Source organism: Coloeus monedula, assembly GCF_965178545.1.
Source record: "Coloeus monedula genome assembly, chromosome: 8".
Lineage (NCBI taxonomy): Eukaryota > Metazoa > Chordata > Aves > Passeriformes > Corvidae > Coloeus > Coloeus monedula.
The window spans coordinates 29044928-29187821 of NC_138788.1; the positions used below are offsets into that span (position 1 = coordinate 29044928).

Genomic DNA, 142894 nt, shown 5'->3' on the forward strand with positions numbered 1-142894 from the left:
GAGAAGTGTTTATGCAAAGCCATGGCAGTGGGTGACACTTCAGTCTCCGTGCTCGGGCAAACGCAACGCGATCCCTCTCCACCTTGCAAGGGCGCCCGGCCCCGACCAGCGCTGCTCTCGCAGGTCTGCAGCACAGCCCCGTTCCCAGCCAGCTCTCGGATGGAGCTGCACAAGGATGTTCAAAAGCAGCTCTCATTACTGAGCATTAAAAAAAAGTGAAGGCGTGTTTTAGTACCCTTTCAACCTGGAGCTGACGCTGCCTGATGAAGAAGAATGGGTTTGCTGTGCTTGCAGTTCATGTTATGAAGGCACCTTTGCCGAAGATGCAAAAATAAAAGTGGTCTGAAGGGAAAGAAAGCAGAAGGCCAAGAGACAGGCAACTGAACAGAGCAGATTGATTTAACAGATAGGATACATTTTTGCTGTCTGCATTATGTGTGGAAATTCTTATTCCAAGTGACACAGTAACAGACTAGACTGTAATCAAACAGCACTGCTGAGGTGTCAGGAGCACAGATGCTGCCTATCGAAAATATTTAAAACAGAAAGTAAAACTTCTAAAAATCCGCAGTGGGGAGCACAAGGGAAACGCTCGGTGATGTTTCTAACCCAAGGCAACTTCTCTCTGCTTTTCACTGCTGTCTCTGGTGCGGGAGGTCGGAAGCCCTGCGTGAGTCACCCCAGCGACAGCTCAGCCAGAGCTCGGTGAGAAGCAAAGGCCGGCAGCAGCCTGGCCAGGGCAGCGCGGAGACACGCGGTGTCTATTGTGCACCAGGCATCGGACGGGGGGAAGGGCTGCTCCACGCGTTTTGGGGAACTCCAGCCAATGGATTCCTCCCCTGGGTGTTACGGGAGGGCTTGGCCAGCATGTGAGAAAGGGAGGGGAGAGTTTGAAAACAACCCAGTAGGCTCTAAGGAAGGAAGGCTGCTAGAAAGTGACCTGCTCGCCTCCGTGCAAGCATTTTGCTCCAGGGGATCGGCGACTGTAGGGGTGGAAGCGCAGGAGGGACCGGGCGGCTGTGGCGCGGCACAGGTAACCCGGGATGCAGGTGTCGGGCAGCGGGGTCCAGCTGAACACCCCTCGCTGGCTGCCTCGAGCTGCAAATCCACCAGAAACGGTCCAAAGAGTTTGGGTTGGGTTTTAGTTTGTTTGGCCTTTTTTTTTTTTTTTTTTTTTTTTTTGGTTGCTGTGGGAGAAGGAATTTTGCTGTTTTGTTTTTATGGGGATTTTGGTGGCATGTTTGCTATTAATATGTCTGGGGGAGGGAGGGCAGGAGGGAGTGAGCAGGTCTCTACAGCTCAGAGGTTAGCATGTGATCAGCTTTCTTCTGGCTATTGCAGGCAGCTTTGGGGTTAGAAAGGCAAAAAGAGGTGATGTCTTTTAGTAGGCTGGTTGATACCATGGAAAAATACAAATTATCTTTCATGCACATCAGCTCTTTTTCAGGTCACAGTGCTTTAGAAATCAGAAAGTATGTGCAGATGAGATTTTCAGTGATTGATAACCCAGCTGCTAATAGACATTCAGCAGAAGAAAGAAAAACCTCAGGTTTCTTGTCTGGAGGTGTGCTGGATGGTTTGGGGGTTTTCATCTTGTTTTGACTACTGATCCAGCTTTTAGGCCTCTTGGAAGTGATCCAGTCCTGAACTTCAGCAGAAAATCCTCTAGCAGTTTTCCACGGTGTTTTAAAATGTAAAATTGGTATGATGCAGTATTTTGTGCCATCTTCTCTTGTGCAGGTTCTGGTTACTGTTTCAGTCTCTCTGTCACCTCTTTCCTCTTTCCTGAAAGATCTCTTTAAAGCCCCACTCTCCCTTGCAGGGGAATTTGAATTCCATGATCCATGTTAATAGCTAGAATTTATTTTCCAAATCTCAGTGATGACACTGTGGTGGTTTGCTTGGTACGCACGAGTCAGAAGAGGTGAAAAGAGCAAACTAGGAACTATTTTTTGACTGATGGGGAAACAACATCTTCTAGAGCTGCCTCTAGGTCGCGTGTGAAAAAGGTCTTGTGTGAGCACGTTGTACTGTTCTGACTTGAAAACTCTGCAATTTAGTGTCTTCATGAGCAAGAAAGATTTTCTTTCTGTCATTTGGCTGATGGGGAAAGTATCATGAAAACATGGCAATCGTGCTGCACATTCTTTTAACAGATAATTTTGTTTTAAATCTTAAACCTATTTTGGATGATTCATGCAGAGCCAGGCCAGTAAATTAATCAGAGGCTCTTACACAAGGGAATTTTGGCTCTTATTTCAGCCAGAAGTACACCAATCTGGAGTAGAATTATACTGGCAAAATATGTAATAATACGACAAAAGTCAAGTCATAATCTGGTTAACTGAAGATGTTTCTCTTGCTGGCAGCTGGAAAATTCTGCAATGTACAAGTACCAAAGCAGAAGGGATCTGTATTTGCTTCCCTCATTGCCTGGGCTCTCTGGAGTGACAAATTAGGGAGAGAAAACAAAGGGTGAGCTGAGTTTTGAAGAGAGACCTGAATGGCGGCAGAACACATGACAGTGAGAGGAGACTGTCATCTCTAATTAGGTGTGTGCCCTCAGGCAGTTCACATAAACAGGGTAAATGTGAACTAAAACAAGGTGGAAACTTTGGAAGGCTGTGGACGGACATGCCCGGTTTGGCTGTCAATCCTAAACCTGCAGCGTTAAGGGTTTCAGCAGGGGAGGAGGTGGCTGCAGCACCTCTTTCCCGTGGATTGCCTGAGCAGCAGGAATCGCGGCCGCCAACTCTGAGGCGGCAGCGGAGCTTCCGAGCCGCCCTGCCCAAACCCTGTCCCCGTGCTGAGGGAAGGGCTTGTGCGGGGAGGCAGCCAAAGGCCGCAACTCCCCTTGTTAGCAGAGAGAAACACACGCAGAGAACAGGTAATGTATTATTTTTCTGACGGTTTTGCTTCAGAAAGGAAAAAAAAAAAAGACTTTTAATTAAAGAAGTAGAACAGCACGTGGAGAAGGAACCAGGCACAGCTGCCGCTTTTCGGCGGCTGCCCCGGTGCAAACAATCAGCACCCCCAGGCGAGATGTGAGGAGCGGTTCTCTCATAAGCCGGGGGCTCCCACTGTGAAGCCCCTCCATGGAAGGGCTCAGGCGATGCTATCCCGGTGTAGGCGCTCCGAGCTGTGTCTCACAGGGAAATGGAGGGCGCTTATCAGGCGCGCCTCAGGCCCCCGCTCCCCTCCCCACACCAATGGCTCCTTCCCGCTCCCCCTCCGCCCCACCGACCCACCCGCGATGGTCTCGCCCTAGCTGTTCTCCCCCGCCCTTCCCTCCGAGCCGAACGCGCGCCGGACCCCGCCCACCGCCACCCCCGCCCGCCGATTGGCTGCGGGGCGGGCGGCAGCCAGCCAATGGCCGCGCCGCGGGTGGCCGTGTCGCTGGGGCAGAAAACACAGGCAGGGGCGGGCGCGCGCGCGCGGGGGGGCGGGGCTGGGCGGTGGGCGCGCGCGCGCGCACGGCCGGCAGCGGGAGCGCGCGCGGCGGCGGCTGAGGGGACTCGGCCCGGCCCCGGCGGCCCTGAGGGAGCGGCGGTGCTGCGGGCGCATCCCGGGGGCTGCGGGCGCTCCCGGGCCGCGGCAGCCAGCGCTAGGCCTGTGCCTGTGCGCCAGCCCGGCCCCGGCGGCCTGAGCCCTCGGCCCCGCGCCCAGCGGCCTGCAGCCCTCGGTCCGGCCCCCGGCGGCCTGAGCCGTCAGTCCCGCCCGCTCCTCAGCGCCGGCGCTGCGCCGCCGTTGGTCCCGGCCAGCGGCACGGGTTTGGTAGGAGTACCGGATCTTAACGTGGCTTTTGTATCTGTGGCTGCAGAGCAGCAGCTGGTGTTGGCAGGTCGCCAAAGCCTCGGTGATGGGGGTGTTTGCTTAAAGTTAGGGAGGAGGGGAAAAAAAGTGTGTGCTATGTGGAAGTTACTCAGGGATGTTTTGCGCCCACGGGAGGTCTTGATAACTTCTGGAAGCTTTGTCCTGCAGCGTCTGTTGTTTCTAAAGGTTAATGTCCCTGCTGAGGTGGAGTGCCTGTTCAGATGAAGTGCAAGAAATGGTAGTGGGTACAGAGCACCGAGTATGTTTTACTGGTGGATTTCAGTGACTCAGAAAAATATCCTTGTCTTATGAATTACTGTAAAAGTATTGTTCATATCGCCGATTCAACTTAAAAATTTCCATCGCATTTGTGTTCTGCCTAAAGTGGCTTCTGTCCATTCTGTTCCTGTATTATCTCTAACACGGATTCTGATGTTTTTAAGGCAGTTTTGCAAATTGTGTTCCCTAGCTGATCGGTAGTGCTGTGTGGTGTATGTCTGCAAATCAGAAAGTGGTGGGTTTTGGATGCAGTGATAAATACCAGCATCCTGAAGCCCCAGCAATCTGCTGGTTTGAGTTAGTGAGAATGTGCATTGCTAAACTGAGAGTGTATCTCATATCTCCTGATCAGTATGACAGCAGGACTTGTAAGGCTTGGATATTCCATCATCCTTGTTATAAACAAAGTAGGCTGCTGAATCTCAGAAAGACACCACATGGAAGTTGGGTTGTTACTTATTGTGTTGCGACAGGTGGAGGATTTAAACTAGGGTCCTGTACAGGAAGAGCATTTCTCCACTTGAAATTTAGAACTTGGTTGCAAATGATGAAAGCTGTGATTATTATTTAACACAGTTTTTTTTCCTTTTTTGTCTTTTACCAAGAGGTGGACAACTGATGGAACATTCCACTAGGAAGAGTAAAACTGTTCTTACAAGGTAGTTTGTGCAGATTAGACTGAGACCCACACAGAAAAATATCTCAACCAGCAGTGACTGGGAACACTGGAGAACTCCTGAATGATTGCTTGAGGTAACTCACAAAAAACGTTTATTTAAAAAAATGTGTGGGGCAGGGAGGACTCTTATTGCAGAAGGCTGGGAACTGTTTGGGTTGGCATTGGGAAATACAAGACCATGACAGCTGAATGCTGTGCCCCAAACCAGAGTTTCTTTATTGCCAACGGTCTGTGATGAATCATTGGCCGTTAATGGGTCTGTGGCAGGCAAGTGGGCATGAAAGGGGAAAACCGGGGAAGAGAAGAAAAGGGGAAGGGAATGCAGTCCTTCCTTGTCACAATCTTACCACTCAACAGTAAACAGTTTTCAGGGCAGCAAAGGATGAGATAGGGGAAAAAAGAGCTACTGAATTCTTATGGCACATACAGAAATACCAGTAATATTCCCAGGCCTATGAAGGGATTTGTGAAAATCTTGCAGGTGAAAAAGTGTATGAGGGAATTCTGGGACTGCTTAATTTTTTGTGTACATAAAGGAGAGATGGATGATGCCATCCCATTCACAGTGACTTGGGGTGGTTTGGAGAACAGCAGCTACTAGGGAGGGGGAGAAACAGGAACAGAAAAAGAGAAGTGTTTAAACATGGAGAACTTTATCCCTTGCAGATTGAATGGTGGTTGCCAGGAGTGTTTGAAGGGTGCAGAAGCACAGATGTGAAAGCATGATAGCTATATGTACACAGACAGTAAAACAAAGACTATGTCCTTGAGGGGCGGATCAGAAATTAGCTTGTTTTCTAAGGGCTGGGCTGAACTCGATAAATTGGTACCATTTTATCAGCATCATTCACATGAAGAACGTTTCTTTCATGGATGCAATAGTAACATTGGTATTGCATGCTCGTATGGATAACCACTTGGCAGAACAGGACAGTCTAGATTGATAGAGGTGGCTTTTATCAGCTAAAAAAAGCTGCAGACATGGGGCTTTTAGCCTTAAAGTAACGGCTTTTGTTCCCTTCATAAGCAACAGAACTGATAACTGCTAAGGCATCCAGACTTAGATGTTTTGAAGGGTGGTGCTTCTCTCTTGCTACACCATTTACCTTCCCAGGAACTTTTCAGCTGTTACTAATAGTTAATTATAGCTTAACCTCCTCAATTTTTATATTTCCTGAGTGAAACGTTTGCATTTTACTTTGGCCTAGTGTTTTTTGTTCTCTAAGCTTTTCTATTTCTGTTTAGGCCTTGTAGGGAAAACATTAAGACTTTACGTTTCACAGTCAGCTCTGTTAAGCAACTATGGAAATAGAAAAGGAACACATTTTTATTACCCCACCAGGTAAGTAATGTATTCAGTTGTTTTGTTTTTTTTTCTTTTTTTACTTAAAATTGCTTAGCTGACCAGAAATGTTCTCTGTAGAACAAACGTATCACCTGATAATTTTTTAACAATACTGCTTAAAAAACAGTCATCAAAAACTTACAGAACAGTTATTTCAATTATATATCATAGATTCCTGCTCTATTACATTTATTTAAAATTTGTTAAAATAATAAAGTTAGCATTTCTGTAAGTTACTGAATAGTAGTTGCACTTGCCTCTGAGTTCAAGTAGTGCTGACGTGAAGAAAAGAATAAGCTTAGAAGTAAAATGTGTAGGTGTGTTTAAGATGTACAAACTCTGCTTTTATGCACCTATTTACCTTAAAATTAGGGGGGAAAATGTTGAAGAGCTTGACTGGAAGTGGGCTGGCATGGGAAAAATTTAGGAAGTACTTGTTAAAGACTGCCATGAAATTGACTGTCCATATCACACATTTCTTTTATGATGCTTAGTCAGGGTAACACAGATTCATGTTGTTTTCTGTATCTTCCAAACATTATGATGGTCTGCACTGACTCTTTCATGTCAAAGAGGTTTTGAATGTTTTTAAGGATAACATGTATTTATGTTAAGATGGCAGTAATGCAGTTGAGCTGGCAACATATTCCATAATCATATGGAGTTGATGTTCTGATATTTAAGCAAAATTAGGTTAATGCAGAAGATACCTTGGTTCTCCCCATTTTAGGATTATATTTAGATAATAGGTGGAAAGCTGCAGGAGAGCTGGTTTGAGTGAGTTTGGACAGTTTAAATTGGTAGAAGGCTTTCTTAATGAAAGTAACACCATAAAAGCACAGATTTTAAGTGAGCCTGCTAGGCTTAATAGCAGGGTAATGAGATAAATTTGGATAACTTCTTAATATATAGTAAACAAAGTATTAAGGTTGATTCAAGACTGTTACTGCCTATTTATGTATCTGTTATATGATGTGAAAATGAGAAGGTGGAAAGAAGATCTGCACCATTTATAGGTTCTTGTTATTTCATTTTATTTTATAAGCTTTTGGAAAATAATGTATGTGTTCAGCCTGTTTTTTCAAGCCTAACTAGGTAACTAATAGTGGAGGGCCAGTTGGTTACCATATTATGGTGAAAGAGGTTGCAGCTGGAAGTGACAATGTTATATAAAAACCAGTTTAGTAGTGCAGTGAGAAATATTAATTCTTATGGGTTGGATGTTTCCTGTGAAGGATTTCCTTTAGTCTTGAACCTGAGATCAGGATTGTGTAAGGAGGTTGGACTGTAACCTCCCCTTTAATCCTTAGCTGTTGAAGTCAGGACTGACTTGTGTTAGTTGTTGGCCATTTTCTTTGGAAACTGAGGAAGAAGTAAGTGGTCTTCAAAGAGTAGAGTTTCTGGACAGCCAGGTCTCAGGTCTAAACTGGAGAAATTCATGGGAGACTGAGCATGAAGAAGAATTTGCGTGCATTTGACTGAGAAGAGCTGGTTGTTGCTGATGGGGTCTCCTGGGGAATGAGAGGAAGGAAACCTGTTTGGGTTTGCTCGGTTTTTTCCCCCTCTGTTAGATTTATGCAAATCTCTCATTGTTTTATTAAAATGTTAGACAAACTGAGAAAGCTGCTTGTGAGAAATTTTTTCCTGGATGTGATGCATGCTTTTCTTTTTTAGCTTGCTGCAAGCGTAAAAGGAATGCTTTTGTGGGAGTAATGAGTGGAAAGATGAAGCTTAGCCTGGAATGGCTGCATTTTTGCTCAGCTGTAGCATTCACATCTGTGAACACCAGTGTCTAAATGTTATTTCTTTGATCACAAAGGAGGCAGTTCCATCAGTTTTCTCCGTTTGTAGAGTAGTATCCTCTTTGATATAAATGCTTGAAGATTGGCAATATTTCATTAGTGCACTTTGCTTTCAAAACAATTTTTCATTAACCTGTTTTGAAGTGAAAAAAACATACTTCAGAGAAGTATTGCCAAATGCATGTTGCTAATGAGAAAGTATCAGAATGGTGAATTAATATATTAGCTAAGTTCAAATGTAAATATCTTCATATTCTGGGTTTATAGCAGTGAGCTTTTCTGTAAAGCAGTTTTGGAAAAGCATCTTCTTCAGAGTGCCCTCCTATTGCCCTGCTAGTGTCCAGGCTATGGGTTGTGTCTTTAGGACTCAGTTCTCAAGAAACAGAGAACTGTGTAACAGAGAGCTGAGGCTGTTCGCTTTGTGCATCTGTCTTCTAGTTTGCAAGGACTCCCAGGGTACTCACTGGAATGTAAGTAGGTCCTCAGGTGCTTTTTCTTTTCTTTTCTTTTTTTTTAAACTTGATTAGTTAAGAAGGGGAAGAATAGCTTGTGAAAGCTTTTGTTTATAGTGCTCTGAATAAGACATCCTGCTGAACCACACAGCACAAGTGGGGGACAACTTAACTTTGTAAGACTTCAGACCTAAACGTGAAATGTGCTTTAGCTTCCTCAGAGAGTGAAGTTACTGCACTTCTCAGTGCTGTAAGACATTTACAGATCCTTAAGTTGTGAGAGTTTCTTGTTGGGTACAGAACAAACCTATTATATTTGTGTTGTGTTTAGCAAGTCTTGACAGAAGCTACAGTGAAGGACAATCCATAGAGAAGAGAGATCCCACTGATTCAAAGGACTATGTATTCTATGAGTCTTCATTACCAAGCTCTCCAAGCTTTGTATTGAACAGCATTTTTCCCCCATAACTTTAAAAACAACAAATAAAAGTAGTGATGTTTTTATATTTTTCTATGGCTAAGTTGTTGGTTTTCTTGCTAGTGAGCTGTGTTTGAAATTCCTTGAACTGAATAAGGGGAGTGTTGGTTGATGATTTACGGAGTTAATTTCACTTTGGTGAGGAGTCTTTCAACATCAGTGAGTTCCTACAGAATTTACTCTATTGGCAGTTTTCTTTGTTTCTAAAGCAAGAGAAGAGTGGGTGGAGTGAGAACGAGGCACTTAGATCTAATGCACTGAGGAGTTCTGATAGTTTTTGTTTAACAAGGGTGGGGTTTTCTGTGGTTTACGTATTTATGTATGGTTTTGTTAATTTGCTTTCCAGTTCTTGACATCTGCTCTGTTTAGATTGTGGATATTTTGTGCAGGGGAATAAGAAACTCCTTATTACTGCAATGTGTAGACATATCTTAAAAACATTTGCCTTAACACTGTTGGAAGCAAGAGTTCTATATAATGTTATAATCCTTTCTAAATGCAATGCGTTTTGGTATTCTGACATAAAAGATTTTTTTTTTCTGTCTTCTTTTTAAGAACTTGAGAATCTAAATGATGCTCCATTTTCCGGTGATGAAGAAAATGGTGTGTCTGAGGAACGAAAAACTGAAATCAATGGAAATTGGATTCCTGCAACTTCAATTACCGAAGCCAAAATAAATGCTAAAGCAAAGAGACGGTTGAGGAAAAACTCTTCTAGAGATTCTGGGAGAGGAGACTCTGTTAGTGAGAATGGAGAGACACTGAAGATTGGAGTTGTACCAACGAGCCCAAAGGGGAAACTCCTGGACAGGCGATCCCGGTCTGGGAAGGGAAGAGGTCTACCAAAGAAAGGTTTGTGTAGCTTAGTGAAGAGAGTAGAATGAGAAAAATAAAGATTTGTTCAAAGCACAGTACATTTTTTTCTGCTGGGAATTGTGTTCATAAACCACAGTCTCTGTGCAGGCATTTGGCCCTTTATGTTAGTGGGTGCCAGTAGCAGGTAGCAGCAAATATAATATGTCTGTGATCAATCAACATCTGTCTTTGAGGGAAGTACCTTTCCTTAGCAGATTTAATGCACAAATTTGAACTGTTGGTAGTTCACAGGACTGTTACTAATGCAAATTTAAATCGTGGTTATATTTGAAAGTACAGTTTCAACCTTCAGTAATTCTTTTGAAGTTCTATACTGCTTCTAGTGTCTTACTGGAAAGTGATGAAAAGTGGCTGTGGAACTGGGAACTTGTCAGACAAACACACCCTTTTTAGCATATATTGTTAGTCAGGAGATGGGCGCAAACAGTGATAGATCACTTTTAAGTTAAAGAATGTTGTGTTGAACTCACAAGTGTTTGTCAACTGGCGGTCCTTACTTACTCTCCCATATTTTGCCAGGTGGAGCAGGTGGTAAAGGAGTTTGGGGGACACCAGGTCAAGTGTATGATGTGGAAGAAGTAGATATTAAGGATCCTAATTATGATGATGACCAGGTATGCAAATAGTTTCTTTGCAGTGTTGGTTTATATTTCCTTTTATCGATTTCAATGGCCTTGTGAGTTAATATGAATGTCAGCCTGGCTACACTAAATGCTCATTTTTATGCTCAAGAATAGATTATTGGCTAGTAAAAAGTCAGCTGGTATAGAAGTCACAGTGGAATACTCACAAATCTTACCCCCAAGCCCTCCTTCTATGCCTGAGTAAGCAGCATCGCTTTCTCAGGTGTGTTCTCCACTGCTGATTCCCATGGAGATGGATGTTGCAGTGCTGCTCTATATTGCACACAGGCACTGTGTTAAAAATGCAACACAGACTTGCTCAGGTTGGGAGTTTAGTGGGGACAGTATCCTTTATAGATTTTTCTCTTCCCTGTGTTCCCAGCCCACCCAATGTCTTGTCTGCTTGGTGTAAACACTTCAAACCAGCATGGAGTCGATAGCCTGGGTATTTTATTGGCATATGTTTATTAGAATATGTTATGGAAGATTCTATCTTACAGCCATATTACTGGGGCAAGGGGAAAGAAAGCAAAGCTTATTGGGCAGAGGGGATCTCTATCACTGAAAGGGAAATGCTGATTACAAACACAGATTGCTAAAGTCTCTCAGATAATACAATTGCAAGGCTGACCATAAGTACGTTCTGTATGACATAAGAACAATGGTGGTGTCCTTTGAGTAGAGGCTGTTTGCTGTAGCCATAGCTGCTGAAAGAATGGTATCTGGGAATATCAAAGTCTTCTTCCAGGGAAAATCAGTTTTCCCTAAAATTTGACACTTTACATTAACTGAAATAGCCATTAAAAATGGAGCTGACAAGTGCATAGAACAAAGCTTATTGAAGAAGGAACATTCTGTGTAACTTTGGTATGATGGAAGGATAGGTTTTTTTATTTCTGCTCTACTTCTTGACCATGAAAAGTTTCTTTCCATTAAACATTAGTTGAAAAACCTCTTTGTTCAGATGTCTTTGTTCAGCTCTGTAGTATTGCTCTGAATGTTGTTTCTGTAGGTGTGGAGTAGGGAACTGAATTAGAGCAGGGAGATCTGGTGCTGCTGGAGCTCTGCAGGACAGGTGATGCATGAGGCAGTTGCTGTGTGACTCTTTTTTCCCTTAGGAAATGTCTTTGCTCACAAATATTCTGAAAATGCCTTTTCTGTGATTTGTGCATGGCACCGCCTGTCTGGTCACACAGTCACTAAGGAAGAGGGAACAAGGCAGGTTTCCTGCCAGGGATGGGAGTGCCACTTGCAGGGGAAGGTGCTGTGGCACAGCCAACTTCGCTGGGCTGGGACGGGAGCTTCTGTTGCTCTCCCTTCAGTATGGAGGCATTTGACCTTTGCTCCTGTGGTATCAGTTGAATCCTAGGAACAGAGTTCGGTGTTAAATAATTTACCATTATTTAACAGTAAATTCAGCCTTTCAGTTGAATTCAGCTAACAGTAAATTCAAAATATGAAGAAGTATGACAATTAGCCAGCATTGTCTACGCTTTAATAGTAGAGACAGAGGCTAATGTTTTTTGGAAGAATATTGACTACCAAGAACAAATCATTATGGATTTTAAAAAATCTGTCTTAATGCTAATAGTGGTGCATAAGGTGCAAGAAGAGACAGTAAGGGTATCCGCTTTTGTTGTCTTTTAAAACAGGAGAACTGTGTCTATGAAACAGTAGTTTTACCTCTTGATGAAAGAGCATTTGAAAAAACTTTAACACCAATCATCCAGGAGTATTTTGAACATGGAGATACTAACGAAGTTTCGGTATGTTTTGTGCCTTTTTATTTCTTTGTTTTAGGGGGCAAAGCTGTTGCATACAGGGTAATGCAATTGCTAGCTATGAACGAATTTATAGAGAAGTTGGCAAGAAATGTACTATAAGAATACCCAGTTATGTTAAGCACATGAGCAGAAGCATATATGAAATTGTATAAATATAAGCACATAAATATTTATTTGAGGTCTATTTATATATTTAAATAATAAAAACTATGAAATCTCATTGTTTCATTTTTCAAATCCTATCTAGGAGATGCTGAAGAATTTAAACCTTGGTGAAATGAAATACAGTGTGCCAGTGCTGGCTGTTTCCTTGGCATTAGAGGGGAAGGCTAGTCACAGGGAAATGACATCTAAGCTTATCTCCGACCTTTGTGGGACAGTAGTAAGCAAAACTGATGTGGAAAAGTCCTTTGATAGACTGCTCAAAGAACTACCTGAATTGGTGTTGGACTCTCCCAGGGCACCGCAGGTATATTTGTAAATCTTTATGACAGTAGTCAGAAGCTTTTTGTGGCTAATATAGGTCAAATAAACTGAAATAGACTCCGTATTTTGAAAAATATCTATTGATTTTTTTACTGTCTGTAATCCTCTCCCAATTACCCAGGCTGTGTTTTCACTTTGAAACAGCTCATTTAAATAAAATCTGAAAACCAAGCACATTGTAATTATCTACTTAGAAATTCTTTGAAATTCAGCATTTCATTAAAAATGCTTCTGTTTTATTGCAGTTGGTGGGCCAGTTCATTGCTAGAGCTGTTGGAGATGGGATCCTAAGCAGTACCTACATAGATGGCTACAAAGGCACTGTGGATTGTGTCCAAGCTCGGTAATTTCCTTGCTTTCTGTATAGAGACAGTTTTCTATTCCAAATGTCAAAGATGATGATAAGGAATTTACAGCTTCAGAATAAATCATGCAGTTCTTTAACTTTTTTAAAAATTTAATTTAAAATGAAAAAAAAACCCCATAAAATCTGCAACAAAACCAACAAAATCCAGAATGACTCAAGTCAGAGGAGAAATACTGAGTTCTGAAAAATGTATTAATACATTTGAGTTCATTTGAGTTGTCAGGTTTGTTGTCCAGTTTATGCTCGAGGGTGAAAAAATGAGCTGAAACAAGAAGTGGTTATAGAAGGTTTTGTCTTAGAAAAAGCTTTAATGTGATTAATGGGTAAATATAGCATCAGGACAGCTGCTGTAAATATGTTGTGAAATACACAAGGGATTAACTGTTTTGCCTTACCAAGATTTGAAGCTTATGCAGTGATTTCTGAGACTTTCTCTGTAATGCTCTATTTGTCAAGAAGTACAATTGTTTTCCATGTCAGTGTGAGAAGTTTGAAGGAGCAATCTCTGACAAAGAGGGATGTTTTCATAATGAGTCATGTTTTATTTTTCTTACCCCCATAAGTGTATGTTTGAGGCTTGGTGTGGAGGTGCTGAACTCCTGTGTCTTCCAGAAGTTGCATTTGCAATGATTATAGTTGGGCACTTTCAGAAGGAAGAGCAGTGCTTAGCTGCCTACCTCGGGGGCTCAAATTGAGAAAATTGTCTGTCACTTATACAAATGTGTCCTGTGATTTGAAGGATTGTGGCCTGCATTCTGCACATCTGGGATGCTTTGTTGCCTTTGTTATTTCTTGGCCAGTCTTTCCTGCTCATTAAATCTTGGTGAATAGAGTTATTGTTATTGGCTTGCCCCCAGCATGAGAACTGGGAGAACTGTTCCTCCTTTACGTGGAGGGTACATACTGTATCTGAGACTCCTTTTTTTTCACCTTACTTCCCTTTTTATTATTTTTTCAATAAACAGGCATCCCTAGCTTGTACCATTTTTCCATCTACATATTTACCTTCTGAAGTGTTTTCTTTGGCTTAAATTCTAAAGGTTTCATAATTCTTTAGACCCAAACAGAAAATAGTATTTCAGTAGAAAAACTGTTCTTGAGTGTGGCAGCAACTCAGGCCTTTTTTGTTTGAGTTCCACCTGCCAAGCTGCATTCCTGGAGGAGCCTGGATACAATCCATCTCTGCATAAGAAAATATTCAGCTGGTTTTTGTGAGGATGTTTCAGGTTCTGCATTGGTGATTCAGTCCACAGGATTGTTACCTGTCCTTACCCATGGTATGACCAGGAGTATAAAGGTGACAGAAAGACCATGTGGGGAGCTTATTTGCTGGATTTTTGATCCAGATGGTCCCCATGGAGCTGATAACCCTGACCTCTTCCCAAAGATATGGTAGCTCTGTCTGAGGAGAAATGGCCATGGGGGAAGTTGCAGATGCATTTGATAAAGTTCTGTAATCACATTTTAAGCACCGACTTTGCCTTTAGAGCTGCGCTGGACCGAGCCACGGTGCTGCTGAGCATGAGCAAGGGAGGAAAGCGCATCGACAGCGTGTGGGGGGCAGGAGGGGGCCAGCAGTCCGTGAAACACCTGGTCAAAGAGGTAATGACAAAACTCCCCTCTCTCCAGTTGGCTGTTGGTCTAAGCTTACCTCGTTTGGGGTAGAGGGAAGAGTGACATGTATTCTGTACTAAAATGATGCTTATGTCATGAGTGTTGGTTTTGTTTTGTTGTTTGGACTTCCTTTTTTATATAATTGAGTTAGATGAAGTAGTTTTTACAAACTGATGTAGATAATTTTGTTAATTTTGTAGTATCTGTCACTGGTGGGAACATGCTAGTGCCATATTCTGTATTGCAAGTATATGGGGTTTTTTTGCTTTAAGCAAAATTTGTAAGCATTTAGCTTTCTTAGACCTCACAGTATAAAGTGATGAAGTAATTAAAAGAGCTGAGATGAAACTGACTAAACTAGATAAACTATAATTTTTTTTGGTGTTGCTGATCAAAAACACAGTAATAACTGAAAAAAAGAGGGGAAGAAACAAGAATGTTTAGAGATCCATGCTATGAAGGCAGCAGGTCTAAAGGAAAAAGGTCATGTTACAATTTCTAGGTTGGGAGTGTAACAGATGATAGGAGGAGGCATTCAAGGGAGAAGATAAACTTAATCACACCCATATTCACCTTTTAGGGTGATACACAGCTCAGAAAGCACTGGTTTTGGTGCTTGTGTATCAGCACTGTGGATAGGTATTTGGCTTACACTGTGTTTTAGATTACTGGTAACATCTCCATTTAATTAATACCTGAATTTAATTACATTTATAAAAGCATTGGCAGCAACTTCAAGGAACTGACTTGCTGCTGGGTTGATAGGGGATTATCAAAACAGTTGACAACTTTTAAATTTTGTATCTAATTAGTGTTGGGTTTTTTGTTTTAAAATTCAATAGATTGATATGTTGCTGAAAGAGTATTTGCTTTCTGGAGATGTACTGGAAGCTGAACGCTGCCTTCAGGAACTGGAAGTACCCCATTTTCACCATGAACTTGTATATGAAGTAAGGAGAAATCAGAGTCCCTTTAATAACTGTTGGTATTTTGATGTGGGCACGCAAATAATATAACTGGCATCTGAAGCTTAGGTTGCTTGTTCTGTTATTTGAATAACTAAATTGTTCCATGTAAAGTTAATGGTTTGTGTGCTCATTTGTGTGTGCATTGTGCAACAAGTAAGCTGCTGCTGGGAAGATCCAGAAGTAATTTTTGGGCGTTACGTAGTTGAATTCAGACTATTACTAAGAAAATAAGATCTCAGTTTATTTTCTGCTGAGGAATAGCAGTAAAAAAGCCCTCCCATGCTTTGTTTTCGTGTTTATTTCCTTCTAGTTTCAGATATCTGGGTATTCTAATGGGTGTTAACTGTTTTGTTAGGTATAGAGCTTCCTTTTTCGGGGTGGGATTGTTTCACCCAGCACATTTGTAAAAGCTCACATATTTCAGACCCAGCCTGTATGGGAGACCGTTCCCATTTGTACTCTTTTATCTGCCAAATTGGAAAATGGTTGTTTACCAATAAAGCTGAACACCCACAATCTCCAAAATTTCCTTTTCAGTAAATTGACTTGTTACAGAAAATTCCTTCACAATAGAACTGCAGAATCATTTCAGTTGATGGAGGTTGTGGAGTATTGTAGATTTTAAGCTTCTGACTCTTTCTAAAATCATAGATAAGAAACCCCCATGGATACAAAATTAAAACCCCCTGGATACAAAATTGATTTCACAAAATTAATTAATTGCCCTCTGTACTGCAGCAGCCATATGGATACAGCTGTGTAGTGCTGAAACCAGAGACAGGCAATGTTTTTCGCTCTGTCTAGTCCTTTCTGGTTTTTCATACCTTTTATCTTACCCAATGAACTTCTCATCAGTTTTTCTTTTCAAGTAATAAAAATAATATTAAACTGAAATGGTGAGTTCATGTATCAAATGGGCTTTTTTCCCCAGAAAATTCCTAATAATGCATTCACTCCTTTCTGTACCTGATATGTTCACACACCATGTACCTGAGCCACTGTTTTCATTTTAGTCAAAACACTTGCATGATTTGTTTTAGGCCATTGTACTGGTTTTGGAGTCAACTGGAGAAAAGACCTTTAAAATGATACTGGATTTGTTGAAAACTCTGTGGAAGTCTTCTGTCATTACTGTGGACCAAATGAAAAGAGTAAGTATGGCATTTAGAGAACTTTGCATAAGGTCTTCCACAATTTCCAGCTGCCTTTATGCAGTTAAATGGTTAAAATGAATCATCTAAAATGCTGCAATATTGCTTCATTTTTTAAATTTGTGTTTTTATCTGGTAGTTCTTTGTAACTGAAATAGTACAATAAAGGCCTGATAATTACAAATGTCAAGTAGAGCCATATAGAAACCAGTATTTTGCACAGCTGGAATCATCTGTGACTTTACTTCTCAGGATGAGTATAGGACAGCAGTTCTGTCCCAGGGTAGACTGGGGACCACACCAAGACTTACATAAAAATTCGCCCAGCTGAGTTGCTGGTGGGAAGTGATGAAGTCATCTCTGGTAGTTTCTTCCCTGCTGCATAAACTGCGTTTGTGGCCACATTTTGTTCATTTACCTGGAAGACATATTAATTTTCTTCCCATATTACTGCCCACGTAGTAACAGGCAGGCTAACATAGAGATTTTGTACTATCTGGATTTCTCACTTCTAAAGAAGTTAAAAGTTCAGATTGTGTTTTTATGTAGATAGGTATTTGTATAATGCCATGGTATTGGCTGATATTATATACCTTATTTCTCTACTGACTTGTAGCTGCTCTGCTTTAGGTTTGTTGAAACTATCCACATATGTGTGAAACCATATAAAAAAAATTAATCCTCTGTAGTGCAGAAGGGTACTTAAAAACATTGTAATAAAATCATGGAATAACCAGATGATTATTTGAATCCTTACACTGCAGGGCTATGAACGGGTTTACTGTGAAATCCCAGACATTAACCTGGATGTGCCACACTCCTATTCTGTGCTCGAGCGCTTTGTAGAGGAATGCTTTCAGGCTGGAATCATCTCCAAACCACTGAGAGACCTGTGCCCTTCAAGGTACTTGTTTCATTGTATATAGGCAAAGGCAGTGCTCTTCATTTCTATCATAGGTTACAGAAAGCAGCATCTTAGGACCAAAGTGTTACTGATTGGAAGTGGAAACTGGAGGATGGACAAACAGTTGGACTGGTAAAAAGTGTATTAAGAAGCTGCACTGATGTGAAACCTGTTATGTGGAGGCTGGGATAAATACTTAAGGAAAGGCAGCCTCCTGTGAATCCCAGGCAGGACCCCTCAGTGCTCCCCAGAGGATCAAGGCTGCCTCTCCTCTGCTTTCCTGATTTTCTTGGTAGAAATCAGTGCAGCACCAAGCTGGAAGATCCAGGTGTCACAATGGTCCATGTAGTTACAGTGGAAAACTGTCAGTTATACTGGGGAAATGAGAAAAAAATCCTTCAAAAATGGTTTAAACTTACCTATGTGATTAGAGTTCTAAGATGAGACAACCAGTCCTAATGTTTATATAAAAAGGAACAAACACTAACATGTGATAAGCTCTACGCACCCCATCTCTCCTATCTGTCCTGTGATACATATAGTGCTTTTGGTTTATTATGGTTTGGTTACTTGTAGCATAAATAATGCTGTTTGAACTGTAGCTCATCAGTATGCTGTCACCTCCTTACTGGTCACAAAACAGTTAATAAATTTAATTTCCTCTGGAGAATACATGTAAATTTTAAAATAGGATGTTAGAACTATTATTCAGTTTTATGCATTGGGAATACTATTTATTTAACAGGTCTTTTCTATTTTGGGTGTTTTGTTAGAGTTCTTAAACCATCTTGACAGCTTGTGGTAAATTTGGATCTCAAAATGTTAGCATCTTTATCAAGAACAGCCTCCATTTGTGGATTTTACACTTAAAACACTCTGTGTGTGTGTGTTGATGTCAAATGTTTTGCAGGTTTGGGGGTGTGGGAGGGCTGAGAGTCATCACTGCATTAAAAACTTGATTATACTTTGGTTACCAGTTTCATGTTGAGAGGCAGTTTTGGTTTGTGTACTTCAGTTTTAGGTAGAAACCTGCCATCCCTAGGTTTCCAAACAAGCATTTTTAAGCAGCTGAGCTGACATTGTGATCACTGCTAACCCTGCTGAACTTAGACCTTATATTTGACTTCCAAGACCAAGAGAAGATTCTTCTCAGTGAGAAAAAACAAGCAATGCTACTCTGAATTGGTGAAAAGATACTTTCTACTTTCTTACAGGGGCAGGAAGCGCTTTGTGAGTGAAGGAGATGGAGGTCGTCTTAAGCTGGAAAGCTACTGAATGTGAGAACTGCCTCCTGAAGCCTTACAAGTTGAAAGGGAACATGGCTTGCTATCAATCTAAACAAACACGCATGCTCCTCTGGTGTGTGTATGTATATATGTATACACATCTAGGACATGCCAAATTTAAGAGTTGCTTAGCACAGTTCATATTTTTTTAAGAGCACATGTTTTGGGTACAAATTGTTTCTTTTTTTTTTTTTTTTAGTAGTTTTGTATATTTCAGGAAGAAGTGTTCTTTCTTTGGGCATATAGTAGAACAACTGGCCACTCTGCTGTGGTGGTGCCTTCAAATAAGCTATCTCTGTATGTGCCATGTTTATGACCTAATCATTCCACGTGTGCATCGATGTCTTGACTGCCGCTCGCTATTTCCAGGACAGTGCTGTCATCATAAAATCACTGGTTTATACAAAGCTTTATTATAGAAGGGTCAAGTTAAGCTGCTGTGATCCCATTTCCATTGCTGCTGAAGAAATACTGTGCTTTGGGAGGAAAAAAAAAATAGCAGTTTCTTTGTTTTAAAGAGCCCAAGAAAATACAGTTGGGTCACAAGACAAATTCATCTGTTTCAGGGGAGAACGCTGGTTGGTTTCAGCCCCCATGTACCAAACTTGTCTTTTTTTTCTATGTAACTGGAAAAGTGAAAAGTTCTGGTAAAACATATTAAAAATATTTTTTGTGAAGCTCTTGTTTCTGCCTCCTTTTTATTTATTTATTTTACACAGAACAAATTAAGCAGTACATCTAACGCTGCCCTTTGGTATTGCCATCAGGAGGAGAGCACTGAGTAATTAAGCTCGTGGTTAAATAAGTATTTACGAGATCTGTTTTGGAAAACACAACTGACTTGCGTAGGAGCGTCTAGGCTGGCAGAGATACTGTGAACGTGTCTTTGCAGCACAGCTTTGCCAAGCCCTTGCTCAAGAGCAAGATGGACCTAAGGGAACTTGCTTACAGGAACACGGTGGAGCCTCTCCTTTGTTTTTCAGTTTCATGTCAAGATTTCAAGTGTTCCGAAATGCTGGGAATAGCCGTTCCAGGGCCGGGAATACTCTGTGCTTTAGGAGCCAAGCGCTTCAGTGCTCGAGCGGGTCTGGTAAGCCCAGCTTGGGGCAGTGGGGTTGTATAACTCGCCTCCTCCCGCAGTCCGAGGGGCTCTGGTACCTTTATTTAGACGCGTTTAAAACATCGCCTGGGCAGCGACCAGCGCAACTTCTACACCAACAGCGCCCGACGCGCGGCCTCCCCTGCCAGCCCGGCAGCACCGCCTGCGTTCAGGCCGCGCTTTAATCCGCAGCCCCGTTACACAGCGGTACCTCCGATCGCGGGTGCCGCCGGGCGCGACCCTCCCCGCGCTACTGCCGAGGCGGTGCGGCCCCCGCGGACGGCGGCGGGGCCGCCTCGGGCGCCTGGGCCGCCTCCAGCGCCGCCCGCTGCAGCTTCTCCAGCTTCTCCAGCGACACCGACTTGAGGGGCAGGATCTTGGGCTTGCACAGCACCATGGCGGCCGTGTCCTCCACCGACAGCTGCCCTGCAAAGAGAGAAAAGGGCCGTCAGCGAGCGCCGCGCCGGGCCGGGCCGGGCCGGGCAGTGCTCGCCGCCGCTACCTTGCTTGGGCAGCACCTCCCGGAGCGCTCCCGTCCCCTCCGGCATGGCGGCTCCGGCACGGCACCGCTCCCGGGGACAACTACAGCTCCCAGCTTCCACTGCGCGGCGCCCCGCCCACGCACTCCGGTCGTGTCCCCGGTGCATGCTGGGAGTGGTAGGCCGAACGGGGCTCCGGTCACAATGCGCGTTGGGAACTGTAGTCCTTGGCGGGGCGCTGCGCCTGGGCAGCCCCGGGCGGGGCGGGAGCGGCTCCCCCGGGGCTATCCCGGTCCCGGGATGCCGGGGTGCCGCCCCCGCCTTGGCTGCGCCGGGCTCTGCGCTGGGGCGGAGCCGTTCCACCTGCGCGGGCCTGCCTGGCCCTGGCGAGCCGCTGCCTGCCCGCCTGCCGGGGCCCGCCGCGGAACTCAGGCTTTGGGGCGCTTTTATGGTTTATTTTCTGCTTCTGTAAATAAAATCCCCAGCAGACACCGTCCAACAGACGGGCGTGGCCAGGGCGTACGCGTCCCGGTTTTCGTTTCCAGGCAGCGCCTCGGGATTCACGATGTGAATCATGCTGCTGTTTGACATGTAAACAGCAGTAAAAGCCGGTGTCTTTTTAAACACTGAGAGCTTAAATGTCGCCGAACCTGACGGGCCAGTGCACCCAGATCCCCCACGCCCCCCCACAGGGGTCCGCCTTTTGGAGGATCTTTGCCACCGGGAGCAGCTTCCCTGGGAAACCCCCGCGGGGAGCCGCGTGTGACCCGGGATCGGTGGAGAGGGATTCACCTGTCCTGTGCCTTGGCGATGCCCCAGCAAGCCCCGATTCCGGGATGTGTTGTAATTTTAGAGTTTGCTGATGAGCTTGCCTGTGTGCCCTGCACACCCCGTGTGCCTGGGGATTGGCAGTTCAGGCTGGTAATCCTGCTAACCTGGCCTGGGCAGGCGGAGACGGCTCCTTTCCGTGTTCTGGGATTGAGTTCTGGCTTCTCGCTTTGCACAGGGACTGGCCGTGGATGAGTAAAATGAGGGAGAAAATAATCTTTGCTGATAATTCTTTTCCATTCTGCCTTGATGGTGGCTGTCTGTGTGCTTCCTTCTGCTAGCTCAGGTGGACCTGTCAGCTGTGGGATCCAAGGTTTGCTGGGAGAGCAGTGATAAAACTTTTAGTTTCCAGTAAGTGGCACCTCTGATAGTTATTTAAAGCCTCTGTCTGCATTGTTCCAGAACTATTTCCTTTTTCCTCTAAGCAACTTAGAGTAGGAAGCTGACAGTCCCTCAGGTAGCCCGGTTCCACTGTGCTGGAAGCCTCGCCTGATGCTGGGTTGGAGGCCAGCAGAACCCACGGAGGGTGAGAGCAGGACTCCTCCTTCCTGCCTTTTGTGGCGCTGGCCAAAGATAACACTCCTGGGCTGGTCCTGGGCAGCACAGAAATGAGTGCTTTTTGTTCTTACTCACATATTCCACTTTCAGGTCAGAAGATTTCTGTTGATGAGGCTGTAAAATGGATGTGCTTGCTGGGGACATCCTTCTCTACCCTTTGAAGTGCTCAGAAGCATTCCCACTGATTTCAGAGGGAAAAGCTCCTTTGTCTGATGTGCTTTTCCATGTGCCAATCAGTATTTTGTGCTGACTGGAAGTGAAAGGATGAGGCACTGCTTTGTGATGGATGTGTTGTAGACCAGTGCATTTTAAACAGTACAATTTGCAGATCAGTAATTTGGTAGTTGTTAGTTTGTTTTTAAGAACTGATCCAGCATCTTAGAGATGGCTCTGGCTAAAAATGAACATAAAAGATACCCAGTTATGACTGAAATTTTTGCACTGTGAAAGCAGGAGTTATTCCTATGGTAACAAATATGGCCTGCAGAGCAACAGAAATGAGCTGAAAGCAAGATGTTGAAATCAAATTGCAGGCCAGGTTTTTTTGCCAGTGTCCTTCACAGTGCCAATGGCCACCTGGAGTCCAGCATTATGTGAGCACTGGCATTTGGAGTCCATCTCAGTCGTGCAGGGAATCATTTTCCAATAGCAGTTTTCCTGCCAACGGGGTTTGTTTGCTTGGTGATAAGAAACAATGGTCAACTGAGTTTGTTACTTGAGCATTTTCGTGACTGAGGAGTCTGGCATCCTGTACTAGATCCATTTTCTTAGCTACTCAAATGCCAGCTTGGCAGCCTATCTAGAAAGCTGATAGCACTGGGACAGGCGTGATTGTGAAGGTTGTTTTCAACAGTTTCTAGTAAGTCTGTTTTTAAGACGCCTCCTTTCTTTTTCTCCTTTCCTGGGAAAAAAATCATAGTTACCACCTTCATGACTGGGAGATCTGGATGAGAGAGGGGAGGGAGGGAGGCATGGGCACGCAGCTTAATGTCCTACTTTTCAAAGCACCTTAAAAACAAGACTGAGTTTAGTTTTGAGTAAGGCTGGTATTTATTCACTAGAACAGTGTTGGCTATAGTTAAGAGGAGGGAAAAGCATTTCATAGAGGACCTAAGTCCCCTTGTTTAGTTGGAAGAGAAACAAGAAAAGTTGTGAGTTTTCCAGTTACAGATGAGGAATCCAATCTCTTCTAAAGAAAGCATAGTTATACTCCATTTTTTAGTCTTTTTGGCCTTTGGGGTCGACATATGCTCAAGCACCCATTCATTTCTCTCATGGGCCTTTCCAGTTGCCAGGAATATCTAGGAAGTTGTTTGCCAAACCCCTTCCATGGGTAAAAGCACTGTGCACTTGCAATGGGACTGTGCTGAGTCAGTGCATTATCTTGGTGCCACTCCACAAGGCAGGAGAAGTCAGAACAAGCCTGTCCTTGTGCCCAGGTCTCAAGTTGTGTCCCCATGACACGAAGCTTCCCAGAGTCCTGAGACTCAACCTTGGGATGAAACCCAGTGTTATTTGAGAAAGCGTAAGTGTGGTATCCATGGAGAGGACAACATGCTCTAGGTTGCACATCCTTATTTTACTGATGTCACAAACAAGTTATTCTTGTGCACTGCAGAGAGCCTCACAACCACAAAACCAGCAATAATTTTATAAATGATAAGCTTGTTTTCCTCCTCCTGTTCCCAGATACTCCGAGTGCAGCAGACAGCAGAGATGTGCATTGCTGGAATCCAGAGGGTTTCGTAATTTGGCAGCCACTTGCTGAAAGCCCTGCAGATACAAAACAACACTTATTTCAAGTCTTGAGAAACATCTCCTACTAAGTAGAAGAAAAGAGCATTTAGGTGAAGCAATGTTGCCAGTCCCATTTATTTATGAGGCTTGGTTTTTGTCTTTATACATTTTAAATGCTTTTTATTTTCCTTCTGCTTTTTGAGCCTTTCAAGTTCATGTTTTCCATATGACAAGAAAGTCTGGAATCAAGTCCTTACTTTAAAAAGCAAAAATTTGGTTCAGAGTCCTGTATAATCATGTAGCTCCAGACATGGGGTGTTTAAAAATAAAGCCACTTTGATGAGAACTACCCATCTTGAAGGTGACTTTCTGTTCTGAGTTTAAGTAAATATTTTGTTGACGGTTTAAGAAGCTTTTAACAGCACCTGATCTGTGTTTGCTTTCCACTTGGATCTCTCCCTCTTTTCTTTTTTTCTAAAAATCTAGAGCTTGTTTCACCTCTCTATGTGCTGACAAGATCAGAAATGCAGTGTGGCAGCATTTGTTGAACAATGCATCCCAGTGCTTTCAGACACACACCTGCAGATTTCATGCAATTGTCCCTGAAGCTGCTGAGTGGTAGGTACCATGGGACACAGAGCCCAGCTTCAGAGACAGGAGGAAGGTGGTTTGGGTTTACTGGGTGGGGTAAGGCGGGGAACAGAAAGCCTGGTGTGGCTCCTGCGGGAGTCCCAAATGCCTTCAGAGCCTGAAGCTTGATAGCTTGGTGTGTAACCCAGTCCTTATTTTGAAAGGGAGTTGACAGACAAATGATTTCTTTTAGTTGAGCTTTCTGAATATACTTATTTTAAGTTTGTTGTTTGATGCAGTGGGATCCTCAAGCTGTATGCAAAAGGCAAAGAGACATGCCTGGTAATGCATTATCCAAGGGACACAGAAACAGCTTTTTGACAGGCCACTCTTCCTGCTAACACCTGGTAAATGCAGAGACCTGGCTCCATGTAAGTCCCATTCTGGTCTCCTAAGCCAAATGCTCTACACTGGCATTTCTAGGAGGTTACTGCTCTGCTCGTGGGGTTTGAATCGCTCAAGTCTTTGGCCTCGTGCCCTGAAGTGCCAGCAGAGGCTTGCTGTAATTGCCCGTAAGTGCACCGTCTGTCAGATTATTGTTTAATTGTTCCAGCTTCTCACTGCCACACACTGCTCAGTGTCTCTCTTGCTATCTTTATTTAATTGAGTGGAAGAAAATCGAGACTTGTGCTTCACTTACATCACTTTGTTTTTACCCATCCTCGCCGCATCCTACTATGAAGTCCCACCTTTTGTTTGCAGAAGTCAGTCTTCTATATAGAAAAGCTATTGTCACTATCTCAAGCATATGTTAGAAAGAGAATCAATATTTTAACACATGGTAAAGTCAAATCATAAATCTCTCAACACAGTCAAATGACTGTATTATTCTCCCTTGAAACACCACTCCTCCCCCTGAGAAACAAGAGAGGGAAAGAAAACTCTTGGATAACCAAGCCCTTGTCCTCACAATGCAGGACTGTTCTTAGCCCTTTGCTCTGTGTCGCTCCTTCCTCTTCAAGATCCGTCTTTCCCTAGCCCATCCCTGTTCATCTGTTCCAGACTATTACTGGGATATCAGCTCTTTTCCTGAGATCAGCTTGTGATGACCAGTTCCACTGCCTACTTGCTGCCATTTCAAACATCTCTGTGCTTCCTCCCAGCCTTGTAACCAGGCTCTTAATAATGTGCATTGAAAAAATAATCTTTCTGAGCTCTCTCCAACACTCTCCTTGTGCGTATGGCCTATAAAAAAAGCTTGGCAGCACTCTGACTGCTTTTCTCTCCTCATGCTCCCTGTGCCTGTGACAAATATGTGTCATTTTTCTGGTCTTACACTTGGCTTTCAGCCTCTGAATGAGAATACTCTTCTTGTACAATTCCCCCCCTTTGCCCCCCCCCCCAAAGATCAAGGCTCCTGTGTAATACCACAATAATCATAAATGTTAGGGTTGCTGGCACTCACTCTGCTCTAGTTTTCATGGCTCTGGGCAGAAGGAGTTTCATGATCTCCTTTTGGAAGATCTATCTGCACCTGAATGATTTAGTTTTCAGAGTTTCATTTAGAAATCCTCAGCTGAAACCTCCCTTTATAGGTGTACTCCCTGTAATGCCTGGCTCCCTGACCGATTGTTGGGGTTGTTCTTTTCACTTCCTGTAACTGAACTGTAGGATTACTTATTTCATATTACTTTCTGATTATATTTTTCATCCATCTCTTTTCTTCAGGAAGGAACAATTTATGTAAGAATTTCAATGTGGAATTGACTTTAGGCTTTATTGCTATTTGTCACCCTTCAGGAAATACATCCCTGACTCCAGCACTCAATCTCTGCTGGCACTCTGGAAGAGGAAGAGAAAATAGCAGAGCTGCAGCTATTAAGACCAACAGGCAAATATTTTATTCAAATTCAACTTTTTCTTCCTGGGTCACTTTTAAAGAATATCTTTCTGATTGTGAGGATGCGAACAAGGGTTGTGTTTGTTTGTTTTCCTGGAGACTCTCCTATTCAGCTGATCTTCATCTCCTTCCACATTTCAGGCAGCAGAGCTTGCAGCAGTGACAAGCTGTAATCCCAAGGAAAACTGCTTGTGCCTGTGGCCCGGGTTAACCTGCTGGCAGAGATACGTGCCTGGGCAGGGGCTGCTGTTTCACAGAGCTCAGCATGGACGTGCTGCCACTCCCAGCCACTTTTAGGACACAGGTGAGTTGTTTACAGCAATCTCAAAAAAACTTGTAATAAAGTTGTTCTGCCTTGCTGGAGCCACCACTCCCAGAGACCTTTCCCCCTTCTTGGCTACTGCGGGAGCCTCCTTCCTTTAGCTTCACACCTTTATCAGCTAGAAATGATACGGTTCAGAACTGGTTGTGGTCAGGCTCTCTCTCAGAAGGAGAGGCTACACTGTCACTCTGTTGTGGCTGCTGAGAACTGGAAGATCAGAGAGGACAAGGGGGAAGTGGAAGCCTGATCCTTCTTTTATGTGGAATGGAGTCAGGATATGCCCTTGTATGAAGTTCAGCAGACAAAAACTTGGGCTGCAGTCGCATTCCTATGCACCGTGCCATTCCAGTCAGCCTGGTACTAATCTCCACGGATCTCTGAAGGCATGAAACAACATGCAGTGTAAATGAAATCTGAGCCACACCATACCACAGTACTGGTGCCAACCAGTTTTAGAAGACTTCCATGAGAGCCAAAGGAAACAGGTACAATGGTAGGAGATGCCTTGTATCACCTGCAGGCACAGACCTACAGCACTCGAGCAGCTCCCAGGTCCCAGAGCAACGTGAGGCATGTGAAAAGCTGGTGAACCCAGGGCCACTTAGACTTGAATGCACTTTCCTGGGGAGGAAGTGGCTTTTCCCTTGGAAAGCTCAACTCCCCAGCGTCTGCATGAGGTCAATGGAAAAAGTGATTTCTTCAGAATATGATTCAGAGTGCCTAAGCACAGGCTTATCTTATTGACTACAGAGGAAGCTCAACCTCTGTAGATTTAAACTCACTTTTGAGAGTACTCATCCCCTCTTGCCCCTTAGTTGTGGGAGTTATACTAGACCTGGATGTGGTTAGTCCTTGGTAGGCACACTATCTACTGAAATTCAGGTGCTGCAGACCAAAGCTAAGAGCTTGTCTACCAGAACACAGAGTGTCCTGTTGGATCCTGTTTTGTCCTTTTGAGTTTTCCTGGGATGTCAGAAATGGATTTGCAAGTACCAGAAAAGAAAATTAAATCAAGAAAGGTTGGTTTCTTCAGGGATGTCCTGACTGGAGCTGGAATAATCAGCATCTGTTTCAGTTTAACTGAGTTTTTCATTCTGGCCTTTCTCCCCTTTCAAAGTACAGGCAACTGAAGCCTTTAATTTGCCCTGTCTTTCACTGCAGAGAAAAACAGGAGTTTCTAACAGCTGTTACTATCCTGCCTAGAATAGCTACACTAAAAAAATACAGTTTATTGTCTGTTGTGAATGAAGAAGCTCTTGCTTGTTTCTGTTGTTTGTCGTGTTGACTTTGAAAGATAAATTGTTTGAACTGGTTGACTCTCCGTTTGTATAATTGAAGATTAGCTTGCTTGATAGCCTGCTGGATTTGCAGTTTTTCCTTGCACTAAACAAACTTAAGAACTGCTGGGGCAGTTGGAACACAGCACATACTGGAAGAAGTTTGTGTGCATACAGGTAAATAAGAAAATAACTTCATGCATGACATTCTGGATGTGCTGTTTCAGTGCTGATATGTCCTGTCTTTCCACCTGGAAGAGCTCTTGTAAGACCTAGAAAGCCTGTTTAAAAAATTGCTAACAGACATGGATAGGTGGCTAATGAAAGTAGAAGCTGGCAGGACCAGAATTAGTTTTTACATGGTAGTTCTAAAATCCTAAATTGTGCTGCTTGTTTTTGAGAACACAGGTACTCTGTCCTTTTATCACACATTTGCTTTGTAAAAACAATTGGAGAAAAAAGCAAAAATAACTTCTTGTCGCTCAAGTAAGCAGACCTGGCTCTGAATATATAAAAGGAAGAGACAGTAAAAATAGCAACATCTTACTGTACTGTAGTCCTTCAACAGAGAACCACATTTTGAGGTTCCTCCTTCTTTGCATCCTTCTTTGTATTGCAAAGGCATCTTGCCCCAAGCAAAAGCTTTTGCTCTGGGGAATCAGAGTCTGATTTCAATGGAACAGAGCTTGGTGTCAGTCACTGCACTGAGTATCAGCTTCTAGACATTGACAAGGGCTCTGACTCTCCATGTGCATCCTCCAGGTTTGGTTTCTGTGCCCTCCTCTCTCCCCTTCTGCCAAGTGGCCCAGCCTTCCCAGTTTTTGTCTACTCATAATAAAGGCAGTGGAGACAAGGTGCCATTCGAGGGGAAGGCAGAGAAGAATGACAAAGGCATACACTATTTCCATGATGGGTATGGTGCTCACAAAATGAAGCGGGATTTGTTGTGCCATCAGCCTTCAAAACATGCCTCTCTCCCCCAAAATAACTAAACCCCTTGCAACCCTTGGCCAAGAGACTGAAGACAAACATCTGGTAAACTGACAATTCAAGGGAAAGGAATAGGATATGGCAGGGAGGTCTGGATAGACTGAGGTGTAGATGAGAGGAAGGTAAAACCTAGGATGGAATTTGGAGATTTGAGACATGATAGTGGGAGACTGAGATACACAAAGAAAGAAAGAACAACTGGGAATTAGAGGAGTTTTATGTTGAGGCTGGTTGGCAAGGAACTGGCAGACAGAAGACACAACAGAATTTTAGTACAAGGAAAGAAGAAGGAAGAAAGTGGAAAGTCAGGGGGATAGGCAGTGATGTGAAGAACCAGACAAGAGACTGGACTAGGACCTGGTGCGGGGAACCAAAGTTGGAGGTCCTGTTGGAGATTAAGAAAGGAGGGACAGTCTGGGGAAGGAACAGGTGATCCAAGTCTGAGAGTGGAGGTCAGGCACAGGCAGCAGGGAGGGAACAGAGTAGCAAGGGAGAGCTGTGGGAAGCAGCCCCACACAGGGCAGAGCAGAGGGGCATGTGGGTGGGAAGGGGCACAACGGGCTGTGCTTGCTGGGACATCCTGACTTGCAGAGCTGGAAGTGGAACAGAGCTTCCCTGAGGCTGGTCTTCATGTTGGCTCAGCCAGCAAAGAATTTGCCTCTTGCGCTGTCTGCCCCAGCAGCAGCACAGAAACGACTGGAGCTGAGTGTCCTTGGCCGAGGCAGCAGCAGCTGCCTGCCTGGGGGAGGAGAGCAGGTTTTCGGGTAGTTGGATGACAAAAATTTTACAGCTGGGAGGAGGTAGTGAAAAGGCCACATGACCAAGAGAGAAAGGGTCAATTCATTAGTCTGGCAGCAACTTAATTAAAAGAAGGCAAGTGGGACTATATATCGGAGGTATCTGAATTTGGTCAAAGATGATTCTGAAGTTGCTAGATTGATCTTATGGTTGGCTTAAGCAAGCTTAACTAATTAATTGCTTTATTTTAGTCCATTGTGTAAGAGCTAGCTCCTAATAAATAACACTGTTTTGTAGAAACACGCTTGAAACAACTGTGTAAATACTAAATAGCCTTAGGAGTGGTCTTATGAATCCACGGAATAATCCAAATTCCAACACTCATCCCCTTCTGCTGCTGGTCTGGATGGAGGATAACAGTCCACTGCTGCTGTTTCTCTTTCAGTAAAAGGGGCAGGAGTCTGTGCTGGACACACAAAGGTGCCAGCACAGCTGATGGCCCATGGAGGTGCTGTGATGCTGTGTGGTCCTGCACCAACAGTTGTCCTTTTCAGGAGCACAGGAAATGCTACAGGTGTTACAGGAACATTATGAACGCTGCAAAGCCAAGCCTTTAAAAGTTAGGCAATGTCCAAATGAAATCGCTGCTGAAACCTTAATTCAGAACTATGTAGGTTATGAAATGCTCTTTAATTATATTTCTCCTCCTGCTCATTTCAGTGTGGATGGCAATAATTCAAGGTCCTTGTACAGTCCTGTGGGTTTTCTGGGGCAACAAAGACTGAGGAACCTCTGACTTGCTGTCTGTGGATTTATCTTAAGGAGAGGTGCTCAGTCACAGTACCCACAAGGTTCAAAATACAGGCCTGTCAGCACAGTCACCTGATCCTGAGAGACCCTTAACTAACTAATACTTGCAAGGATTGTGAACTCTTATATTCACCTTCTGCTCTGGGACAGGTCGGTGCCAATGAGATCTGGGGAGAAACAGTGCTGGTTGAGACTGGGAGTAGGTTGGAGCTGAGCTTTCCAGCATCCAGTAGGAGGGTATAAAATTAACTACTCCATTTGGGCAGATTAAAAACAAATCTTCCATGCATGAATTATGCCTTTGCAAAAATGTCTGTTAGTTCTGATTGTTGGCACAAGTATTACCATAGTATCAGTCTAATCTCATATGACATATTTAAGGATTTGCAGCAGAAGGGTGGAGTTACCAGTGTAAATTTCTTGGCTGATTTATCTCTTGTAGCAATTGTCCTGCTCTGCTTTATATCAGCTTTTCAGAACAAATCAGGGTTTTTGAGTATAAAGTAACATTTCTTTAGATTTCAAATAATATATTTTAAAGCAAAGCCAGTAGAAACAGAAGTAGAATCTCTAACAGAAGCAGAGTACATGTAGCACATATCCTTTGTAAGTCTCTCGATGCTAAGGCAACTGGGCAGTGACACTTTGCACACAGAGCCTGAGAAACGTAAAGGTACACGGTCAACAAAACATTCAGATCCTCCCTAGAGTGTTACAGTTTTTTAAGGCAAATAACTCTGTTCAATTAAGTCACACAAGAAACATTTATTTCAGATTCCAAGCTGTCAAGGCAAATTGTGTATTTCCATGTCTTACAGAGGATCCTGCACTGTCCACAATGAAGTTTTACTGATTAATAACAGCAAATAAACATCCAGTCATTGTAAGAAATATTGTCACTAGGAAATTTCAACTGGTTTCTGCCTTGTGATCCAATACACCAAAAGGCCAATTCTGCTTTTAATGCTGTCCAGCATTTATTAGTAAAAGCCCACATAACCACATTGAACTGTTTGGTTTGCCACAGATGCACACAAAGGCAATTGGTAGAATTTTGGTATTTGATAATTGAATGTGAATAGCCTTGTTTCACTGAAATCAGCCCAGATGATTGCCAATAGTTGTAAAAAATCTGATGGAAATAGCAGATACTCATATTTGACTATCTGATGTAGGAAATGGCTCCCGAATTTACTCATGGTTTTGATTCTGCTGAAGTAGCTGCTGAACGTGAGCCCGTGGGACCAGTCCAGACCAGCAAGTACTGAGATCAATTAGTAGACTCCTATTAATTTGAACCTTATTTTAGAAATTATTTAGTTGAGATACTACTGCAGTGCAGAATCCATCTAGGCTTGAAAGGGGAACTGATTGCAACCACCTGAGAACTTAGCATTAAAAAAGCTAAACCTTTCTCAGCAAAATACTGAAAGATGTGTTCTAACAAGTCGTCTAAGAACTTGCTTTTAAAGCCCATCCGAAATGAAAGGGCGACTGATGGCAGGTGCTCTGTCACACGTGAGTGTGTTTGTCTACACAGAGGTGTGGTTGTCACCTTCTGAACGGCTGCTGCCCTTTCTTGCAGCTCCCACGTATCCCTTGCAAGGGCAGCTTGGTTGGGCTTAGCCTGAGATACCTGCAGAAAGAAGAGTCAGCACACTGGTCCGAGGTTACAGTAGTTGCCAGCTGGGAATAGTCCCGATTTTGTCGAGAAAGGAGACACGGGAGTGTCGCGGTCCCCATGTCCATCTCTCTGGCGATGTCTCAGCAGCTAAAGGTGCCTTGCAGCAAGAGCGGGTGGCTGTGCCCTGAGCGTCCAGCACTGCGGAGAGCTGCTCCGCACCCCCCATCCCACCAGAATTCCCGATCCTGCCTGCGCCGGGGGCCAACTCGCCAGTTCAGCGGTTGGAATGGCAGGAAAACACTTCCTGTTTGTTGAAACACTTTAATGAGTTGCAGTGGGTCACCAGCGGAGCTACGGGCTGCTCTCCTCACCCGGGGACACCTCGGCAGCGCTGGCACGACGGCAGCTTTCAGCGGGGCGTGCGGGGCCGGGACCCACCCACGGGACCCGCGATCGGCGCTGGGACAGCGCAGGGGAGCCCCGCCTGAGCCCCGCGGGGAGCCGGCCCGGGCGCCGGGAGCGCTCGGCCCCGCACGGCCCCGCACGGCCCCGCTCCCGCCGTCGCCACTGGCAACGCGGCGCTTCCGCCGTAACCTGGAAGCGCTCGGTGTCCGCGCTCGGCGGTCCCGCCCCGAGTGCCGCGGGAGGTCCGTGGGCGGGCGGTCCCGTGACGGCTCGGTGCGCACAGACGGTGGCCGGCAGGGCAGGGCCGGGCGCGGAGCGGGAGCCGAGCGCGCCGCGGGAGGATGGCGGAGCCGCACGGTACGGGGCGGGCGGGCCGGGGGGCTCGGCCGGGCGGCGGCTGACAGCGGGCGGCGGCCGGGGGCGGCGGGAGGCCGCGGCCACAAAGGCGGGGAGGGCCGGGGCGCAGGTGGGGGCGGTGGGGCGGCCGGCGGGGAGCCCGTGCCCGTCCCGGCGGGGGCTGCTTCGCCCGGCTCCGCGGGGCCCGGCGCAGGTGGGGCGGGCCGGGGGCGGTCATCGCCCCCGCGGGGCTCGGCCGAGGGACTGCCCCGCGCCGCCGGGCGATGGCAGCGACCGCCACAACAACAACAATAACAACAAAAAGAAAGGAGGAAGCTCCGTTTCACAGCCTCACCTCTCCTCCTCCCCGCCAGCTCTCGGTGCCGGGAGCTGGCACAGCGAAATTGAAGCGAGCTGGCGTGTGTGTAGTGGCACTGGCGCTCAGGGTAATGATTACCGGCGTGCGGGTAATGATTACAGCTGCCTCTGCCTGTGTCAGTGCGGTCCCCCACCCTCTCGCATAGGCGTGAGGCTCTTTTCCTGTTTCGCCCGATGTATTTATTGTGGCAGTTCTGATGGAGCCACGGAGACAGAATCTCGTTTCAAAAGTCGTCGCCTTCCTGTCTAGCCAGGTGATTTTCCCGGTATTTAAAACAGAGAGGTGTGACAGAGAAAATCGGTGTGACAGCTTCCCGCGTGTATTTGTGGCTGTAGAAGGCGTCTTCACCGAGTTGTTCGTGTCTTTCTCTAGGAAATGCTTCAAAAGCGGTAGTAACCTTAGGAAGGTGAACGGCCGCGTTGACTAAAATTGCGACTGGGTGTGAGCTACACAGAAATTCAGCAGAACTGAAGTTTGGTGAAACTGTGTTGCTGCTCCACTTGTCCATCCTATTTAGGAGCAGGTATGGACATGGAATAAAAAGTCACAGCGTGTGAGAAAACAATTGCGAAGTGCTGAAATAGTACTGGTAATTTTTGTGTTTTTGAGATGGGACTGTGGAAGCATTGAGTTCTGCACATGTGCAGACACTTTTGAGGCAGAATATTCATGATCGAGGAGTTGTAATTGTGTGTACTGTCATTGCTGCAGTACTTGCTGGGGATTTTTTTTTAACTATCAAAATAGAAATTAAGATCGTTTTGGTAATTACCTTCAGGGTCTTAATTTTCTACGGTTTCTTGTTTGCCTGTTTGACTTCATATATTGTTCTTTTTACCCTCTAAACTGTGTGTGTATGTTTGTTTGGTTTTTTTAAAATCACTAGTCATTATTATATACTTCTATTTATAAAATCAAGGGCTTAAAGTAGGTGGTGGTCAAATTAAATCACACTTATTTACAGCCATATTTCAGACATATGTTGTATGGTGATCTTGATATAAACCTAGTCTGGTTTTAGGAAAGATTTACAGTATCTTATGAATTTGTTATTACACTACTGTGCATACATTTTAGTTTTAGTAACACCCTCATCCTCTTAATTCCCCTTGAATGATTTGGATTTGACTGTTTTGTTTTTCTATGTAATTATTCTTTGCTGTGGACGAGTAAAATGGGAGATTATTTTACTAATTTGAAGCCGTATTCCTTTAACTTTAGGTTGTTTGTCAGCCATCAGCATTTCTGCACATGTGGCGAGGCAAAACATGTATATTAGGCAAAACTAATTTTATATGTAACCTTGTAATACACAAAGATGATTCCAGACAAGGCTCTCCTTGTGTCGACAGCCTTCCTTTGAGGAATACCGAGGAACCCTCAAAGAGGATGCTGTGTTCTTCCATGTCCCTCTAGCTACTCTTTCTAGAAACAATGCCCAGCATTTTTTGTTTGGGCTGATGGCAAGGGAGGGTCGATGAACAGTGCTGGTTGCGAATAGCTGCTGTTCCCGGTGTAGTTTTTCCTTTCCAGCGTGACATATCTGTAAGGCAGGAGGTGCTGGGAGGGGCGTTCCTTTGTTATGTTGACACTTAAATCTCACTGACGAGTGTATTCTCCTCCAGGAATTTCGTGTGACTGAAGGGATTCCTTCAGACGAGGAATATTTTCTCCAGCTGTCTTCCTGCGCTGTTAGCCTGTGTACAGAGATTAATTGCTTGGAAGATAACCGCTGTGCGTGTGCCCTTTAGGAAACCCTTGGATTGATTGTGACTTGGCTGTGGCTTTCTAGAAAAGCATGTTTCTGCTGGAACAGTGTGTGTGTGGCAGTCCTCGCTTGTCACCACACGAGCCGGCAGCTGCCGACCTGTGTCCGGCACCCGTGAAATAGGTGGATGCAGGTGCTTGCATGTGGGCATGGTGCTCGTGCGTGGTAATTGAATTACGGCTGTCAAAGCATCTTCTGCATGTTCGGAATGGGAAGGATCACATTCTGTGATTCCTTCTTGGCAAGGCTGAGGAAGCCCAGTAAATAACAAAGCTCTGTTTCGGGAAGGTTTAGTATGGTAGTAAGGAAATAAAACTGAGCTAATAAGATATCTCAGTGGTTCCAAAACACCATTGTGGAGAATTTGGGTGGGTGCTAGGAAGGAGCCGTGTCTCTCTAGGAGCAGGTTCTCCTTTGTGTCTGAGGAAAGATGAAAACTTGTGTGCGCAGGAGGGGAAGGCAGCGTTGCCCCTTCCCATGTCCCACCACAGCCCCCGGGATGGCTGTCCCTGATGCCCACCTTGCCCCTGCCCTCCGCAGTGCCTGGGTTTGAGGTGTCTGTGCTTTTCCTGGGTGCAGGAAAAGCCGATGCCATGTCCTCATGTCCAGCCCGCCATACCCTCCCGTTCAGCTTGGCCAGTGGCATTTCTCACCCAGAACGCTTCGAGGCTCATTGCTTTTGATTTTATTTTTCAGTGGTGCTCTTTTAATTGAAGCGAGGCTTGCTTTCCGCTCTGTCGTTGTAGTACCTTGTATTTATTTTTGCTGCATGCAGCTGCATCTCAGAGGAGATATTTCTGTCTCTCTTTTTGGTGGGTTTGTGTGTGTGTGAGAGGGCTGGGGAGGATGCAGTAGTGAAGATTAAAAAGCCAGTTACAACTGATTGTACAGATAAAAAGAACTCTCCTTTTCGTGGAAACTGTACTGGCTGATATAGTCTAGTCTGTTTGATAGAGTGGTCTTGCTGTGTTACAAAATGGACCAGGATAAAATGTAACAGGTTGTTATAATAAGCAAGGTAATGTTTGCAGTATTAGCCATTGACCTTAATTTGCTTGTTTATTGTTGCATTGCTTTGCCTTGACTCTGTTGTGAAATACACATCACGTATTATTACAAATCTGGGAATTCTACAACATCAAATTCGGTTCAGTAAAGGCATTTTCAGTATATCCAGGTCTCTGGATGAAAAGGGAATTTTAATGACTAAGAATTTTTTCATCATTAACCTCCAGGTAATGTATTTTTTTGTATAGAAATTATGTACAGTTTCTAATTTCTTTAAAAAAAGTAAGTTTGTGCCGCGTGATGATTTTAGATTGTTTTAAGATTGTCACGATTTAAGAAGTACTTTATCTGTATTGCTCTACAAGAGAGATACGTGAGAGATCAGAGCCCATCACATAATTGTAGACATTCTGACTGGTGTGAGGATATATTAAGAGGCTGTGAATTCATGTGGATAAATACTGGGGTGCACGGTGAAAGAACATTTTAAAACAATCTGGCTTGCCTGTATAAAAACACCATTTGCCTGTACACTTGGTTCTTTTAGTATTGTTTTACCATTCAGGTGTACGTGTTGAAAAAAAAAAGGCAATACTTGAGTCTGTTAGTTTGTTTTTTGCTTTCTCTGCAAAAGCATAGTCTGTTCTCAGAGTGGATGTATGTTAGATTGTGGTTTGCACGCCTGCCTCCCTTTCTGTCACAACAAGTGCTGGAGAACATTTTTTTTTGCCACAGGAAAGTATGTACCCGTTTTTAATTTATTATTTTTTAGCCTAGTTGAAAGTTTGCTGCTGTTAGTGGTGGGGGGGTTTTGCCGAGAGGAGCAGCCCTGGGGACCGAGCTGTGCTCCAGCCCAGCTGCTGTCTTGTGAGACATGAGGTTGGTGCTCGAGTTAAATGGGTTGTAGCTTGCTCTCACCTTTGCTGTGCTAATCCCTTATACGCTTTTGTGCCCAAGGACGCTTCATATTCTAAGTATGAACAAGAGGTATGGTGTGATCCAGCAGACAGTATTTCCATGGAGCCCTGTTGATCCCGTAGATATTGTATCCGGTTCAGTGGACCTGCCTACCCTGTGGTCGGAGTCTTTTTGTTATGCATGCATCCTAATTGTTCTTTCTGTCGGCATTGTGCGCAGACTGAAGGGGCTGTGCACCAATGCAAATAGCCTTTCTAATACCTTCCGCATTTGCATTATAATGGCTGCATAAATATTGCAGCACGTCTCAATTCACTCACTGCTTTGACTGCTAGGCTTTAAAATAGGTTCTTTCTGTAGCACAGATCTCGTCCGTGGTTGGTATTGCTTTGGAGAGGGGTTCTGAAGTGCATCCTTATTAAATAGTGAGGCTTGTTTGTGATGAGGTGCAATTTTAACTTAGCCATGTTCTAGTCTCCCACTCCTTTCAGCCCACAGGTTGATACATGCACTTGGAGGCAAAAAAATTTCAAGCTTGAGCAGTTTTTCACCAACTATTTCTAAACTCACTATATTTGGGGTTGCAAAACATGTTTGCTTGAGATTTCGTTTTGCATTAATTCCAGAAATCCTATGGATGTCTGTGAGAATATTTTCTGCGTAAGGAATGTGAAACCATTGTTTTGGTGCTGAAACATTTGTTGACTTAGTGAAAGTGTCGATACAGGGATGTGACTGAAAGCAGACACTTTTTGGGAATTGATGGCAGATTGCCATCACCTATCTGTCAAAAGTTTGCTTTACGGAGTTGTTAAACAGAACAGTGATTAGTATCACGTACTTGACTCCTAGTGATTAATAGATGCATAGAGACTTTTTAATATCAGAGAATGCCAGCTTTTCTTGTGGCTATAGACTTGTTATTAATGTAATGTGTCAAATTTTGGGAAGGGTGGTACATGAATTATTATTTATATTTTGTGGCTAATCAGTTTTAATCCTAGGGTTCACTCTGTCTTACATGGTTTAGTGTATGAAAACTGCATCAAGAAAGGGATGTTTAAATCAAATGTTAGGGGTTTTTTCTTTTAATATATCTGGTATCAGTAGCTTGTCACTCTTCCACTTGTTTGCATGTATTAAAGCAGTGTGAGTTATTCAGGTTAAGGATATGCAGAATGATCTTGTTGTAAGAATTAAAATTACAAAAACTGTTTTCTGAAACAGTAAGTGATAGAATTGTGAGAATCCTAAATTTACTTAAGACTTCTGTATGATGATTGATGATTCACTTACATATGAAGTATTCTGCATAGTGCTGCAAACAACATATATATTACTATAATACAGTACTTTTAACACTTATCCTGTCCAAAAATTGTGTCTATTAGAAGTTTAGAATAATTATTTATAGTGATGGGTATGAAAATGCAAGATTAAATAATGTTATGTAAAAGAATAAAAATAATCTTGAAACCCCAATACCTGTGAACACTAAACTGTAGTGTATCTATACTTCATGTACAGATATATATGGATTTTAATTACCTATTAGATATTACAGATGACGTTGTTTAATACTTCAAAAAATATGGCAAAACCTCTTTAGGATTTACTGTTGTTTTTAGCTGTGTTTTCAGTGTCTACATCCTAATAGGAATTAGTATTAAATCAGAAATTGAAGAGTTTCATGACGGTTTGAATGGTCGCTACAATCCATTGGTCTAGCATATTGTGTTGACTGGGAAGAAAAGTAAGTGTATTTATTACTTTTATGAAGAAATACTTGACGGGCAGCCAAAACAACCAGGGCCCAATATTTGTTTGTAGCCGAGGTGCAGCAATGATAGTGGGGAGTCAGACTTCTCTCTTTTCCTTTTCCTTTCTCTTGCCTGTGCTCCAGCTATCTAAATCTTGGCAAATAGGGGATTTTGCTTTCTCTTTGTTATGAGATTTCTGTCCTGTGACTGCCAGTAGTGGTAGTCTGTGTAATTGTAGCACGTGAACTGTCCAGTCCCCTATATAATAAGATTTCTGACTGTTGTAAATTTTTTTTATGCTGAAAGTTATGATCTGTTTTGTAATACACAGCATTAATAGTGGTTATTGAGAATTGTCCTGGGAGGAAATACTCACGTTGTGTCAAAATACTTAGAGCAAAAAAAAAAAGCTCTTTTAAACTGTCTTTTAACTGTTGCATAGGTACTTTTTTTTTTTAACAAAAGAAAGCTATTCAGTGTGTCACAAAGCTTATATTGCACAGTAATGAAGGTTGTAGTAAATCTGTAGATAATTAGCTAAAGCTCTGCATACAGTGCAACTGCAGGTCCTGAGTAAAGTGCATTGTGCCATGGAAAGGTTCAGATTTTTAGCTTCGGTCTTATTTGTTTGTTTGTGTTAGACCTAATCTAGCATCATTCCATCCTCATTAGAAAATAAATTAAAACACCTTATAATCTCTCTCAGTGCTTCTCTCCCAACTCAACACCCCCCCATCAACCTGCAGCTGTCCAGGGCAAAGAAATAACTGAGCGATCATTATTCTCTTCATTAGATGAACAGTTGTATTTCTGAAATTGTGATGTTGGAGTTTTGTGCTCTGTTATATTCCTCTTCCCCCTCTACTTCAGAAAAGCAGAACTGTGCCCTTGTTTGAATTCCAAGGGATAACTGCACAGCCAGGAGTCTTGCAGATTGCTGCAAATACCAACTCCTGTTTAGAAGTGTGTAGTTACATGGAGTCACTGTGTGTAGCAGAGAGAAAATGACTTCACTAGCAAACTGTATGTCTCCTGGAGGCATCAGGTGGCTTAATACGTAAACAAAAGTCCTCTGCAGTCAAAAATAGATCTATATAAAAAGAAATAATGGAAAAAAAGTGACCTCCTAAACAAGGAAGTGAAGGGCTAACAGAGAATCCATCTGTGTAGTCCTGCAAAATGCTTATCACAGCAGAATGTGAAGGACTTACCATGAAAACCCATTTTGCTGTTGCTTCTGATGTAGCACATTAGAGTACATGACTTTTAAAAATGTTTAATGTAGAGAAATGATTGTACAATCAAAGGGTCTAAAGCCAAGAAAAATCCTATATAATATGCAGAACTTGGAGTGATTTGCACAAATTTCTTATTGAAGGGATGTATGGGTTAAATGAAGCCTCAGCTCAAATATTCTTGTGAATATGTTCAATCTGTGACAATTACTTTTCTAATAGTTCTTCAAATGTGATGGCTATTGTTCAGTACTTGCAAAACCAAAAATATTACTTATTTAAGAGAATTTTATAATACTGGCAGTTGCATAAGCTTTATTGAATTTAAAATTCTGGATTGCTCCTTTTTGTGAAAAGGGAAATTCATATTAATAAATAGCACAAATTAAGATACCTAGGAGCTTGTTTTTGTGCAGCAGATGTTATTTTGGTAAGTCCCTCCAGTTCTTTTGAACTCTCTGACAGTGTGTGGATGATCACAGACTTCAGGTTATGATAGTTGTTTTTCACAGTGGACTACATACTTGCTTTTTGGAATACTCAATTGTTTGGCAGCTTTGCTTTTAGCATATTGTGTGTGACAGGCCTAGCTAGGAGGGAGCAGAAGTTTAAATATACCTGTGAGTTGTGATTCAGAATTTAAATACAACAGGCTGGATTTTTTTTTTTCTCCGTGACTTCATCCGTAAATTTGTTTTCTGTGTTTTGGGTCATCATTAGGGGCAGTAGTAATTTCTCTTTTCTCTTCCCCATAAGAAGTCTTCAAATCAATGTTGGTAGTTGTTTCTTGCATTTAGACTGTATCCTGTCTTGTCTTTTAAAACTCTCTTTGCAGTGCAGCTCTTCGGAGAAGCCCTAAGTCATACCCACATATTGAGCTTTCAGTTACACGCTCTCACTGTAGTATCATGTTTTCTTCTTCTAAACTGAGATGCTGTTTATTGAACCAATTAGCCACTGGGTGCAAGCCAGAACTTTCTCCTGAAATCAGAATTAATGAATAAACAAATTCTGCTGGAAGGATTCCTGTTCTCACCGGGCAGTGACAGTTAACGTGTGACAAGGACATGGTTCATGTCCTGTCACCTCAGTGCCCATGTGTGTCTTGGGTCTGCAGTCAGCCCTGCCAAAATCCACAGGGTAAACTGAGTGTGGATCACAACGTTCATATCGTGTATTTGATGGTATGTCTGTCTTGGGCTGTTTTTGAACCCATTCCAGCTCTTCTGTAGTCAGCAGATGGGATGCATACGCCTTCATTAACAAGCAGTTAACTCCACTGGTAGGACTGAATTTTCATCACGCTCCGGGTCTCTGACTTGGCTCTTTCTGCATTCCAGCTCCCACTGTTTGTTCTGCTCTCTCTGAGAAGAAATCGACAGGAGCGTTACATGCTCCTGCCCTCCTGTGGTAACGAAAACCCAAATGTTTTTCTCAAAATCAGGTTGTGTAAAAATAAAAAAGAGAGAGAGAGGAGAACAAGGAACTAGTTTTTCTCTTCTGGAGCAGCTGCTCACATCTCAAGATGTGCGTTTGCCTTTGGTGAAGTGTTCTGCTTCAGAAGCCCTGAGAAAATCATAGTTATTTCTGAATTTGCTGTTGCAGTATCAAAAAGATCTTGTAGCCTTTTATAGTTTTGAATAAACTTTCTTGCCTTTATATGTGATGTGCACTATCCCTTTTGCATTAGAGTAGAGAAATTAAGACACACAGGGAAGATTTTCACCAGCAGCAATGGCAGTGGGATAGCTCTGCCTTCCTTCCTGTGAGCCACTGGGACTTGAAACCCAGTCCCAGGATGTGGCTTGGAGATGCCAAGCTCACCATGATTGAGAAACAGAGGTGGATTCCAACCCCAAACTCCTCACTCCTCCCAAACAAGTGCAAGGTGGAGCAAAGCAAATGGGCACAAAACCAGGACTGCAGTGAGATCTCTGTTGGCAGTGAGAGAGCAACATGTTGGCCACAGAGAGTAGCGTGTTACATCTTCGAATGTGCAGTGTGGTAACAAGTAGTCATGTGACATGAAAGGATGCTGAAATGGTTGTAGACGTTATGTGACCTCTTGTTTCTTTAATGATCCTCTGTATTGATAATACTACAAGAAAGGTGCTCTCATCTTAAGCTTCAAAGCTCATGGTGTATATCAGCTGTGGACATACATCCTCAGTCTCTGTAGGCAAATCTTTGTGTTATTCTCAACATGTAAGTCTTGGAATGAGAAATCTGTGTTTGTCACAGCTTTCAGTCCTGTGGTTTTCAGTGTCTACTGAAACTGGTTTGTTTTGTTTTTTTCCACTTAAACCTGCTTTATGTTAGCAGGGAGACTTTGACAGTTTGCACGCTGTTGGTTCTCTGGGCCAGCTTGCTGTCTCTTTCAGAAGTATTTAATATAAACGAATCAGTTGTATACCATGGTAATCTAAAAGTATGCTTGAGAGCTGCTTCAACTGATTTTCTCATTTCTTTGTACCTTTTCTCCCTCTTGGTCTTTGAAGTGACATAATTAATAGTTGAAATATCTTCCAACAAAAAGAAGTGGTCCAGAATAAATTTTTGTTATCTTGGCTGTAAATGTCTTATTTTGTGACACAGAAACAAGTTAATGCAAGGCGAAAGGGTGTACAGAGCATGAAAGCTACTCATTGCTACTGCTTGTCTGTATTCCCTTATCCTGAGGTAACGTGAGGTATCCTGCCTCCGTTCATCTTAATGCACACATTCAGGTATGTGTGCGTGCCTGAACTTTTTCCAAGTAACTGGTGTACTTCCATCACTGAATTACTCTGTTTGGAAGTCTAGAGGTATAAAGCTTTCTAATAAAAGGGTAGAGAGCATGGGAAGTTTGTAGGTGAGTACTACTTTCAAATTGCTGTTTCTAAATAGAAATTAATAATGATTTGAACTTTCTCATGAGCTTTTTCAGTGATAGAGCAGTGACTTCTATGTCACATGAAGAGCAAAAAGTTCTGCTTGGATTGTGTGTGGCTGTAAAAGCTCATGGACTGAATTTCAAGTTGTCTAGGTGCAGAGTGTAAAATTAATGCTGAGACTCTTTTAAATCCCTTCCTAAAGCCAGTTTTCTTTCCCGTTTAAGCAACTTTCTCAAGCACTGGAGGGTGAGATGCGCAACAGCCCTGGATGTATCTTAGTTATGATTTTTATGTAAATTCAGTGTTGTATAGCCTGCTTTATAACTAAATGAAAAAATAAGGAACTAACTAGCAAGTTTTCTTTTGTGGGGTTCCACTCTGATGGATCTTCCATAAGTACTTCAGGTGTTTGTATATATTCATCCACTACAGATGTGCTGCTCTTCAGTTACCAAAAAAGTAATGGGGAGAACCTGATTAATAGAATAGAATTAATGATGCTGGAAGTGTTCTCTTCACCAGTTTTTGACCACTTTTCAGGTAGCTACTCCAAAATAAAATTTTTATTGATGCATTATAGAGATGATAACTCTAGAATCCCTGCATTTAGGATTCATTTGGATTCTCATTTTCCTTGCTGCTGAAACTCCTAATTAACAGCTAGTGAGCGCTTAAGTTCTCTTATGAGTCAGATGGGGGGAACTGGTTGTATAGTCCTTTTTCTGACCTCATGTGATCATGGGCACTTTACATCCAAGGCTACTGTTTGGTTTTGATTATTAGTGTATTACTAACCACTGCCTAGTGCTTGCAGCCAAATGTAAATAAAATATCCCAGCTTGAATAGCAGTGACAAAGGAAAGCTTCAACAGGTGATCACAGAGCAGGGTAAGTAGCCAGTGCAAGGAAATGGTTCTTTTAGGTCAAGCTTTTCATTTGCCTTTAAGGGTTACTTTTCAGTATGAGGTGCTCTGATACGCTGACACAGTTGTAATTATGTTATTATAATTATATATGTATATACACATACATATAAAGGTAGGGGGGAGAATTACTTTGCACTTTGTGAAGTTTACCAAACTCACTTTGTGGCTCACTTCCAACTTTATTTTGGTACTTCTGGTGATAGCTAGTGGTGCTTGAATAAGTAATGTGGCTTTTGTGCAAACCTCCTAATATTTGAAACAATATCTAGAAATAATTATCTAGAAACAATATCTAGAAACAATTATCTAGAAATAATAAATAACAAACGGAGGGCTCCTGATGATAATACAGATGAGGAAGAAATTTTAACTGGAACAGATGGTATTTTTTAGCCTAAATTGGATTTGCTGTGTTATCTCCCTTTTTTATTTAACATTCAGTCTCTTATATCTCTGTTAGCAGCTTGTATATATATTGTATGTGCAGGCATGACTAATGTGTTGGAGCATGCAGGGCAGCATGGCTTGGAAGCAGTCCACAGGCCAGAACTGCCTTGCAGGGCAATGATTTGCTTCCATTTTCTAAAGGACAGGTGGAAGGGCTATTTGGGCAGTAAATACTTTGACACTGATTTTTTTTCTTAGATAACACATTGTAGTCCCATCTAAACATAGTGGTAGCATGGCTAAAGGATGGAGGACAATTTTCTAGCAGGTTCCTACGGTTATGGTGTGTTTATAAATATGAGAAAAAGTGGACCCGTAGAAGCATCTCTTGAAGATACCACATTCTTCTGGAGAGAGATGAAGAGCTCCTGGATCAAAATAGTAATTTATTGATAAATGCTAGAAGTAGGAACGAGATGGTGCTGTGTAAGATCATGCTGTAATGCAGCCCACAGTGATGAGTCTGAGTGTTGGCAGGGATCATCTGGCCTGGATTTAGTAATAATGTTGTTTGCTCTGTAAAATAAGCTAAAAGTTGGTTGTGAGAAAAGTGAGCAGTGAAATAGTATCATCTGCACAGATCTGACATGAGGAATTTAGGAATTAGAGGACAGCATACAGTGTGTCAAAAACAGAGGCTGTGGTTCATTTTCTCTCAGTTGTGTTTCCAACTGGTAGTCCTCACAAGAACGGATCAAATTTAGCCTTAGCAAGCAAGAATCATTTAAAATTAAAATTTTCTTCTTTGCATCATGTCTGAATTTGATTCCCATAGGATGCTGATCTAATATAAAGTGATTTTATGTGTATATTCGTTTTTAAAAAATTGAAAATTCATGTTTATAGCATTTAAATATAATACTAAACCAGTACTGACAATTGTCAGACTAGTTATGTTACTCTCTAAGAATTACAGAAGCTTTTGGTTTGGTAGGAATTTGTGCAGTACACTCAGTGATATTCAGCTCTTCAGATTGCAACTTCTTCTCTACCTCCTGTTTGAAGAATTATTGTCAGAGAATGTAAGAAGGGGAGGAAGGAGGAATTGTGGGGGAGAGAAGCTGCCCCTGTTTGCACAGCCTTTTGTCCAAGAATCACAGGAGCTGGGGGCTGCCAGCAGAGAGGAGGTTTCCTCATACACATGCTGATTCTTTAGCCCCAGCATGGGAATATAAGACTGGGTGTAACTGGCCTGTTTCCTGCCTTGCAGCAAAGGGAGGGATGGGGTGGAGGAATACAGCTCTGGCATGTGTTGTGCCTTCCTGGGAGGGTGCCACTGGCCATGCCCTGTTGCAGGGGTCACAGCAATTTAGGTCCTGCTCCACGCATCCTCCTTACCCAGTTCTGATGTCCTGCCCGTCTGTCTGCTGCTGCTCTTTGGTTATTCCTGTCCATTGTCATACTTAGAGTTCCTTGCAGCCTGTACCCAGTACTCCTGTCTCACTTCAGGTATTTGCTGGTGGTTTTCATCTCTCTTTTACCTGTACTGGTGTTTACTCTCTTTTTTTCATCCTTTATGTTTTCCTTGAATGTGTCATTCCTGTGATTTTTCTTCCTTTCCCACTATTTTGAGAATGGTTGAGTAAAAAAGGTGCAAGCGGGTAGCAGGTATTAGTAAAAATTAGTTAATCAACTTCTTTGTTAAACTAATTTTTATTGTTTTGTTTTTAGAGTGTCAGGTACCTCTACAGTGTTTCAGTTTCTTCTTTTTCCTTCTGTTCGGGAGCTCTGTTCTCACGTCCTCAGATATTTTCCTTGTATCCTCATACTGTTCATATATAAATATAGTACCCTCATTTTGAACATATTGTTCTGGAGCATATTGTCGTACTAAAATTTGTTCAGTCCTTCAAGTTAATTTATGAGGCTGTATATTTTTTCTGAGCTCTTTCTGCATATGTCTAATAATTTTTGGATTATACTTGGTTTGAAAAGGACTCACTGTCTTTTAATCTGAGTTGGTTCAGCTTGTGCAACTCATGTGAATGTCACTTAGGTGGTTGAAATCCTCCTCTCCTGCCCTGTGCATCAGTGCAAAAATTGAGGCACCATCACTTTGCTGAGCTGTTTGTTGGAGGTTGGGTGAGTTCAAGGCCACTCTGCAAAGAGCTGAGAACATCCTCACCTCTGTGCAGGTCAGAGAGGAGCAGATGTGGGCAATCCCAATGCAGGGAATCCCCTGTTCTCAGCTTGCACAGTTCAGTGCAATCCTCTGGTCCATTTGTTCAATGCAAACAGACTCTGCAAGGGACAAATACCTGGAGACCAGCAGGCCTGGTGAGACACTGTTGTACCTGACCTGCTGTAGAGGTTGCATTTTAAATGCTCATAAACAGTTTCTTGCTGAATTATGTAGACATTTATGGTATCTCTTTCTTGTCTAAAACACAGGGCAATGAGATGCAAAAATGTCACTCATTATAAATAGGCATATAGTTCAATTTTGATTTTAATTTTGTTCGGATAATGATATGAACTATAGTGTAGCTCTAAGCTACCCTGCTTTTTCATCAGGTTTTTTTCAGATTTCCATTACCTTATTTAATTTTTTGGAAAGTTGTGAGGTAAAAGGTATTGTTGCAACATTTATACAATATTGTTTTATTCAGATTGCATCTAAATTTTTTCCATGACAATTTTCTTGTTAGCACTGCTGCTACTTTCTACTTTTGCAGTACACAAGCCTTTCAAGTGTGCTAAGAGTCTATCACTGAGTTGATTTTTGACAAGAAGAAATCACGTTTTTCACTGCTTCTAGGAAAAATGTAATTGAAGACCTTTTGGGGTTTTTTTTGGAAGAAAAGAAAAGGATGCCTCATCTGAACAGATTTTGAAGAATCTGCTTGGAAGGGATCATAGTGGTTTTCTTTTTACTTTTTTTTTCCTTTTGAAGGAAAACATCTTGTTCCTGTGAAGAGACCCAATTTATCATGTGTTTTCCAGAATTGTTAGTATATATGAAATAATGTTTTAATCAGGCTCAAAGTTATGAGCAGAATGGTATTCAGTGTTGTGCCAGGCTGGGGCTTTGGTGTTTTGTGCATCAGGGACTGTGACAGTGGGGGTGAGGATGAAGAGTATTCATGGTAGATTTGGACATTTCATGCTCCTTCACAGGAAGGTGAACAGAGCTTTCTTGTCCTTGTTTGTTTCACTTTTATCTTCTATCCTGGAAAAGAAATCTCTGGGATCATCTTGGGAATCTGTAAGAATGGGGATGAACTTGCAATGAATTCAAATGCTGTCATTTTTGGTTTTTTTCGTAACGCTAATACATTCAATGTTGAATGGGGAAGAAAACATGTCAAAAGCTAAATAAAAATACTCTTAAGAAGTTAGGAAAATTAAGTTTGCAATATAAAGCAATCAGAATTAGGTAGGTGTGAACGAGACAGCTTCAAGTGCTTTAGGTGACCATACTTGTCAGTGTGTTTAATATCTGTCACTACATGCTTTTGCCATCTCTAAGACCCCTCTTTCAGGCCTTGTGTAGGTGCAGGAGTGGTGCCTGTTGGCTGATAATTTTCTCAGTATTTTTATGTCTGTGATGCTCTCTTGTGTAGAATTTCTTATCAGCTGCTTCTTGCCCATCACCAGTGCCTGCCCACCTCCCATCCTTGTTCTTGCTCCAGCTCCTGCCTGTTTCTCTGCTTGCCTGTGCTCCAGGCAGGAGCTTTTTCCTCTGTGTGGCTGCTGTGACCCAGTGGAAGGTGGGGAGGACAGCAGGAGGGTGTCTCAGCTGAAAGGAAAGGCCTGTTTTGGCCCCTCTGGGATTGACTTGCTCTGTGGGAATGCCTTGTATCAGAAGCTGTTGGTGTTGAGGAGGTGAAGCAGGCTTAGGGTGTATGAAATACTCAGAGCTTTGTTACCACAGGAAGTCCTCATAGTTTTCTTACTAGATTTTGAGTGGCCAGGAGTGGATGTATGGTGAAATTCACTGTGGCACCAGACATTTTAATAGATTTGAAGTCCCTAATCTAAACTAAAAATGCCATAGTTACGAAATTGGTGTTAAGATTACCTTCAACTTGAACAAAGCAAGGTGCTTTTACCAGCTGTTAGTCTTGCAAACAGCTGAACCAAGTAAATTATCTTACCTTTTCCCTCTATTCTTATGTTCTCTCAAGGCCCCTCTCTCCAATCCCAAAACAATCCAAAAAACCCTAAGGGCTGGCAGGCAGATGCTGGTAAATGTCAGCTTGAAGGAGTGAAGTCTAATACAGATCAATGTGATTGAAGAAGCCCTTGCCACAGAGCACTGACTGTATACAGGGCTACCCGAATCACCTATAGAATGCATCTGTTTGTTTCAATAATACTTCACTGCTTTATGTCATTGTGTTTAATTCTGTTATGCTCAATGGGGAAAAACAGTTGAAAGGTTTGAAAGAGGCTTGGGAGCAATTTTGTTCTTCGTCACCTCCTCAGGGTCTGTAATGAGTCTACATTTCCATAGTGCCGTTAATTTGCAAAGTTCCCAAGGTATTTCTAAGTTACTCTGGCTTCTGCAGCTGTGGTTGAGCATCATTTCAAGCAATGATCCAGGAACATGGAATCCACTGGAACATGGTGTCCATTGGAATGTGGTAATCTGCTTAACCATGTGCAGTAATGCAGCACAGGAGGATGAAGACAGGGAGGGAATAATGCAAAATCCAGTTGAAACTGAGTGGGCAGAATGCAATTAACCTCAGAAATGTAGCAGTTAAAAATGAGACTCCAGCTGGCGTGGGCACACATAATACAGGAAGAATACCATTTCTCTTTGACAGTTTCTAGTTCTTGCATCTGAGTACTTGGATGGCAGAAGTGGTTGGTCACATCATGTTTAGGCATGATTGCTGGAGAAAAGAGATGAGAGTATTTTATCTAGTTAACTGAAACACAGCAATTTCTTTGTACTCATGTTCTATATATATATATATATATATATAAACTTGGCCTGAATCAGTTTACTTTCACCAGGTAAGATGCATTTATCTGAAAGAATCAGATTACAAAACCAAACAAAAAAAAACTTCCCTGGAAAAAAACATTGCTTAAGCAGTAGGGGGGGGAAGATGTGTAGATATTTTTGACTTTTCATTCAGAATATTCTACATTTGTTTTGGCTTCCTGTAATATTTAAATATATAATGTAAACTTGTGGAAAAATATACCATCATAAAGAAAGAACTCTAGTTGATCATTGTGCAATTTTAAAATAAATTTAATTTAATTTAGTTGTAATGAAGCAGAAACGTACACTTAGAGCAAATTTGATGCTGATTGTGGTTGTTATCTTTTCTCTGGGAAGGATGCTGATCTATTCAAGGAGCTAGTTGTTTTCTAAGAACTGGTCAGATCCAAAATATGTTAATGATTTTAAAGATGAGGAGATGCGTAATTGGAAACTTGTGGGTAAAGTATTTTTTTGGACTTTGACAGACACTTCTGTATCTTCCAAACTCACAATGTTAGTTGAAAAGTAAATGTTACTGCATATTTCCTTTTCAATGCATTAGTTATATTTAAACTAGGTGTTCAATAAAACAAATATGTCCAGGCTTTTGTTATCTTAGCTGAAGATCAAAAACTGCAAATAATTTTAGTTAAAAAATAAAAAAATTGAAGAGAGACCAGATATTGTTCAGTGCTGAGCTGCAGTAATGTAGTTATTGTGACTTTGTCTGCTAGAACATGGAAGATAGTCATCAATTCTTTTTGTGTTCAGAATAGTGTTAAAAATACATTTTAAGTTGTTTTTTAGATAGTTTTTTTTTTTTTTTTCTAGCATAGTGTTCCTATGCAAAATGATCCAGTGACTTACAGTCACTAATTATGGTCAGAAAATTTGAGGGACTGAGAATCATCCAGCAGTGAACTTTGTGAAATAGTCATAATTATTACAGAAAAGCATGTTGAAGAAGGTGAGCAAACTTACTGCATCAAATTCAGAGGTAAAGAAACAGAGAACTGCTACAGTGAACAAGATTTTTTGGTAGATAATTCTGTGTTGCTGTTAGGGACCAGGGTGGGATGCTACCCTAGATGGTAATTGAGCAATTTTTGTTTAACTGTGATGGGATTTTGTGTGTGCTTTGTCCCAATTTCTGTAGGGTCAAAATAACTTAAATTTGTTGATAATATAGATAATTAGTAGATAATGTGTTACTCTGTTGTTGCTTTGTGTGTTTACTTTCTCTCTTGCTTGTCATTCATGTTTTGTTTCCTTTTTAGTAGGTTTTGTTTTGATAAGTTGTTTTTATTGCTCAGAGGAAATGATGAATGAATGAAAAATATTTGATGCTGGTTTGTAGTTTGTATCATCGTCTTTGGTGGGACCAGTACCACTTTCTGCCAAATTTGTAACAAAACTGTGTGTGGCAGGTTGCTTCCTGTGTTTGTAGGAACTGTTGAGGGATCTGAATTGTTGTGTCTGTGTGGTGGTAATAGTGAAATTCATGTTGGAAATTAGGTTTTTGCTACAAGTGGGTGATCTTTATTCAAAGGAGGGTATTGGGTGGGTTGGGAGCACTGGCTCTTGCAGAAGGTTATATGCCACTATAGATACAGAAGTTGTATGGTCACAAAAATATGAACTGGGTTTTCCTGGGCTAATATATCCATTTAGAATGACTCCTTTAAGAGATATTAGAACCTGCACTAAATCTGGGAAATTTGTTTCATCTAGAAAGTTAGGATTTTCAAATTTCATGTATTATGCAGGATTACATAGCCTGCTGATACAGCGAGTTGCCATGGAAATGGAGACATGCAGCTCAAAAGGTACATGCTGGGGGGCCACACATGCAGAAAGTACCTTTTTACATATTAAAATAAGCTGCTGCATGGCGTTAGTAGAATTCTTTGCTCTTGGAGTCTGCTTCTACAAAAACACATAATGGTATTTTATAACTTGGCTGAAAAACTAGTGAGTTTTTGTTCCTGCAAAGGAGAAGAAGAGAGAGTGCTTCGTAAAAGTAATGCTGGAGTGCACAGAATGAATCACAGCATGTGTATTTTTGTACTTGCTAGGTGAGTTCAAAGGCAGGGCACAAAAGATTATTTCTACCTCCTAGGAACTTAAGGCATAGACGACTTTCTGTCTGCATCTGTGACTTTCTGTCTGCAAGTGTGGAGCATTTTTGTCCTGATAGCTCTGGACTTTGGTATGTGACCTGGCACTTAGTGCAGTGAAGTACTTCCACAGACAGCAAAGCTGGTGACCAGTGGGTGAAAAGACGGATTCCAAAGCTTCAAACCCAGCAGTGATGTCCATGTGCCTGCCCATTTGCCCTGGAAGGGCACGGCTGTGTCAGAAGCTGGGATGGGATGGGATGTCCTGGGAGATCTGCCTGGTTCTGCAAGCACACAATCAACCTCCAAAATCTCTAGAAACTCATTTGCTTATTTATAGTAACTCCGGGTGTAATTGCACATGAGTTTGTAATTAGGTGCCTATAGTTACAGATGTGCTTGCAGATTTAAGATGCCACAAGTGAAGCGTAAGGAAGCCCTTAGAGATGGTCTAAATGGAGTTGTTGCCCCCTTGGACTGATGTTTGTTCAGTTATTCCCTCGACCCCCAGGTTTTGCTTGAATGTGAGACTGGGTTATGCTCGGCTGTTAAGCAGCCGAGGAAGCAGCAAACAGTCAGGGGATGGTCTTGGCTGCAGTCCTGAGGCAGATGAAGATGTTCTGAAGGGCTTGGTTGGGCTCTCAGGGCCCAGGCCTCCTCCTTACCCAGCTCCACAGGCTCAGGCTGTGGCTGCAGTGATCAAGCCGCTCCCTCAGTGTGAGAGGGGATTAGGGTGAAAGCTGTGCCACATCCTGGGGTATTGAAATCAGGCTAAATTGGTAGTCTGTGAACTACCATGTGCTGGCCATCCACTTAGAGGACTGAGATGAATTTAATGGTCAGCCTTCTCTACTGAACAAGCCAACCAGGGTAGCTGGCGCGACAAACCATTACAGTATTAGTGCCTGCTGCCATTGAGAACCCTGTACTCTGGAATAACAGGTTTCTTCCCAAAGAAGAGAAGCTGTCTAGCTGGCATATTTCAGGCTTTTGTTGAGATAGATGAGGTGGTTTTTGATCTCTGGTGGACTGATGGCTGGTTTGTTCCCGTGCTGTCTCCATACCTCTGAATGAGGTTTTGTGTTTAGAGGAGCTGTGCAACCACTGGTGACTGATTCAGCAGTTTGCTCCCAGCTGGTCCGTGGTGGCTGCAGTGGCAGAAGCTGAAATGCACTTATGCAGATGAAAACTCTGTAGGTCAGATGTTTGAAGCTAGCAAATTGTAGGAGAGAATGTGCTTTGTTTGCAAGTGACTTGTTGGCTTAAGCTATTTGGGTTTCCAAATGAAAGTAGTGACTATGGTGGTTGGGGTTTTTTTGGGTTGGTTTTTAAATTTTTTTTTGCATATGTGGTATTGAGAATGGAAATTCATTGCAGCCACTTGGTCTAAGCTTTAAATTTCATCCATTGCTTATTGATGTGTTCATCTTTGTGGTGTAGTGGAATATGAAATGTTTTTGATCTGTCCCATGCTGCTCTAATTAAAAGGTAAATACTTTTAACAGGGTAGGATTTTTTTTTTAGTGTGTATTTGTTTGTGAAGAGGTGTTGCTGCAATTACCAGATCGCATTTGAACTCTGCCTTGTCAGTAAGAATCACTTAGGGCTGACTAATCAGAAACACCTAGATCAGAACTGCAATCTCAAAACATTTTATTTTTTATTTTGTAGTAGAATAATTGTCTGCTTACTCCAGAGGGTCAAGTATGATCTGATTCTTTATTTCTTCGACATGTTTAATATTCGGAATGATCTTATGCTGTTATTTAGGTTGAGAAGCCCTAGCTGTGGTGTGGATTAAGTTTATTACAATCACAGAACAAAGAGAAAAATCATTCCTATTGTGATACAAAGTTATACATGTAGTAAAAAATTTTCTTTTCAAATGCTGGCCTGTGTGTCTCCAGCTACATTGCTGTTTCCATTGAGTGTAATGTGTTACACTTTAGTGAAAATGATGCCTTAGATATTACATGCTTGGAATATTAGCAATGTTTATGGTTTGAAGTGCCTGGTTTGGCTACTGAAACACAGAAAGGGAACCAGTGAGTGCTTAGGTGGACCTGTAAAGTGACCATTTTTTAAGATGACGTGCCACGATGATTTTCCTTTGGCAGAGAAGACCACTGTTGGTTAGCCTCATCACTTGAGAGGGAAATGTTTCAGCTGTGGGAGACTCTTTTATTTCGTTTAATGATTTCTTTTTCAAGCTGTGTCTGTGAACTCACAGGAAACTTTCATATACTTGCGAGTCACAAGACACTTGAACGCATCCTCTGGGAAGTGAGGGACTGCTGGGAGTAATTCAGGGAAGAGCCTTTTCTGGGGGCTCCCACTGCTTTGCTGTAGTGGGTAGGAGACAGTTAAGGCTTTTACAGCCTTATTTGAATAGCAGTTGGCTGAAATCCTTTATCTCAAGCCTCATACTGTATTAGATAGTGACCGGGAAACATTGGTATTTATATTGCCAAATTGCAGTGATTAGTTTAGAGTTATTCCTAGAATTGCAGAATGTTCCTACATTACCACACTTCTAATAAAGCATTTATTGCATAAATGTTTCAGGTTGTATTTGTCAGAAAAAACTGAACTCTTTTCAATTACTTGTACATATTTAAAAAAAAAAAAAAAAATCATTAAAATATACCAGGTTGATATGTTACTCTTTTCCAGGCAGTAAGGAAGGTGATACAGTTTAGGCTGAAGTTGCTTCTGTTTCTGAATTTTCATCAGTTAGAGGTGACAGAAAAAACTAAATACATCTGGGTTATGTTCACCAGGCATCAGGAGGAGTGAATCAAAGCTCTGAAGTTGGTTATTTATTGCTATTTACAAATATTTTACTTAAAAGAAAATAATATTCGGAACAGGGAAGAGATTATTTTCCTGAACTTCTCTGAAAGTTTTTTTTCCCTCACATACTGTGCCAAGCAAGAGTCTTATTAAATTTTCCAAGTTCTGCAGGACATAATAGTTAAATGTTTTTATGTCAATTAATACTGACAGGAAGTCGGTTTGAACAGCATTGGAAAATGGAAGTAGTTGGCAGAACTAACTAATTTCACTGAATTTCCTTTTGCTAAAAATATCTCTAAAAGAAGCTCTCCTTCTGAGATACAATGAATGCTTGTTTGCCTGTAGTTTAGAATTGATGGTGACTCTTGTCCTTTAACTAGAAGGGCTTGAAAAATATGAATAACCTTTTGAAACATATTTAGCTTCCTCTGTAGTATGTGTAATTATACTCATGCCCAAAAGTTTACATACATGTTTGACTTGATGTATGTGAGTAACTCCATCAGCTTGAATGATCTTCAATAGAGATCATGTAGAGCAACTTACGTGAAGTTGAGCATTTAATTTCTTTTTAGGTACAATTAAAGTTATTGCTAACAAAGACAGTGAAATGCGTGGAGATTATTTGGAGCGCTTGCACTGCCGAGCTGCTTTCAGCAGTGCTAATCTCCAGCAGTCTTTCCTTTCTGAGGCTCTTTCTAAACCTCCTCCAGCTGCTGTGTGTATAAGAAATGAAACAAATCTCTTGGTGTGTCCTAAATTTGATTAAAATGAAAGCTCAAGAGAGCAGCAGCCCTTTGAGTATTTCACACTTCAGGGCCTTGATGAGGAGCAGTGGCTGTTCTGGCACTGCTGCCCGTCTGTGTTCTGTGTATTATCGGAATTCAGAAACTGTGTTCGTTCTTGATTCTTTGTCTTACTTTTTCATGATGAAAATGTGTTGTCAAGTGTTTCAGGCTCCCACCCTTTACTCAGCTGTGTTTTTGCATTGGGAGTCATTACATTTCCTGTTACTGGTGGTTTACAAGCATGTGGATTATACATTGCTGAGAAGGTTTAAATATAATCTAGTGAGGTTAGTAATCTTGAGGATAGGTCAAGTTAATGGATGGTGTAAAAGCCATGTGGAAATCTTAAGGATACAGTAAAGAACTGGCTTGTGCTGCTTTAGAAAACTCAACAGTGCAGAAAATTTCCAAGTTAAAAACTGTTTTTGCTTGCTGCTCCTAGCATTCAGCCATGGTCCAATACGACAAAGTTGTCCAGAACACAGAAACTGGAGGCAACGTTGGGATTTTTTTTGTGGTTTTTTTTCTTTCATTTTTCTTTGGTTTTCTTTGATTGTTTGGCGTTCATTTTTTGTTTTTTGATATTACGGTATTTGTAGCACATTTGGTGATGCTGTAGCAGTAATGAATCAGGGTGAAGGACTGGAAGGCACCTCCTGAGGCAGGTTCTCTTTCGAGCTTGTTACTCGAAAGAAATTGTTACTAAACAGCTTGATTTGCAGCTGGAGTAAAGTGCCTTGTCCTTTGGATCGTCTTTAAATAGATTTTCTTTACCTTTTAAAAAAAATATGAATGAATATATATCTATGGAGCAAAGTGTGCAGCTTTGTGTTCTCCATGTCCATGTTTATATTTGAAGGTAAGCATACACAACATGACTGCAATTAAAAATGGTTACTTGGGCTTTGCTAAAAAATGTTTGTATTTATAGTACTTGCTGATGGCTTAAGTATGCAAAATATTATTTAATTGATTTTGATTACAAGCTTTATGAACTTATGCAGAAGTTGGAATGCAAGGACAGTGACACAGCTCCTGTGGAGGTTTTAAGAGTATTTAAACAAGGTGGCTGTGAAACAAAGGACCTTTCTTTAGTCATGGATGCTGCATATCAAAGCTAAAAGGTGGACTAATATGCAGACATGAAATTATTGTTGCCATTGATTGTTTATTTCTCTTCCACAAATTACATTCAAAAACCTCTTCAGAGTATTCAGAGTCACGAAGTTCTTGAGCATGTCGTGTGTTTTGAATTGAAACATGAAGAAAAGCTACTTTCCATGATGCATGATGATTTTGTAAAAATGGGTCTCTATAGGTTTCAGACATCTGTTCACTTACTAGGCTGCATTTTAGTCATTGAGGGGGAAAAATCAAGATAAGGTAAAGATATATTGTGTCCTACTCCCAAGAGAAATTTGTTGGTAATTTTGCTTTTCTTGAAGCATAATATATTATTTCTTCTGGGCTTTCAGCTGACTTTCTGATAGGTTTATTTTAAGAATCCTTGTGCTTGGTTCTTCAAAGGATGTGAAGCTGGTGAGAATGTTCTGCTCCACATTAAAAGCAGAGACCTGCGGTTCAGAGCTGGTCAGGAGAGAGATCTCAAGGCAAAGTGTTTGTGTTACTGTAGCATATTAGATTTCACTGTAGATCGAGCTGAGATTCTTTTGTGCTGAAAGAATAAGCCTGTACAGGTTTGTTTGAAGAGGCAGACACTTAAAATTATAGCAGATATTTATTGGCTGATTGGGCATTGAGAGAAGAGAGAATATTCATTTTGATGACCAGAGGGTTATGCTAAGAACTAGGTAAGATGTAAGATGGTGTCTCAAATGTAGTACCAAAGGCAGTATTGTGTTTAAGAATTGTAATTTGTCTTCCCTAACTCTACTAATTAGTACAGTTCTTGCACCACAGTGGGTCTTGTGAGCAATATGTGTAGTATTTTTGGTTTAGTCTTGGGTTTTTCATTGACATTTGAACCAAAGGACGAATCATTAACCTGAGTTAGCGAGCACAGGCTTGATGTAGAAACACTCAATACTGAACTGGAAGTTTTATATTTACACTAACTTTGGCTTCTCTTCTCTCTGTGTTCCAGAAATACTGATACGGACCATTTGACGCAATCTCTACAGCTGAGTCTCCTGATAGTAGGATTAGGAAAGAGTGCCTTCAGAACCAATATGTAGCAAATGGGTGCCACACCTCTGAAGCTCCTCCCTGGGTTCAACACTTGTGTGTTTTAAGGATCCTTGTTGCCTCAGCATTAAATTGTTCTTGTGGACTTCAGAAACAGATTTCATGCAGTGCTTGCTGAACGTTGAGTCACCATGAGTAGTAATCTAGGAAAAGAAAAGGACTGTAAAGAGAAGGATCCAAAAGTCCAATCATCAAAAGAAAGGGAGAAAGAGGCCAAGGCCTCTGGAGGATTTGGGAAAGAGAGCAAAGAAAAGGAGCCTAAGACCAAAGGGAAAGATGCCAAAGATGGAAAGAAGGACTCCAGTAGCACGCAGCCTGGGGTAGCTTTTTCAGTGGACAATACGATAAAAAGACCTAATCCTGCCACAGGTACTCGCAAAAAATCCAGCAATGCTGAAGTGATCAAAGAGCTAAATAAATGCCGGGAAGAGAATTCTATGCGCTTGGACTTGTCCAAGAGGTCTATACACTTGCTTCCATCAGCTATCAAAGAGCTAACGCAGTTAACAGAACTTTATTTATACAGTAACAAACTGCAGTGCCTACCGGCAGAGGTGGGCTGTCTTGTGAACCTGGTGACACTGGCTCTGAGTGAGAACTCACTCACCAGTTTGCCTGACTCTCTTGATAACTTGAAGAAACTGCGCATGCTTGACCTGCGGCATAACAAACTGAGAGAAATCCCCTCGGTGGTGTACAGGCTAAACTCCCTCGCCACTCTGTACCTACGCTTTAATCGTATAACTACTGTGGAAAAGGATATCAAAAACTTGTCAAAACTCACCATGCTTAGCATACGAGAGAATAAAATCAAACAACTACCTGCTGAAATTGGTAAGTGATTGTACTGACTGAAAGTGTGATGCTGTTTTTACGTTCACTTTGCAGTTCAGTTATTTATACATAAACTGTCACTTTTGCGACTGCACTTCTTTAAAACTATATAAAATTATGTTCTTGATCATATTGTTCCACTGTTAGCTTGAGAACAGTCAATACCTTGTATATATGTGTATTTTTTAAAACAAAAAAAGCCCTTTTTCTTCATCTGTCATCTTAAAATCAGATGTATCTTGTGTTCATCTTTGCTTTGTGCTTTCACATATTGTGCCTTGAGAGCCCAGATGGTTTAAAAAAAAAAGAGATACAGGGACATTTTTTATTTTAAGATTTTTTTATAAATCATTTATGAACTGTTCCAAGTTATAAACACATTATGGGCATGCTACAGAGGGGTGTGACCACAGTAATTCAGGGTGGAATAGGTAGCTACATGCTATTACCATGAGCAAGCTGTTGGGTGCTGTAACAGTTAATAATCTAGGTTAATGATTTGTGCAAGTCTCTGCCTTTTATAAGTCATGAATATATTAATACATGGACTCTGATGTGACCAAATGTCGTATACATGGCTGAAGATTCTTATGACTTTGTAATGAATGTGTTTGTTTTTCCAGACATTGCCACAGAAGTTCAAAAGATGGTGAAATAGTATGAAAGTGCCTTATTAATTTAAATGGTTTATTAAAAAAAATGTGCTGGACTAGCTGTATATCAAAAACTTCTGTGTTGTTCCTAATACGTTCTGCTTCATGGAAAATGTCTTTATAACACTGTTCTCAAGCAATGTTTGAACAATGTGTGTGCCCCATAAAAGTGAGATTCTGTTCATCAGTAGTTCTTTTCTATCACCCGTTTTTAAAATGCAAGCATAGTTTAGCCCTTTTTGGAGGTGGGGGAACATAAACGTCACAGAATTAAGAAATTGCTTTGACTTTCTTCAAGTGTGAAAAAAAACCTTGTGAAAGCCCTTGTAACACTGTGAGTAATAATTCCATGCCCTGTTTCCAAAAGCTGCTGTGAGACTTTCTCCTGTTGTCCAAGCCAGTGAGTGTGTTGCTACTGAAGTGGCCACTCTGGTCAATAATTTTGCAAAGCTTGGGAAATGCTCGTTTGTATACCTGACAGATCTTTCTCAAGCCAGCAGTGTTTGCTCTTTATCTTGCATGTTGATACGAAAGATACGTAAGATAACGTGTTCTTGATGGCAGGAACTACTGGACATGCCTGAAACTGCTAATCCAGTTACCAGCAATGTCCTGTACAGAGAGCTTTGTCCGTGGTAACAGGAGTGAAGAAATGCAGTGGTGCTTCCAGCTGTTGGTGTTGCTGGGGATGGATTCTGCTGGAGCCACAGGAATACCTTTTGCTAGGCAGGAATGAAATGGTTGATGTTTTCTGATCCACGTGGTTTTTGAGTTGTCATGAGCATCTCAGCAATCCCTTGAATTTCCCCTGGGAGAATGAAGGAATTACAATTTTCACCTATTTTGACACTTCAGTTTTAAGTTCAACAACCTTGTTGAATTTTTTACCAATCAACAAATCACACTGGAAACCATGGGGCTGGTGTTTACAGAAAACCCAGCATACTGCGTGTTTCTACATTCATTGAAGAAAGTGTGGCCAGTTTAGCTGGTTGAGCTCTTATACAATTGTCAGTATTGTACCTGGTTCTGTTTGTGGCTCAGTTATTAGGTATAGTCTAGCAAGGAGCAATCTTCTGAGGTTCAACTGGGGATAGTGCTGCATAAATTTAAGGTAATACTAGTAGTGTGTGAAGAAAATCTTCTGTGAGGTGTTGCATTCTAATGTTTGGGGTCATGCTTTAGAAACTTTTCCTCAGTGTGTTTTACACTGCAGACATTGCTGTTGCTGGACCCTCTTTGTTTCTTTTGTTTGTTGAATGTGGTTTACATAAAGTATGTAATATCTGTGTTTGTTCACAGTAGTCTTGAAAGAGATCGTGTAACTGCTTCATGGGAAAATTAGTAGGTACTTGTGTCATGAACATGTGACTTGTTTCTTTCTTCTTTATTTTTTTTATTGTCTTGATAAGTGTACAGGCACTGTTCTCAGTTCTCTACCAAACCCTAGCTTGAGAACATTAACTACTTTACTTCTGCCTCTGTACCCAGCAGTTAGTCCTCCCTGTATTTGTATTGTGATAATACTCATGTTCCTTGTTATGGGTCAGCACTTCTTTGTGGAAGGCCTTTCAGAAGCACAAATGCAAGACAACTGTCACTCTTACCTAGAATTTCAAAGGGAAATTGTGATGTTCAACAGCATCCTCTTTTATTCAAAGTAAATTTCTCAGACTAGGTTGCCTGAAATTGAATTGGCTGAAAAATAAAATTAATTGGTGTTTAAGTAACACAAATAATTTAAACTGCCAAAACACGTAGAACAAGCATTTGAAAATGTTTTTCATCAGAGTAAAACCAGATAAGATAGTTTAACTTCTGCAACTGATTTCTAGTCACTCACTTTCACGTTACTTTTTTTGATGAAATACTCGAGTTGAAAACACAGCTGAAAAATGAAACTACTGAGAACTGTATTTCTGACTTTCCAGTGGAATTTCTGTTTCTCTACATTTCACATGCATGTTAAAAAAACCCTTCCCTTTTAAGTCTCGAGTCTTTTAATCCCTTTCATGTTTTATAGTACAGTATCTAAATACTATAAACTAGCAAGCACTTACATTATCACCTTGTAAATAACACAGAAATTTTTGTTGCTGCAGAGCACGAAGGAAAATGAAGCCATTATCTTTTTACAAAGCAATATCATGCAGAGCATTTCAAATTCTTTTTAAAAATGCCCCATTGTTCTAAGGCCTAAGGCTCACAATGGCATGCTAGTGTGCTTGTTCATATTTTTAAAAATTCAAAGCTTATGTAACTCGCTGACTTGTCCAGAGAGGAAGAGTCTTGCAGCAGTTAACTACGATGTGCTCACGTTGCTGATCTGGTGCACACTGTGCAAAGAATCCGGGGTTTTCTTTACTTTGTCCTTTGGAGGGAGATGTGCTACAAAAGGTTGGCCTGGACAAAAAGAAAATTAAAGATCCAGACTTCAGTTTGAAAAATGTTGCTATTGTTCCCTCAAGGAGGGATAGCATTAAAGTCTTACCGTTTTGCTACAGACTTGTGATGGCTTTCACTGTTACTAAACAAAAAATTGCAGTTTTGTATAAGAATAAACGGCTTTCCAACTTTAGGATCTTGATGCTTTAAAATAAAGGGTCACCTGATTTGTAAGCAATCATCCCATTTAATTACTTTTCTAGGAATCTTTAGTCTCCAGCCTTATAAAATAAAGTTTATTTTCCTTCTACTCTCATTGAAATAAATTGAATGTAGGGACTTTTAAGTGCTCTGATAATTGAGACCTTTTTTTCTAACACCCACTATGTTTTTGAGTAGTTGGTTTTTGTGCCAGTAATGTTCCACTGTCTTAGATGCAACACTTTCCCTCTGTTGCCTACATTTGTTCTCAGATGGTCCTGGAAACTACTTTATGACTCACCTGTTTAAGGTAATGACTGACCTGTTTAAGGTGTTTGTTGTCTTGAGGAAAAGCTGGAAGAGGTGAACCTGCCAGCTCTGAGCTGCTAGGAAACAAGCTAAAGTTTGGTTCCATTTTGGACTTTCAACTGTCTTTAGTAGTTAAATAACACAAAGTTGGTGACTACACTTGAGGAAAAGTTGCTTTGCATTTAAAACAGACATTTTAGTGAGAAAGCGGAAGTGTTATTATCTATAGTTAGTAAACAGGCATGTGTGTTTCTGGTCTTTTTTTCCCCCCAGAATTAAGCACCTCTCATTCCATTGCATCAGTTGTTTTATTATAGGTAAGCCGTATTGTAGGTAGGTACATACTAAATAATTTCTGCTAGTCATTTATCAGACTTCTCTTAACACTTTCCTGACAACATCTGTATTGCTTCTACATTTTTAATGCAATTTGAAATTACTTCAGTTGACTGCGTAATAAGCTGAGGTCTTGGTATGCATTGTTGTATTTTCAAATATAATCATATTTGTTTGACTAAGACATAAAAATACTCAAATACTTTGTTTTGGTTTGGTTTCTTTCATGTTTAGCCAAAAGCTTTGCAGGTGAAATAGTGGGAGTTTTCATGAAATGGACGTGCTGATGTATAACAGCTTCATGATACTGAAAGTGGCAGTATCCACTCCCCTCTTGGCAGCTTCCCAGCTGCTGCTTTTGTTGTCTATTACTTTAGGTGGTTGAAATCAGTGTAGTTTCAGATCAGCCTGGAACTGGTGTGGGAGGAGGAGTGGGAGAGCATGAACTGGAACAGGGAGAGTGGGACCGTGCTTGGCCCACACTGAGCTGTGGGATCCGCTGGGCTTGCTGCAGCTCACTGTGAAGCCTCTCAGTGGGATTGCTCTTGTTGTATATAAGCCTGTCAAGTGCACTGCAAGTGCTGTGAGGAAGGGTGGATTACTGTCTGCAGACAGCCATTGAAAATTCATCAGATTATGTTTTCAGAATATTTTTCTCCGTTTCCCCACTGCCCTCCATGTCTTGTACCACAAAACCTGGTGTAGCTCATTGGAGTCCTGGTCCATTAGCTCAGCCACACCTTCCTGAAACAATGTAATGTTGTTATGTTTTTACATATAGTGGTGAGAATCCACTGACGGAAGTTTCTTGATGGCAAAGCTACTCTGTGTCGTTCTTTGTGAGCCCAGACTTTCTTACAAATTGCATCCTACCCGACAGTGGTAATAAATCGTCTCAGAGTGCATCTTGCCCAGTATCCTGGTTCTGACTCTAGCCCTAGGCAAACATGTGCATAGAAACAGAGTAAGTTTATATACGAGGCTTAACCTGACTCCTTGCCCACATCCAGCTATTTTCGTATCAGGGATTTCCTGAGGCTGGTGCAGCTTGTTTCTTCAGTAATTCTCAGTACAGTCCTCTTCCAAAGGCTTGGCTGTTTTTTTTTCCTTTAAACTCCTGTAAAAGCCTTTCATCTTTAGCAAGGTCCGCAAGTTTGCTTTGAATGTTGTTCCTGACCATAAAGGTCGCTGTTATGCAGATGTTGAATATATATATATATATATGCACTTATATGCACACACACACATGCACACACCAAGTGCAAGGCAGCACTTACCTGTTCACCTGGCTATTCAATTTCTGGTGGCATCCATGAAATAAAAACTTAACAAAAAGGTTTCCATGTGAAAACTTTGCCAAAAGACAGTCTGGAGGGATGATTGTGGGGACAAGTTCTCAAGGTGGACACCAGCTTCATCTCCTTATCTGGTAAATTGTCTATTCCACTGAGATCAAAAAGTTGAAGATTAGAATGGAAGAATGTGAATGCTTTGGTGAGTCAGGCATTCAGCATGAGAAGGATGAAAACCAGAGGAATTGTTTTGGGATGAGGCCAAACAACTGTTTCAGTTTTCAGGCTGTTACTTAAGCAAGCCTTTTGCATTTCTTGTATTTGGAGTTTTATTGCATTCCTCCATGTTGTGTTGAAGGAATTGTTTTGCACAATCAAGTTGATAATATTTTCTTTGTAAAGACAAGGTTGCATCTTATACTGGTTTTGAATATTTTTGTTGTGTTAGCACACACAACTCAAATAGAAATAATACTGTCAACGTGGTTGAAATTACATTTACATAGTTTCTGCAAGTTTCTTGCGACTCCAAATATTGTGTTTTCTGTCTGTGAATGCAACTCTTTTTCTGGGGAGAATCTGGTCAGAGCTGTTCTGCAAGGGAAATATTTTTAGAATGTAATTCTGGGAATCTGCCTACACCAGACCAGGAATGTCTTTGAGACTCTCTTCTGTTCTTCTCTTCCCCCATCTACCCAATATTTAGATCATTTGTGGTTTCTTCACTGCTACGAAACTCTTTTTCATAACACTTGCACCTGTTTTGTTTTCAGCTGTATAGACAGTGGACCAGATGTGTGCAGCCACGTTAGTTCAGGTCTACTGATTCCGTGCTGAATGTGGTGCCTCCTTATTAAACGACTTGTTAGTTACAAAGCTTTTCAGTGATGCTCTGAATTTCATTTCCCTTCTTTTTTTTTTAAGTAGAACTGACAGTACAGAGAAATATTTATTTACATTATTTGTATCTAAGAACACCTTCCTCTGTTTCATCAATTTGAAGGAAAAAAAGTTGTGTTTCTGGGCTTAATTGGTGTGGTAATGTCTGCAAACAGTGGTTGAGAATATTTTTATACATTTATATTTTAATGTGATAAAAGCATGAAGTTTTGAACAGGAGTGGAATAAGTTAGGCATTGATGCATGTATGTAGCTCTCTAGAAGTCAGAGGTAACTGCTTGTTTGAGCCAGTTCTGGTGGTTTTCTTGAGCTGCAGGAAAAGTGTAGAACTCCTTTTGACCAGCTTCAGCTTTAGTATCTGGGTTCTGATTCCTGTGAAAGCTGTTGTGGGGATGCAGTTTTGTCTTGTCAGCTCCTCAAATTCCTCCTGATTACATTTTCTTCAGACTGGCTTTAGGATAATGATAAAGTAGTCCTGCCTTTTTCATCTACTCGCAGAGCTTACTAGGATGATGCCCCAAGTGTAATTCCAGTAAATACCGACAGCTTGTTAGAAATCCCGTGGTTTTTTTTTTTAATCAATGCTGCAATTATTTTAACTGTTTGAATACTTTTAAAAGTACTTAACAGAGGGAAAAAATGGCTTCCCTCAGGCTGCCCTTGCTAATGTAGCCTGGGAGGTGGTGGACCTTTCTTATTAGAGAGCTTGTTCCACACTCAAAATGGACAGGATCTAGGTGTTACCCCAGGTTCAGCATCACCAGGACCCCTGGTCCTTCCCTGCAGAGCTGTTTCTCACCTCCTGGTGCAAGGTTGTGCCTTTTTACAGGGTTATTCCCTGCTAGGTGCAAGGCTTTGCCTTTGTCTTGGCACTCAAATGAGGTTCTACTGTCCACCTCAAATCTTGCCTGGAGCCCTTGCTAAGACTTTTTTCTACATTTCTCGTATTTGAGATGTTGTTTGAACATGTTTTTAATTTTATTTATATTTGTTGCTTTCCATTATAAGCAATAAATAAAAAGTGTTTGCTGTTATGTCTTGTTGAAGCTTGTTTTAGAGCAGATTTTGGGTCTTATTTTTCAGCTGAGTGTAACTTCTATGCTTTTGAGTGGTTCCCACAACTAGATCCTGGTGTGTGTTCTGCAAATTGTGAATAATATTACTGTGCTTATTTCTTACTTATATGAGTATTTTAGCTTTTGTAGATAAGTCACTCATTACCATATTAAAATTGCATTTTCTCCTCAGTAACTCTTCCGTGTAAGTTACAGTTGTGCAGTAATAATTCAGAATATCTCTGACTGCTTACCTGTTCTTTTGGCAGTTGGTAATGCAGCACAAAGAGCTCAGACTGTCTGTCACAGTGATGTACTTGGATCTCATAGAGAGGCAAAAGATTCCAAAACTGTGAAATTGTTTACAATTTTTTTTTCTAAAATCAGGACACTTGTCCCAAAGAGTTTTTATAGACTTAAAACTCTTTTTCCTTTTTTTTTTTTTCCTTTCCCAGCAGAGAACCAAGTGAAAGATGAATAACTACGAAAGTTATGGGAGCTGTTTCTAACTTGTTCCCGCATTGCTGATTTTGGATAATTAATACTTACAAATTAGCTTATGACCAATGTTCTGACACATCAGCCTTAAGTCCCACTAATATTTGCATTCTCCTCTTCCTTCTACTTTCAATAAGAGTCTTGATCCTCTTGCTGTGTCATCTGGCCTAGCATTTATCATGTTGTGAAGGATTTCATAATTTCCAATCTGCTTAAGCATGGGTAGGCACATTGTTAATCCAGTGGAAAACAGGCTACATTACAAATTGTGTTTGCCATCCAAGAGGGGTGCCCACTGACTGAATTGGTGATTGGAGACTCTGAAGCCTCTTTGCTATTGACCTATATACTCTATCCAACTGTTAATTTGTGTGTATTTCAGTATTTTTTGATGAAGATGTATTTTACGTTTAAAGTGGCCAAAAAGAGCTTCCAGAGTTTTGTAAGTCAGAGCATATTACCTGGCCTTCCTGTCATAACAGGCTTTCAAAGTTGGCCATGAAATAGGACTATAATTCTGTCTCATTATGCTGAAAATATTAGTCATTTCATTGTGCTGGGGTTTTTTTAAGCAGGTATATTTAGCTTTGTCATGCTATAACATTTATTCTTTGTGTGTATGAGAACAACAGTGAGGTGATTCCTCACCCCACCTTTTTTAAGGATTGTTGAGGTGAATACTTAGATGTATTTTTAAAAATTTTTTTAAATGGAAGGTGGTTGGAGTCTTCAGAAAGTAACTTCTCTGAAAAATGCATGTGAATTGTGTGAATTTTTTTTAGAGCCTTTTAAAATACAAATGTTTAAAAACTACCCGTTAGGGTGTAACTGACTGTTTTGTGAAGGTTATTTATAGAGAAGCTGTTTTATGTTTTTCAAATGGGCATTGCTCCTACTTTAAAATCTTTTATTGTCAAGCCAGCTAGTACATGCAATTCCTGTCTGCTTTCTTGGCAGACTTTGAGCTTTAATTGCCTTTTTTTCCTTTGCAATCACAGTGCAATATAGTAAAAAACAAACAAAAAAAAAGGTAAAAAACCTCTCCCCCCCCCAAAACAACTAACTCCAAACCCCTGACACCTTACCAGTTTACTTTTTAATTGTTGTGAGGGCGCTTATCCCTTCAAAGCAGTTGCAAGTAGTCCATAGAGAATCTTTTATTCACTGCTGTGAGCTTAGAACTTGTCTGATTTGGACATTACTTGTGGCAAAAAGAGTTAGTTCATTTTGCCTGTGTTTAGTGTTTCCCTAAAGTAGTGCTTGCCTTATTGTAGTGATTTTGGGTGTTGGAACAGTTTTTTAGTGAAGTGATGCTGGAGTTGTCCACATGATGAAAAGGAATGGGTTTTTCTTCAGGAAACTGCTTTCTGGTTAAGGTTGATTTTGATCTGCAGCACATTTCTAGCTGACTTCTTTCTGTTAAATCAAGATAAAAATGTGTTTCAGCAAATTTTATGTAGTACACCAAAAAATTGCAAATGTTGATTCTGTTACTATGAATAAGATCATGAGCTCCTTACTCATTAGACATGTTTCTTTTTGTACCTGAACAAATCTTTCCTTTAGGAAAACTTTTTTTTGATTTTGACATATCCTTCTTACCCTGGCAAAGCAAAAATGCCAGATTTCAGTTGTATCTTGGTGAAACTTATTTTTATTTATTTTTTTTTTTAAAGCATTTTCTCAGTACAGCTGCTGCTGTTCAGACAATAAGAAGGACACTTTCACTCACTGAAACATCAGCTCCTGGGAAGAGCATTATGCAGATGGCCTCCAGTTCAGCCTCTTTGTAGTTACAGATCATTATTTGTTGTGTTCACTGTTTATGCCATGTGTTTGTGCTGGTGTAACTCCTGACAGAGCTGCTGTTGTGAGCAGTGCTGTGCACAGTGTGGCCATTCATGGGTAGTTTAGTGCAGTCACTCAGCAGGGTAAGGAGCTACCCTTGGTGTGTGGCTGCTGCTTGGGTGGCCGCGCTCGCCGTGTCCAGAGCCCTTCTCATCCCACGGCCTGGGATGTGTTCAGTAGTACTGGTCACATTAACTACACTGTTGCTGGTACTCAGACCTCAGCACAGAGAGCTTCTCACCCAGGAAAATAGAGCTTAAAGAAAAGACAGGGCAGGTGGTGCTGGTGGGCCACAGGACATGACCAGCATTGGTTTGTAAGAGACTGGACCCTTTTATTTCATTATTCCTCTATTTTCCTACACTTGTCCTTCTGAGCTACCTTGATTCCTCTCTTTCCTTTTCCTTAAAGATTCCATAGCAACTCTTACCATCCCTAGTTGCTCTTCCTTTTACCTCATCATAGGTGTTCAAGCCCCACATGCAGTAACAGCCTTCAGTCTGCGAGGTGCTCTGAAGAGCCTTTCAATTTACGCACTGTGTCTGGTCTCACACATACTTGAACACCCCATATTTTTGTTGTCATGACACAGCTGGTCCTCTGTATGCCTTTGCATGTGAAGATGTAAAAAACCATTTAGCTCAGTTGATTAGAGCATGGTGCTCCTGACACCAAGGATGTGGATTCGGTCGCCCTGTGGGCCATTCGCTTAAGAGCTGGACTATATCCTTGTGTGTCCTTTCCCCCTCAGAATATTCTGTGATTATCTCTGATTAATTACCTGTTGTTTCTGAGTTAACCTCTTTATATATGTGCTGTTAGGGTTATGAAATGATTCTGAGACTTTCTTTCGTTTCGATCTCAAATGAAGTGTTTAAGTTAGTAGACTGGGTTCATGCTCTTCACTTCTGTGATCTGAGTCTCTGTCACATCACCCAAATGTTTTTCACCTTGTTAAGCATATTGGGTGTAAGATTTTTTTGCCATAAGTCATGGACAGCAACAGGAGAAATGTACCTTAAGTGATTTTTGTTGACTTGCGTGCTCTCTGTTGTGTCTCAGCAATTCAAGTTAAAGTATTGAAAAAATTTCAGTGCCAACAGCATTTCATCTCCCTCTCCTACCTTAGAGGGAGCAATAAACCCATTTTGGTGAAATACTGTCAAACCATAAGTATCCTTATGTTCAAGAACAAGATTCCTTACTGAGCAATGTGAATTAAAAGCTGAATATTTTGATGTCTCTTGAATTCTTTTCCTTAAATCACTGTGCTTCATGATAGGGCTTTAACTTTTGTTTGATTTCTGCTCTAAAGTCTAAAATTTGTTGGGCAGTCCTCGATCTATTTTAACATTCAATATTTTTATTAAATGCTTACCAGTGTTGCTTTTTAAAATAATGGCTGCATCTTTAATATAGCAATATTAAGTATGGCTATCCAAATTAAACTAAAGTGTTAGGTTGCCCTTAATTTTCTAGAGACACATAGGCATCGCTTTTCATTATTTTTCCTCCTCAGAATTAGGTAGTAAGATGTTTGTTTCAAACATGTAGCTTGCTGTTGTCAAAGATACCAGCAGGTGCAAAAATGAAATGCAGCACATGTTGCTGCAAAACGCCCAAGTATTTCTTCGACTTCAGCAGATGTAGAGTGGGAAGAGTCAAGGAAATGAGAACTCAGTGCAATGAAATGGAATTTATGCCATATTTCAAATTTGACATCATTGGTTAAGGTCTGAAGTGAAAACAAATGAAAACAGCAATCATGAAGTGAAAACTACTGCCCTGAAGTGTGTGAGGCTTCTTGAGTAACCTTAGTAAAATTTTGTGAGGCTTTTTTTGTTTGTTTAAAGGGAGATGTTTAAGTCTTCCTCAAGCTTTTCTTCCTCCAATTGCATTCTACACTTTGCCCACTTGTTTCCATGAATAATAAAAAGATGCCATTGCCACAGACCATTAACTCTTGCTCAATTTTTTCTTACATTTGTTTTCTTCTGCATGTTAATGGCATTGAAATGTGTGGCTTATGCAGTGCTGGATACAGCACATTTGATATTGCCTCTGGTTGTCTGGAATACACTCAATGTAAGAGAAGGGCCGCACAGTGATGGAGTAGCTGCTTCAGCACCAGCTTTACATTTCCATCTGCCTAGCTTCTAGAAAAACATCCCCTTTTGGTTTAATTAGTGTGGGAAATAAGATATGTTAACATACAAGTTATATGTGAGCAATCTAAGAAAAACAGAATAATGAAGCTTTGAGGTTGACTTTTTTCTTGGCCTTTCACAATTGTTCTGTGATACGTAGTGAGTATTGTGGCTACATGATGCCTGAACTCAGTACAGAGTCTGAATTCATAGTATTTTATGGTTTATTAAATCACCAATTGTGATTATCTGCTGACCTAACGAGTAAACACTCTACACGTCAGAACTTGCCCAAGATAATCCTGCAGGCCTGTGAGAAAATCCTTGTGTCAAAGATACAATGCTGAAGCTTAAAATAGATATTTGCTCCTCAAAAGGAATTTGCTACTCTTCCAAATTTGTTACCCACTGAGTCATGCTCTAATATACAAATGCAGTGACCTCATCTTTACTGGAGAGAGTGGAAGGTGTTAAATCATATGCATTAATTTCACCCCCATCAGATACAAGAAATGTGAATACATACACCTGTATTCATGCACACAGTTGGTTTTTCCTTTTCCTCAAACCCAACAATCTTTGCTCAGAACACAGTGTGTTTGACATAAAAATAGGTGAACCTACTGTTCACAGAGTTGTGCCTAGCTGTGCTTTTAAAATAGTTTATAAATGTCAGGAATGAAGAAGTTCCATGTAAAGTGACTCTAAACTCCAAGCAAATCCAAACTTTTTTAGTGCTTAACAGATAAGCCTTTTATTTCAAACTTTTATTTGCTGTAAGTCTGCTTGCATACACTTTACTTATCCTAAGTTGTCTTTTTTGTGATGACTAAAAAAGTTTAAAAATAGCACTCAGGACTTTGGATTATATAGGTTGTCAGCCAGATAATTTTGCTGTCTCTTAACTGTTGATTTTGTGCCTGGAAATAATTCATGATATAGAAACAGATCTCAATTTCTCAAAATTTAATACAATTCATTTACTTAGTGATGTTTTAAACTTCTGGTCAGCCTGAAACAATTGTAAGATAAAAGTTTTGTACTGGTATTCCACAGCTTGAACTGTCAGAAGAAAATCAATCAATAAATAACATTTCTGTGGAGAATCTATTTAAGCTTTATCTGAGCTTTTCAAAACTGTTGATCAGGTTTTAGATCTGACTGAGGAAATTATGATCCTGTAATACCTTATTTTATATGTATAACTTTATGGTAGCAGTAGCTTTTTTTCAGCTTATCCCAAAATCCATCTGATTCTGTTAATCTCTGTGTGGAGGTCATTGTCGAGAGCTGTGCATTAAAGACCTTTATGTTTGGTTTTCCTGTGTGCTTGTAGGTGAGTTGTGTAACCTCATAACGCTGGATGTAGCGCACAATCAGCTTGAGCATCTTCCAGAAGAGATTGGAAGCTGCACGCAGATCACCAACCTTGACTTGCAGCACAATGAGCTCCTGGACCTGCCAGAAACCATAGGTATGTTAAGAGACTGGAGAAGAGAAAATATGTTCAGTAAGTGGAACAAATCTAAGGAGTATCTGTCAGTGGCTGTAGAATGACTGGTGTTCAGCTCAAGGCAGCTTCATGCTTGAGATTAAAAGCAAGGTGTGCTTGTTACCTTAAATGTTACTTTAAATAATTTAAGAATGAGAGTTACAGTGAAAAAAATCCAAATCCATTGCTTCTAAATCTTAAGGTGTTCTGTGTTTATAAGCAAATGTGTACTGTTTGTTTGTTCATTCTGTAATGAAACTGACCATATAAAGAAATAAAAGGCTAAAAAACTTGTAGTTGAAGTGTAGTACTTTGGCAGATAGTTTTAACTAACATCTTTGACTAAAGAAAAATGGAACTAATGTAATATATGTTCTAAATTAATTATGTATATGTTATGTTCTTTGGTGCAACATCTAAAAAATCTCCCAAGTCCACATGCTTTTATGCAATAGAATACAGAGTTTGCAACTTACATTGGAAATAATGGGCTAATATAAACACAGTCCTGGTTGGTTTCAGAATCTCGTATGGGATGAAGTAACAAAATTTTTCCTATCTCATTAAATCAGTTTTAAACAGATGGCAGAAAAAGATGGCTGCTGTAATTTAAAAAGACTAAAAACAAGGCCATCTTTTTTTTAAGCTGTTTGTCACCAGAACATACTCAGAATAATGAATGTTGTAAGTTTAATGGTATTCATTGTTGACCATTTTATTAATGTACTGTAATGCATTGTAACGTGAGGAGCCATTTAGTGACACTCCAGCTTTTCTTCTAGCAGTAAACTGTTGAATGTGGAGTTACTGTGGCTTTTGGTTGAGGACGTTTGACCTGAGTGGAGTTTACATTGATGATGTATCCACTGGAACTAAACTTCCTTCCTGGATCAATGATATTTTTAAACTCTGGAGATCCCATTCCATCTGGAGTTTGCATCTAACTTACACCATTCATAAGTACAGCCTTTATTTTTGTAGCTATTTTGTAAATCTTACTGAATGTTGTTTTACATAACACTTATGTGTAGTGTATGTGTCACATTTAGGGAGTGAGTTCTCTGGATAAACTGTTAATTATGGGAAAAATTCTCTAAGCAAGTGTGAGATTTCCATATTCAAGGCTTATAGACTAATGCTGTTAATTCTTGTGCAGAGTAGTAGTATGATTTACAAAGTTGCTTAGTGCCTGGTAGTCACTGAACTTCTCAAAGGACCAGAAGAATATCACTTGTAATATGCTGCATGACTGTACTTACAGGGAAAGGTCTTTGAGTAGGAGAGGCACAAATTTATTAGGCAGTTAAGTCACATGTGATAGATAGGAAATTGCACACTGCAGTCAGGATAGTTTGGACTCACCTATTTCTTCTGAAAAGTTTCTGTAAGCTTAGGTGGTTTCTTTTGAGTCCGGTTTATACCTGGCTGGACTGGATTTCTCTCTGTTTACTTTGTTTTGTTTTTCCCTTGCATTGTCTTTATAGTGTTTAGGAGTTACTAGCTTTTAAATGTAGGTAGCTGTCTCTTTATGTGGTTATCTGAGCCGAATATCAATGTCTTAGAGCTCAAGAAACCACCAAAGACAGCTGAATAATAGTAAGAGAGAGCAGTGAGCTGTCATGTCGTTAACCTTACTCTAGTTCAGTTTTTGCTCCACTGGAAAATGTCTTTTGTAAACAGTAAGTTAAAAAAAAAAAGTATTTAAATAAGAGCTTAAAATCAGCAATCCATGTTCGTGCCTCGTGTAGTTTGCAGACAGAATTTAATAGTGAAGAGAAAAACTTTAGGTTCCATCTTAAATGATAATGATCAGCCTACATTTATGCATGTTGCAGAAAAGGTAGCCGTAGCCAGTTCAGCAACATTGGCTTTATTTCTTAGTCATCACAGTTTTGGTTGAACATATTAAAGCAAGTTGTGGCATGATTTTTAGATTACAGTTTGCTTTGTGGTTGGGATTGTTCAGCAAGAAACTTTGAGTACTGAGAAAAACCCGGCAAGTCAACAGCGCGTGGCCGCCTGTGTACGCGCTGGGGGCGGCCCTTCGGCCTCTCTGTCTCTCGCTGCAGTTTCTGCCTCTTCCCTGCTCCTGGCTATCTGCTGGTGTTTGCCACAACTAGCCTTTCTTGCAACATTTACACGCTTCCAGATGTCAGGACGCTCACTGTATGAATGCTGTTAATGGTTCTCAGTTTGGTCAAACTCTGTGGGTTACAGAGCAGGGACAAAACAGACCAAGCACATTTGCTTGTTATAAATATTTGATGTTCTGTGAGCCTATGAGCCTCCTGTTGTGGACCAGACTTTCCATTACTGCTGGGTCTGTCCCCTCCTCCCCCACTGTGGGCCTCGGTTTTTCTTTAGAAGGATGTTTTTGTCACGCTGCTTTGAAAACCAAACAGCCCCCTTCCTTTTCTATTTCTCCCTCCCCTCAGAAAGGACCCTTTCCCTTCTCTCCATCAAAAAACCCTCTTAAAGTAACTGCTGGACTATCTGAACAAGTTTTGGTTTTACCAAAGAAAGATTTCTAAATCTGCCAATTTTTAAAAAAAGCTTCTTTGGTAACTAACAGCATGTACTGAAATGTTGTGGAGCTGTGGGGAAGGGACGTGAGGGTGACATGCAGGGGAGTGGCAGGGAAGGGATTATGCATCAGCGGTGATTACAGAGGTAGCAGAGCCAATATACCCACTCTGTAAAAATACCAAGTTCTTCTCTCAACTAATGCTGTGTAAGCATGCTTTTGTGCAGTAACAAATGTCAATTTTAGATATTAGTTGTCAGGAAGTGACCTAATGCCTTGCGTTGTAGATATTGGCTTAATACATTCATATCTGTATTTCTGTTGATTGAAAATTATAGAGTACTTTTTATATTAGATAACTTCCTGTAAGAAAAATGAGCTTTGTGGAATGTCTTAGCACATTCCAAGAGTCTCAAGCCCAGAATCAAAATCATAGTGGGATCGTAGCTGCTTAGTATTTTCATTGCAGATTGCACCCCTCTACCATGTTGGTTTGTTTTTTTTTTCTTTTGGGGGGCTGGAATTCTTAGCTACTTTTATTTACACTGTGTCTTACCTCTGTATACTTAGCTGGCACGCTAATATATCCAAAAGTTATATAGAAGAAGGTGAAGAACATAACATTTATATTAAAATTATTAATTGAACTGTTGAGACTGAAAACAAATTTTGGGTGGAGTAAATTGTTTCTTAGGATTACAAGATATCTTAGATAATTTGTCCTGCAATTACCACATTGTGAGTGTTCCCTCTTTGAACTTCTAATTTTAGCATTCAGTACAAATGTGTTCACAATTTCTTATGTAAAAGCATAGAAAAACTTATTTGAGAAAGAAATAGAAGCAGAGTTACAGCTTTTAAAAAAATCAGATTCATCTGCTTTGTAATTTTCTAGTTTTGTGTTCTTACGTGTGCAGTTTGATTTTAGTCAAATGTGCCATATTTACAGACATCTAAGGCAACAGAAATTTTAATAAGAAAAAGAATAGTCAGTTGTAAATGTTCCAAAATTATACCTTGAAAGCACAAAAAATTCTTCCAGTGGACACACTTTCCAGTGTCTGATACAGCACTGTTCCTAAGAGATGGTTAGGAAAATGAGAGGCATGTTTACAGCTCTTCATTACACTCCTGCCCTTCGCTGTGGCACTATAGCTCAGAAGCTGAAATCACAGCTTTCATGAAATTAAATATTATTTATTTATTGGTTTTGCTGGTTGAAAGTGTGCTCCAAACCAGGCTTCTAACCTTACCCCAGTGTACGTCTGAGAACACTGTTGTGCTCTTAAAGCCTACAGTTGATAAAACATGAAGTGCTGACCAGAACCAGACGTGTGGAATTGGTATGGCTCAGGTTATGCAAAATTGTGGTTGAGAGCTTTAAGTGCCTAGAAATAAAGATATTTCTGAAGAAATGTGAAACTAACTTAAAATGATATTTTAAATTTGGCTGGCTTAGCAAAAGCAGAAGTCTTGTTCTGAAATGTCTGAGCACCTGCAGCTCTCTTAGTGATCGGGGGCAACGTTCAGACACGACTGATGGGTTTGATGTTATTCATTACTCACCCTTCTGATGGAGCAAAGTGTAGAGAGGCTTCTGCTCCAGCTTTCACAGCAATATTCATATTCTCATCATTTAAGCATGACCTTGTGCTTTGGTCAGTGAGCATTGTGTGCTTGGTAGCATCAAGCACAGGCTCACTTATGGGAGATCTGGTCAACATTTGGTGCTTTGTCTAAGGTTTTTTTCTTGGACTATTCTGTTAATGAAACTTCTTTAATTGGATTCTGCTACTGTTGGGCAATTGCAATAAGCTCAGCCTTTTCTTTGTCTGATTGAAAGCAGTGGCTCCCACTCTTACATTCTAAATTTGTGTTATTATAAGCCTTGTGTAGTTCCCATGGTGGTCTCATAAAGGCAAAGAAACTTCTGGCTTTTGTTGGCTTCAATTCTAGACTTAGTAAATGTAAAGCAGTGAAATTGACAGGCAAGTGTCAAGTGGGAAGTTTGGAAGGGCAGGGATGAGGCTGTGAGGTGTTGCCTCACACTAGTGAAAATCAGACAGTACTGCATGTGATGGGCAGGGGACATTTTGGTCTCAGTGTTTGCATGGTAGATGTAGATGCTAAAAGCTCATGGGGTGACATGGCAGTTATGCAGAAGGAAAACAGAACAGTTGCTTCTACATTTGGGAAGTCACTGTTAAAATCTTCCCTCACTCTTCAGGAAGTTTCAGGGTGTCCTTTCCCCTTTCCTTAGGTTCTTCTCCCAGTATCTGCTGTTGGGCATCATTTAACTGCAGGGAAGATACAAAGTGGAACCCAGACCAGAACTGGTCTGCATAAAATAATTCTCACATTTCTTAATTGGCTAAAATTATAAAGGTATATTCATGTGTTATGCATTTTATATGTTTGCTTTGTATAGTAGGGCAGACTTAAAAAATTAAATGCATCTTTCACTTAGGAAAGGTTAATGTTTTTATTGCATTGCCAGTGAGGTATAAACTGCTCATACAATGTGATTTACATTTATATAAGTCTTTCATTTCACAGAAGGGCTTTAAATAGTAATTTGAAAAGGGAAAAAAAGACTACCAATGAAAAATTAAATTAAATAAATTTCAGTTGCTTTGTCTTACTGTATGCAGTGTGAATTGAGTAAAATGCAATGCTTTCATTGATAGATCAAAGTAAGGTCCAGCTGTTGTTTGTCTCTGTTGCAATGTGAAATATTTTTGTATTTTTTGTATCATTTTTAGCTAATTATAATTTCAGTTTTATGTTTTAATTAATACATTTCCAGTGCAAACCCAATATAGTTAAATACATACGTACTGCTTCCATTCAAGGTTAGGATAGCTTCTAGTGGCTAATTAATTCTGAGTTCATTGATTCAGTGTATTTATGAAAATATTTTTTATTTTGTATTTTGGTTGGATATTCATCCTGGTAAGACCAGAGTGGGGACAGTTATTTTAGTGAGTGTATGTACCATCACTCAGTAATTAGATGCGGAGACCAGTGTGTACGGATGTATTATAACTGCAGCTCAGCATTTTCAGAATGATTAGTATACTGCAGAAAGAAAAAGGCTATAATATTTTCTTTATGTGAGAAGCAGGCACAAGCAAAGAGTGATTCAAAGGAACACATCAGAATTGAGACGAGCAGGTCTGTGAGTTACATGCATTTTGATGAACGCCTATTAAATGAATTTTAAGTTGAATTTTCATTGCTTAGACAGTTTCAGAAATGTGTCACTAAGAGTTTGTGCTCTCTGGCCTTATGCAGGTGTTGGGTGTGGTACATGATGGGTACCTGAGCTTCTGTCACTCAGGTTTTGCAAGTATCTTGTGTGCATCTTTCACACATACACAGTCAGCAATGTTACAGTCTGGAATCAGAGCTGGAAAATAACTGACTGCCGATATGGTCACAATTTAGCCTTTTAATAGTGAAATAATGAGGGAGAACCTGTCTTTGGATGATACCGTTAGACTGAAAGTAGAGATAACTCTTTGCTCTGTTCAGATGGCATTTAAACTCCTAGGGGTTATAGAGACTAATTTTAAAGTCATGTTAAATAGTTTTCTAATAGGTAACATCTTCATGAGAATTCCTAGACTTTGCAGGCGGAGGATAATGCACTTTGGTTTGAGCAGGGCAAAGAATGATGGACCCTGCTGACTTTGGTAATTTGTGAATTTGATTCTGCTTCCTACACTGGCCTGCCTTGTATATCAGAAGGTTTTGGTGGCAGAAAAGAAAAATTAAAATACACTAAAAGTCACTTTACTGTTAAACCAGTAAAATTAAGTCAAACTTTGTATTGTGTTTAACTATACTTTTGTATTTACAACAGAATAATTACATTTCATGCTTTGGCTTTGGTAGTTAGTAGCAATAATCTGGAGGGGTTCTCATCTCTTCTGCAGTTCTGCTAAGAGTGGTTGCCCTCCCACCCCCATCACCTTTCTGTGCCCATTCCCTATTTTTCTCAGGCATCAGCTGTTAGCCAGAGCATATTATACATTAGGGATGTAGGGATTGTAGAAAGGATTTGATCTCTCTCAGATGGCAACCGGTGACACAAGTTTAAATTCATACAAACCTACAGGCTTTGGTTTAGGAAGGAGTTGTCCCCAGACCAGAAGAATAATGACTCTGGAATTTTGTTCTAGTTTCCTCTTTTGAGGCGTCTTTTTGGACCAGTCACTTTGTGCTGTTGCTCTCTGCTTGTGGAGTGCAACTGAAGGTTAAAACACTTTATCTGAAGCCTTTCGTTTTACTCTACAGCTATCGGGGGAACCGGTTTGCTTTCTGATAAGAGATTAGATTAAACATGCCAACAGCTCCTTTCACCTAAAAATCTGTTAAACAGTTAAAAAGTTGTCACAGAGTATGGCTGACATCTGGAAAACTAGTATATAGTTAAGTACCAAGTGTGGTACACGCATCTTCTGACTCAGGGCTATTTTAAGACCAGGAGGCACTGTTGAAATATCTGAATGCAGTGTTTAATCTCTATCCACAACTGCCCATCTCTAGCATGTCTACTATCTCCCATACAATTCGAAATTTATTTCATATTGTCATCTTTGTTATTCTCACTGCAAGATTAATACCATGTAGTGTATTAAATTTAATTCATGTATGGTTTTTTAAAGTGACATCAAGTTTAATTAAAAAAAAATTAATTTTGGCTGTACCTCTTGCTTTCAATTTGTAAAAAATGATACCTGGTATCTTTTGTATGCAAAGCAGCAATTTTTCTTTGCTAGGAGAAGATCTCTCAGTGAATTAAGCACGTGGCACTCTATGAAGTAACACGTGGCCATGTAAAACATGTTCTTTAGTAGGTAACTGCTCACTGTGTGCCAAGTTGAGTCAAATCAAAATCTAAGAATATTTATACAAGTTAGACCATCTGAAATACTTAATAGTGCCATGTTGTTTGTAGCAAGTTCCTGCAATTTTTTATTGTATGCTGAAGTTTATGTATATTTTTGATTACGGTCTTACGGGGTTTTGATGTGCACAGCTCTTTATAAGTCCAGGTTGTGTTTTTAATGTTATCAGCAGGAGTTTTCTCTAGTGAACAGATTTTTAAATTGATCTAATGCTTTTGGTTTATTTAAAAGAAAACAACTGATCCTTATAGCAAATTAGCTCGATGAACTAAGTTTCACATTAATAATGACCCTTCATCTAAGGATAGGGAATTCGAAGGATTATTTTAACTAAGGGAGGGAAAGGAAGAGGTGTGGTAAATCTCAGAAGAAGAGAGCATTTGTCACTCCCTTTTAAAAGCACGGGTAGAATTTTGAATTGGGAATTTGTACTTCTTTATATTATTCAGCTTACCAGTTCTTTTTTCTCTTGATTTTGAAATACTTAAAAAAGAGATGTATTGTTGAACCACTTCAGGTGGTCTTACTAAAAAATACGTTTTTGTTAACGTAGTTTCCTGCTTTATTTCCTTTCTTTATTTTGGGATTGGCAAACACCTGTTTTTCCTTTGATTAATATTTTTGAAGCACTTTTAATAAAGAATTTAATTTAAACCATCTATTTCGGGTCCCTTTTATAGTAACAGTTTAATTTAATATTTCTGGATTTGCATGCTTCCAAGTGTTTTTAATTCACTTCTGTGTAAATGAAGCAGCTAATCCTGAGAGAGACATGCAGTCACTCCAGTGAAGGGATTATGAATTCTGTGCTTAGGTTGCTTCAACCCTGAGAGCTGGAACCTGCTGATGGGTGTTCATACTCTGCTGGTGAGAAAATGGACCTGAGATAAGGTGTCTGTGAAACCTGATTCCCAAGAGTGACTGTTTCTGACAAAAGTTGAACTAAAGCAATTTTTCAGTTACTTGCTTAGGCCTGGTGTGTGTCTAGGGCTTGGTCTACAATGTTATTTTTAGGAGTACCAATGAATAAGGCAGTTGAGTTTACAAGGGTTTTCATAATTGGCTCTCGAAGAGAACAAGTTGGAAGGGGTTTTACTTGTTGCTTTTCCTGCTAGTATCTGCTTTTCGCTTGTGGTTATCAAACTGTCACGTACGTGAACATCTAGTGCAGCGTTTTCTGAGTCATTACCTGCGAGGGGTTGTTTCAGAGGAGCTGCTGAGGTACAGCTTCAGTGACAAAAGTGCATCTGCAAATGGTCCTGATGACAGTCTGACTGAGCTCATCATGATCAGTTGTTACCTTCCTTGCCTTATTTCTTACACCTAACCTGACAGCCCATCAGCAGATACCTAGTGCTGTTCCATCTGGAAAGCAATAGCTGAGCTGGAAATGATGGAGATGAGTGCAGGCACTGTAAAGCAACTCCAAATACGAGTATCAGCTAGGTAACCCTGAGTTCAGGGAACTGTAAATGAGATTATTTGATGGTTCACTGCACAAGGTGTGGTCTTTAGCAACTGGTAACAGTTTCTGTTGTAAAACAGTTTGTCACTTGGTTTTCACATTAGCTTGTTGGCCCCTGCACCGTGGAAGCAAATGTTAACATTGTACTGGTGCATTCCTGTTAAAAAGAAAAGTCAGCTTGAACACACTGAGCAGAGGAAGAGCTGCAAGGGTCATCCTGTTTTGTGAAGGTGAGACTAAGATCTGGCTTGTCCATCATGTGAAGATAAAAGCTGATAAGGGTTTCACACTTCGATGCATTCACAATGAGGTGTGAGTATGAACTCTGAGGATGAAAAGATTGCTGAAGATTGAGTGACAGTAAATTGGCTGTAAATAAATTCTGGCTTGAAATGAGAAGGTGGCTCATGTTGCCTGCATCAGCTGGGCTCAGGACAGTCCTTCCAGGAGCAATGGGAGAGGTGCTACTGATGCAGCTCTAGCAGAAATCTTACTGGTTTTGTCCTCAGGAATAACTGTATTTAGTGCTGTGGTGTGCAAAACAGTCGTAAGGAATGTGGTACACACGGGATGTGTCTTCTGTTATGCCTTTGCCATAAAGGAGGAGAAAGATAACTATAAAAAAACAGTGATAAAGTTCTATTAAGAAATGCTACTTATGATAAGGAAAAATTACTGGGAGCTGCTATTTATGCCTCCTTTCTGATAATGTCATGCGGATAACCAATGTGTGTCATTCTCTTCTGGAAACTTACGGTACATTTTGACTCTCTAGTGACTGCCTTGTTTCATTTTTCTGAAATGCCACATTGCTGGTAGGAAGAGAGCCATATACATACAGCCTGTGCTCACAATCTGGGAACTGGCACAGCAATGTTGTATTGCTAAGCAACAGTTGGCATCATGCTGTCTACTTCCCTGTTCGTCCTTTTCGCCTGAAAAATCCAGATCAGCATCTAGTGCAAGGTTTAGGTAGTGAAAAGAATAGTAGGCTGATGCCTTGTTTTGTGTAAAGTTTGTTGTTCATTCTTTAGTAAAATATTAAATAACAATTTAGAGAAACAGTCAGGATGTGCTTTGTTCATCCCTAGGATGGCACATCCTAACGATCTTGGAGCCTTGCAGTAGGATGATTTTTGTGTGAAGCAAGGCCAGTTTTTTATTCAGCCAGCAATGCCTCATCTCACAAATACAGCATGAAATAGCTAAATTGCATACATATGTGTGTCTTTATGCTAGTGGACTCTAGGATCAGAATAGGTCTTAATTATTCTCTTTAGTGTGTAAATGCACTGCAGGATTTAACAGGAAAAGATGAAGATTTGTGCACTGGAGTGCAATATTGATAGCCCTGGATTTTAAACGCCTTTTCCTGATTGAGTGAAGACTTTCTTTGCTGCTTCTACAAAAATTAATTTTATACTTGCTTAGAATCAAGCACTTTAAAAAACAAACTAAAAATCCCAAGAAGATACTACTAGTGATGCTACTAGTTAAGCAATGCTGTTGTAGCTACCTGTTTTGACTTTTGTTTACTTCTTGATGGTACTAAGTAAAATCTGTTGCCAAGCTTCTTAGATAAATATCAGATATGCACTGAAAACTCATCCTCTTTTTTTCTCGACTTGTAAGATGTAGATAATTTTTGTTCTGTATTAAGGGGTTTGTGGGTTTTGGTTTTTTTTTTCATTTGCAGTTTTATGGGGGAGCTAAGGTTTTTTGTTTTCTGCTTTTTTTGTTTTGTTTTGTTTTACTTTTACTGCTCTGGTGACTTCTCCATTTTAGAAACTAGAGCAAATCATACAACATTGTTGTTCCCAGTTTCAAGTTTTTATTATCTACATTCCCAACTGTTTGGGAATGTAGGGGCATTTTTACAGTATATTTTGACCAGGTTCAGGAAAGAGGTATTTTGCCTCTTGCTTTGGTGAAAGTTTTTCTCTGTCTAGCAGATAAGACTCTACATTTACTTCTTCCTTTGCTGTGCTCCAGTAACCTTTGTATGAGTGCATATGCATTAATACAGCCTTTACTTAATAAGCAGTTAGACTGTCCATATTAAGGCCTCTTCATCTTTTAAAATTACTGCTGGTTATTCATTCTGCCGTTTGTTAAATCCTGTGTTTCTTTTCTAATTTGTCTGTCTGGTACTTCAGTTTGCAGAACAAAGGTGTTGTGCCATGGGTGGTTGTAAAAGTGAATGTAAAACAGCAATGTTTTGCAAGGAACTGATTGTGTGAACCTGTTCACAAGCTCCCCTGGTGCAAAGTCCACACCTGCACAGACACCTCTTCTGACTGTAGGGATGAGCCAGAAGACAAGTTTCTTTGCCAGTTGACTTTTCAGTGAAGTTTAAGGCCTTGGTACCTGCAGGAGAGGCTGAATGCCCCAGCACCCTATAGTTCAACAGCATCCTTGAGCTGTTGATTTTGGTCTTTAGTACTTGTTAGATGGTAAAGGTTGGAGCTAAAGGGAACTTCAGATTGGAAATTTTCAAGTTGCAAGTTTCTCAAAATTTTTATTCCCTGACAGAAAGACATATCAGGTGGGACCATCAGGCAAGCAATATTCGGAAATAATTTTACATGCACTATTTTCCAGATTTTTGTAGACTTCCTCCAGACTTTTTCTTCAGTGTCACTCAGAAAATGTGATAATTTTGGGTTTTTCCTGTCACCTGTTAAAGACATTCTTACTGTTGGAGGATGGTAAAGCTTTGGGGTTTTTTTCCCTGCAGAGGAAATTGTTTTGCCAGGACAATCGAGTTGTATGATGCATGCCCAAGTTCTGGTAATATGAGTCATGGCATTGAATGATACTGTCCGTAATTTTAAAAAGTCATTTTGGGGACTTCTGGAAAATGATAGTATGTTTTGTTGACAGAAAGATCAGGATAGAAGGACTTTCACAATAGGACATGAGCCTTTTGCTTGCTTATCATATTATGCAGAACATCAGAATAGTATTTAATATGCACAATCTACTTGTGCATGGTTGACTTCAGCATTGGAAAGCACTAGAATCTGTGTATCTCCCATTTTGGGATGACAGCTCCATTTCACCATTTGAAATTTTGAAGTGTAGAGTGTGAGACAACAGAAGAATCAGAAGTCACACCTTGTTCTGTGTGTATGTGTGATTCTCACAGTATATTAACACCTGTTTTCTGCCTGTAGGAAATCTGTCCAGTCTAAGTCGTCTTGGCCTGAGGTACAATAGGCTGTCAGCAATTCCCAAGTCTTTAGCAAAATGCAGTGAACTTGATGAGCTGAACTTGGAGAACAACAACATTTCTACTTTACCAGAGGTGAGGAGTAGAGGGAGTGGACTGGGGAGGGAATGCTGCTGGAGGACATCGATGTTTTGTAAAGGAAGTGCAGCACGGGAAATTTTTTCATCTTCCATCTTAACTCTGAGGAATACCCTTTATTTTAACCTAAATGTAATGTGAATTATGTCGACTGTGTAAATATTAGGCATATTTAATCAGTGTTGAAGGACTAAATGTCATACAACTTGACTCAAAACTGGGAGCAATACATGTGGTTGTATATGCTGTCCTGTATCTTTAGAAAACCTTAAATAATGAGTCCAGATTCCCACCCTTCAAGCTAGATAAGTGTTTCTCAATGTTTCTGCTTCATGAAGCATTAGTGCCTGGAAATAATTGCTGAGATGTCAGAAAAAAAATCTGATGTGATTGTTTCTTATTTTGGATATTTATTCCATTTCTTTAGAATGTTTTAAGATGAAGACTTCATGACACAACATAAATTTTATAGCCTTTTCTGTTTCAAGAATGCTCAAACTGCTTTCCTAAGCTGTCATCCCCATGACCCCAAGTTGTCTAAATTACTAGTGTAAAGCGAGTTAAAAGGTTATCTAAAGATGTATATTGCAAACTATAAATAGAGGGGAGAAAAATGCACTTGGAATTCAGCAAAGTATTTACAGTAACAAAGGGCAGTAAGTAACTAATTTTCTTCAGATAAATTTCTGAACTCAGCAGTGATAGACTGAAACAGAGAATTTAATAAATGTTTGGGTAAAACTATAATTTAAGAAAATGCTACTGAGTGAAAGCCACCAGGCTGCTTTTAGGATGAGAGCTAAGCTAGCCCACCCCACCCAGACGTGTTACAAAAGCAACTATGGTGTAATTGCAAAAAGCTAATGTGAGGGGTGATTAGTTGCTTTAAAAGATGTTCACCGTAATACAAACTTCTTTGTGACTGTGCTGCCTTCTTCAGGTGTATTTGCCAACAATATGTTAACACTCAAGCTTTCAGAAATGTATAGTTTATACTGTAATCTGTTTAAAATAAAGCATGCTGTGCTATAAGACAAAGAACTGTATTTGTAGAAGAAATTTCAGAATTTCAAAACATAGCTGAAGCTGCTGACACAATGCCTAATAAATATTTTATCTTAAAAGGATGGGCTGGAAGAAGGCAGTACTTCCACAGCTCTCACAGATGTAAGAGCACTGTTCTCTTTGTACTGCCAAGGCTCTCTTTCTTCCCTTCAAATGCATTTAATTACTCCAGGTTATTAGAGTGAATTACCTAACATATTTTAGATATTTTTTTGGTATACAAGCAGACTTGAAAACCAGGTTTTTGAAATGCCAGGATCCATCTGAAGCAATAAAGTGTGTTAGAGCTCAGGGATTGCCTAACCCTAAGACTAATATCTGTTAATTAAAGTATAGGTAGAAGCCATATTTCCTAATCAAAGATTATACTAATTAATTATTAGGTTAGATTAATACTGATTTGAAGGTCCATTATTTTATCTGTAGGGGGAAAAACGCTTCATTGATATTTGCTGAGATGCCCCCAGTGTCTAAAGTTTTAGCCAGGGCATGAAGATAAGTCCTTGTTTGATCCTGTTTTATCTACAGTAATGTTAATAAACTATTTATAAAAGTAGCCAAAGCTTTCCTGGTGAAACAGCAAAGCCATATTCTTAAAGCTTTTACAGTGATTATAGAGCTCAAATCGCAATCCAGAAATACTGACATTAGGAATATGGTTGGAATCATTATGTTGTTATTGCTCATTCCTGATTGCAGATGTTGCATTATTTATGGTATGTAATGCCATGCATAAATCTCCAGTTTCTGTAATACTTAAGCAAATAGGGCTGGATTCAGGTTGGTGTAGTAATAAGCAAAGGTGACACTTCAGGAGTAATTTAGATCTCATTATTCATCTCCACACTTCCAGCAACATGCTTGGCACATAACTAACAGATAAACTGAGATATAGGCTGCTGGGATTTCAGAATCTAATTAGATTGTCAAGAGAAATGAAACTCTGGATTCAATGGATAGCAGTTGCTATCCAGTTTAACTACAGGCTTCTTGTTTCATTTCTTAAGGGGAAAAAAAAAAGAGCAGTAATAACTTAGGAATATTTTAGAAAAAGGAAAAAACAATGGAATTTTCAAACCCTTCCTATTCTTTTTCTCTGTCTGATTATCTGAAACTATTACAGTATAATTACAAGACACTAACAAGAAACTTCTACCAGTTGTGATCACAATATGGATTTTTATGAAGTTACCAAAGATTTGTACTGGAGTTATCAAATGCCTCTTTTGGGAGCCAGTATGTGGGGTTGATATTTCTTTGGGCCCCATTTGGATGTGGGTGAGATGCTGGAGCCAAAACAGCTACTGGGGATGGACACGCTGCCCCTGTGCTCCTGGAGCAATGTGTCATTAGAAAAACTGCTTTCAGAGGAGAAAAGAGTTACCAAACCTCCCAAACCTGTGCTTTTAAATGTGGTATGTTTGCTTTTTTCTATCTGTCAGCATGCAGGGAGGAAGGGGGAAATAAGGTAGTGGCTGATGACTGTGAGCAGAGGTTGTTGCTGGTGGAAGTTTTATCAAATATAACACTGGTTTGTGTGTTGCAACACTTCCTCAGGGGATGGACTTGAGGGGGGAAAAACATTTCTAATTAGACCCATAAGGGAAAAGAGATGCATTGAAATAAATCTGTCCTAAGTTCTTGTGTGGTTTTCTTCTTTCTACAGGGTCTTTTATCCAGCCTTGTCAAACTGACTAGTTTAACATTGGCCAGGAACTGCTTCCAGTCCTATCCTGTGGGTGGCCCGTCCCAGTTCTCCACAATCTACTCTCTCAATATGGAGCACAACCGCATCAATAAAATCCCCTTCGGAATTTTCTCTAGGGCGAAAGTATTAAGTAAGCTGAACATGAAGGTGAGGCACAGAAACATGCTACTGTGTAAAATCAATGAGGAGTACTGTTTGCTGCTCCATGAATTCTGGCAGACTTAATAATGTAAGGAATGAATTTATCACGCTGAAGTGGATGCTGCTGCTGTCATATATAGAAACAATCCTGTATTAGTCTAAAATTGTGCTATCAAGATGTTACTAGTTAAGATTTTGTCACATTTGCTTGAGTTTGAACAATGAAAACAAGAAAGCTGCCTGCAAAGTTCTTGAATATTCACATGGGACACAAGCCTGTAGATTAGCTTATTTCTCCCTCAGACACTGTTACAGTTTACATTATAAACAAAGTTATGTAACATAATTTTTTTTAATATAGTCTTTCAAAACCTAGGTCTGGAGACTTTTGGCAATAGTTGAAGAGCACAGCAAAAGAACTTTTTAGTGTGCTAATGTGGTTTAAGAGGAGTAGGGAAAGAGATGATATTTTTCTATTAATAGATCTATTTCAAGAAATGCTTGAGCAGTAGCTAAGCTCAGCTACTGTTCTAGAATAGTTTGACACAAATGAATCCTCAATTTGCATTAAGTCCGGTTTTTATCACGTACCCATTTGTAGCTTTGCCTGTTTACCAGAACTTTGTATGACCACTTTTTAAAAGATTTTGAAGTGTCTGGTCTAGATCAAATATTTCAGAAACATTTTGAGCAGTAGCATGTTCAGAGTAATTTCAGATGCTTTTATGCTGAGCCATTAAAGCATATGTGGGTTTTTTGGTTCTTTTTTTTTTTTTTTTGGTTGTGGGTTTGTTGTTGTGTTTTTTTTTTTTTTTCCTCAGGGGTTTTGGTGTGTGGGTTCTGGTGGGGTTTTTTTAGCGGTGGTGTTTATTCTCCTGATTGGTTTGTTTGGACTTTTTTTTTAACTCCATATATTTTTAGGATTCCGATGTTTGCTGATAGCACCTTTGTAAGTTACGGTGAACTTTCTGTTCTTTTTTTTTAACCCACCATCCACTGTATTCAGCAAAAATAGGACAAAAAGTGTTTTAACCACTGTGTGAGATCCTGAGAATTATGTATTTCTAATTTTTCCACTTAAGTTTGTATTAGTAACAGAGAGTCAATTCTGTAACTCTAGGTTGGTACCAGTAATGTTTGGTGGAATTTGAAAAAAATTGGCCAACATTTTATTCTTCTGATTTCACTGTTGACTATGTTATTATGAAGTTTTTCTGTTAGTTTGTTCAATCTGTCAGATGCCTTGTCAGCTTCTTGCCAGGGCAGACCCTAAACGTTCAATATGTTAAATCATAGGACAATCAGCTGACGTCTCTCCCCTTGGACTTTGGGACTTGGACGAGTATGGTAGAACTGAACTTAGCGACTAACCAGCTAACAAAAATCCCTGAGGATGTATCTGGGCTTGTTTCTCTTGAGGTGAGAAGAGTATAAATTAACAGCTATGTGAATGCCTGCAACATAGGCATTCTCTACTTCAGGTTTAATATTACTTTCGGGTCAAATAAAGCTAAATAAGTACGTGTATCTTTGCTGTTTAATGTGATGTTGCATCTGTTTGTGGTTGTTGTCAACGGCTTTTGAATGTTGTTCTTTAGGCCCTTGATGAGTGTGCACAAACGACTACGTACAGATATATTTGTAGCGGTGTAGAAAGATTTTTCTCAACAGAGAATTAGTGTTGTAAATGCAATGTTGCTGAACTCGGCTCAGTTCCTGGAGACCAGCATGGAAGCAGCAGGGATCAGAAAAACATAATGAAACGTTCTAGAGCCAGGGGTGGCTTGAGTGTAGCTCTGTGAATCTTGTAGGGAGCCAGGTGCGAATTCTGAGCCTTTGAGGGGGAAGAGTTGGTAGGTTAAAAGCACGAACTAAACCTGCTCTGTCCCCTCATCCTGTTTCTCAGAGTACCATCAGCAGAAACAAATTAATGCCTTGGAGGGACAAAAAGATAGAGGTACTTGTTTGGGCAGTTGAGGGAACTTTGTAGGCTCTGTGAGCTGCTGGGAAAAATCTGTTAAAGAAGTGTAACAAAGGGTGTATTTGAAATTGCAAATTTTTAATGTGACTTCTGTGAATATTTAATTATTCCTTCAGTGTGGGGCAAAAATTATATGACAGAGTAATAGCTATTTAATAGCCCAGTTCCCTTTTAAGTTAAGTGTGGTTGATGTGATTGGGAAATTAGTAACCTCTAACAACTGGGTTTGCTGGTGGTCTGTCGGCTGCTGAAGCTCGAGAGCTGCTTGGTCTGCAGACCTGTTACCACTGCGTTTCTCTGTAATTAAAAAATCAAATACAAAGGGCTGTTGGGGCGATGTTTACACAAAAGTGAAGGTTCCCACAGCAGTGCTAAGTCAGCTGCATTGCACGTAGGTAATATTGTCTGTTCCTGCCTTTGTTTCTTGATACGCGATTAAAACATTACTGTTCTCACCGCTCTGTGCATGCCGTAGTGCATAAAGGAAGGTTCCTGAAATGCTGCTTGTGCTAATCCTCAGGCTTTGGCTTTTTGTCACTTCAATTTTCACTTTGATTCTCACCATATTTTTATTTTGTTCCTGCCTGGGGTGTTTTCACATTACGTGAAGCCAGTGAGAGCTGGGATGGTTGGTAGAACACAGCACTTGCAGCCTTGGCTGGTTGTGTGTGACTGGCACGAGGGTCCACACTGGCTGCTCTTTCACATCCTCATGTTTCAATGTGCCTTCTTAAATAACTAGATAATAGCATTGTTTAATCAGTAATTCATTACCTTACTACTCACAATGCTGTTATGAGGCTTGGTTACTTCCAAGAACTGCAGGGCTTCTCTGGAGGAAAAATGGTGTATTAGTGTAACCCCTGTTAACTTGCCTGTGGAATAATGAGTAACTCTGTTAACTGACCCTGCAAATAAGGATAGACTTCTTGAACCTGGGGTATTTATAATTCAACTCAGAAAGGAGGAGAAAAACAAGAGGACAGCACTGTAGTAGGCATGGGTGTGCGTGATGGCAGCCCATTTTGGAAAACCAATGTTCTGCTTAGGTGCTCCCATCTGTGTGTTTGTTTGCTCTTAACCAAAGGGACATAGGGAGAAGAGGAAGTACTAAGCTTTTTAAGGAGAACTTGGCAAGCACAGCAAATAATGTAAAACATGATTATGAGATGGCTATGAGGAAGCATAACAAAATGATAGGCAAATTCAGGAAGAAATTGTTTTTCTTTGGACATTTGAAGAAAGGAGGTTTCTGTTGTTTTTGCTTTGCCTTTATTACTACATATAATAATATTTGAAAGAAGTATATTCTAAATGTATATATTTATGTCATTAAAGACTTGAAACAAATTATGTTAAATCACTCACTTGTTTTTTTTTTTTTTAATTTCCAATTACTTCCTTAATGTAAATGTAGGCTAATATTGGACTTCATTACTTGAAAATATATAAAAAATTGTATCTTAATCTGTTATTTACTTACTATGTTACTGAAATTCTGTGTTTGGTCGTTATTTCTTTTTTGAGGTTCTTATCTTGTCAAACAATCTCCTAAAGAAACTTCCCCATGGAATTGGAAATCTACGGAAACTCCGAGAGTTAGATCTAGAGGAAAACAAACTGGAATCCTTGCCAAATGAAATAGCTTACCTCAAGGATCTGCAGGTGAAACAATAATTGGTCGAGATAAACATCTTTACGTCCTTTATTTACACCACGCTGATTTAATTGCAGCTTGTTGGATGAGTGGAAACTATTTGAGCGTGGACACAGAGCCAAAAGTTCAGAATCTTGTGCCGCTTCACCCATAATTAGTCCCCACTAGTTGTTCCCCAGCTTTATTATTCAATACTGAACAAACAAAATTTTGAAGTTTGAATAACTGTTGTACCATGAGTGCAGTACCACCCCAGGAATGATTTCAGTCGTGCTCATTAAATCTTCTATGTTTAGGCATGTGTTTTATTATGCACTTTTTTACTCACATTTAGTGATGCTTAGTAGAGGTTTGAAATGTTGAATCGTTGAAATTTTTCTTCTTCAAATTCAGGAGATTAGAACTCCTTCATTTGTCAGCTACATATCTCGTTACTTGCTGTCATTACAAGCAAAAATCATTAAGTTAATTTGTAAAAATGTGTTTTTCCCTTAGAAATTGGTTCTGACTAACAATCAGCTGACCACCCTTCCCAGAGGAATCGGTCACCTTACCAATCTGACACACCTTGGGCTCGGAGAGAACCTTCTCACACACCTTCCTGAGGAAATTGGTAAGATCCCGTTGTCTGGTTTGATGCAGTGTGTCTGGGCAAAGCACATATCATAGGCATCTATTCTGCTCATCAGTAAAAGCCACAAAATTCATTTGAAACTTCTAAATACGTACAGCCTGATGTGAAGCGTGTGCCACAGGAACAGTGCTAGAGTGTACGATCTTTATCTTACTGAACTGTAGTGGAAAGGGTGCACTATCTTCTTGCAGTTCTGCTGCAGAAAGCTGCTGAACAGACACCAACTTGTAATGGTGACATTCCTTACCTCTGAATTGTCCCACAATTTTTGTGTTATCCATGACTCAACTTTATAAATTTGTTTTTGGAGAGGGAAGGGAAGTGCACTCATGCTACTCTAATGCCATGGTGTAGACAAAACCCTTGTGTAAGGTGTAGGCTGCTGAAGCAAATGTTTCTCCTGGTAGTCCTTCTGCACACAGTTTTGTTTATAGGCCCCCATATTGTTTTTTCACCTTGATGAGGTTAGAAAAGGAAGTGGAGGAGATTTACAGAAGGGAAGGAATAGGATTTTTTTTTTTGTCTGAGGTGTTCAGACTAGGTGGGTTTCAGAGCATCTGGAACTGGGAGCCAATGTTTCTTTCATAATTGGTCTCGATTATATTAGTCCCAGAACATGATTCTGACCACTTAAGTTAAAATCTTATAGTTTGAGCTTATTATGGAGGAAAAAATGATGGGACAAGCTACACCAAGCAAAATGTGGTCAGAAACAGTGATGTGCAGTTGAGGAAGATGTGGTCTGTCTCTCGCAGCATGGTGAGGAGCCATTACAGCTGCTCATCTTGTATGTGCCTCAACGTGAGAAAAGCCTAAAATAATCTAAACCTGGAGTTTTTAAATTTAGTTCATAAGCTAGTGAAGAGTGTTTGGATGCTGTGGAAACAAATTCTGGAATTAAAATCAGTAAAAATTAAAATTTAAAATACTACTGTAGGAGTACAGTTTGGTTATTAAAGCTGGTTGTCTTCACACATGAGAGAGCAGTGAATTATGGTCAGGTGTGACTGTTTCATGTATCATGGTATCAACTGTTTCTCATTATTTCTTCTATAGTTTCTCCTTTTGATTGGTTTTCCATGCCATGAGTCCTGCCTACTGCTTTCTCTTGTGAAAGATTAAATAGTCTCTTAGGTTATAGATGTTTATGGTATATAAGACTGGAAAATGGGGAATATTTTGGGGAGGACTTCCATGTTTTTGAAAAGAGGAATAGAAGTCTTAAGAAGGATTTACTCTGTTTTCCATCTTCTGGTCAACCTGTATTGCAGTATCTGTAGGAGAGGAAGTTGTAAAATTTGAATTCAGGAAAAAGTTTTCACACTGGTTAGTTCCATTTAATAAATTCATTGCTATGCAGAGAAGCCACACTCTTCTGCTTTTTTCCTGTGGCACATGACAGATACAACTTCAGGGCTTTAATGTATGGATTCTAATTACATTAAAGATATAATTTAGATATTTTTAAAGAGATAATAGATACTGTGTGGTATAAGTATTTTCTAGGTCCTTTTGACTAGATAGCTGTTCAATATTGCCTGCACTTGCATAGCCCTGAATGGCTACTGTGAAATCCCTCTCAGTTCTCTTATTCTCTTTATTTGCTGTTCATTTATTACCTAAAGGAGATGTAGTAATGGATGTTTTTAAAACTGAAGAAAATTCGTTCTTTCTTTGGTATTGGTGAACAGAACTTGGCTGTTCTTGGAAATAGGAGTCTGGTCACTGACTCAAGGTTCTGTATAGGAAAGAATCTTGAAGTCGACTCAGAGCCTTTGTCTAAAAGTTATAAACTGCATGAATCAAAAAGATACTACTACTACTTATTATTTTGTTTTTACTAGGTACACTGGAGAATCTGGAAGAACTGTATTTGAATGACAACCCCAATCTGCACAGCCTTCCCTTTGAGCTGGCTCTTTGCAGCAAACTGTCAATAATGAGTATTGAGAACTGCCCACTCAGCCACCTTCCACCTCAGATTGTTGCAGGAGGACCCTCCTTCATCATTCAGTTCCTAAAAATGCAGGGACCATATCGTGCCATGGTCTGATGCTCATTGAATTGTCCAATACACTGTACAAAATACAAACTGCATTAATGTTGTAATTGTCTGTATATGTATATATAATATAATATATGTGGTTTATATTATATTATATATATATATAAATATATAAATAATATAAAAAGGCAAATTTAAGACTGCATTATGTGTTTCTGCTAATAGAGGAATCATAGCCATTTAGATTTTTTTTTATTCTGTAAAAATGCTTGTCTGAGTTTTCTTTGCTGAACTTGATGGAAGTTGTCGGAATAATCTGAAAATGCCAGTTCATTTAAAGCAATTGCCAATGAACTCAAAGTTTAAATTTAAGGGACAAAACCAGTTTTGTTTAGATTTACTTTCAGTTAAGAGAAATGTATAACCTTTATATAATGAACTTTTCTGTTTTCCTCCCCCCTCCCTTTTTTTTTTTTTTTTCTTTTTTTTTTTTTTTTGTGTCAAAACCTGAAAGGGTCATGTGCCCTGAGGTTGGGATTTTCTTTTAACTTATTTTGAGATTTGAAGCAAATGGTGTTTTTATATTGTTTACAGTCAGAGTAAATCACTGGATTTTGTTTTATTCTGATTTGCTCTGTTTTAATCAATCATATCTAGAGTTTATATGCCTCTGCTGATGAATTTTTATCAACCAGTTTGTATACTAAAAACATACTCATCAGAACAACTGGCAGGTGAAAAGGATGCAGTTGAAACAAAAAGAAAAGAAAAAAAAAGCTTGAATTCCTTTAAGTATTGCTTCCCTGAGTTACCAGTTGCAGGCATAACATATCTGAACTGAGCCTTTTGCGGTTGGTCTTTTCTAGCACAAGTAAACCTTTTCAGATTGGTCAAAATGTGGAGTATCCTCAGTGAAGAGCGGTTTTCGTTGTGTGAAGTAACAAGTCCATGAGGTCTAACAGTACAGTTAAGTGACAAGGAAATAATATATATGTACATTTTTATTACAATGTTGAGTCATAAACTACAACAGGCAATTTTAAGGATTCCTTATAGACCTTGTACAATAAATGAATGTGTCTTACTTTTAAACACTGCAATATATGTAAGTTTTAAGGTTGGTTAACAATGTACTATGGTTTTATATCTTGACTTGCCTTGTACCTCCTTCCATTACGGAACTTCTGTGTCCAAGCACAATATCTTCACACTGTGCTGTTTTGCTGCTGAACTAAATGCACTTTTCCCCCACAGCTGGGGCACTTGCTTCAAAATATTCAGTTCAGTATCTTGATTATTCTTTTTTAACTTCATCCTATCTGTTTCAGTATTAAACCGATCTATTAAAAAAGAGGCACCTTTTTCATTTGTGCAGAGATGCTGGTAGCTCAAGAGAAACACTGTAGGTAGCGGACATCAGTTTTATCATTAATTTCTTGGCTGTTTCAAAGGCAGAAGATGCTTCAGGGAGATTTACACTATTGCTGCACTTGCAGGGCCAGTTGTCTTTTTTCAGGAGGGTAAGAACTTGAGGCAGTCACATTCCATGGTTACCCAAAAACTGTTCAGTTTATACTCATTGGAATTGCTGCTGGGGTAGCGTGACTTAGAGGACTGTACCTTTTGCACAAAATCAAATCAGTGGATGCCATGGGAAATCTGTTTCACATGCAGAAGTTTGGGAATATTATTTCTGGCTTTCAGGCATGCTTATTTAGATGTATTTCCTTTATCTATTTGCATTTTGTTTTGTTGTATGTCTTTTCATTAACAAGGAGTAAGTTTTAAATGGAAGGCAGGTGGAGATATAAAACCTTAGAGGGCTTAAACATGCTGTAAAACTATTGTAGATGTCACTGGATTTTACTAAGTAATGTTCTATTCTTTCTCACACACTCTCTGTCGTTCCTTCCCCTTCCCCCCCTTTTTTTTTACATCTACTGTAGCTTTTCAGTTTAGACTTTAGTTTATAAAAGGCTAGTTCCTTACAGTTCTGCCTGAGTTAATCTTTCTCAGCACTAAGGTGTTAAAATATGAAGATGCTGAAATGCTTATTATCAAGACTGTAATCTAAGTTCTGAATATACTGCAGAGTCTGTGTTTGTGCCCTCAGGTCACTAGGGGGGAAACTGGTTTGATTAATATGGTTCCTTAAAGCAAAAGTGGCGACCCCTTGTGTTTCCAAACGTCTTGGTCTCATTTCCTGTCTGCTCCTGAATCCCATTTTTATAAGAGATCAAGGGATTGAATTTGTTTAGTTTGTAAATATGTTGATTATTCACCTTGTTAAGGTACATGGTTAATGACTGTATGATTGGAGCTGACCCTCTCTCACATAAATTCCTGTGAATTGGAGAAGTTGGCTACCAAAATAGTGCTCGTTACACTCACTTAAAAACAAGCTATTTTTTTCAGTACACTTATAGGAATAAATAAAGCTGTGTTTTAATTCATTACTATATTAAAAACAGGATATTTTTTTCAAACTATCTTTGTACTAGTATGGTTGTTGCAATGTCAGATAATCCTGAGCCCTGTTTTAGGAGTTTAATTTTATACACTTTGAGGTGAATGCTTATTTTTTCTGTGTCTCAAGGGAGATTTGAATAAGAGCAGTGTGAGAGAGGTTTTGGTACAGGAGAAATCCAGTCAGAAGAATTTGAAAAGTTCTCTAAAATGGTCTGAAAGTTTAAGTATTAAATATCTGGCACAGATTGGGAATACATGCATATAAATCCATCTAAGTACATACATGGATTTATATCCAGATCTATACACAGATCATACAAATCCAGCCATTTTGATTATTCAAAACAGTCTTACCTCCTGAAATAACAGACTTTTGCATTTCCCAGGATGTTGGATTGTTAACTGGTGTAGTTTCTGAATGGTGTTATTGCCTGGTGACATTCAGTTGAACACACATACTGGCTTACGCATGTGTAAGAATTTTATTTGCCCTAATCAGTTAAAGTATGAATGGAAAGAACGTTATTTTGGCAACTGTATGTATACATAAATACAAAAAATGTATTTATGTATCTATACATGTATGAAAGCATAGACAAGGTGGAGAAATTAATTATTTACAGCATTTTTGAAAATAAGATTGAGAAATAAGTGATTGCCAAATACTTGTATTAAATACTTAGCCTCCTTGCTATACTGAGGGAAATAATTTAGAATGATTATTGAAAAAAGTGACAATCTTTACTTTGGGTCAAAATTATGACCTTGATTGCTTGTCCATAGCGAAAATACCAATTTTGCATGTGTCTGTGCCTATGTACATGCATAGTCATGCCCCATAAAGACACTGTCCTGAATCATGCCTTGATTTAACAAGCTAAATTACTATAGAAAAGGTAGTATTATGGAAGTCTGGTAAGGTATAAAGCAGTTCAGAGATTGGTTGAACAATGAAAAGAAGGAACAGTTGCTGTTGTGACTCGTGTTGGTCACATACTGCATTTTAATTTACTACATAGGAAGTTGTTGGATAATTCTTTGCAAAAATTCTTTAGCATAAACCCATTAAAGCTATGTCTCTTGCTGTCCCATATTTGTCACCCAAAATTGTCTGCTATAAATGCAGTGGAAATGCTGCTTGTAAAGTTGGGTCACACAGCTGTATAATTGAGACTTTTTTCAGTTTGGCAGATGCCAATGGAAATGTTGACCTTCATGCACCCCTTCTAGAAAGAGATTTGGATTGTAGAATATTTGCTTCAGTGCCTCTCTTTGATTTAGTATTTCTAGGAGCGTGCATGTTTAGACTTCTTGAAGGTCGTGATTGCTCATTTAGTACTTAGATTGTCTCTCTGGTTAGTGCTTAAACTCATTGTGTCACCTGGAATTCAAGTGTCATCTTCAATCCTCAGAGTTTGAGAAATATCTTTTATTTAACTATTAGAAAACTTTGAGAGGTTATTTTTTTCTCTCTCTTTTTTTTTTAACCCCAAAATAAATTAAACTTCTGAATCAGCACAAATCCATATCAGGAGACTTTTTGTATCTGGATGCAACTAAGAATTGTCCTGTCAGTGTCACACCTCAGTTGTATCAGGTAGACATGCCAGAGTAGCTTCTAGTTAGAAATGTGCAGTTGGCAGTAATTTGCGCAACATGAACTTCAAGGCACAGTAAGGACAATTGCAAACAAGTGATAGGATCTATGAATGGGTTTTGTTTTCACATTAGCAAATATAAAAGAAATATTTTTATTATTATTCTGATTTAGATCTTAACCAGGACTGCACAGGACCTTTGCTGTGGAAAAATATCAGACCACACTAATTTTGTGGTTAAAAGCTAAGTGAGAGTGTAAACAGTCTACAAAAATGTACTTTTAATCTGAATTATTGTAATGTTGATTGTTATGTCTATATAAAAGATTGCCTTGCTTTTTTATAAGAGTCATTCTGTATCAATGCATTCATTATAAATAGTATGTTTGTAAATAAGCTGCCACTGAGTCTTTTGAAAGTTTTCTAGTATTTCTAGTCTGACATTAACCTGGATATAAGTCTACTTTTGCAGGACCTCAAATTAATAAGAACTGCTTTCTCATTATATACTTACCACTCTTCGAATGATCTCAAAATACAGTTATTTATGTAGAGCAATTACAGGAAACTTCAAAAGTTGGATGAAAGTAACTGCTTTACTCAGAGTCATGTGGACTGGAGACCTTCTATAAAGCAAGTGCTGGTAAAAACGTTTATATTTATTTTGTTATGGTTTAGGCGGGCATGTAGTAAAAAAAAATCCCACAGCTTTCTCTCTGATGGGGAAAAGAAATCTTGGATTTTAGTGCAAATTGCATTTCAGCAGCAACAAAATTAAAGTAGGTATAGAATTGTGATGCCTAAAAGAGAGACACCAGCATTTAATCTTCAGGTTCAATAAAAGACAGTATTGCCAAGCTGCCGTGGCACTGATTAAACTGATGTCTTTCAGCTCTGTGAAGCTCATTGCACAGACTGCTTCAAGAAAGTCATGCTTACATCATGCCCTACAAACAAACAAGCAAAAAGCCAGTATCCTTGGAAGTCAGAACAGAAAGACCTCAGGAATTTGGACATGAGGAAGAGGAGCGTAGCTGGTCGCTTTAAAAAGCTGGAACTGGCTCTCATAGTGTGCAGCAGTCACTTGTGCAATAATGAGTGCTTCTGTCATTTCATCAGATCTCTGCTGATTAAAATCAGTAGAGGCCCTGATCGAAATACCTAAATCTCCATCTTGAGTTGTCAGTGCCTGTAACCATATGTGATCTGACACTCTGGAAGCCAGCCAGTCTTCTCGCAAGCGTGGCTGTCCCGTGCTGTGATGTTGGACCACCTGCCATCCACCCCTGTCTCACAGGGCTGTGGCAGATGTGCAGAACAGGGATGTGCAGTTCCTCTGCAGTACTGCTCCAGACCTCACCAACCAGAGTTTGAAGGGCTTGCAAAAAGGAAACAGCATCTGCATCACTGCGTTTAGTAGCCTTGATAGATTTAACAAATTCACGGAAGAAACTTTATTTTTCCTTTTTCTTTTTTTTTTTTTTAGTTTTACATTTCTATGTATTTCTCGCCTCTGTGACATCCTGTGTCTAATAACTCTACAATATAATTACGTGCCAGGTGAAAAAGAACTTCCTTTTGTTTGTTTCAAACTACGCCACCTTATTTCATTTGGTAACTCCTAGTTCTTGTAGAACTAGAAATTTATGAACAGTTTTTTTCCTGTTCATCTGCTTTTTACCACTCTTGAAGGTTTTGGGTTTATTTTCGTAAATGGCAGCATTTTTTCGTCCAAGTCATGGAGTTCTAGTTTTTTAGCTTCTCTTCAAACTAAACCTCTTCCATTCTCTGATAATTCTTGCTGCCTTTCTCTGTGGTTTTCTAGTCCCAGCTCTGAGTCTTTTTCCTAGTTCATGGCCTTTAGCAACCTCTTTTGTTCTTTGTGTACTACTACTTTGTGAAATAAAAGTACAGTTCTGTTACGAAAATTAAAGTTGAGTGGGTGATAAAGTTTAGTACTAAGGTCTGGTGGGGAATAATCCCACTAGGCAAGGATCAGATCGGGATTTATACTTCAGATACAGGCCACCCTCTGCAATAATTGTTTCCTCTGATTAGCTGTAACTGTCGTCCATCATCTCTTGCAACTAGGTATACAAAACAGAATTAATATGAAATTTTCCATAGTGTGCTGATTTAAATAATTGAAATAATGCCAGGATTTAAAATGCTCTCTTCATGCTAGTAAGAGTTCATTGTTTTGGAAGATGTGACTTTTAAATATTTCAGATGACCTTTTACAACTGTCTAAGCCAAACTTTTTCTGAAAATACTGTCAAATTTCTGGTATTACTGGTTTTTTTTGGAAGAGAAGTTAGAGACTGCCCTGGTTGGGTTTTATTTTCCTGCTTGAAGTCTTTGTAGAAAGCTACATAAGAAATTCCCATAGTTAAAAAAGAGAGAAGAAAAGGAATCTTCCCTGACCTTGGGAGCATCCGGCCAGCAATTGGTGTCAGCCAGAGCTTAGCAGCCACCTGGACTGGGGGGAATTTGCTGGTTGTGACCACTTTTTGTTCACATGGTTGAAGTGAGCATCCCCCACATGAGGGGGGATGGCCTCAAAAAACCACCACATGATTTGGCTCTAATTGAGTGAAAAGTGAAGAATATGTCTTGTTTCTGCCGCCCCATGTCCTTAAGGCTGTACAAAAGCCCTCAGAAATATGCAGATGGTGTCTTGCGTGTCCTGGCGAGACAAACACATGACATGTTTGTGTGATTAATCCAGCCCGAGTGCTTCAGGATACCCAGTGTCCCAGTGCTGCTCTCCAGTGACAGGTCCTGCTCTCCACTGGTGGGAGCTGAGCATTTTAGATACCCACTGTATGTTGTTTAGTGTACAAATACTGCATAAAATCTGAACACTGGGCAGCTCTATAGAGCACACCTGGTGCTGTGAGCTGTTTGTGATGGCTATGGTAGGAAAAAAGGTGTTAAAGGGCTGGAGATGGTTAGCTTTGATACTGAAAGAGGCTGAGTGCCTTGAAAGCTAATTTGTTTCATTTTTGCAATCCATCTCAGTCAAATAAAATACATCATCTCTTCGTTCTCTCCGTGCCTCACTTCGGATTGTAAGAGTGGGAGATAATTTGATTACAAAGATCAAATGATGATGTTTTAGAGGAGGAGCCATCTGGAGTTTCTGAGTGAGCAGCTGGCAGCCTGGGCTGCACAGTTAATGATCTGACTGTGTGCCTTGCAACTGTTTTTTTCCACTGCAAAACCTTTTAAGAGTCTTTAGAGATCAATCTACCCCACTGCCTCCAAGTAAGATGCTATCTGCAAAATTGCGCACAAGTGTTCCTTTTTAAAAGCTTTTCCTCTTTTTCCTTTCTATTACTTAAGTATTTCTTTGTTAAGACTCATAGTGAATCCTTAATTTGCTGTAGTTTGGTTCTTGGCTTTGCTTGACCTAGTAGTAGCTGGTTTGCATTCTGTCCTGCATTATTACAGCTGTGCTGCCTGAAGGGATTTACAAACTTCATGTGGTCAGTTTTAATGGAAATACATTTTTTCCTTGAAAATCTTAAGATGGTGTTTGAAAACAGCCGTGGTAAGGACAGTGCAGTAAAACTCTTCTCTCCATATGACCCAAGGTTTTTGGATGCCCCTCATCGTTTTTAGTCCTTGCCAAGTAATGTTAACTGAGGGGGAAGTTACAGCTAACTTAGAATTATCTGTCCTTGCCAGAGCAGCAGTGGGCAAGAAATTCAACTAGGTATGGAGCTGCTGGTCAGCAAGGCAGCTCTGATTTCAGGCTTTTTAATCATTTCTAAGTCAAGCACTTCTTTTTAGGCCTACCAGGCATTTCCAGCTGCCCAAAAAGCCGCATCAGACAGTGCCATGTGGTTCTGATGTGGGGGACCAGGGGAGAGTCCCAGCAGCACCAGGGAGTCAGAGGTTTGCCTGGAAAGACTGAAAGGCACTGGAGGAAATTCCCTAAAAGCAAATTGCACCAAGTGGAGAGTGGGTGGTACTCTGGGGCCAGCATCTCCTGATTGATGCTGTTGGTAGCCCAGGCTGCAGCTCCAGGCACAGCCTGGCAGTCAGGAGAGCACAGTCAAGATTCTTGGGTCTGTGGCTCCACCAGATGGATGGTCCTGAGGCCAGGCTGCTGCTTTTTCTGAAGAAGTGTTCTGAAAGTTGGGGAGGGCTGAAGTCAGTTTAAAACAGAACCATATCTGGAAGTAGCAGAATCCCCCATGAGAGGGGGGCTTTTCTAGCATTGCCTCTTTTTCCCCTGTGAGCTCTTCAACTCCCATCTGATCACAGCCTCTCCACTTGTGCTCTTACTGTCAGCTCTCTTAATTCAGATTTCCCTCTTTTGCCAGCAGCCAGGTATCTCACCCCTGTGCCTCACAAACTGTGATGAGCTGAAGTTAGTGGAGGAAGGCAGGGAGAGCAAAAAGATGGTGTAGGACTGGTGACTTCTGCCCCATGTACCTGTTGGTGCAGCCAAGTCTCCTGAGCTTGCTTTGTATTGGTTATGAGCCCCTTTCCTCCAGTTCTACTGCAGAATGGAAACACCAAGAGAAAAACAGGATTTGGGAACAGATGGCTGGGAGAGAAAAATAAAAAAGATGAAATAAAAAAGATGGATCAGCTGCACATGGCACAGCTGTGCCTTGCTGTACGGCTTCTCTGTTGGCTCCTTGGACACAGCCAGGTTTTTACATCATGTCTCAGAGTCCCTGTAAAGGGATTGATGTCTGAGTACTTGCCAGATGAAAGATTTGGCTTGGGGTACATGTCAAGACTCGGAAAGGAATGAAGTTTGATTAAATGACAATTCTGCGGCCAATCTGTGCTCCAAACCATTTAGGAATAAGGATGAATGGTTTAATTTTTGAAGTGACACAAAATGCTTAACAGTCCGATCAAGAGTTCTGAAATATGTGTAATGCTTCATAATATTCATCACTTCTGCTTTAGGAAAACCCACATGCTCCCACAGTTAAATTGTTAGTGAAGTATTAATAAGAAAATGACATTCTCATTTCATACAGACATGTAATTCCCCAGAAACATTTAAAAATTTACATTTTTAAAAGAGATTTGTTTAAATTGCCACAATTGCTTTTTACCATTCTTGTCTTTTGCTCTGCTTAAGGAAAACTGAAATTGGATTGTAGTGAGGAATCAATGGTGATCTTCAGTGACTTCAACTCCAGGGGACTTTGCTGGCCTGGCAAAGTGTCCCAGTGCTTAGGGACACTGGAAACCCCCCTAAGGAAGCACGTGAGCCTGGTGGCTGGGTGGCTGGTGGATCAGAAGGGCTTCTCAGCAAAACTGTTTTGAGGTGCTGTCAGTTAAAGCCAGTTGCAGTAGCAGTGAGCTGCCTTTCTGAAGATTTGGGGGATATTTATAGCCTAGCTAGAAAGAAAGGGTGCTGAGATTTCAGTTGTTCTATTTTTCTGTGCGTGTCTGAGTGCACTGGGACTACACCTCTGGAAGTGCTTGGGTACTGTATGGCAATTTCCACTTTGTGGTCATTGCCCAGCAAATGGCTTGGCCTCAACAAGTGGAAGGAAAGAGTTCAGGATGGGTTCAGTGCTCCCTGTTTGTAGGGGAGCTCCAGTGTTTCTCAGAGATTGCTTTCCCTCTCGCTCTCCTGCCCTTGCGTTTCACTGGCTCTGACAAGCTGAACAGCAGAATGTACATGAAATAGCAGAGATTCCTCCTTTCCCTTCCCTCAGCCATGGCTCCCATCAGTTGTTCTTGGAACGGCAGAGGGTGTTAAAGACATCAAGCTTTGTGAAAATGGGGATGGCGTCCTATGCTGATGGGAGCACTGACCTGCTGTATCCTTCATCAGAGTGCAAAGACAAAGTTGTGGCAGAAGAATTTTCTGCTGTTGTTCTGCTCAGGGTTGAAAATGACTTCTCAGGAAAAAAAGAAGTAAGAGTTTGTAGCAGCAGAGATTAACGCTTGCTGACGTGCTCGGTTTTCTGTTACGCTTCAGGGAATGACATGGATTATTTTGCTCTTGAATTTTGTATGGCAGGAATTTCCCTTGGTACCTAGGATGCTTCCAGGGAAAAGGAAAATCTGAGTTGAAAAAGTGCAAGTGGAGATATAGTGCTTCACTCAGCCTGCCTTCTCTAAGTGCTTTGTCCTCATTACGCATTACCATCCTTGATTCCCAGATAGGATAAATGTTTCCTGGGGAGAGAGCCAGTTTGTATTGCTGAAAAGCAACTGGCAGTGCTGAATAAGCAAATACATCAAAAGCTGGTGTTTAAACTTAATTTGAGCCTCTCAGGGAAAAAACAAGTTGTACCTTGCTATCTGTAATATCCCTATGCAATATTCCTGTGACTGTGCCTTGCAATCTGCAATGTCCCTGTGCAATCTGTGTAGGGATAATTGTCTTGTAGGCAGTGTGGGAATGAGCGCAGTAAAGATGATGGATGCAGAATCTGCAAACCACTGTGAAGGTGGAAACTCTGGCCCTGGAGAGAAGAACCTTTCATCCTGCACCCACCACATGAAGATAGTTTTGCTCTGGTTTTGGCTCGCCTGGCTATCACCACACACGCTAGGAAGGTGTTGGACCATGGACCAGCCGGAGTTCAAACACGGGGCAGCACTTGGCCTGGCTGTGGGGGCTGAACCCACTGTGACCTCCCCATTCTGGGTAGTCCCCTTGCAGAGACAGGTGCCTTCTCCTTCCCTCACATGGAGCAGATCGGTGTGCAAGCATTCCTGCCATGTCCAAGGGGGTGGATTGTGGCCAGGATGTGGGAAGGAGACCTGGCCTTGGTGGAGCTCTCCCCTTTGCCACAGCCTCATGGCAAAGGGGGAGCAAAGGGAGAAAGCAGCTCTGGAAAGCTGATGAAGGCAAACTCTCCCCAGCACCTCAGGCACTCATAACACCCGACTGAGGCCACAGTGAAGGTTTTTCCTTGGAGATATGTGTCCCTTTCCAACACCCTTTTTTCCTCTACTCACTGCAGCCCTGGTTAACAGTTTAGCTGAGGTGGGGAAGGAAAAGTCTCAAATTGGAAGGGCTCTGCTCACCATGACATCTCTTTCTGGGGGCTTGGTTCAGCCTGTGCTGGGTTTGATTGCCAGGAGACCTGGGTTTTCCCCACTTACTGTCCCCTTGGGACCTGGGGCCATTCTGAGGATAGGCTGGGGGAGGAGGAACTGCTGCCTGGGGGAGAAGTTACAGGAGCCTGGGGGCTACAGCTGGGCTGGGCACAGCAGGGACACAGTGGCATGGGGTGGGCAGAGTAATCTCTCTGGGACGGGAGTCAGCCTGTGCAGAGGAGTGTTTATACAGGGCCAGGATTTAGGACTGGGGGACTTGCAGGGCTCTGGATGCTGCCTGCGTCCTCCTCTATGTCCCCAGCTGAGGCAGCTGATCTAAGCAGGAGGAGCTGGAGCAAAGTGCGATCTCCTTCCAGAGCCGCTGCCGTTCCTGGATGGCTCCTCAGTGTTATTTGCTTTTGCCACTAGATGGTGAAGTAAGGAATAAGGGAAAACACAGGAAGTCTCGCTGTGTTCCCCGGCGGCCTCCCTCCCTGTGAAACCACGCTGACGTGCTCTGCTTTCTGGGAACCCGGCAATTTCAGGCAATTATTCCCTGGACATTTTACACAGCTCAGCCTTCAAGAACTGTTGCTGCCACCCTGACTCTTTGATCTTTTTAACTCCAGTGCTGACACCCTGCATTGATGTAGACATGGCAAGCTGTGCTAGACACAGATGGCAAACCTGTGTGATCCAGGGACGTACAGAAAGCTGTCTCCTGCTGTAGCAGCTTGCTTTGGCCTGTTTTTTGAAGAGGGTGTATGATCTGCTTCCCCTTTCCCATGAGGACCTGAACCTGCTGTGAGACCCACACCTTGGCAGGTGGGAATTGCAATCACTACATGGCTGCTCTCTATTGTGCCCTGTCTTTTCAGAGCTGTTTGCTTCACTGGAAGCTTTGCTCTGGCTGTGCCGGAGGAGTTTGCTGGGGATGGGTGATGGACCAGAGAATTACAGCTCACCTGGGGCTCTCCTGCCTTCGCAAGAGGGATTGAATGAATGCTGCTGATGGCAGTCCCTGGCCCAGAGGTAGCAATGTAGGTGGTGAAGAATGGGGAGGGAAAGGGCAGGTGCACATGTTTGGACACTGGGGAGTAGAGCTTGAAGGAATGAGTTACTCCTCGGCTGAGTAACTGAATGCCAGCGTCTCCCAGCTGGGAAATTAAATGCTTTAAAGGGACACGGTCTCAATTTTGTCTTAAACAGTAGGCTGACTCTCCTTATGAAGGGTAACTTGTTGAGCTGCAGAAACTTGATTGGTTTCATTTAGGTAAGGTTATAAGGTGCCCAGCCTTTCTGCTGAGTACTAGCCTGGGTGCCACTCTGCATGCCCAGGATGACCTACTTTTCATAGAATCATACAATAGTTTGGGTTGGAAGGCATTTTTAAAGGTCACCTAGTCCAATCCAATTCCTCTGCAATGAGCAGGGACATCTTCAACTAGATCAGGCTGCTCAGTGCCCCATCCAACCTGGCCATGAACCCTTTTAGGAACCAGGCATCTACCACCTCTTGGGGCAAGCTGTTGCAGTGCAGGCTTAGAGAGCCATTCCCTTTGTGACTGGCTGGAATACTGACCTGCTTGCCCTTGTTCTAGGAGTGTGGCAGTGCTTCTGGCTTGGTTATTTCTAGCTAGGCATTGCTGCTAAGGGGAGCCTTTGCACAGGAGCAGATAAGGGAGTGCCCACAGGAGCAAGGCTCCAAGCAGGAGCGGTGCCGCAGGTTGGGGAGTATCGCCTACCCTAGGTCTGGCCAGGGCTGGAAGGATTTGGCTGTGTTTTCACTGTGTTTTGGCTATGTGGTCCTATAGGTATGGAAAAGCCCACTGTAGTCTAGTACAGGGTTTTATGAGAGGCAATGAGCAAGGAACTGATAGTGAGCGGTATGGAAGGTCCCTGTAGTATTTTAGGAATGGTCCATAGACGGTTTGGTTTATTTTTTACTATGTTTCCACTGTTACTGGCTAATTTTTGTGGGATCTGTCGTGCGAGCTGGCATGCTGGGAAGCCTTGGAAGGGGAATGGAGCTGCTCCCCAGCACTGAGGCATGGCCCCCTGGTGTTTAGTTCTGGCCATGTTGCAGGATGCAGCGAGGAGGGAGAATTCCCAGACAGGGAACTGAATAAAGAAAACAATACTGCATAAAAGCACACTCGCCTTGTGCTTGGCACAGAGGTACGTGTGTGTGTGTATCTGTGGGTGCTGCAGAGAGAAAATGCACATTTCACTCTCCCTTCTCCCATAGGCATTGAAGTGCCTGAGGGGCACAATGCCAGTAACATGCAGACAGCCAGGGAGGTTTCTTGTGCATCGCTCCTCCTGCAGTGCTGAAACGAGCCTTTTATGTTCCAGAGGCCACCGTGACACAAGGCAGAAGCAAGAGGGAGAATACTGAATAAATAAACTGGAGGCTTGCAGGAGCACCGTCCCCATGTCAGCCTCACCTGACTCTGCCACGCTATAATCTGTAGCATGGAAATGTTTCTCTTGATTGTTGGTTTAGGGCTGTGCAATCAAATCTGGTAGTTAAAATCCTGCCAAACAGGGCAGGCAACCCGAAAGGCAGAGGAAAGGCCAGCAGAGTTTTCAAGTTGTTTGCAAAAAAACCACCTGAGGAGCAGGTGGTCACACAGCATCCATCTTGTGCTGTTTTGAGCCAGCTGTCTGCAGATGGGGGGAGTGAAGAACTGCCACTGTAGGTAATATTCAATGTGTCTCCTTTCCTTCCCTCTGAACATCTGATACTGCGGCAGCATCCCTGCTCACAAGGGGATTAGGTGCTAGCACAGACCACTGCTGCAGCTATCCATTTCCTACTGATTTATTCAAATAACTTGGAAAAGTACATCCAGCAGCTGAGTTCAGAAAAACTCCGTTGAAAAACATGCTTGGCTCTGCAGGAGCTACTGCTGTGAGATCTATGAAGAGAGCAAACCCCAACTCTCACGTGCAGCAGGGGTGGGGAATGGAAGGGCTGTGGGTCTGAATGTGTGTAGGGGAAAAAATGCCTGGGGTCCCAAAGCAGCTGGGACCACACGAGACAGTTTTTGAATTTAATTTAGGAATAGAAGGAAAATAGGAATCACAACATTTGAAACATCTCCCTGGAAATGGATGGTGTGCTTGCTGCATTACTTTGCAGTGGCAACATCATACACCCAGCAAAGCCAGGTTTGCCTGCAGACTGTCTGTGCCTCTTCCCTGATAGCTCCTATGGTGTTTCTGCTCCTGGAGTTAACACAGTAAAAGTGAAAAGCATTTTTTTGTGTGACTTGGGTGCATCTCTGCCAGCTTGTCCTGCAGGAAAACTGACCAACTTGAAGCTGCTGTGAAGGGCTACTCAGTCATTAGTCCACAGGGTATTACAAGCCATGGGATTTCAGTGCCTTGCTCCAAAGGGTAACTTGAAGAGTTAGTAAGGCAAATCCTCCAGAAAGACACCCTGCTTTGATACATTCAGATACACCCAGTGGCATGATCAAAATACACAGCTACAACAAGGGCTTCCTGCCATTGATATGCAAATATTGAGATCCTTGCAAATCACAGACCTCACACAAAGCAAACTGTGACTGCTGTTTACCTCCGGGTGGGCAGAACCACAGCTCCAAGGCTTCCCTCTTCTATGCGTGTGTCAAGTTGCTCTTGAGAGCTTCTGCTGAGCAATAATTTGTGCACTTTGTTCCAGTGGTTGTCCCTTTCATGTGGTCCCCCCAGGAGTCTGTGCTGCCATATCTTGGCATAGTCTTAGGTTTGTCCAGTTTCTTTAGGCCTGAATCAGACTGTCTAAAAAGCAAGCCTTGGTCCCTCACCAGTATTTTTTAAATTTTCCCCTGCCAGAATCTCACTGCTCTTCTGGAAATAAACAGTTCCTGGGGCTGCTTGCTCAAAACACACATTTTGCAGCCTTATTACCATAGCGATTCTTTCCAGAGATTATCTCTCCATATGTGATTTGCTTCGTGCTGCGAGCAACTCTGAGACTGCATGAACATTTCTCAGCTCCTTGTCCCCAAGAGGGAACAGGGGAGGATGGTCCCAGTTCCCTCCGGTGGAGAAGATGCTGGAAGCGATGCTGGAGTTGAGGAGTGGAAGAGATGTATAAACATGGAAGCAGCATGCCTAATTAATGACCTGAAACCAGCTGTAAAGGTCAGTTTGTTTGCTGGGGCCGCGCTCGAGGCACACGTGCTGAATGCGAACTTGGCCGCAGTGCCTCGGAAAGGGCACTGCTGCCCTCCTGGGATGGCAGCTGGCAGAGGGGGAGCCATCACAGGAGGCTTGACAGCCTTCAGCCTCACTCATTAGCGTGCACCCAGGCTATCCCCCCTTGTCTGGTGAGCCCGATTCCTTGTGGGGTTCTGCTGAGAAACCAGGCTGCTTGCTGGGGAAAGGGCAGGCTCCTGCAGTCTTTGATGGGGGATGCTGCAGAGAACAGGCTGTTTTCTGGGCTGTCTTGTCAGGCACTTGTCAACTGAGTTTGATCTGCGGAGTCTTAAAACTCATATTAACTCTGTCAGCAGCATGCATGCAAAAATTGAGTGTCTGGATGCAAATGCCGGGGAATTGATGTAAAAGTGTTCTTTGCTAGCTGTTTTTTTGTCCCTGTGAAACTTTTCTCTACAGTCTTCCAGAGGCTAAAAATTCAAGTTTCTTGCCTAATCCCGGGACTCTGGGAGTTGAGGCTTTATGAATATTACAAATTATCATCAAGCATGGTACAGACTTGTAAAGACAGCTGTCCTGTAGGACAAGGTGTGCCATGGGTTGTCACGTGAGATCTTCAGGGTGCTTGCCAGCCCTTGCAGTTTTTGACCAGCGTTCATCTCAAAACTGGGCAGAGCCATGAGATAACCTGCAGAGAAAATCAAGGGGAGACTTAGCATTACTGAGTCGCTTTGCAGACAGTGCTGAGTACTTCTGGTGTCAATAAAATCACAGAGATGTCACATGCACAACAATGGTGGCAATGAAAGTGCCTTTGCTGAGGCAGGTGTTCTCCCCCTTTCAGATGAACACAATGCCATCCCAGCTGTTCCCCACTTGCAGAGAACTCTCTTTCTAGAGGTGTTTCGGGGACAAACCCTTTCCTTCAAGCCTTTGGCCTTGTGTTCTCCTCAAGCTCTTTCTCCCAGCAAACTGAACTGATCAAAGCTGCTTTTGCCATGCGGTGGCTCAGGAGCAATGTTGTTGGCTGTGTTTAGCTTCAGGCAGACCGAGGGTGTCTAGCTACAAAAAGAGACAGAAAATCAAGGCAGCTGGTCATGCTTTGTTATTTAAATCTTTAAAGGCATTCTGTCTGTGTTGGGGAATGCAGGGAGCATGGGGGGAAGGCAGGGTGTTTCCAGAAAGGCACCATCCCAGGTCTGAGGAAAGCATCTCAGTCCCTGGTGGCCTCAGCGAAGGTGAACAGTTGGAACTGAGACCAAACTCATCCCAGAAGGGGTTGATCATGCGGGCAGGGCATGGCCTGCATGACCCTGTCTGGGTCCTTCGACCCAAGCAGTGACCAAGGATGCTTCTGCCAAGAGTGATGAAGATTCCTTACCTGAGGAAGACTCTCTGCCAAGCAGAGCAACACATCCTGCAGAGCACAGCAGTCCCCTGCAAACAGCAGAAGGCAGGAGTTGTTCACAAAGTCCACCACATCCCTGACCTCTCACCTGTCCTTGCCGTAGACTTAGGTGACTTAGTCCTCTCATCCTTGCAGTGAAGCCTGTGGTTGTACATCACATTTACTCTCAGATAGAGATCTTTTCTGTGGGAATGTCAGTCATCTTGGGTTTGATTTACAGGTTTTAAGTTACTCTCTGCATATTGCCCTTTTCCCAGACACACCAGTGCAGTGGGCCCTGCACTCACTTGCTCAGGTAGTGGGATTCCCCCCCATTTTCCCTCACTCAGCCCTATGCCAGTCAGAGAGACTGCGCTCTCTGGCTCCCAGACCCCGTCTCTCCCATTCCTGTTCCCTCTCTTGGGCGTCACCACTCCTGGGCCTGGCTTATAACACAGTGTGTGGCATAGGGACAAAGATGACAGGCCTTCCTCCCTGAAGGCTTTCCTCTTGCAGAGGAAATCGGTTCATTGGCCCGAGCATTCTGCACGGCGATTGAGAGCAGCCTGAATCTGGAGCACCAAGTGAGCATCACTAGAACCACCTGAAAACGAGGGAGAAGAGGCCGCGAGTGAGAGGATCAGGGCTGGAGGCCGTGTGCTCTGCGGGTGAATGATCTGTACGTACTGAGAGCTGGCAGCGTTGGGGCTGGGTGGGACACCTGGAGTGTCACTATCGTTCCTTTGCTGTTACAGAGCTCCCCATGCAGCCATGGAGGTGGGTGATGCCAGCCCCTGTGATGTCGGGGAGCGCCTGGGGAGGCTTTCCAGGAGTGGGGCATCCTGCGGGGCAGCTGCCTGTCCAGGCCTGCTTCCCCTGGGGGGCTGCCAGGAGCGAGTGTGCTGAGCCTGTGCTGTGGCGTGGGGCCGCCGTGGGTGCCCGTGAAGCGGGGCTGAGCCGGGCTGGGGTCGGCGCGGCAGTTCGGGGCTGCCCCATCTCCGGCTGCTCTGCCGCCCCGTCCTCCCCTCCGCCATCGGGAGGATGCTGCATCGGGGGGATGCTGCATCGGGGGAATGCTGCTCGGCCCGGCGGGTGCAGTGAGGCGCCGCGGCCACCAGGTGCCACTGCCCCCCCGCGCTGCCCGGGGCCACCGGCAGCGCCCGCTCCGCGGGGACCCTCCGTGAGCGGGGACCCTCTGTGCGCGGGGTCCCTCCATCCCCGCAGGCTCCCTCTGTCCGCGGGGTCCCCCGCCCTCGGGGCCGGCAGCTCAGCCCTCCCTGGCTGACACGCGAGGCCGTGGGGAAAGCGCTGCCCTCGGGGCTTCCAGCAAGCACAGCCGCACACCGGCAGCCGGAGCGGAGCCCGTCCGTGCCCCGGCGCACACGCGGATCGGGGCCGGCAGCTTTCACCCCCTCGCGGCCGGACTTTGCGCACTCCCGGCCGGCCCGCGGAGGCTGCGCAGCGGCCGCACGGTGGTCGCCTCCAGCCGCCCCTCGCACGCCCATCCCCGGGGACAGTGGGACCCGCTCCGCGGGGCCGCTCCTCTCTCCGGGCGGGGCGGAGAGCCGGGCTGGGCGAGACCGTGGGATGGGAACAGCGTGACAGTGGATGCGTGTGTGTGCGCGGAGGTGCCGGGGAGCGAGCGGGTGTGCAAATACAGGCAGTGCCGAGCGGGTGCGGTGTGTGCGCGGAGCGGGCGGGCGCGAGAGCTGAGCGAGGTGCGTGTGCGGGGGACGCGCGTGTCCGCGTCGGTGCGGGGGTGCGCGGTGTGCGAGTCTGGCTGTGTGTGTCCGTGTGTGTCTGTCTGTCCATGTGTGTCTCTGCCTGTGTCTGTGTGTGCGTGTGCGCGCACCGGGGGCAGTTCCCCACGTGGGGCTGACGCGGCAGCCCCGGCCCGATCCGGGGCTATAAAGCTGCTCGGCGGCGAGCGAAGCAGAGCAGCCGCGGCCGGCTGCAGCTCCAGCCTCGGCCGCGCTCCGCCCGCCCCGCCGCGCTCGGGGGTCCCGGCGGCAGCGCCCAGCATGAGCCGTGCCCGCCCGCAGCCCCCCAGCCCCCGGCCCGCCGCTCCGCCCCGGCCGGCGGCACAGTAGGACGCGGAGGAGCCGCGCGCGGAACCGGGCGCGGCGCGGGTGGAGCCGGGGCGAAGGGCGGGGGTGTCCGCGCAGCCGGGGTTGATGTTTAACCTGGAGCGCCCGTTCACGGAGAGGGGCCACTTCTTCTCCTCCATGGAGTACCAGCGGCAGCTGGAGGAGGAGGAGGGCTACCCCCCTCCGGGCACCAATGGGACGTTCAACGACAGCGGGGCCGGGCCGGGCTGGGGCACGCCGTACTCTCTGCACACAACCATCACTCTCATCAGCCTGGCCGGCTTGCTCATGCTCTTCACCGTCTTTGGCAACGTCCTGGTCATCATTGCTGTCTTCACCAGCCGGGCGCTCAAAGCCCCCCAGAACCTCTTCCTGGTCTCCTTAGCCTCAGCTGACATCCTGGTGGCCACGCTGGTCATCCCTTTCTCACTGGCAAATGAGGTGATGGGGTACTGGTACTTCGGTAAAGTCTGGTGTGAGATCTACCTGGCCTTGGATGTGCTCTTCTGCACCTCCTCTATCGTGCACCTCTGTGCCATCAGCCTGGACCGCTACTGGTCCATCACACAAGCCATCGAGTACAACCTCAAGCGTACCCCACGCCGCATCAAGTGCATCATCTTCATCGTCTGGGTCATCTCGGCTGTCATCTCCTTCCCACCACTCATCTCCATCGAGAAGAAGAGTGGGCAGCAGGCTGACCAGGGGGTGGCAGGGTGCAAGATCAATGATGAGAAGTGGTACATCATCTCTTCTAGCATCGGCTCCTTCTTTGCCCCCTGCCTCATCATGATCCTGGTCTACATGCGCATCTACCAGATAGCCAAGAGGAGGACAAGGGTCCCGCCAAACAAGCGGGCAGAGCGCCCCGAGAAGAAGCAGAATGGCTTGACTGACAAGGAGGACCTGCCAGCCACAGCACAGCTCAACGGGGAGAAGGCAGCAGGAGGCAGTGGTGGGCAGGAGGGAGAGGTCAATGGCATAGACATGGAGGAAACCTCTTCCTCCGAGCACCAGGAGAACAACCAGTGTAAGAAGTCAGAGAGACCATCGAGAGGAAAGACCAAGACTAAGCTGAGCCAAATTAAGCCTGGGGACAGTTTGCCCAGGAAGCCAGAGGAGGAGAGGAACACCAAAGGGTCCCGGTGGAGAGGCAGGCAGAACCGGGAGAAGCGCTTCACCTTTGTGCTTGCAGTGGTGATCGGAGTCTTTGTCATCTGCTGGTTCCCCTTCTTCTTCACCTACACGCTGATGGCCGTCTGTGAGAGCTGCTCCGTGCCCGACACCCTCTTCAAGTTCTTCTTCTGGTTCGGTTACTGCAATAGCTCCTTGAACCCCGTCATCTATACCATTTTCAACCATGACTTCAGACGGGCCTTCAAAAGGATCCTCTGCAGGATAGAGAGGAAAAGGATTGTTTGAAGGACCCTTTGCTACCGGCAGGACTAATCAAGACTTTGTACGAGTGTGAAGTGTGTCTCTCTCGGGCTGTGCTTGCATGGGATGGTTTCCTTCAGCTCATGAGCAGGAAGCCTTTAAAACCTGAGATGAGCCTGTGGGAGCACTGGGCAGCAGCAGTGAGGAGCACCAGGCAAGTGGAGGTCTGAGCCGTGGCATTCGGCTTTCCAGGGGAGGATGGCCTTTGACTTGCTTGGTTTATTTTGTTAGGGTTTGTGCTTTTTTTTTCTTTTGCCAGAATCTCTCAGTGGATATTCTCATGACTGCTCAGTTTGACTCTTTAAAGACAAACATCATGCAGCGCTGTGAGATGAACAACAGAAAGGGAGTATGCCACACCAGAGATGTTGGCTTTTTCACTTTGTTGTATCTTCCCCCCCCCCCCCCAGGCTGTATAAGTAATTAATTTTGACCCCCTTGTAAAACCCAGTATTGTATTCTTGAATTTGAATGTCTTAATTTTTGTAAGGCAAGCAGCTTTGAAACTGTGAATGCTTTAATTATCCTTGATACCTTAAAAGTCTTTTTTTTCCTACCCCCTGCAAAGCCCCTCACTCATAACCACTGAATAACTAGAGCCATCCCCCTACCTGACAGTTTGATAATATTACCAACATTTCCAAATTCCTGTCTTTTTATTTTTTTTAATTTTGATTGTAAATCTTAGGATCATAGACCTCATCAGACTGGCTAATTTTGTTGGTTTTTTTAATGTCATACTTATTCCTGTTTAATTTCTGTGTTGCCAGTGACACGATACAGCTGAGATGGCAACTGTTGTCTCGTTACTCATTAGAGCAGACCCTGATGGAGTGGTGGCTTTGCTGTGCAGGCAGGGATGTCCCAGGCAACGGAGACAGTCTCCCTTGCATCGTGAGCCTTGGGTCCCAGCCAAGCTCCCCACGAGTTAATCTCGTTTGATATTATACCACTCTGCAGCACTGAAATGTGTTCCATGCTCACTTGCTTCCTCCACCTCAACTGTAAATAGGTAATGTTTCAAAGCAAACAGCAGGGCTCTGCATATCATGTTATCTCATCTGTGCTGATTTGTGATGGTTTAACTCCTGCAGGATTTCCTGCAGAGAGGAGGGGGGTCTTGCACAGTGGCTGTTCATCTTTCTCAATTAAGAGAGAAGAGTTCAGTTTTTAACCTGCCAGTCTCATCTTTCCTAGGAAATAGGGAAGCATCCCTCTTTCAGTCTTATACAAGGCAAAACTCTGAAATGGGAAACTTAACTGCCAGTTTCTCCATTCTTTTATAGTGTAATTAAGCTTTTTCTTTTTTGGTTTTTTTTTAAGTGTAAATATTGTGAGATTGGAGCAGGAGAGAGAGTTAATACTGCTTTTACACTCTTTCCTGAAATGGCTTTCAGCTCTTTGTGCTAAAAAAAAAAAAAAGGCAAAAAAACCCAAAACAAAAATGGACAGAACAAATTTAACATCTTTATGCCATGAATAATTATCTGGAGAACATTTATAAGAAAAACTTTTGATTTATCACAATAAAAGAGTCTGCAAGTCTTTTAATGTTAGGAAAACAGCTTTATCAAATGCTAACAAGTCACAGAAACGGTTGGGAGAAAGCAAAGTTTGTATAAGTTGAATGTATAAGATGAATTTGCCTTCTCTGGATTTGTATGGTGCACAGGAAGAGACTTTAAAAATACCTTTTTACTTTTGGGGAGTGTTTTGTTGATTTTGCTCTCTCTTTTGACTTTCTAATTAACTCCAAGCGTCCCCGGATGCATCTTGGGGCCTGGAGAGCAGTGTTTACATTCACTTGCATTTTCAGAACTGAATCCTCAAGAGGTGAGGACAGCAAATAAACTGTGCTTTAATGTAAAAAAAAAACCAACAAAAACAAAACCAAACCACAAGCAGAAGTTGCTATAATGGATGATTATTTTTATTAAATAAAAGAGCGTTTACAGATCAAGTGTGAAAATCCTCTGAATAATGTTAGCTGTTATATTTTATTTTGTTGTATTTTATTTTCTGAACTGTTCACCGATCCTCTGCTAGCTTTGGTCTTGCCATTTTTTGAAGAACACACTGGGAAAAGCACTTGCATTGTCTGAAAGGCATTGTTAGCCCAGGTAGGAACAATGGCTCTGTTCATTGTGCAGTGGCATAATAACAAATGAGTCCTTGATATTTCTTGGGCATTTCTACCCCACCTCTTTGTGCCACAGTAAGGGCATTCACGTGTTTGTTTAAGAAAAGAGCATAGGGTTTGAGGGTGTGATTTGCACCCTGGGAGTGCAGCCTGGCACTGCTGCTGGGGACGCCTGCCTGGCGCGGCATCTGCAGCTATTGTGAGGGATTTTAATAATTAGTTTGCAGATGGGATTAGAAACAATTAGGCTGGAAGGCAACATTTTGTGATATATGCAGGAGTGTCCACCTGAGTGGGGCTTTGTTTCCAGCCCCCAGGAGCCAGAGCTTGCTTGCCCTTCCACCAGCGCTGCCAAGACCCTCCCTGAAGGAGGTGATGGGGGATCGTTCTCCCACTGAATGTGGAACTGCTGCTGGTGAGAAAATAAATGACCAGAGCCCCGTGTGGGAGCTGCTGGTCCGGTGGCCCCACTCTGCCAGTGCCCTGGGGGTGCAGTTGGAGGTGCTTGGCAAGGTGGGCGGGGGCCAGGGTAGGAAGGCAGTGTCACTGCTGGGTGTAGGGCACCTGATGGTGGCCCAGGGATGAACATCTTGCTTACCTCGTGGTGGCCTTTGCAGGCCAGGGTGTCCTGCTTCCACTCTGGTCTTGGCTGACCCTGATGGCCTTGGAGGGTTTCACAAAGCAGATCCTGTGGGAGACTCTGGGTCAGTGCCTGGGACACGAGGTGATCCAGCAGGCATTGATTGCACTTGCTCCACCCCTCTGGCTGTCAGTTGTCCTCACTGCCAAATCTCTAGTGTGGACAGCGGAGTATTTTAGTGGGTTTGGGGCTGGGAGACTGAGGCTCTTCCCCTTCCCCCTCCTGACTCCCTCCCCATCATTGCTTCCAGGTCATTCCCTTGCAAATGACGCATTAAGGGATGTAATGAACTTTGATTGTTTTTTACAACCTTTTATTTTGGGGCTGAAAGGTTAATGGTGTGAGGGGAGGGAGGGGGACCTGTCTCCCCAGCTGGGTGGGAGCCATCCAGGCTGGCATGGCAAACAGCAGGCAGAGATGCCACTGCCCGCTTTGCCTGGGGGATGTTTCTCCACCACTTTCCAGTGTGGGGTGACCCTACACACCACCCTTTGTGTGGGCACCCATGAGGAGACCACAAATGTGCCAGACAAGGGATGTGCAGGAGGGGCTCAGGTGAGTTGGTCTGGTGGAGCAAATGTCCTAAAATGCTTCTGGAGGAAGCTGGACAAGCAGCAGTGTTGCCTGCCTGGGGCTTGTCCCTGATCCTCTCAGTCTACTGATGTACTCATTTGTTTCTGTGAGGTTTTGTCCCTGTTCTCAGCGGGCCAAGGAGCTGGTCACATAGAGGAGCCTCTTTCCAGTGAGGGAGGGACTTGGCCTGAGTCACTCTCTCTCTCAAAATGAGTTTCCCAGACCTAGAGGAGCCTCAGCAGGTTTCAGACACTGTCCATCAGCCTTCCTGTGCTGTAAATACCCCCAGTCCCACCCCGCATCCCCTTGCCCAGGGGAAGGTCCCCCCTGGGTTGGGTGGCTGGCAGCCCCCCTTCCTGTGCAGCTTTCACCAGTTGAAGCTCTTTGTCTTATTTCTTAACTTTTGCTGTTCTTTGGAAAAGTTCAAAGTCTGTCGAGATTGCTCCTTTATTACAGCCAGTGCCCTGGCCAACAGGTCCACTTGGAGCTCTCCCCATCTCTGGTACGAACTGCTCTTTGCAGCTGGTTTATAGGAACATCTCCATGGCTTGTGAAATGTTTGTAGTAGCTGTGACTGCTGTGCCTTATCTCAAGCTGTAGAAAAGGAGTGAAGAGAGAGCAGGATTAGTGTCAGCCCAACACTTGCAGTAGCCACTGGTACTCACTCAGCTCACAAATGCTCCAGGACCACATCCCAATCCCTCTGGGAACAGAAAGGGTTGTAGTCTGAGCCCTGGGAAGTCCAGGTGAAATTCCATCTGGGGGTCACAGTGCAGTAATGCTGCACAAGGCCACGGCACACACCCAAATGTCCTCAAGACTGAGCAGAAGGGGTGGTGAACAGGGCTGTGGAGGGGAGAAAAACCCATGCCCTTTTTGTGTCAGACCATGGCTGGTCCCAGGAGGGAGGTGTCATGCAAGCAGAGGAAGAGGAGACCTGCTGTTGTGGAGCAGGGGATGCTGACAGGTGTTGAATGGAGATACTGATGCTTGAGCTGCTCATTCAACATTCTTCCTTCTTGGGGGACCTTCTTGGCCATTTGAGTTATCCCCTAGGAGAACTCATTTCCCAAGGAGGACCACAAATGTTTGAGGATGACATCTCACATCCAGGAATATGGGGGTGTGAGATGGGTCTCAGCACCCAAATCCAACAGAGAAGACAGGAGGATAAACCATAAAAGGGAGCAGGAAGACAACTCCTCCTCTAGAGCACAGGTGTCATCAGCAAAGGTATAAACTTGTTGGCTTAAACTAGCTTAAAACTGCTTAAGCAGGCTCTAGTTGAGTCTGTTAGTGTGATTGTCAATTCCATGTTGGCTAAGTTCGGAGAGAGCATCCATGCTGGCTTGGATCTAAGGTCCTGCTTTTCTTCTGTGGCTCTGAGAGTGGCCTGTAGCAGATTTTAGGGAACAGTGAAGAGTGAGGACCCTTCCCAGGAGGCTTGGGGGTCATTAGGTGCTCTGGGATTTCCTGGGGCCAGCAGTGCCTTTTGCACTAGTGGAGAAATTCCACTGACATGTGTTTTCTGTCAGCAAGGCTCTGCAGTGGGAGGTCTGGATGGCTTTCAAAAGCATGTTTGAGTCAAAAGCCAGCAACTGGGTCTGTGTGAGAGTAATGGGGTGAATGGGTTTTATCAGGAGGTGAGAAAAGCTCACCTGAGCATCCCTGATTTCCTGTGTGCAATGCCTGCAGTCTTTGGACCAAATTGGTTTGGGCACAGCCCAGGATATTGCATTTGCAGGAGCAGTCTTGAGGTCCTCCAGAGCTCTGTGACCTGCTGCAGGGTTCACTCCCAGACATGAGAAACATTTGCTTTAAGTCAGCCGCTACATGGAGGAATAGATTGCTCTGTTGCTGATTGAAACAGTTGTGTTTTGCTGGACCGTGACTTTATGGCCTTTTTTCCTGTTTGTTTTTCAATTGCTCCCCACAGAAAAGAAGAAAAGAACAAGCTTCTCACTGCTGGACATCTCTGATAAAATAATTTCTGCTGAAGGCTGCCTTTTCTTCATCTGTGCATGCAGCATTGCTGCAAAGTATTCATCATCAGTTTGAAACCTTAAGGTGTTACTGAAAGATTCCCTGAGTAAAAAAACGAAATAAATGAGTAGATAAATATTTAGGACACTGCACCCAAACTTCTTTTCTGAATTGACTGAACTTTTTTGAAGAGTGAAAGGTTGAAATCTGGTCTTTTGCTACCAGGATAACTTTTGGCACTAGGAAAATTTGGAGAAACTATTCCTCTTGCAGACCAAACCATGCAGGGTTGGACCCTGAGTATGGCAGACCTGGCAGCTTGGCTGCTGGGATGCTGATTTATACCCTGCTGGAGTCCCCCCTTTCCCAGCTTATTTCTGCAGTCACAATTCCTTGGTAATCTAGTGATAAATCCTTTCTGTGTAAGGCTGAGTTTTTTCTTGGTTCCTTGATGCAGATACTTGACCTGAAATGGCACCTAGAGCACAGTTTGCCAGAATGAGGTTCCTGTTAATTTAGGCAGCCTTTCCTTGGCACAAACAGCTCTCCATGCTCATCATCTCTGTTGTACTGTTACCCAGACAGGGCACACCTCCAGAGGGGACTCCAAATGCAGCCCTGAGTGCTTCTGTTCCCCAGGGAGTACCCAAAATACAGAGAAGTGGCATGACCCCAGTCAACCACATGGCCAACATGAAAAGGGAGTGGAGTTGCCCTGTTTCTCTTGGATATGGGTTTGACCTGTAACCTAAGCACAGCCCAAAGATTTATACTTCAGAGGTGTTAGCTAAAAGTAATCCTGCATTAATTATTTTAAAACAAATATCTTGTGGCTTTAAAGCAGCCTCAAAATTTAGTGGGAACACAAGAGTTAAAATGTCCAGTTCAAATGAAATCACCTGATTTGCTTACTTTGAAAGATTTACCATCTAGGGCCTTTGGCGTTGCTGTCTCAGAATAATGAAGATACATCTGATACACTTTGAGCTGCAGTGTAATTGCTTTCATCAACACCAGTCAGTGTCTGGGTGAGATGGCTTTTAAACAGTGCAGCAGGGAGGAAAAGAAAAGCTAAATGCTGCTCTGCTGAGTTGGGCACGCACTGAGGAGAGCAAGGTAAGCAGTGCTGGATGCAGGGCAATCCTTCATCACTGTTGGCTCTGTGGGGGCTAATTAGAGAATGTGTTCTGGCTGGTCTGACTGGTATGGATGGGATTTGGTCCAAACAGGGCTTTCTGTAATAAAATAAGATGGTTGTAGCAATAGATGCAATGGTGGACACTGCCTTTAAAGCCCAGTGTTAACTGGCTTAAACCTTTGCATTGGAAATCATCTGCTCCTATTGTAGCTGTTGCTCATTGTTCCCAGAAATGCCTGTTCCTGGCCATGCTGCTGAGTGATGTGTGAGATGTGCAACCACCCCAGGAGGGTGGTCAAGGACTAGGAAATGATTCATACCGACCACGTCCACCTGTGAGGGGCCTGGGTTTTATTTGCCCTAAGTCCAACAGCTGTTTTCATCACCTTAGCTTCATGGATTCCTACTGTTGAGGATGTAGCAGTGACTGGGAGTGGGATGAGGGCACACTCTTGTGGGTGTACAAATAAAGTCCATGGAAAATGAGACACAGTGAAGCCGGGTGTGGAAATGGTTGGTGTAAACCAGATGATGCTACTGTACACCCAGCCACAAAAAGATTCAACCTGAAATTCTATGGGAGGCAAAAAATCCAACACAGCAATTCCAGCAACTGATAACATAAAGATAGGACCCTCCCCTCTTATTAATTGACATCTCACTTGGGATTGCATAGACTGACATCTTCAAGTTATCAGATGTTTGGAGGAAGAGGTGAATTTTTAGCTGTTGTTTATTCAGACCAAGATTTAATTAATATTAAATAGATAAATATTTGATGAAATAGATTTAAATTAAATATTTAGCTCCCTCTTCCCCCCCAGACAGCAGCCCCAGTGGATGTTTATGTGGGCAGTAAAGCTAGAACATCTTCTGAATGTCAGAGTGTGTTCAAAGATCAGAGTTACATGGGAGTATCATCTGTGGATAGGAATTAAATTTCTCTTGGATGCCTGTCTTTGCCAGCCCATGTGGGAATGGGGTCTTCCTTCCTCTGGCTTATTGAGCCACTACCTGCTGGGACTTCAGGTACCACTTCCATGCAGGCTGTCACCCTGTTCTCCTGCCATGTTCATCTTCACTGGGGAAAGAGGCCTCATGGGGAAGGGCTTTCTCCCATGCTGCTCATTTATCAGGGTAGTGGGCACAAACTGGGAAGCAAACAGCGTTGCTTCATACAGATTAATTACGTTCCTGAAGAAGAAAATGTGGAAAAACGGCATCTTGCCTGAAGGAGGGCAGCTAATTCCTCACCAGTTGTGCAGGCAGGTGCTCCTGTGTATCCCCCACCAGAGCTGGAGTGGGACCAAATCAGAAATCAGCTGCTTGGCCTTGGTGGTAGGTGCTTAACTAGAAATAGTCTTGCTGTCAGAATCCACCTGCCAGTGAGTGGAGACTGAAAAAATGACCCTTGGTTTGGTCCAACCCATGATGGCTTGGAGCTGCAGTCCCTGCCTGCCTGTCACGTATCCAGGGGTCAAGTGATGATGGACACTGGGAGGGGCTGGGGATACATTCCCTTCAGGGCCCAATTTCTAGCGCTGGTGTTTGGCCACTGGCAGTATTGTAGCCAGAATTTGCTTGGTTTTGGGTACAATGAGCTTGTTTCAAAAGTGTGTACAATATCCTAGCAGGAGTTTTCTAAACGAAAATATTGTCATAACCCAGCAATATGACCTGTGTGTTTAGATAAAGACCTCCCATCAAGAGTGAGGGTAGATCCAATGCTCTTGGACCACTTTGGTCTACTGGAATATTTCAGAAGCAGTAGCAGAGTAATGGCTTGTCCCTCTCACCTCTGCCAGCAGCACTGCATGGGGATGAAGCCAGTGCAACCCATTCAGAGTGGTTAAGTGACTTGCTAGAGGTTGAGTGAAAAAAACTGTGGTAGATTAATAAAAGATGGTTTTAAATAATTCAGCACGGGCCAGCTGATGAAGCTTAACAGAACTAGAAAGCTGATCTCATTCAGCTTAGTGTGAAGCAGTGCCTGGCCAGCTTTTTTGGTAGGAGGTAAGAGATGTTGAGGACCTCTGGGAGGGGTCTCATGCTGTGTGGGCATGTTTGCCCACCCCATTGCTAATCTCACTGTGGTTCTCAGAGACTGGTTGGGGATGGTGGATTTGCGTTTGGTGTGGTGGCAATTGTTCTCTGTGTCCCCTGGTGTCTTTAGGGTCCCTTTTGATTTCCTGCCCTTGCCTCTGGTTCCTGTCAGGAAAACACAGCCCTGGTGCTGGGAAAGGGCATCCCTGGTCTGGGTGGGCTCGTGAGGCTGTGCTGTCCTTGATGCCCAGGAAAGGCAGCTCTACAGTTTGCTGGTGGTGGGCAAGGGAGCCTGGATTCGAAGGTCACAGAGGCCCATGATGATGGATGGTCCTTGCATGAGGTATGTGCATCCCCAATGCTCACAGCATCACCTGAGGGGCACCTGCAGACCCCTGGGGAGGGAGCCAGACCATGGGACTCCCTGCCTTACTCTGCTCTCCTGTTCCTGTGGCTCCAGGCTGACTGGCAGTCCCTTTGCAGACACCAGAACTCCATGCTTGCCTTGCCATTGGATGCTGCAGCAATACCTCATTAAGTCCAGGTCCTTTTTCCAGGAATCTGCTGAAGAAACCCCAAACAAACCTGTCTTTGTTTTTATGGCTCATCTCTGTGCTGCTGAATTGCCTTGAGTTTCATTGCCAGCAGGCAGCAGAACCCCCATACCCATCAGGGATGTCTTGTCACGTGTTCTGCTGGGTTTTCTCAGAGCTGTAGACATAGCCAAGCAGAGAAAACCATTTCCAGAGCAGATTTCTGAGGGCCCCCACAGGACCACAGCCCGGCAGGCAGGTCAGCACCTGGGAAAGCCAGCCCTTGCTGGCAGCTCTCTTCTCCTTTCGGTGGATCGCACCAGGCTCTTGGTCTGCATTTTTAACTGTGAGGGACTGGTGAGGGAGGGCTCCCCACGGCTGGGGACAGGTCTTGGGAAGCTGCCCTCTTGATGCATGGATGTCAGTGGCACCATGCCAATGCTGAATGGACCTGCTGTCACTCATATATGGCCCTCAGATTGGGGCTTCCTCTGCTGGGGAAGAGAATCAGGTGATGGCTGAGCTGACTGTATTTTTGCCTTGTGACACAGAGAAAGGCACACGCAATAGAAGCCCAAAGAGAGTCTGATTAATGTGCTTCTGGAATCGGATTGTTTAATGCAAACAGCTTTAGAGATATGACTAAAGTAGGAAAAGGAACTTGGAAAAGACCCCATTTGGGATAAAAGCAAAGAAGGCTATTTTTTGCAAATACCAGTATAGCTTCTTCTAAAAATACTATCTTGGATGTCTGTTCAAAAATGAGAACCAAATGTGATTCTGAATGGTCTAATGCAGCCTGTCATTTCAGAGGAGGAGGGATGGAGACCTCTCATTGGAGGCAGAGGATGTGCTTGCAGGCTCTCAGAGACATGGCAGAAACCAGACCACATGGAATCCAAAGCACAGCTTTGGAAGGAAACGTGGATGGGAGCAAGCAGCATTTGCCCACAGGCTGCTGAATTGCAGGTTCACGCTGTGCCGTGTTGGCAACCATCTTCAGTCACGGCTCTGGGAAGAATTCTGAGAGTAAGTCAGAGTTTCTGAGGATCAGGAGAATGGCATGCGGCTGGCCATGCTTTCCCATCAGCAATTCACATAAGAAAAGTCGTTAACTTCTGGTGTTTTTAATTTTCTAAGCAGAAGCAGGAGCAATATCAAAGGATGGGGTAGAAGAAGGAATGGTCCTTGCAAGAGAGGCGATATCAGAGATGTCTTTCTGTTCAAATTTCAGGCCGTTTTTGGCTGTCCTTGCCTCTCTGGTGCACTGTTCCTGAGAATCTTCTTTTTGCATGTCTTTGCCTCAGCCTCTCAAGCAGATTTTTTTTCATCAGCCAAAAGCTGAGAACACTGTGTTCAAAGCGAGTTCAGGTTGCAAACATTGATGCTGGTGCCAAAGCCTTGCAAATGATTGAAAACCTTCAGGGTACCCTTCAGTACTACCTCAGACAGCATACAAGCAGTTTTGGAGTGTTTTCATAGACTTCTCACTAATCTAATATTAAACTCTGCTCCAACTTTGCCCTTTCCAAGCAATGATCCAGCTGTCCTCTAGCCCTTCTGTGAAAAGTTTACAAGAAGTTTTTATTCCTCTGGAGCTGATGAATGTGAGCGTGTTTCATTTGAAATGTACTGATCAGAGCACTCTGCCTCAGGCAGGGGTAGAGTGACATGCACTCTACTGAGAGTACCATTCTCCAGCCCTGCCTAATGCTTCACCTGACCTTTGCAATGTGTGCTGGGGAAAGGCCTGCCTGTTTCCTTTATGACCAGTGTCTGTGAAGAATACACTGATAAGGCACTGAGGCCACCAGCCTGTGGAGCATTTGTATTGGGTAGCACTGGACCTTTCCTAAGTATGAATCAGAGTATGTCTCTGGAGGGAAAATTTTCTCTTGGATCTCCTTAATGGGATTTAATTTGTCTGCCTCTGTCTGTATGAAAATGTAGATGATGTCATGATGGGATTGAGAGGCCAAGATCACACCAGGAGTCAGCAACAGGTGATCTAATGGAAAAGGTCGGTAGGTGTCAGCTGTACTTCCCCAGGGGGTTTGTAGTGGCCTCAGCTGCTCTCACCTTTGTTAGCCCATTACACAAATCCTTTGGCACAATGCCTAAGGCCAAGAGAGCTGCCAGGTGGCACAGGGAGGGCCAGGTAGTGGTATAACCAGTCCCTTGGGCTGAGGGTAGTGAGCAAGCTCTCCACCTTGCAAGTTCAGAGCACCCTTTTTGTCCTTGCCTGGCAGCCTTTTCTCCAAGATGACTTGCCCAAAAACACACTAACCTTCATGGGACTTAAATAGACCCTGCAAACTGGAACATCACATGTCATGCAAGCTGGATGGCTTCAAGAGAAGTCCTCACTATGAAAGAGAAGAGCTACTTCAGCCCAGACTGTGCCTGAATTATCACAGGGACAAAGCTGCAATATTTCTTTGAGGTGTTTTAAGGTGATTGACTGATGGCAGTGTTGGGAGCTTTTCAGTACCCAACTGGGATGCCCCCCTCAAAACCAAAGCAACACCAGAAGGTGTTTTTCTTGTGACATGTTTTGGTTCTGTCACTGCGTGTAGTTTTTGTGATCACTTTGTTTTGCCCGACTGTGTTGCTCTGGGCATGATGGGGAGGAAAATCCATCTTTCAGTAAACACTCCTCAAGCTACCTGCTGTCACAGCAGATTGCTGCATGTCTCTCACTTGCCAGAGAACAAAACCACTGTAAATCTGAAATTTCAGGTCATGTTCCATGCCTTCTGCTATCTGATCCACCTCACAGTGCAAAATTTTCAGCATATTTTGGATGCAACCCAAAATACTGTAATATAAGCATGAAACAGCTGTAATACAGAATGTGAATCTCATGTGCAAATGCTTGAGGATTTGGCTTCCCAGACCAGAGGAAGAAGAACATCCTGCAGCAAAAACCCTTCTGCAAGGCCTTGCTTTTGTCTCTCTGAGACACTGCAGCAGGAGGGGAGACTTTTGCACTGGCCTGGGAAGAACTCAGGCACTGTGCACTAAGTGCTCTGACACACCCCTGAATCCTTTTGCCATGGTGCAGGAAACCTGAGTGTGCTTCTCCATCCCCAGCTGCATCAATGTAATGTCTTTGGAGGCTTTATGTTTGAACCGTGGGTTTCCCCTATTCTGGGTCCCCACTGTCTAGCCTTGTTCTGCAAAGACAGGGACTAAACCTTCTCCTGAGCTTCTCAGTGACTTTATCTATGGATGAAGCAGTTGGCTTTGTAGGCAAACGTTTGCCCATCTTTATGCCTGTCATAGCTTATTAATGTGTGGCATGACCACAGTGCCTCTGGAAAGAGCCCAGCACTAACTGCTCGCTTCCTGGCCTTGTCATCCATTCCTTCTGCCAGATCATCTCCCCTTCAGATCTGCTTTCTTTTGGATGCAATTTTTTTTGTTTAAAGTGACAACGCCCTCAAGGATTTTGGCAAAAGAATACCAAAATGGAAAATCTTCCTGGCAGAACCCATTCTTCTGACACAGCAGCAGCTGCCGTGGAGGAGAGCCAGCAGCAGGGATCCTCTTTGGAGGATTTTACAGGCTGAGGATCAGAGCTTGTGCTTTTCTCCTTGCTTGGTAGCACAGGCTGCCTCCCTGCAGGGAGAGGTGATGGCCAAATTGAGCCTGAAATGTGACATTCACAGCTCTAATTAGCCATATGCAGTTTCACTTTGACTCCAGAATCCAGCTCATGCAGGTGACAGCCTTCCAAGGCTTGCCAAAGGGTAGTCTAGGAAATTCCTCAGTGCAGTGACAGCCAGCCAGGACTTAATAGATTCAGCCTGTTTTAAATGTCTGCATTAAGACAACTTGAGTCATGCTGAGCACTCACTTTCTCTTGGTCCATGGTGAAGGGAACCTCCTGGCCTGCTCTAGGAAAATGCTTCCTCTATAGAGCTGCAATGCTGGGAGAGAGAAATCTGGTCAAGGAGGGAATAACATGCTTTCCTTCTATCTTTTGTCCTGGTGGGCTCCATCCAACTCTACTGCAATAGGCTGACCATTTGCAGCTCTTCATAATTTATTAAACCTTTACTGAATATTTTAATAAGCACAGCCGCAGCAGAAAAAGAGAAAAGCTTGGCAGGCATTTCTCACGAGTCTAATGTTAGGATATGTAAGCTTGGAGTGGGGTTCTGGACAGGGACTGGAATGAGACCACAGAACATGACAGCAGTCGATCATGTCTGGATTTCATGGGCTGAGGAAGCTCATGGCTGCATGTACATGATGCTCTCAAGGGTTTGCTGCTCTCATAAGCCAAAAGCAATGCCTAAGTTTTAGGGAAAGGTCTTTTTCCTTGATCTTCCCATCTCTTTCCCTTCTCCCCTTCACACTGTTAATCACACTGGCAGGCTTCCCTCCAGGCCAAGACTGTTCTGAGAGGAGGATGCTGAGATATACAGCAGGCTGTACATTTTTCTTCCCTAGCATGATTTAGCCATGATTAATGCACATGGAAAATAATCAGTGCATTCAGCCTAATTCTGCAGAATTATTGAAGGGATGATAACAAGGGGAGAGGAGATATTTTGCTGCTTTGAACATATTTTTAGGAAGGAGGGCAGGTGTTGTGTGAATCTGGTTAGGTGACATCAGCATCACGTATTAAGGCAGGGAGACAATTTGTCACTGTTTTTCTTCTTCTTCTTTTTTTTTTCTGGAAAAGGCATTGCTAGCCTGAGCTTTGGAGATATCCTGCTACTTCCCAAAACCAGGTCAAAAGAAGCTCATTCCTCATTAAAAAAACACAGTCTGTATTAAAGGGAAGAGGGATTGTAAATGGAGAATCTTTGGAAAATGGGATTATTATGCCTTGCTCTGAGCTGGTGATGACCTCAGCCTTTCACCCCTCCTTTCAATGTGCTGCCAGTGGGGCTGGGTACAGCAAATTGCTCCTGGTTCCTGGGGAAAATGCACCATGCAGGAGCTGGGTCAGGCAGACAGCTGGGACCTGAGCACATCACTACAACGTGGTGCTCATCTTCCTTACACACATCACCAAAGCTCTTGTGTTTCAAGTTAGGTCAGACAGAGCTAGTTTGCTTACTGCCACGATCTCTATTTATCCCATTAGGTAGGAAAACATCTTGTTTTATTAGCCAGAGGTCTTGTAAAACTTTCTTCCCCTCATGTGTTAAAACAAAATAATAAGACATTGGTTTACTGGAGAGATTTTAATATTTCCCCAGATTTTATAATGCACTAAATAATACACAAAAATGACTGATATGGAAAATATTAGAAAAGCCTATTTTGTGGTTTTAATTGCACTCCTTTCTGGCCCAGGTAAGCATGTCAACTACTTCTTCTAATTGTGTTTTTTTGTGACTTTGAATTTACATTTTATGTATTTTCCATTTTCTTGTAATTCCCATTTACCAACACAAAATTAACACTTCTTGTCCCTGCTGATCTTACTGCTATTAGTTTTCTAATTTTGCAAACTTTGATTAGGGTTTTTTTTTTGTCTGTAGGTTTATATAGGTGTCTGTGCCTGTTCAGAGAGATTATTGCCAATAAGTGCTGAATTTCAGAGTCCAAAGACATATCATTTAAGATAGAACTAGGGAGCCATGTGACCTCTGAGTCAAACTGCAAAGAACAATTGGATGCCATGGCATTTAACAGTCAGGCTCTTGGGTGTTGCCTCATCACAGATGAGAGTAAGGCTGAAGCTGCCTCCTGCTTTGTGTGGGCGTCTTGCTGCCTTCTGGGGCCATTGGAAGCAGTGGGTTCCTGAGGCGGCAGTGCATGGCAAAGCCTTGGGATTGGGATGTCCAGGGAATACCCTCACTGCCTTCCTGCCTGCCTTGGTGCTGGTGGTACCTCTTGGGGAGCTGCAAGCACGTAGCTGGGGACTGGAGGTGGCACTGGTGTTGATGTGAGGATGTGGCAGCCCCGAGGGGCTGGGGAACAGTGCAGAGCCTGCTGGGGTTTGGTTCCTGGGGGCAGCCTGATCTTGTTAGACCAACTTGTCATACCATGATTAAGTTTCTTCTTTCAGATGCTCTGCAATGATCCCTTTTTAGCAGAAGAAGGGGATTTGCCTTGGCTATTGACCCATCCTTGCAAATCAGGGTGCCCAGGCTTGGCTGGAAGGGTGCACAGAGAGTGGCACCCTCTGCAAGAGAGATGGGTGCAGGTGGGGCAGAGCAAGGGGACAGAGGTGTCCAGGTGAGCCTGAGTGAGGTGGTGCACACAGCCAGGTCCCAGGTGTGCAGCTCTGTGCCGTGTACATGAGAAACTTTGGAGAGGTACCAGGGTAGGAACCGTACTCCAGTGACAGTTCAGAAGTTGGCTGAATGTTTTCTCCTCTCAGATGAGCTTCAGGAATATGCTGCAGGTTTGGAGATTGGAATGGAGATTAGAGTGAATAATTTTAAGCTTTAGGAGCTAAGAACTAAACCTATGCTGGCTAGACCTGAATAGTCTGGTGTAAGTAAAGAGGACAATCCCATGGGTTCTGCCATGTGATGAGACTGCCTTGGAAGGTTCAAAATGCGCAACAGCTCAGGGAAGAGCAGACAGATGTTGTCAGGGGCTCAATCCTTGGAGTTATTTTGCCCAGGTGAACAGCAGTGATCTACCAGGTGGCTCAAATGGAGTGGCCCAGTGCTCCTTGCTGCTGAAGTGTCCAGCCAGCAGTGGGTGCATTTCTGTAAGACTGGAAAGAGACTGGGAAGAGACTGGAGAGAGATGTGGCCTCCTGATGCAGGCTTTGGGCCTTGAATCACAAGAACAAGCATGAAGTTGTTAATGCAAATGCTTTTCAAATGAGTGAATGTCAGTTGCCTGGACACGTTAGTCTGATACCTGTCCAAGGTATTAAAAGTGAAATTTGCTTTTGACTCTGTAACCCACCCTTCCAGAGAAAACCCGCTGAGGATTTTTTTTCTCTCTTTCGTGATAAGCACAAGAGCCTGTGGTGGTCACAAGATCACTTCAGCAACATCCTGACTCAAGCTGCTTGTTGCTTTGTTTCTAAAAGTCCAATTTTCTTTTTGAGGAAAATCAATACAGTTCATTACTTAGCCGAGAAAAGATCCCTGTGTCAGTTCCACTGGAAGGCAGCCCTTGAGCAGGCTCAGCCCCTGTTTGGAAGCCAGACAACAGGCCTATAGCCTTCGTCTTAAATTATCTCTTCCAAACTAAAACTGCCCCACTGAGAAGACCAATCAGCTTGCACAGACCACCAAAGAGCTGCTCAACAAGTGAATACCACAAGCCTCAGGCAAAATGTGCACTGGGAAAAAAGCAACACCACAGAAGACACTTTTTTACACCTGCTGTGATGACTGTAAGTTCTCACGCTGCTTCTTCATTATATCCTTTCTTCTAGGCTCTGGCTACATCATCAAGTCTTTTCATTTCAGTGCTAAGATGCAGGATGTAGTGCTACAAGGCTGACAGACCCAAATATTCTTTGTCTGGCCTATTTTCAGTTGTTACACAAAAGTCGGGTGCTTGACCCAGATTTATGATAAGTTGAAGACATTTATGTAAGAGCACAAGATGTTTTAAAGCAGCTTTGGAATCTGAGAGGGGTTGAGGCAGTTGGGTAGACAGTGCCCTTGCCTACCATGTGTGTGTGCACGGCCTTGGGGACTGCACTGTTGGTCACCGTGTTTATTCAAGATCTGGACTGGGGGCATCCTCACCTGCATTCCCTAGTAAATACATGCTTTGACTACTCATCTGAATATATAGCCACTGACAACTGCTCCTTGCTGCAGCCCAGCTTCAGGATCCAAGACTCTCCATGATCTCAGAAGTTTGCTAGTTTAGAAAGTTGGAGGAGGAATTGATCCTATGTGAAATGGAGAATGCAGAGAAAAAGATGTACATTGTGGCTGCTGAGCAATAGTATTGGGGACTAAATAGTTGTATTTTTATGGCTGTGGTTTGAGATCTGAATGAAGAAAATGAATGAAGAGAAATTTAGAAGAGACATTTCACTGCAGTAAGTTCAGTGACAAGGTCAGTGAGATGAAAGGACCAATTGTGCATAGACAATTACTGACAAGGTAACCTAAGGGTTGGGGTACACACTCAGCTAACCAGGAAGAACTATAAGGATGCAAAGCTGGTAAATTCATTTAAACAAATTCCCTATCTTGGCTATTCACAGGCTGCTTTAAAACCAGAGTGGATAACAAAAGGAAGAGTGTGGTTTATTTTAAGGGAGCAATCAGCCAAGAAATCTTTCTTCTCTCTCCAGATCATCTTTGTGGCAGTTGCTCTCGAGAGGAGATTTTGGATACATGGAATGCTGGTGAGCTTGGCCCTGCCCATCTCTTCTCCATTAGGTGGTGAGGGGCAGCTTCCACCCTCACACCGTGGGGCGGAAGCTGCCATGGGAATGAGCAGGATGCTCCTTCATCTCACACCGTGGGATGAGCAGGATGCTCGGGGCTGGGGGAATGTGACCCAGCAGCAGGGAGTGGGGCAGTGCTTGCAACAGCATTTTGTAGTGTACTGGCCTCTTGACCAGCTCCTCTCTGCACATGTGTATCACCAGGTCAGGAAAACCAAAACTGAAAGGGATTCGCATCCTTGTCCCCACATGCTGTCCAAAAAACCCTCTCTTGTTTTGGCATCCATCACTGGTCTGTTTCCAGTTTTCCTCTGTACCAAGATCTCATGAGCTGTCTTTAAGAATTTATTCCAGATTCTAGATAATTTCAGGTTGTAGAAACTGTGAACAGATGACATTGCTTATATTACCAGGCTCCTCCAGTGTTTGATGATGGCTATGATTGCAGTACATATAACATTATTATTTGACTGCAATTACAATAGCATGGGTGGTGTTATGCCTGACTAGCTGATTAATCATCTGGAACAATGAGTAAATCTCCCCATCTTTTGCAATAATTAATATGTACAGCTGGATTGCAGTTGGCTGAGCGAGCGTGGAAGTGATCTAGGCAAACAAAGAGGTGTTTGGCAGCTTTAGGCTGCTGGAAAGGATGAGCACATGGAGCTCTTGGGGCAATTATTCCCTCTGCGATGTAAACTGTGGCTTGAGCCAGCTCTGATCCACCTCAGGGAGCTGCACTGCTGTGGTAGGTGGCCTGAGTGCTACAGACAAGTTGGTCCAGTCAGAGTTACAAGGTCTGGCTTTGAGGGTGGAGCCATTTGAGACTGTGGGATGCAAAGCTCTCTCCTCCCTGCAGTGGTTAACCAGAGAGCCCTTTGCCAGTGTGTTTGTACTGCTCAGGAGTGAAGGGGAGAGAGAAATTCATTACTGCAATTGGATTAAATACCTGCTGTGCTGGGGACCTGCCATGATGGCTTAGGGCCACTATTGTTGCCAAGCAGGTGCAGTGGCTTTGTGGTTCTTCCTGCAGCCTGGGTCACATACATTCAGTAACAGCAGTACAGATTGAAAGTACTGCATGGTTTTGCTTGTGGGCATTTACCATTCAAATCAAGAGACATTGCAGCCTCTCTCTTCCTCATATGTTGATTTTCTTTGCTCTCTTGATACAGCAAAGATCAAGTTGAAATATTAAATGTCCTCCACAATGAAATTACATATGGCTCGTTGCAATTAATTCCCTCTGCCTCATGTAGTTTGCTATTGTTTTCCCCTTTCCTTCCCTTCCTGTAAAAGACATGAGGCTTCAATTTGACAAAAGATAAAGACTTTGATTTCCACCTCTACCCAAGGAAAACTGAGCTCCCAAACCTCAGTTTTCACAGTGTAATTAAAGATGATGGAGGCAAGAAGACTGAATGGAAACACAACTCTGCAGCTTAGTGGACACTGCAGGACAGGGAAGAGAGGATGGATGCTGATGCCTGCTACAGTAATGTTAAACCACTTGGTAAAAGCAGTGAATCAGCAGCTCTGAACATCTTCCGTGGTTTATCCCTGCAGGACACAGCTGTGTTCCCATCCCTGTTGACCTCTGGTTATATTAAGCTGAGTGTTTCATCACCATGGGCTAAACCTCTGCGAATGGAGAGTGTTCACACACCATCAGGCAGGAGTGGAAGAAACCCCAGAGCACAGCGGGAGTGAGGCCCCAAACAGCCCCCCATCCATGATCCCTCCTTCAGTGCCCTGCCCAGGAGCCCTTCTGCCACTCCTGGGGTACAGGTGTACTGAGACCACACCACATGTCTTCAAAAACCCATCAGACCTTTCACCACACTTTAGTCTTTGCCTTACCTGTCTGAGCCTTACACATTGTTACGTCTGTGGCTGCTCTCAGTGCTGGTGTGGCTTTATGATAGAGCCATTTTTTATTTTCTGGTTGCTAATATCTCCTGTTTTACATTCTTTCCACATCAATCTAGGAGAGCAGAGATAACTCAGATGAAAAGGAGTCAATTATGTGGTGCCTGGGATACTCGTAGTCTGGACTTTATGACCCAGGAAGTTTCGCTCTGCACCATGCTTCCAATTTGTTGGATTTATTTTTTTTTTTCTTCATTAATATAAACAAATAACATATCCTGGATACTCTGCAGTCAACAGCACTCACTTTATTGGCAGTAACTGACTTGGAAGCTACTATATCTCTGTAAATTTTAATTTGTATATAGGGTTTTTTTTTCTTTTTGTCAGCTAGGAATATATATTTTTTTCATTTGGCTTTTTTTTTTTTTTTTTCACTTCATCATCAAATTGAAGGCTTGCTGACACTAGATTCTTGCACAACTTCTGCAATTAACCCAAGCCAGGAATTTTCCATTGTTTTCCATTTATTTGATGGCATTTTCCAAAACTTTCCTTCCCACTTCATCCTTGATTGGCATGCTACCCTGGATATAGACATGAGATGAGTTGGGTCAGTGCTGAGTCCCTGTGTGAGTGGCTGCTGGGTGAGTCAAACTAGTGATGTAATAGAAGATTAAACTTACCAGTGATGTATTGCTGTTGTCTTCAGGGACGTCTTCACCATGGACAAATATCTCCTGTTAGTGTGACTGCAATGCTCAAGTCTTCCCTTCTGAACAGCTTTTTGTCTAAAAAGGCAAGCAGCCAAGCAATAATGCCTGTGCTTAGGTGACTTTCAAATTTTTATTATTTTGTAAAAAAAGGTGAGCAGAAGCTTATAAATTTCAGTTGGAGAATGCACTGAGAAGCAGAAGGTTTGAATTAAAGTCACCATACTTTTTGATCCAGTCTTTGGATTTTAAGTGTGGGGACCTTGTAAAGGAAGAATGTGCCTCATCATAAAGTACTGGAAAACAGTTCTTGTTTTGAAGTTTTGTTTCCAGACACTGAAACCCCATTGAAATAGCCCATATATCATGCAGTATAACACTATATATTACATAATTTCTGTGCCAGATGAGATTATAAACAAGCATTCTTCACTGTCTTTTATTTGAGAGCAGGCTGTTTCTTACTTGTCCTTTATAATTTTTTACCTGGCAGATGGTTCATTTTGAATTTCTGTCCCCGTGTTATATTCCCTGTGTGTCTCTGCCCAAGCCTGGCAGGGGTGGGAGCCAGTCCTGAACCTGGAGAAAGCACCTTGCTTTCCTCCTGGAGGCTGCTCCTTTGGCAGTTGCCCTTCCCAGGGGATGCTCAGAGTACAAGTAAGGGAGAGCTGGTTGCAGATGTGAGCCTGCAGGCTCCAGGGCTGTTACCCAGCAAACTTCAGCAGAAGGAAAAATTACTGAAGAAAAAAAAAATACAAACACAGAACACAACAGGAGGAGTATCCTTAAGTACCTTAAATTAGGGGAACTGAAAGTCCTCTCCCTGCACCATGACATTTTAAGAGAAGTCATTATAATTAATCTTCTTTTAATATGGAATAATAGTCTAAGAAAATGCAACACAAGCCATATTTCTCCTGCCAACACGTATCCAGGAGACAGAGTGGATTTAAAGTAAGGTGATCTTTGTAATATGGTAGAAATAAATTCCTGAAAGCAGCAATTGATCAATATGGAGAGCGGCAGGTAAAAGCGGTACAAATACCTTCTCTAAAAGCGTTGGATACAGTAATTCCCACAGGCACCAGGAAGCTGTTAGCTAATCAGATACACCACAAGCTTCACTATCTCATAAAAAAAAAAGCAGGAAAAAGAGAAAATCTCAGAGCATACGGTCAGCAAGCGACAAATGTGTGTGCTGGGACTCTCTGGAATAGGGGAAAGCCATGGCCAAGGCTGTGACTCATTCCTGAATGAGCAGGGCTGAGTGGCACCAAGCACGCTGCTTGGTTTCACAGTGCACGTGGCTGTGTGGCCGGGGCACCTGCCCCAGCTTGCCTGGGGAGTGGCTTGGCAGTGTGAGAGTGTCGAGCTGCTGTTGAAGAGCCAGCCTGTTCTCCTCTGTGCACCTTCGAGGCAGCTCTCTCCCACTCACAATAGGTACAGTAACTGGGGGAGGGTGTTTGCAGGGGACTCTGCCATTCCCCTTGGCAGGAAGGAGTTCAGGATTAGCACAATCCTGCTAAGCTGGTCTCAGAGAGGCCAGGTGTCCTCTGAGAAGGCTGGAGGAGATCTCTGTCCAGCACACTTGGCTGTAACCAAAGGAGTAGAAAATAGCAATGGCTTGTACTTCAACTGGAGCCAACCCATCAGATGTTAAATGGACTTCTGGGAGAATCCATGCACAATTCACAAGTGTCACTGGCCCTGCAGGAACAGCAGTTCCTGTAAACTTGATCACCACTTTTCACGCCCACCCACCGAATATATTGTAGAGATTATATTATACTCCTATGTAGAGGGGGTGTTGTGTTCATCATAGCTTTTACTTTATTCTGGTTGTATTATAAATTCTGTCTTTCACAGATGCAAGTACAGATGAAGAAGTGCACAGAAGTGCTGAAGTACAATCCCTGTCTCAGCAATTTTACAGACTCACAGTACTCTCAGATGGGGTAAGATCGTCTCCTTGCTGACTACTCCTCACTAAGCTTCTTTTCTCTCCAGTCTAACATTTAAGATCCTGCCATTTATCCATGAAAGCTCTGGCACCTGTAGGACCCTCTCTGTGCTGATTCAGCTCACTAATCTCGCAGAAAAAACAGTACAGCAGAAAAGCAGTAGATGGTTTATGCTGAGTTAATGAGTTGAACTCACCCCGGCTTTGTTTGCATAGGCAAGCTGGAAATCTCCTCCCCCAGTGAGATGGAACTAATTCTCGTCTCCAATTTTAGCTCATCTCCCACATCATTCTCTTCTAGATTTTCTTTTGATGCAGGTAAATAACCTGAAAAGTGAAATGTGTACCTTTTGCCCCACTCTGCCTGGAAACATTTTTTTTTGTCACTGCAGGTGGAGCCTGGGCTGAACATTTTCTCCCCAGAACCATGTGGAGCTGGGCTTCAAGGGTGCAAACTGCTTGAAAAGTGGAAAAAATGCAAAGCACACTGAAGGGCGAAAGAGTGGTTAAATAATGAAATCAATTTTTTGTGCATCTGATAGCCTGGCTGTCAGGCTGGGCACCAGAGTGTTGTTTGTTTTTCCTTAGATTTGTATCTTCCAGAGCTGGTTCATTAATTTTTTTGTTAAGCAGCTATCTGTCAATGCACTGTGTTTTAATTATAGCTCCTGCATGAGTGCTGGTCTGATCTAGTGATGCAGGGAAAACCCTTCCCTGTAGGACATATCCTCTACTCCAACCTCTGGCTGCCCCTGCCTTGTTGCAGGGCTTAGTCCCTGTGCAGGGATCAGGCCTTGGTGTGCTCAAGCAGGACCCAGGCAGGGAAACACCTCTGTCAGTGCACAGCTCCTGCTGCTTTTTCAGGAGTGTCTTGAGAGCACGGAAAAAGTGACTGGGGTTTGATGCTGACTGCTGGGCTGTGAAAATGTTCCTGACAGTGGTTGCTTGCTCTTTTTTCAGCCCTCAGCTGTACATCTTCTCTGCTACCAAACCTTTCTCTGCCTTCCATCTGAAGCCCCTCTAAAAACCCTCCCACAATTATTTCCCTCTATTCTCATATTAAACCTCCATCTCTCTGCAGAGATGGCTGGAGCAAACTGGTTCTCCTGGACTGCAGCTCATGAACTCACCTACAATCTGAGTCAAGTGGAGTCATTAAAGGGTAGTGATGCTCCTTTGTCTTGAGTTATATCTATATTGCACGATGTAGTGGAGATTTATCAAATTAACCATAATTAATTTAGTCAGCACAATGAGCAGTTTAGCCAGGCTGCCATAGGGCTGCTAAAGGGCTCATTTACCCCTCTAGAAGATTAGCAGAGACAAATCTTAATCCTGTAGCTGCAATTAATATGTTCATCCAAAACTCAAGCTGAGCTACACTTTCCAGAAGAAACAAAAAAACTGGCATGAATAATTCCATAATTCCATAGATTTATTAATATTTTACCAAACAACACCCATAGATTTATTCATAGTTTATATCCATAGATTTTATTCACGGAGTAGAAAAAAAAGAAAAATGTGAAGGTTCTTGTTTCTTAATTCTGATTTCACTAATTCTAGTGCTAAAAGGATACTTTGCATCTGTGTTTAATCTGCAGAGGCTGTTTATATATGAGGTGTAATAGAGCCATTGTCAGTGAACATGTCCAGTCTGATGCTGGAAATATGAATCTCACTTTTAAGTGTGGGGACACCTGAAGTAGCTTTTCCCAAGAAAAGGCACTGTGTGAGAAGCACTGAGCTGGACAGGAGTCAGTGCATGACCAGTTTGTGGGAGGAACTGTGTGTGCCCATGACTGCAAAGTAACTCCTGGTCAAACAACCAAGAGGTACCTGGGGTGAAGGATAACTCAGCAGTCAGGTGTTCCCTGCAGTGAAGGCTCTCTTTCCTATCCCACTTTATTCGTATTCTTCATGCCCATCTGTCATTGTCCACATTAGATATGAAGGGATGAAATCACCCTTATCATTTCCCCTCCCAGCCTAGGTGAGAACTGTTTGTGCTTTGTTGGATTGAAACCTGCTGTGGTTGTTTTCTGGACTCACTAATACCAGGATTAATCTGAAGCCACTGTACAAAGAGTGCATTTTGGCACCTCTGACAATAGATTTACTGTGACACTGGTCTCAGCTGACATGGCATCCAGGCTTGAGTACTGCGTGGCAAAACTGCACCCCTGTGCATTATCCTCTCATCAGATAAAACAGTGGCTTTGTCATTTCTTAAATTGTCCCTGGAAAAAAGGAAAGCTGGAGCCCTGAGCCTCTTATGGGTCAGCTTTAAATGAGCATTCATGAATTTTAGGAGAGTCTTTCATGAGACCAGAAGGGTTGGGAAGGAGAGAACCATAAAGCAGAAGACTGACTTGCTGCTGCCTAAAAAGCTGAAAGGAGAAGAGCAGAAATACCACAAATACAGCAAGTCTCCTTTGCCAGGCAGCGGGGCATCATGAACAGCAGACAACACAACTTTGCTCCAAACACATAAAAATGAGCATGACGAAAGCAGGAGATAAAGGACCAAAGGGTAATGCTGGTAGAGCCTACTCCACCCTTGGGCAATGGCAAAGACTATGTTTGGTCATGAAATGTGGAGACACTACTACATTCCAAGTGCTGAGTGCAATTAGGGATGCAGTAGATCTCTTGCTAGGATGTGTGCATGGGGAAATGTTTCCCAGAGACGGAGGGATGTCGACGTAAAAATTCCTTCGTGTGTCATGCATTGCGCCAAGGAAAACAGTGCTGGAACAAGGCAATCCCACAGCAGGAAGGAGTGAGTCCACGAAGGAGTCCACTGCAGCACCATAATGGGCATGAATGTATGCTGGCCCTTTGCACGGAGAACTGGAAAAGGCTTTGGGCACAGCCCTGCCCTGTGGCTGGTTGGTGTTGATCCCATCTCAAAACAGAAGAGGGAGAAAGCAGTAATGGCCTGCCAGGCTTGGTAGTACTGGAAGAGAGAAGGGAAAGGAAGACAGGGTGGAGGGACCAAAGAAGACAAGGAATCATGTAAGTAAAATACCTTTTAAAGAAAGCCTTACATCAATCCCTGTGTTACTGAACCAAGACAGTCTCAAGTGAGAAAGTCATTAGAGTTCATTACCCCTGGCAATCTGTGGCCATTAATTCTCTCTGGCAGCAATACCTAGGGTTGGAGGAACATCCAGGCTATGGCTCTGAGTGCTGGAATGCAGAGACACAATAGGGCACAAATACTTTCCTCACAGACGTCAAGGAAGTTGAAGAAGACAAAACGGTGCCATGGGGAAAAGAACATTTAAGTGAGGTGGGGAAACACAAATCATTGAGAGATATAGGTCCTCCTGGCACCAAAGTTCAGTGATCCACAGGAGGAAACACCTCTTCTGAGGATGACAAACACTCTCCGTCTATTGTTTCATATCTCTTAACCTTTCCTATATTGTCACATGATTCTCAGTCATAAAGCTCCTTATTAGCTTGGTCCTTAAATGGTCCAGTAAGGAAATCAACATAACTCAACACTCCTTCCTATACTGAAATGGTCTGAGAACTGCTGAGTCTGGTTTAAACCAAAAACTCCATAAGTTTTTCCTTACTACTGCAAAGCAGGGTGGTGGTTCTTACATAACAGCCCGGAAAGGGGATTTCTCACCAGGTTTTCTCTGTCTTTGCTTTCAGGACCATTCTGTCTGTCTTCCTGGGAAACATAAATATCCTGGCACCCACAGGTACCAACCCCTGCCTTTTAGACCCTTTTACCCCCTAGAAGTACTGCGTGCCTTGTAGTTTAGGGTTTTCAAGCCAAATCTGAGGTCATAATCTGGATTTCAACAACAAAGGATCTTCAAAGGGAATGCCTGATCTTTCCCTCTGATACTCACGGAAATCCACTTAAGGTCCCCTGCTACTCTCGGCTCTGGTTATGGAGGCTGAGAGAGAGGAATGCTCTCTCACAGAGTGTACCCATCAGCCACTCTTGATCAAAGCCTGGATCAAAGCCTGGCAGCTGGTATCCATCCAGAGCAGAAAAATAAGTGCACAGGTGGAGAAATGAGGATCTGAAATTTGCCCTTGGGTAGCTAGCCTTCTGTATCAACACTGTGAGTATTCTCAGCTGTTAAATAAAAGCTGAGAAGATAAATCCCAAATATAAGAAATTAAAATCAATAAACTCACCAAGTCCTCCATGTCACAGTTCAGACTCATAAAGAGATACAGCCACTAAATCCCCACAGTGCTGCTCTTTCACAATTGCACACATTAAGAAAAGGGAGGAAAGAGTTATATGAAACATTTGTCTGGGTATAGGAATCAGTTATCTTAATGATGCAATATCAAAAGGAAATATTGTCTCATTTAGACATCTACCATCTACAGTCACTACAATGCTCCCAAAAGAATGGTAATTATTCTCACAGATGCCTAGAAATTAAGAATTATACTTTCACTATGTTTAATATCCTAGCTGTGCTTTCAAGGATCATTTGTCTTAGTAAAGCTTTGGGGATCTAATTCAATTGCTTTTTGCCTGCCACTGCTTATTTATAAAACACGTGTCTTTCTGGTGATACTGTGTTCCAGTGGATCTCCCAGAAGCTGGAAGAATGGCTGAACAAGACAGATGTGATCTGCTCACCCTGCCTCTAGGACTGCATCTTGTCCTCAGCTGTCTCGTTTTGCTAAACAAAGGACATACCTAAAAAATGCATCAGCCTCAAGCTGATCACACCACACGGTAGGGCAGAGACATAGCCACCTTTTGATACTTTGTGCTGATTGTTTTGCTAAAACCAACAGCCAGCTGGTGATTTTTCACCTCAGCTAACAACATGTGCAGGGTGTGAGACATTTGCTTACCTGTGTGCAGACAAAGACTAATTTATGAAGGATTATTTACAAGGTCACACCATTATGGAACAGCTTTACTGGGAGCCCCAGAGTAACACCAAAATTGATAAGCTCTGCAGAGACAGCTGAAATGCAGCCATTCCTCAAGAGAGACACCGTAGTGCTTGGGGACGTCACATTCATGTGCTAATGATAAAGACAAAATATTAGTGTAATGTTAGAGGATGGAAAAAAATAATCTGTATAAAATTTCCCAACCAAATCTCTGAGGTATATTGGCCACTGTGTTTTATTGAGGATTATCAGCAGCTCATCCAGTTTGTGTTCCAGGTCATAAGTGCTCAGCTTGAATTTTTTGCCACTCCTCATATGCTTAAAATTAACCATATGTTTAAGTGCTTTCAGGTTGGAAATGCTAACAGATAGGCAGCATCAAACTTCAGGCTAACAAATGCGTGTAGAGTCTTATCATCTTCTTATAGGAAATAACTGGCAGAGCCTTTCAGCCCTGAAAGTTACTTCTCTCAGTAGACTAGAGTATATTGTTCTGATTAACAAACCACAAGATCGATTTCTTTCCAAACATCTGATGCCATATGAATAATTTTCTTAATCAAAACAAATAAGCAGGAAGCACATATTTTACCATTGTTGCTATGATAACTATGAATTATTGCCTATTTTATTCAACTGCTCTTGTGGTTTTGTACAGTTCTAGGAAACACATGAAGAAATCATTCTGGAGATGGCTTTAATGCAATACTATACAAGTTTGGATTCAGCTGACTACCAGGTGCTGAGTCATAAAGAGGGAGATGTTTCAGAGGTAATGGAGTTTGTAGGATTCAGTATTTATCCTTATTCAAAATCACTGATTTGTATCACCAATGATTCTTGCTTGTCCAGGATTACTGTCAGTTGTAATTTCTGGTCAATGTGGGGGAGCATCTGACCCTGTCACAGCAACAGCACCAGCTGGTGCAGGTCTTAGGGCAGGAGAGAGAGTGAAAAACCAGCCAGTGCTCATAGGGGGAAAAGCTGTGCTGAGAGTCTGGAGAGTGAATAAGGGAAAAAAGGGTCAGATTTCTAACATTTATTAATTAAATCCTGCCCAGTCTCTTCATGGAGCACAGCTGTCTGCTGTAAAAGTAAAAAGCCAGCACAGAGCAACAGCAGAACCGTGCAGGGGGAAGTGCAGCTGTACAGCTTCAACAAATCTGGTGGCAAATGTGCGTGTCAAGGCACGGAGCTCTGGGCTCTCCCAGGTGCTCCCGGGGCTCTGAGCTTGGTCTTTGTCACCGAGCTGCGGCTGCCAGGGATGCAGCTGCTCGAAGGATGGATGGAGGGTTTGGCTCCACCTGCAGTCAGTGTAGGATTCAAACCGTGTCACTGGCTGGCTGGGCTCCTCTCACGCACTCTGTACATGCGCACAAACAAAACAACGACGGTGGCAAAACACAAGCTGGGAAGTGCAGCTGTCAGGCATTTCTTGGTTCACACAAGTAAAATGGAGAGTAGCCAAGAGAATTGGGAGAAGGAGAGCGAATCCCTGATAAAGAAAATCAAAGTAGACAGAAATACTAAAACCAGGAGGCCTTTTAAGTCTTGAGAAAGTGTAAGGAAAAGGAAATGGTGTGGAGGCAGGGGAAGAAAAAAGAGAGAGGAAAACCAGAGAGAAGCTGTGGAGTTATTGATGCTGCAGGATCACTGATATAATGGCTGTGTGCTAACTGTGCTCAGTTTATAATAAGCACCAAACTTCAGCATCTGCATTCAGATGAGCTAAGAACACATTCCATAGCAGTTGTTAGGGAATGTTGTTTTCCTAGTGAGATATTTAGTGACAGGAGATGAGCTAGTGGTCTCTGTCTCCACCTTCTAACAGAAGTGAATTGCTGCAAAACCAGAAGTTGTGAAATTCCCAGCTGATCTGCTCAATCTTTTTTTAATTTCTGCTGGAGAGTTGTGAAACCAAGCTCTCAGAGTAAAGTGGGAGTGAGGCCAGTAGCTGTGGGCAACTCGAAGGACAGGAAGGAGAAATCACTCTGGTGGCTAACTGTGGGCATGTGCAAAAGAAATAATTTACAACTACAAAGTGTTGTAGTGGCTTCTAAAATATGTATCTGACAAAAAGGCTACTTAAAATAAAAGGCATTTGCTAGTTCTGGAACAAAGCAGCAACATAAGTTCAGAGACAGCTGTGAGGACCACAGAAGGTTTACCTTGCTATGCTTCCATGTCCAACACACACACAAAGGGAAAAGAGGACTGGAGGACCTGCAGTTATCCTTGCTGTATGGGGCTGCTGAAGCTGCATTCCTGAAGGAGGAAAGGTGCAGAAGTCAAGAGTGAAAGAGAAGCAGTCTGTCTTGAGCAAGAAGATGAAGAGCTGACTTGCAGGGAGCCCCTTGGTGTGGGGCTGTACCCATCTGGTCCTTGACTGCCACGTTGAACCTGAAGACTTGTCAGCTGGTGGAGGATGCTGAGTTCCTTTCGCAGCAGTGCATGTCTCTGATTCTCTTTTTTAAGTCTTCAACTTGGCAACTGAGAATGTAATTAAGCTTTCACTGTGCTAGAGTAGTTTTTGTCTCTAAGTTTGGCTAGGCACATGCCTGTGCACAGGTCAGTCCAAGGCTCCTCTGGAAGCAATGAATCCATGTAAGGTGGTGTGTACAGACAGCAAACCAGTCTACCCTAGGAAATTACCATGGCACAATTTCAGCCATCAGGGCTGATCCACCAGCCTGGGATTAGTATTGGCAATGACAGTTCACAGACAGGAATTCCTCAAGTTTACCCACCTGTCTGTCTTAGGTTATGGATAAGCTTTTGGGAGATTGCTCAGTATGCCTTTGTGACCCAAAATGTCTCACCTAATTGAGACAGCCTCACAGGCTAAAGTAGATGGCAGCATTATTAGGGGAAAAAAAAAGGAAGATTTTGAAATGGGACCTGATTCCTGGTACTCCAAGATCAGTTTTGAAGAGGAAAATGTGTACCATCTGTCCTCTACAAGGTGAGCCACTTCTGTCCCTGCCATTTGCATGAGCATGAAAATTGGAACTCCTTACCATGTACTGAAATGCACCTATCTCCCTCCTGTCCTCCCTCCCCTGGGTTCTCAGTCCTGAATGCTGAGCTCTTTCAGTCACTTATCTGGCAGGTACATGAAATGCAGCATTAGTTCAAGGACACGTACTAATAAAATAAACATATCACAAAAGGCAACACCTGGTCAATATGCTTAACCTTTTCTGCAGCAGATAAGCTTGGAAGGAACTGATGAGGCAACAACTACTGTTACATTTACAGAGTAGTAGCACGTTACTGAGCGACTCAGATGAAAAGGATTCATCCCTGGTCAGTCCTCCTTTGCTGTTATTACGCTCCAGGGAAGTGCACTTTTATTCAACTGCCTGTGAAACCTGGGGTCTAAAGTGCCACAAATTGGTGGCAGTCCCGTTAAGAGGCATAAGTGCATATTACTCATTTTATAGTTTGTGTGTAATTTGAGCCTTTTAAATTTCCCTTGAAAGCCTTAGCTTAGTTGCATATCATCACCTGAAGTAAAGGTGATGAAGTTCAGGGGAGTTTTGCTGTTGGACTGGTTGCTGTAAGATGTTGTTGGGTCTGGAAATGTACATGCATTCAGGACAAAACTACCAGGGGCTGTGAAGGTGTGGTGGGGAAATATCATGGCTGTTGGTGACTATTGACATGGCTATTGTGTTAGATAGACTATTTCTCCAAACCAATGTGGTTGTCAGCTCATGTGATGACAGCATATGGCAGCTTCAGGAAGGGAAAAGCAAGACCTTTTATGGGGACATAAGTACCTAAA

At 42.5% G+C, this 142894-nt stretch overlaps 4 protein-coding genes across 10 annotated transcripts; 3 read left to right on the top strand and 1 right to left on the bottom strand.

Annotated features, from left to right (window-relative positions):
- The first annotated feature begins 583 nt into the window (after window positions 1–583).
- Window positions 584–19584, top strand: PDCD4 (programmed cell death 4). 5 transcript variants are annotated; one of them, XM_082286354.1, is made up of 13 exons: window positions 584–705; window positions 4698–4845; window positions 6017–6113; window positions 9404–9700; window positions 10244–10338; window positions 12000–12113; window positions 12379–12600; window positions 12863–12960; window positions 14472–14586; window positions 15441–15548; window positions 16607–16717; window positions 17482–17621; window positions 18836–19584. In XM_082286354.1, the coding sequence occupies exons 3-13, from the start codon at window positions 6074–6076 to the stop codon at window positions 18894–18896; spliced, it is 1401 nt and encodes a 466-aa protein (XP_082142480.1). In that variant the 5' UTR covers window positions 584–705; window positions 4698–4845; window positions 6017–6073; the 3' UTR covers window positions 18897–19584. The 5 variants fall into 5 exon arrangements, with proteins under 5 accessions (XP_082142480.1, XP_082142476.1, XP_082142479.1 ...); XM_082286350.1 differs by lacking the exon at window positions 584–705 and adding an exon at window positions 895–1033; XM_082286353.1 differs by lacking the exon at window positions 584–705 and adding an exon at window positions 3512–3841.
- Window positions 19585–19731: 147 nt separating this feature from the next.
- Window positions 19732–97024, top strand: SHOC2 (SHOC2 leucine rich repeat scaffold protein). 3 transcript variants are annotated; one of them, XM_082286347.1, is made up of 10 exons: window positions 19732–19997; window positions 26220–26382; window positions 56642–57576; window positions 70537–70674; window positions 82771–82901; window positions 85636–85824; window positions 87115–87237; window positions 89327–89464; window positions 89952–90069; window positions 91935–97024. In XM_082286347.1, the coding sequence occupies exons 3-10, from the start codon at window positions 56874–56876 to the stop codon at window positions 92141–92143; spliced, it is 1749 nt and encodes a 582-aa protein (XP_082142473.1). In that variant the 5' UTR covers window positions 19732–19997; window positions 26220–26382; window positions 56642–56873; the 3' UTR covers window positions 92144–97024. The 3 variants fall into 3 exon arrangements, with proteins under 3 accessions (XP_082142473.1, XP_082142475.1, XP_082142474.1); XM_082286349.1 differs by lacking the exon at window positions 26220–26382; XM_082286348.1 differs by lacking the exons at window positions 19732–19997; window positions 26220–26382 and adding an exon at window positions 32480–32601.
- BBIP1 (BBSome interacting protein 1) lies at window positions 20048–23531 on the bottom strand. The gene is made up of 2 exons (XM_082286355.1): window positions 20509–23531; window positions 20048–20432 (listed from the first exon to the last, which is right to left on the bottom strand). Exons 1-2 carry the CDS (start codon window positions 20651–20653, stop codon window positions 20257–20259), a joined length of 321 nt encoding a protein of 106 aa, XP_082142481.1. The 5' UTR covers window positions 20654–23531; the 3' UTR covers window positions 20048–20256.
- A 13901-nt stretch (window positions 97025–110925) lies between the features above and the next one.
- On the top strand, window positions 110926–112260 carry ADRA2A (adrenoceptor alpha 2A; the record flags this gene model as incomplete). Its single annotated transcript, XM_082286094.1, has 1 exon — window positions 110926–112260. One exon carries the CDS (start codon window positions 110926–110928, stop codon window positions 112258–112260), a length of 1335 nt encoding a protein of 444 aa, XP_082142220.1.
- Between the last annotated feature and the right edge of the window lie 30634 nt (window positions 112261–142894).

Bases quoted from the DNA above. Each gene is read 5' to 3' on its own strand.
- PDCD4 (XM_082286354.1), top strand. From the start codon at position 6,074: ATGGAAATAGAAAAGGAACACATTTTTATTACCCCACCAG. The intron at 14,587-15,440 runs GTAATGACAAAA...AAAATTCAATAG, and splicing joins TGAAACACCTGGTCAAAGAG to ATTGATATGTTGCTGAAAGA. The intron at 17,622-18,835 runs GTACTTGTTTCA...ACTTTCTTACAG, and splicing joins AGAGACCTGTGCCCTTCAAG to GGGCAGGAAGCGCTTTGTGA.
- BBIP1 (XM_082286355.1), bottom strand. From the start codon at position 20,653: ATGCACCGGGGACACGACCGGAGTGCGTGGGCGGGGCGCCGCGCAGTG. The intron at 20,433-20,508 runs GTAGCGGCGGCG...CTCTCTTTGCAG, and splicing joins GGAGGTGCTGCCCAAGCAAG to GGCAGCTGTCGGTGGAGGAC.
- SHOC2 (XM_082286347.1), top strand. From the start codon at position 56,874: ATGAGTAGTAATCTAGGAAAAGAAAAGGACTGTAAAGAGAAGGATCCA. The intron at 70,675-82,770 runs GTATGTTAAGAG...TTCTGCCTGTAG, and splicing joins GGACCTGCCAGAAACCATAG to GAAATCTGTCCAGTCTAAGT. The intron at 87,238-89,326 runs GTGAGAAGAGTA...TTCTTTTTTGAG, and splicing joins CTGGGCTTGTTTCTCTTGAG to GTTCTTATCTTGTCAAACAA.